Source organism: Ochotona curzoniae, unplaced genomic scaffold, assembly GCF_017591425.1.
Source record: "Ochotona curzoniae isolate NIBS_2020 unplaced genomic scaffold, NIBS_Ocur_1.0 scaffold_4701, whole genome shotgun sequence".
Lineage (NCBI taxonomy): Eukaryota > Metazoa > Chordata > Mammalia > Lagomorpha > Ochotonidae > Ochotona > Ochotona curzoniae.
The window spans coordinates 24078061-24222239 of NW_024467122.1; the positions used below are offsets into that span (position 1 = coordinate 24078061).

Sequence of the window (144179 nt, forward strand, 5' to 3'; positions counted from 1 at the left end):
CAATGAAGTCTTTCAACTTAGCTTCAATTACCTAGTGGAACTCATGTTTTTTTCCTAGGAAGTTATGCACTGTTAAAACCAGTTACTGACTACGAAGTGAAAAGGTTTAAAGGTATCCAATTTTAGAGCTGGAGAGGGCCTTAAAAATCATCTAATCTAGCCCACACATGTTTGAGATTAGAAACCATAGTCCCAGACCTGGAAAGTGACTTGTTTAAGATCACATAGCTAATTTCCCATAAAATTAGGATGATAATCCAGGTATACTCATAGGTCAACAGTAAGCAATCAATGCTGCATCGAGTTGATTAAGGGAAAACAACAGGCCTATTATAATACATATTCTTTCCATTATAACACATATGGAAGTTGGAAAAATAGGACATCTCTCACACTTCTACAGAAATAAATCCATTTATTTTATAACATTCCTTTTCTTTTTTAAAGATGCATACAGTACTTATAAGCCCATGAATTCTGAGAAAAGCTATAGAAGACCTGGCACTATTTTTGAGAATTACACAACTGGGCAGCAAAATAACACCTTTATAAATGTCAAAATATAGAAATAAAAAATTTAGTGTTTGAACACAAAAATAGGGAGGTTACATTCAACACGTTTTTAAAACGTGCATTTAAAATGTTTAATGTTCTCTAAAACTTTGGTCATCATGCTTTATTATAACTTGTTAAATTTCACAATTATGTAGATGATTAAACCCAAAAGCTAAGCAACTATATGACATAAACATAGCAGCAAAGGCAAGCTAATACTGTACAATCCTATTAGCGTATTGATAAGAAATACATGTTTTTAACAAATAGCACACAAAGTTTTGTTGGTGATAACATAGTTCAATGACTTTTTTTCCACTTCATAAAATAAGGCTAAGTAATGAGACATAGCAGAACATGATTACATAATAAAAAGTACATTTTAATTACAAATCTAATTGTACATATATGGTAACAAATTGCAGTTTCTATAGAATAGTGCAAATGAGCAGGACTTTCCTCAAAAATATTAAACTTGGATTCATTTCATGTGCCTTGAATTTCATGAATATTGAGTTATATTATTTGGGGTTTTGGGTGATGGGTAGAAGTGGTAGTTTTGATATGGAACAGATACATACTCATCGACTGCAAACAAAAAATAGTTACTGACTTAGTTTACTATAAGTGAAGTGCAGGCACTGAAAATGTAATTTTCAAAAAGTTCCATTTGTCATGTAAACAGTTTTGTTCATCATACCATATTTCCTCAAAGATTCATAATTCATTTAAAATAGTCGTATCGAGCAAATCCTCTAAATTCTTTCTGATGTGTGGTGGCTGGGATGCAGCCTGATTCAACAGATTCTGACCCATCTGTGCAAAAAGTGCTTTAGACAATTTGGCTGTGGCTGTCCGTATGTTTCCTCCAGCCCCGGGGAGTGAACCGCTATTTGTCATGTTCCCTAGCAGGTGCCACAGAACCACCAACACTTTCTGTTCCGTGGCATGGGGCTTCCTTTGATAAAGTTCCATAACAATATCTGAAACACAAAAATGGGAAACACTGAGGGTTTAACAAAATTCAAGTTCTACTGACTAGGAAACACTTGAAAGCATATCAAATTTATTTCCTATGCCATGTGTTTTCAAAGTTAGCCTTCACAATAGAGTCAGAGATGACCTCTACAGGGAATGTATCGTCAAGTATTAGAAATCCACCTATGATGATTCAGCCAGAAATAATCACGAAACCAAGTTCAAAATTCATTTCAATGTTAGCCAAAGACATTTAAGTAAAAACTTACACTTTAAATCCAGGACTTGTGTATCAAACACGATTTTTTCTATCAATTTTATTTTTGCTGATTTTTATGTAGTTGATTAGGGTGTGAAGGGTCAAAGCGAGAGGAAAGTGGATGAGACCTTTGTTTCCACATTCTCATTTTTCCTTCCCAAACAGGAATTTTTTTTAAGAGAACAGTTTCTTATAAACAGTGATGCTTATTATCTTTTTTGCCCTATATTATTTCAACCAACAAGAAAATTAAATACGTATGTGGAAAGAAGGATGAATTCTCAAAGAAAATACTGGATGATAATACTACTTACATGTATTTCAAGGGTTACAATATTGAATTTAACTGAAATATGTATCAGTTTATGCTCAGTAAATAGGACATATCTTTAGAAATTACAATTAAAATGTATTTACCAGCAACTTTTTCCGTCATATCCTGTTTTGCTTTTCCATTTAAAAATTGAGCTTTTGTGCAAAATGGCTGTAGAAGTAAGTAATTATCTAAACAAAAAAATATAGAAACACTTGTTTAAAGACCAGAGATTATTTTCCATTACATAATATTGAAAGAAAAAAATATTTTTAGAATGTAAATGTGTAAAGTTTTTAAGACTAGATTTTTAAACCTATGAAATGTTAATAGAGTAACAGTCTTAATAGCAAATGAGAAATAAAAATACCTACAGAGAATTTAAGGAACTTTTATTTAGTACAGGAAGGAAGGAAGGGAGGGAGACAGGTAGGTAGGTAGGGAGGGAGGGAGGGAGAGAAAGCGCCTGTCCCCTCTTGCGTCTTCCAGGCATAGTATATGCTTACCAAAAAAAGAGGAGGGGCTGGCATGGTGGCTTAACAGGCTAATCCTCAGCTTTGCACTGCCAGCATCCCATACAGACATTGGTTTAAGTCCTGCCGACTCTACTTCCAATACAGATCTCTGCTTACAGTCCTTGGATCCCTGCACCCACATGGGAGACCTGGAATAAGCTCCTGGCTTCAAATGGGCTCAGCCATGGCCACTGTGGCCCCTTAGGAAGTGAACCACGGGATAGAAGATTCTCCCCCCACCCCCACGCCTCTGCTTTGTAAATCTGCCTTCCAAAATAAATAAATAAATAAACTAATAAATAAATAAATGTCTGGTGTTATGACTGAAGCATCCCATATAGGCATGGGTTCAAGCAATGACTGTTCCACTTCCAATCAAATTCCTGGCTAATGTGCCTGGGAAAGCAATGGAGCATGGTTGAAGTCCTTGGGCCCCTATAGCCTTGTGGTAGACCAGAAAATTCTGGCTCCTGGATTCAGATTGGCTGTTTGGCCATTGTTATCATTGGGTAATGGCAACAGTGGATGAAATCTCTCTCTGTCACTCCTTCCTCTCTGTAAATCTGTTTTTCAAGTAAAAATAAGCAAGTCTTTTTTTTTTAAGCCACACATTTAAAATCTATGATCAATGTTGAGTGGATTTTTGCAACATATGAGAGGTAGAAAAAAGAGCATTAAAAACATACAAAGGTAGACAAATTCAATTTAATGTAACAGCATTTAATCACTAAAAGTAAAACACAAGTGAGGAAAGAAGAACCTTGACTAAAAAGGTCAAATACCTGAGGATTTCAGCATTATAACAGATAGCCAGAATCACAATTATGAAAGGCAAGCAATTTGAGTGCAAAGGTAAGATTTATTACCTATATGTTGACTCAAAGCCTGAACAACATTTGTAGCAGCAGCATAGATGCCCGGATTCTTGGAATTCAGATTGTTATCAACTATTGCTGGAATTAGCATGTTGATTACAGGAGATAAGTGGTCTCTAAGCAAAGGAATCATCTTGTGCATTGTTTCCAGAGCCACCAGATTTACTTTACTATTGGAATCATGAAGTCGAGATTTAAAAGCATCAAATATCTGAAAGGAAATGGTAAATTACTTAAAGTAAAATTATATTCATAGCTGTTAAATGTGAACTTCCTGGTATTTCTCCTACTTTAAATATCCTGTTTAGCCTGAAGTTGGAAAACATAAATTTAGTAACATTTCGATACTAACTCAAATTTTTTTTTATAGCAAAAAGAAAAGGTTCACCTCAAAGAACAAAGCCAAAAAACAACAAAAAAACCAAAACACCCAATAAAGCAAGGGTGGGAACTGTAGCTAAAGACAGATGACTGCCTTACTGTCACTGGATTAATAAGCTGTTCTCTGGAAGGTGCAATAGCCGAGCCAAGACGAAGGAAAGCTTCTGTTTTGGTCCATTTGTAGCAAAAGTGGATTTGATAGGTTCGGTGCAGAGATTTCACCAGTTTCAGGTTAGGTTTCTTGGAAGAATTTAGGTATAAATTTCAAAGCCAAAGTCTCATTAACTTGTAATTTGACTGATTTAATAGTCATTCCTTATTCTTCTGAAGCTCTAACTTTCATAAATTCCAGTTATAAGAAGTAGAATAATAAATAATCATGTCAGGTCAGAGAAATGCTACTGTATAATGCCTAGACTATTAACTCATCATTTCTGATATTCCAAGAGATTTTTCATCAACAGATATCAGATAATCTAACTTTCGCTCCCATACATTAGTGATGTATTTTTCTCAAGTCAAATCATAACATACAAATTTAAAATGGAGTTTGATTAATAAATTGTTAAAATAATTAACATAGCTAAATTCTTTTTTTTAAGATTTATTTATTTTTATTGGAAAGTCAGATATACAGAGAGGAGGAGAGACAGGAAGATCCTCCATCCGATGATTCACACCCCAAGTGACCGCAATGGACGGTGCGTTGCCAATCTGAAGCCAGGAGCCAGGAACTTCCTCCAGGTCTCGCACGTGGGTGCAGGATCCCAAAGCACTGGGCCATCCTCAACTGCTTTCCCAGGCCACAAGCAGGGAGCTGGATGGGAAGTGGAGCTGCCGGGATTAGAACTGGCGTCCATATAGGATCCCAGCGCGTTCAAGGCAAGGACTTTAGCCACTAGGCCACGCCGCCGGGCCCTTCATTGCTAAATTCTGATAAAATGCAAATAATCTATCCTCTGGTACTAGGAACACTTATTGCCATTTCCCTTTCTTCTACTGTTGTCTTCCCTAAAATTAGGTAGATACATTGGTATTTAAAAAGAAGGGCTGATGTTGTGACAAACATGTTAAGCCACCACCTTTAAGCTGGCATTCCATGTGTTCATTAGTAACAGTCCGAGTTGCTTTACCTCCAACCCAGTCCCCAGCTCATGAGCCTGGGAAAGCAGCAGGGGACAGTCCAAGTACTTGGGCCCCTGCACGCAAGTGGGAGACCCAGATGATGTTGTTCTGTTATAGTTTGGGCCAGGCTCATTCTCAGCCCACTGTAGCCATTTGGGAAGTGAATCAATAGGGGAAAGTTTCTCTCCCTCTCTTTCCATAAGTCTTTCCTTCAAATAAAATAAATATTAAAATCAAACAAAAAACTATTCTAAAAGAAAATCACATCTCTTAAATATACTTTTTAAAAATTGGAGGGCCCATTCTGGTAGCCTAGTGGGTCAACTCCTCTCCTTCCATGCGCCAGGATCCCATTTGGGCGCTGGTTCGTACCCTGGCTACTCCACATCCCATCCAGCTCCCTGCTTGTGGCCTGGGAAAGCATTAGAGGATAGCCTTGGCACCCTGTTCTGCAAGGGAGACCTGGAAGAAGCTCCTGGCTCCTGTCTTCAGATCAGCTCAGTTCTGGCTATTGTGTCCACTTGGAAAGTAAACCAGCAGACGATACATCTTCCGCTATGTCTCTCTTTCTCTCTGTAAAAATCTGACTTTCCAATTAAAAATAAATAAACAAAAAGAAAAAAAAATTGGAACCAGCACAATGGCATAGCAAGCTGATCTTCCACCTCTGGCTTTGGCATTGCATATTTGACATCAGCTAGAATCTTACACATCTGCAACACTTCTTCTTCTTCTTTTTTTTTTTTTTTTGACAGTCTTTATATAGTTAATTAGGGCAAAAGGGTTCAAGGGCTACAGGAAAGTGGGTAAGACTATTATTTTTTCCATATTGTTTCCTTCATGTTTAAAGGGGGGTATTAAGGGAGAAGGCCCACCCAATTTTCCACCCTCCCCAGGTCCCGGATGTAGGGTATGCTTTGAGGTTCTTGCTCAAGTGGTTTTGATATTGCAACAGTTATGAATCGCTGCCAATCTTGCCACTCCAAGCACTATGAGGTCCTTGAAGAACCCACTGATTGACATAGTCCATCACAGCTGAGATGGTTGGTTGACCTGTTCTGTCTTCTCTCTTTTCTTGGTTTGGGTTCTGAGTCCAGCATTTGGACTGGGGAGATCTCCAAAGAAACTTTGTCTGAGAATCAAACCAGATTCTTGTATGTGCTAGCAAGTACAGGGCCCGGCACAGTCCATCGCCCCAATCAGCTGGTGGTTGCAACTGCTGGGTTGGTTCTGTTTTCACTTCCGACTTCCACTGGAACCAGTGGGTGCTTCTGCAACACTTTTGATTCAACTCCCTAGTGGCCTGGGATGACAGGAGGGGATGGGCCAACACCCCTGCATCCATGTGGAAGAAGCTCCAGGTTCCCAGTCGCAGACTGGTCCAGCCCTGGCTGTTGTGGCCATTTGAGGAGTGAACCAGTGGTTGGAGTATCACTCTCTTTTTCTCCCTTTTTCTCACTATAACTCAAGTAAAATAAACATCAAGTTCCGAAGACTATGAGAATACAGCGCTTCGCAGGAGCTAACTACTCTATGAGGACCCAGACAAATAAGTGATTTTTCCCCCCCAATTTGAATTGTTCCAGTATGCTTTTAAAATACATAGCAAAGCATAGGTGATACATTGTTTTCACTTAGCTTATTTTGACTTATAAAGATAATGCATATTAAGTACTACAAACAGGGTAATTTTTACCACTAACTTTAAGGCTGGCAACAGATTTCAAAACGAAATTCATCTTATCAGTCCTTACCTTCACAATGTTCCCGACAACAAGCTCTTGATTATTTTCAGTGTCTGATAAAAGCTGCTTAATCCCATTAATACGATCACGAAAATCTTTTGCATTTAATAAACCCGTTATGACTTTAATATACTCAGCGCTTTCTAAGGAATTACGACAAACAGACTTTCGGGTGACTTCACGAACTTCAGTTCCCTCTCTAAAATAAAAGAAAGATTAATTCCATTTTAACCTTCTTATAAAAGGCACAAACATAACTCAGAAATTCTAATTATGAATCTATTTTTCAAAATTCATGAAACTACCTAATTAATACAGTCATAATATCTGTGCTGAAGCTTCCCAAGATCTTCTTATGGTATGGTTTGGCTAGGCAGACTCACAGGACTCCTGGCCAACACTACAGCCACAGGACACCGACCAAAATCGGAGGAGAGAAAGGGGCAGCTGTGAAGATGAAACCAGAAGCAATTTCCGGGGCTCCTTTCCCAATGGAATCAGACAAAAGAAAACTGATTCCCTCAACAATGAGTTATGATAACGTATTAAGAAATCCTGTCTACTAAGAAAGCTTATTAGAAACCCCATGTCCAGGTTTTATTTTTTATGGCAGTTGGACATCTGTGAAATTAGCAACTGACCAATAAAATGCTTAGAAAAGTGGCACATAGTATGATCTTAATAAATGTTAAGAACCAAAAATACAAAAAAGCTTTCTAAAACTGCTGTCAAAAAAGATTTTTGATCAAATTATCTGCCTTAATATGTAATCAAAGTCAGAACCAGGATGTGCCTCTAATCACATATTAATGCAGGAAAACAGGCAGATTTTGATGGATTAGATTTGAAGAGAGTACAAGATTTTGCATTTCAACCTGCTTGGTGATGCCAACATGGCTGCTCCATGGGCTACAGGCTGTATTCTCAATACAGGGTCCCCAAGCACACAGGTATTTTCATAGTTTCTTATACAAAATATTTCAAAGATACATAAACACAGAAAAGGTATCTATTCATAGTTTTCAAATAATTTTTAAAAATATGCTGGAGGGGGCCTGGTGGCGTGGCCTAGCAGCTAAAGTCCTCGTCTTGAACGTACCAGGATCCCAATGGGCGCCGGTACTAATCCCGGCAGCTCCACTTCCCATCCAGCTCCCTGCTTGTGGCCTGGGAAAGCAGTTGAGGACAGCCCAAAGCCTTGGGACGCTGCACCCGTGTTGGAAACCTGGAAGAAGTTCCTGGCTCCTGGCTTTGGATTGGCATAGCATCGGCTGTTGCGCTCACTTGGGGAGTGAATCATCAGATGGAAGATCTTCCTCTCTGTCTCTCCTCCTCTCTGTATATCTGACTTTCCAATAAAATAAATAAATCTTTAAAATATATATATATATGCTGGAGGAAAAGTTATATTTTCAAAAGACTTTAAAATTTGCCTAAGCATAATATATTAAATCCTGCTAAATAGTTTAGCCTATTATAAACTATATAGTTACATTTATAAATTATTCTTCTAATGTTTATGGTTTTTAAAATTCTATCTTTAATGCATATTATTTTCATACTTTGGTATAAAAAACAAGCTTTGGAATCTTTTAAAAAATGTTATCAGAGTTGTCCAACATAGGCATAATCCTGACAGATTCAATAACACTGAAGTCTCACAATGTGCACACATAGTCAAGTTTCTTTGAATATATGATTGTCTGATTGAATATAATGACCTCACACCTCTAGGATTTTGGCAAACTTTCACAACTGCACTATATTTTTGCAAATATCGCTGGGTTAATCCATGAAAACATCCAGATGACACTGCTTCCCTGGAGAGTAATTTGTCTAGTGATGCACAGCCAGTGGTCTTACCTGTCAGAGGAATTCAAAGCATCTCGAGAGACAGACGATGACCTTGCATTTCCAACACTGCCTGTGTGAGATCGTCTTCCTTTTGCTGAGGGAGTATCTAGCGGCATTTCCCCTAAACCCTGGAGCAAATGCAAAGAAAGACAGTGGAGTAAGTACTAAAACTAGTACTGAGGTAACTTCAAAATGTAATTTTCTTTTTTTTTCCAAACATTTATTTATTTTTATTGGAGGAGAGACAGAGAGGAAGATCCTCCGTCCAATGATTCACTCCCCAAGCAGCCACAACGGCTGGAACTGCGCCAATTTAAGCCAGGAGCAAGGAGCTCCCCAAGTCTCCCATGTGGGTGGGTGCAGGGACCCATGGGTGCTTGGGGTTGTCCTCGACTGCCCTCCCAGGCCACAAGCAGAGAGCTGGATGGGGAGTGGGGTCGCTGGGATAAAAACCAGCACCCATATAGGATCCCGGTGCGTGCAAGGTGAGGACTTTAGCCACTACACTATCGCGCCAGGCCCCAAAATGTAATTTTCAAAGTATCCAACATTGATTTCTCTCAGATATTTTAGTAATATGTTTTACAATAAAGGACATCAGATACACTTAATAGTAAATCGACGACACCTAAAACTGCTTAATAGGGAATTATACACTGGACTGCTGAAATAAGCTGTTTAAAAATTTAAAAAGTTATATATACACACATACACATACTTTATCTGCACTTCTTAAGGCTTAGCATCTATAAAGACAATTTGAATGCATTTCACAAACAACAAAATCTTATGCAATATGAGGAGTGCAAGAATAAGCATTTTGGAGAGAACTACTTAAAATATCCTTTTTTCTGATACTTGTAATGGAAATAACTAATAAATAAACCCTGCCCGATTTTAGTTACATCATTCTTTTACATGGTAATTTTAATAATTGCTATTTGAGTTTAAATCTTCAAGATCAAAAGGTAGGAAAAAATGCTGTAAACAATGTAATACCCTTCAACTTTGTCAATTCCATCCTTTTGTCAGTAAGTTCTTAGCCCAAGGTCATCAGTGAGACATGACATAATTATAACAGAACTTTTAAAAAAATATTTACTTTTATTTGAAAGGCAGATTTCACAGAGAGAGACTCTTCCATTTACTGGTTTACCAATCAAATGGCTACAAATGGCCAGAGCTGAGCTGATCTGAAGCCAGCGGCCAAGAGCTTATTCCGGGTCTCCCTCGTGGGTGTAGGGTCCCACAGGGGATGCCAGTGCCATGGCAACGGATTAGCCTGACATACCTCCACCTGGCAACAGTATAACAGAGAATTTCTACACAATTAAGTTCAATCCATTTTCAAAATAATTGCTAAATGTATCATTTTTTAAGTTTTCCTTCAAATAAGGCAGGAATTAATCAAGGTAAACACTACTATCCTCATTTTATTTCATTTTTTTGCTTTATTTTTGACAATCTTTACATAGATAATTAGGGCACAATGGTTCAAGGTCTACAAGAAAGAGGGTAAGACTATTATTTCCACATCTTTTTTTTTTTATATCTGGAGTAAAGGGGGAGATAAAGGGAGAAGCCCCACCTATCCTCATTTTATAAAAATTAAAAATCTAGAGGCTGGCTCTGTGGCCCATCAGCTAAATCACACAACTTGCAGAACAAGCATCTAGTATGGGCATTACCTTCAGTCCCTGCTGCTCCATTTTCTGATCCAGCTCCCTGCTAATAGTCTAGGAAAGCTGTTGAGTGGGGCTGAGCGCTTGGTCCCTGCAGCCACGTGAAAGACAAACACTCGGTTCCTGTTTCCTGGCTGCAGGTGCCCCACCTCAAGCCACTGTGCCCATTTTCAGGGTGAACCTGAGGTTGGGTGGTTGTCTCAGTCTCCCTTTCCCTCTGTAACTATGCCTTTCAAATAAATAAAATACATTTAAAAATAAAAAATACTCTATTGAAATGATGCTTTGTAACTAAAACTATATTGTTTCTAGTTGTCAGGTTTCTGGTTATATCCCAAATCTTACAAATTCATCAACTGAAACTGTATTCTACCATACACTAAATTCTGTTTGACAAACCATTGCATCCAAGGCCTGATATTATGCATGCCTACTTAGTACTGTAGTTGTTGAAATGCTACTACAGATATATTACAATTGATTAACAGGAAAAAGTAATTGTTTCTATCCTTTACATTTAAAGCAAAATAAACTTTATCTTTAAATTTGTTAATAAAATGAGCAGTTTTCACATACCTTTTGCCGTAAGTTTTTAACAGATTCCTTAATGTATGGCAAATCTTTCGATGGAACATACTTTTCAAGCATTTTTTCAAAGTTAGGATGATACATCAAGAGGAAAAGCATCTTTCGACCATAATACCTATGGATATTTGACAAATATGTGAATAATTTTACATGTATTAATAAGATCATTTTATGTCCTGAAATATAATATTATTAATAGAAAAAATTAGCATCAAGATTAGATCCCTATTTAAGTAAACCATTGAATTTTAGACACTAACTGTGCTAGAGAATGGAAGCTGTACCTTTTTAGTCATGTGTCAGATGGAGAGTAGAAAACTTGGATTATGTTTTCCAGGCTCTCCAAGCGGACATTTGAAAGAACTGTGAGGGGAATTTCATTTTTCCTGTGCTCCTTATCCGTGGGTAAGATGTTCCAGCCTGAATCAACTTTTTCCATGTCTGTCTCTTTCCCCGCAATCAATTCAATTCTTTCTTTTTTTTTTTTTTTTTAAAGATTTACTTGTTTTTATTGGAAAGTCAGATATACAGAGAGGAGGAGAGACCAAGACGAAGATCCTCCGTCCGATGGTTCACTCCCCAAGCGGCCACAACGGCTGGAGCTGAGGCAATGCGAAGCCAGGAGCCAGTAGCCTCTTCTGGGTCTACCACGTGGGTGCAGGATACCAAAGCTTTGGGCCATCCTCAATTGCCCTCCCAGGCCACAAGCAGGGTGTTGGATGGGAAGTGAGGCTTCCGGGACTAGAACCGGTGCCCATATGGGATTCCAGGGCATTCAAGGAGAGGATTTTAGCTGCTAGGCCACTGTGCCGGACCCCAATTCAATTCTTAAAATCCTATTCTCTGTTACCTAAAACATGCCTCAGGGTAATCAATAGATTGTGAATCATATAGTAACAACTCTTATACTAACTTCCTAACTATATTTTTAATAGTTCACATGAATTTGTATAGTATTAAGCCAAAAAATCTAACAGTAGAGATCCAGGTATATCATGGGAGATATTTAGGACGGAAGCACCTTTTTGCATCTCAAGACATTGCATTATTTACTCTTCAAGAAGGTCTCATCCTAAAATAAGTTTTATTTTTGCTTCCAACTAGATTATATGAGACGAGAGGAATCGGAACAGGCAATAGTGGCGAGGGGCTACTATATCTAGGATAGCAGATATTCACAAGACCTCTTCAAATGCAGTGAAATTGCAGACAGGAAGGGAACGGCTGATGATAAATATTACTTTTCTCTTCCAAAAATCACAATAAAGTCTATGAATATTCATAAAAAGAGTTGTTCATCAGTGAAGGTTTCGTGGATAATCAATGGAATGAGAGGGGGAGAGAGCGAGCTAGACAGAGTGAGCCAGAGAAACACAACGTTACAGGTTGGGATAGAAGCTGGGGGACAGGGACTCAATCCTGTTCTCCAACATGGGTTGTAGGGACCCAATTTCTTTCTCGCCTTTTTTTTTTAGAGAGTGATAAGCATGTTAACAAAGTGTAATGAAGAGATATCATGAAGATAATACACGTTTCAGAGCTTTCAAGAAAGTAAGGACTAACAGCCAGATGGGGTCAAAGCTATGGCACAGCAGGTAAAGTCACCACCTGCAAAGCTGGCACCCAATATTGATGCCACTTCAATTCTTGGCTGCTCCAATTCCAATCCAGCTCCCTGCTCATGTACTTGGGAAGGCAGGAGAAGATGGTCCAAGTACTTGGGTCCTGTGATCATATGGGAGACACAGAAGAAGCTCTTGGCTCCTGGCTTCAGACCAGGCTCTGCTCCAGCCATTGTAGCCATTTGGGGAATGAACCAGCAAAAGGAAGATCTCTCTCTTTTTCTCTGACTCTGTCTCTCCCTCTCTCTTAAACTTTGCCTTTCAAAAAGAGAGAGAGAGATTTGTTTCTAAGTTTGCAAAGCAGGCTCCATTTAGGAAAAGGGGAAGAAAGGACTCCTGCCTTAATGACAGAAGCCAAGGGAGAAAAGACCAAAGGAAATTTAAGAGAGAAAGAGAGAAATCTCCTGCCATAGTGGCTTAAAAAAAAAAAAAGATAAATTAAGAAACAGGATTTAATTTCTTGAGCTTCCTCTTAGGGCTTGCATTAGAAGGAGTTAGGAGCCAGAGACAGGTCTGAACTCAGGACAGGGGTATCTTAACCGTTAGACCAAATTGCCTTCCCCAAATTCTCATTTTCACCCTGGAATGTTAAGAACTATAAGTCTGGGCCCAGCACAACGGCTCAGTGGCTAAAGTCCTTGTCTTGCCTACGCAAGGATCCCATGTGGGTGCTGGTTTGTGTCCTGGATTCCACCTATGTTCCTACAAGGAAGCAGATGGTGGCCCAAGTACTGGTCCCCTCCCACCCACAGAGGAGACCAGTATGGGGTTTCTGTTTCATGTCTTAGGCGTTGCCCAGATCTGGAAGTTGCAGCTAATGGAGGGATAAACCAAACAGGAAGGTCTGGTATGTCTGTGTGTGTGTCGGTCCACTGCTTTGCCTTTCAAATACATAAATGAGCAAATCTTTAATGAAGGATTTCTGCTTCTTCGTCTCACTCACCACCCCACCCCACCCCCATCTCCCTTTTCCTCTCATTCTCCTTTGGTTCCTCTTATGTTTTCTAAATAAAATTAAGATGAAAAACGTGCTACATCTGTGGTAATTTCCTATATAGCAAAAATACATTCTTTACTAAGCTTTTGCTGTAACGAGTTCTACAAAATTAACTCTATACTTGGTCATTCTTGTCTTAAAATATTTAAACTGTTATATCCATTTTTCATCAGTATGAACTTTATCAACAAATCTTACTGTCATCAAATTTAGTTTTTTTTTTTTAAATTTTGTTTATTTGAAAGGAAGAGTTGCAGAGAGGGACAGAGGAGAAAGACTGATCTTCCATCCACTGGTTCACTTCTCAGATGGCTGCAATGGCCAGGGCTTTCATCCCAGTCTCCCAGGTAGATGAAAGGGCCAGAGGTATTTGGGTCATCTTTTGCTGCTTTGCTTAGGCCAACAGCCAAGAAGTGGATCTGAAGTAAAGCAGCAGGGACACAAATCAACACCTATACAGGATGCCACCATGGCAGGTAGTGGCTTCACTGGCCCAAAACCAGTCCCCAAATTTTAGATTTTATATGCCACATAATTCTCATCTAGTAGAAGTTTCCGAATTACACAGACAAGGAAACAAACTAACAGGGATTAAGTAACTTGTTTTAAAATTAAGATGTATTTATTTATTTGAAGTGCAGAGTTACCAAGTGAGTGAGTGAGAAAGAAAACAAGAGAGAGAGAGAGAGAGATTTATCCTCTATCCATTTGTGTACTCCCCAAATGGCTGCAATAGGAGCTGACCTGATCCAAAGCCAGGAGACAGGAGGTTCTTCTTGGTCCCTTGAGTGCAAGTGCAGTCCCAAGTACCTGGGTCATGTTTCACTGATTTCTTAGGCATATAAACAGAAAGTTGAGTTTGAAGTGTACCAGCCAGGACTCACACTGGTACCCATAGGGGATGCTGGTCCTGCAGGTGGCAGCTTTATGTGCCAGGCCACAGCGCTGGCAGCTGAGATTAATTTGACCAACAGCAAACAGGTTTGGGATACACCCAAAATTTGTCACCACTAAAGTTGTACTATCCACACCTTTCTTCAATCTTAAGCTTCACAAAAATTGCTATCGAAGTACAACCATTAGAAATTCCTGGTTTTCTAATTGCAGATACCTCATGCTTTGGGGAGTACTATACATCACTGCTGTATTTTCCACCTTGATTTTACCTAATTTCTTTGAAAATAAACCATTTTGCCCTAAACGCATTACCTTGCATTTGCCCACAATGAAGTCCTTCTGCACCTTTCTGCCCACTCACACAGTGCTGTGCCGTTTTCATGAGGTTCATCCCTGTGACTTGGCATCTCACTACCCAGAAGTGTGTTGTGTCATCTGTAAATTTGGAGAATTCACTGTGCACTCCCTCAAGATCATTTACAAATTGATTAAATAACACCATCCCTCAGCACCAATCCCTGGGGAATCCCACCTTTCCAGTTAGAAAAAAATGTTTATTTTTCTTTAAACTTTATTTCCTATTTTACGCTCTTAAAGTGAACAGATCTGAAAAATGTATTTCTAGATATTTACCTGGTTTCTTGGGAACTGTCTTGAGCAAACTTAGCAGCAGCTGGTAATATACGGTCAGCCATATCTTTTGTTCCAGATAAAATTCGTTCTGGTTCCATAATTTCTACTACATCTGATAAGTGCTGGGCTGTACATCTTCTTACTGCAATGTGTAAGTGACTGTAAGGAAATAAGATCAATTAAAGTTGATGTAAGTACTACTTTCCAAAGGCTTGTCTTAAAGTCAAATGATTAAATTGCTCCAGAGTAATGTTGAACGGGGAGTGAAAATCACAAATAATTTGTGTTTTTTATCCCTTAAGGAATATGAAAACAAAACAGGGGCTGACATTGCTGCATGGCATGGGCGCCATGTGGCTGCAGGTTCACATCTTGGCTATTCCATCTTGGTGCAGCTCACCACCAAAGGCACGGAAGTAGCAGCAGCAGATGCTCCAGTTTTTGGGCCCCTGCCATCTACATGGGATACCTAGAAGAAGCTCTGGCTCCTGGCTTTGGCCTGGCCCGCTCCAAGCCACTGCAACTATCTGGGGAGTGGAAGACTTCTCTCTGTCTCTGTCTCTTTCTCTCTAACGTTCAAAATAAATAAATAAATTTGAGCAATAAATGGAGCCAGCACTGTGGTTTAGCAGGTAGACCCCCTGCCTCTGGCATTGCTATACCGTATGAGTGCCAGTTAAGTTCTCAGCTGCTGTACTTTTGATCCAGATCCTTGTGAATATGCCCGGGAAAAGCAGCAAAGGATGGTTCACGTCCCCTGCACCCATGTGGAGACCTGGCAGAAGCTCCTGGCTCCTGCCTTCAGCCGCATCTGGTTCTGACCATTGAGGCCATCTGGGGAGTGAACCAGTGAAAGGAAGCTGTATTTCACTCCCTCTGTCCCTCCTTCTCTCTAATTCTGTCTTTGAAATGAAAAATAAGAAAAAAAAAATATTTAAAAAGAAAACTTAATCACTAACATTTAGTTACTGATCTAGCAATGTAGATAACATTATTAAAAATACTAACAGTCTCATTATGCTTAGAATGTGATACGATGTTTATCGCATAGGAATCATTTAGCAAATGGCATTTGACTAAAATAATAACATTGGTTTTCCCCCCTATACTTTGGATTGTAAATAACTATTTTTAGCTTAAGGACATTTTAAGATGACTTGGAAAATTACCTCTGTCCTCCATTGATAAGAGAAATGACTGCACGTGCAGGAGTTACATTATTAACCATAGCCCTCAAAGCTTTATCAACATCCTCTCTTATAAATGTGTTTGATTCTCCAGCCTTATGCAACAACACTTTTACTGCAGTATCCAGTTCTTGATCCATGCTCTTTTTGAGGTAAGTGAAGAGATCACTTAAGCAGACTACAGCAGCACGAGAAACTCCAGAGCGTAGGTTTTTCACCTAAAAAAAAAAAATTCCAAGTATATCATTTTGCTGGTATTCAGCAAGAAATCCAGTAATAAATTTCTTTGGAATTACTTTTACTATTAAAGTAACATTTTTAATGTTTTATGATCTAAATATTAGCACCTAATAACTTTTTAAAAATATCACACATTAAGGCACATGTTAGATAAGTGATATACGAGCCAGTTCATATCATACACCACAGAGTTAGCAACAAACATTCTAAATGTCAGATAAATATTGTACACTTATTGTTATTCAAGCAATCCTTAACAAAAAGTTTACCTCCTGAACAACTGCAAAATTCGTTTCATGCAACTTTGTGCTCAATATTTCGGAATGGAAAGCAGCTAAGCATCGAACAAAATTCAGCCCCTCAATTTTCTTCTCCCTAAAGGAAAAAGAAATGACAAAAGCAATTAAATGGCAACAACCGCAGCAGGATTTTACAGGTTCTTTTTTGGGTATGGAATATGCCAACAAGGAGCCCTGTTTTTCCTTTGAATTAAGAATTTCAAATTAAAAATGTGCAAAGATCTTTTGAGCCTCAAATCATTAGTGATGATCAAATCATATTTATTCTTTCTAAGCAAAAGACCATTTCTCCTATCAATGCTATACTCTTTCCAGAGACAGCTGAGACGAAAGAGTGGCAAAGCAGAACGCATGTGGAGCAAGCAGAGGGAAGACAAAGCACCCACGTAGTGTTACCTAGCCAATGAGCGCATCACGCAAGAGTAGAGCATCACTCAGCTTGGTTTTCTTTTTCATTACCTGACATAATGAACCAGATGAAGAATGGGCACATGCTGACAGGAAAAAGGCTGGATTCAGATGTGTCAAAAAGTGAGTAGAGCCCTCAGCTACTATCACTGTCAGTGGTCATTTTAAAAAAACAAAATTGTTTATTTTCATTGGAAAGTAACATACAGAGAGAAGGGGAGACAGAGAGCAAGATCTTCCGGGTAATGATTCGCACCCCAAGTGGCTGTCACGGCTGGAACTGAGCCAATTCAAAACCAGGAGCAAGGAGCTTCTTCAGGTGAAAGATCTAGAAAAATGGCAGAACACCCATCCTACTAACAACCTCAGCTGGCATCATGGACCATGAAGAAGCAAGATGAAACACACAAGAGTGAAAATCCCGGGATTGTTTCTCTAGGGAGATAACACAAGCAACAAACAGTGATACAATTATCCAAGTTGAATCAAAAGTATAAACTCTGATCTGTGAATAACAAAAAAACAAAAAAACAAGGAAGCATAAGTCATAGAGAGCCACAACATGAATCATCATAATCAAATAAACAAAGAAATAAAGAGAATAGTCACAAAAGCAGCTGCAGAAGAAAGGATACACTGTATACAAAGAATAACCAGATTTTATATTGCAAAAAACATACTATATCGATGTATATTAACAGACACGTAATTGAAAAGAGTACTAAGCAAGACACTGCATAATGATCAAAGGTCCAAAATTTTTTGTAAAAAAAAAAAAAAGAGTCAATTATAAATGCATAGAGTTTTGAAAATCAAGAAAATACAGATACAAATTAAAAGAGGAACACAATTGTACTTGGAGATTCCAACAGCCATTTCTCAGTAACTGACAGAAGAGACAGGAAATCAGTATAGGTTAGAAGATTTAACACTTACCAACCAGCTTCAACTACTTAACTTTTAAAGAACATTAAAACCAACAGTAGCAGAATGCAAACTGTTTTGAAGTTCATGTGAAACAGTCATCTAAATAGTATCACAGACTCCCACAGTCTCACAATTTAACAAGAAAAAAATATAATAAAATTTGTGGCTGGTGTGACAGCCTGGTGGCTAAAGTCCTTCCCTGGCGTGCACCAGGATCTCATATGAGCACTGGTTCCTACCCCGGCTGCCCCACTTTCCATCCAGTTTCCTGCTTGTGGCCTGGGAAAGCATAGAATATGGCCCAAGGCCTTGGGACCCTGCACCTGCTTGGGAGACCCTGAAGAAGCTCCTGGCTTCAGATTGGCTCAGTTCCAGCTGTGACGGCCACTTGGGAAGTGAATCATCAGCAGGAAGATCTTGCTCTCTGTCTCTCCTTCCCTCTGTATATGTTACTTTCCAATAAAAATAAATAAATAAATAAACACACACAATTTAAAAGATATAGAATTCTGATGCATACCATTTGGGAAAATAAGGCAATGTAAAAAGAAGTGTGAAAATAAATACTATATCAGTCAAGGTCATGAGAGAAGGTTTTCTGAGAAAGCAACATCTGACAAAGATCTGAATGGAGACAGAAAGGTACTCGGTAAATATTGAAACATCTTCAGGCAGAAACATGTGGGGAGGGAGGACAGGGGTAGCAGAATGAAGGCACAACAAGCTCATCTTTGGCCTGCAGCACAGGTATCTACATGGTACCCATTTTAGTCTGGGCTGCTCTACTTCCTATCCAGTTCTCTGCTTGTGGCATGGGAAAGCAGTATAGGATGGCTAACATGCTTGGGCTCCTGAACCCACCTGTGAGATCTGGAAGATCTATATGTTGTATGTAATGCAAAAATCAAGTCTAAATGGATCAAGGATCTAAATCTATGATCTCATACCACCAAATTACTAAAGGAATACATTGTAAAACTCTGCAAGATAGGTAATATCTTCATCACTCTATCAAACGCTTACTCTCCACCAACTTTTTGAAATCCTCTCATATTTCATAAATACTTTGAGAAATGTTGAGATTTATGTATCAATACCAAAGGATTTGCATAACCCTTAATAAAGCTAACCTATGTTCTTATGGTATATAACATAACATTACTGGCCATAGAGTTTTATTAGTGCCAAAATCCAGCTATATTAGTAGGATGAAATAGATAGATAGAAAGATAAATATATGCTTAAGAACTAAAACAACCTATTATAAGACTTTTAGTAGGAAATGTGTTTCAAGACCATAAATGAAAAAAACTATCAAAAGCTTCTGGAACTCAGATAAAGACAATAAACTTACCAATCCTCATCAGCTAAAAGCCTCAGGGCTTCTGTCAACGCTACTTCAGGTTTGGAAAATGGCCGTAGTTCTGATGAGTCCATTATTTCTGGACTGTGAGTGACAGAAGGTATCCGTTCTTTATACTGTGGCATGGCTCCGGGAGTGGCGTCACCTAGAACAATCGCATTACATGGAGCATAAGAGAATCTTGACATAAAAGATAAAAATATTTTTATCTTACAATATTTCCTATACAAAGCAGTATAAGCTGGATCTGTGGTGTAGTAGGTTAGCCCACTGCCTATAGCATCAGCATCAAGTCTTGACTGATACACTTCCAATCCATCTCCCTGTTAATGCATCTGGGAAAGGAGCAGAAAATGGTCCAACACCTTGATTTTCTGCACTCACATCCAAGCCCCTGAAGGAGCTCCTGGCTCCAGGTTTCTGCCGGACCCACCCTGGCAGTTGTGGCCATTTGGTGAGTGAATCAGCACACAAAGGATCTCCCTCTTTCTGTAACTCTTCCTTCCAAATAAATACAGAAATATTACAAAAAAAGAAAGAAACAAAGAAAGAAAGAAAGGAAGAAAGAAACAAGCAAACAAACAAACAAACAAAGAAAGAAAGAAAGAAAGAAAGAAAGAAAGAAAGGAAGAAACAAACAAAAAAAGAAAGAAAGAAAGAAAGAAAGAAAGAAAGAAAGAAATAGAAAAGTAGTATTGTTAGTACTATTAGTTTTCAGGAAAATTATGATATTCAGAAAGCAAAGTCATTGAAAATCTGGCTTTCTATTAAATTTCAATAAATTATATATTATATATAGTGTGGCTTTCTAGTCATGAGTATAATAAAGTTCTAGCTTTTTAAAGAACTAAATGTAAAAGAAGCTATAACAACTATAAAGCAGGAATGTAGAGTGATATCATTTTGTAAAAACGTGGATACATGTCTAAATTTTCCTTTTGGAATATGTTTAATGGTATACTACAAATTCCAAGATCCTATGTAGTATTAATACACTGAGTAAACATTTGTATGAATTGAGGCTCTGGGCTGGATGTAAGGAAACAAAATCATAGCCTCGAATGTTCAGGCAGTCAAAACACTGCAGTATCCAAGACATGCAGCAAAAAAGTGTTAGAAAAGAAAATAAATTAAACAGAACAGGCTTTTGGAAATACTAAAGATCTATTCTTATTTCCATAGTAGGAGACTATTCTATCTATTGTTAAAATTTATTTATTAAAAGGCTCACTTCCCAAATGCAACAGCACAGGGTGGAGTAGGTCAGTAGTCACTTTTGTTTTTTTTTCATGAGAAAAATATTTACTCTACTAGAAGCTTTTTGGTCTTGCAAATTTCCACATAGGACAACATACTGCACTCTTACTCATATGCCAGTCCTAGTTAAACCTTAGTACTAAAAAAAAAAGGAGACATATACACATGCCCCAAAAGTTAAAATCTACTTACTTTCACATGGCATTTTCTCTGTTCCTGTATGTTTTATTCGTTCCCAGGAGTTCTGCTCCTTCTTTTCACAATCTTTAATGCTGAAAAGTTCCTTTTCTTCTTTTCTCTTTTGTCTCATCTTATCATAAGTAGATTTTGAAATAGATACTTTAGTCTGCATGAGAAAATTGAAAGATCTGAATGGATTCACAGCATTAGATATTCACAATAGTTTCATCTCAGAAACAGGGTTTTAGTTTAATGGTTATGAAGCCTTCCTCCGACATGGTACTAACTTAAATTCCTGTCTGACTCCTATTCTAGCCTCCTGCCAGTACAGATCTTGGGAGGCAGCAGGTCAAAGTCTTTGCTGCCAGGTACAAGATGCTGACTGAGTTCCTGCAGCGGCTATGGCGAGCATTTGGGTAGTGCACCTGCAGACGGCTACACTCTATTTCTCTGCCTCTTAAATAAATAAACTTAATTTTAATATTAGATCTAAGATCGTTTTACATATTCCAAAAACTGCAGAACTATGTTCTGTTAATACTGTAACTATTTATGTTTACAGTAGAAAATTACTCAATTTATACATACATATTCATACATTTGCATTATCAAACATAGTAATTACTCGTCTAAATGAAAATATTTACTTATTGGGAAAGAGTGACAAAAGATTGTGTAAGTAATTAAAGATCAGAACTTTCAACTACACCAAGAATTTTAAAATGTTTCTGAAGATTTAAAAAAAAATTTTATTTGAAAGGTAGATTTTACACAGAGTAGAGACGGAAAGACAGACAGAAGAAGAAAAGAAGGGGGGGGAGAGACAGACAGAGGGAGATAGAAAGAGAACCTCAATCCATTTGTTCACTACCCAGATAGCCAAAACACGTATTGAGCCAATCTGCAGCCAGGAGCTTCTTCCACACAGGTGTGGTGGCCCAAGGACCTGACATTCTTTGCTTCTTTCTTAAGCCATAAGCAGGTGGTTGAATTGTAAGTGTAATAATCGGGACTCAAATCAGAGCCCGTATGGGATGTCAGTACACGGGCAGAAGCTTAGCCTACTACGCCATGGTACCAGCCTAAACATTTAAAAAAAAATTAATCCAAATACCTTTACCACTCCATATTTCACAGATCCAAACCAATGACACATTGTAGGCTTAAATTTATCTTAATAGTTAATAATCTTACATCCTTTTCATTTTCAACATCAAGATACGATGGAACACTCTGCTGGACTGCTTTTCCATAAATCCCTGGTGGTGGGTCAATACTCTGCTTAGCTGAAAATGCATCTCCATTTTCCACAGAAGATACCACTGACTGGCTGCAGGTAGCTGGTACTGAATTTGGACTTCCAAATACACCTGAAAGCAATCACCAAATAATTATTAACTGTCGATGTGATAGTATTCTGCATAACAGTTTCAGACAAAACCATTTGTTTGCCTTCAAGAAGCAAATGTATAGTCAGAAAGACAGATATATTAAGTAGTTATAAAAGATAAAAGCAAGCGCCCTAAAAGACGACAGGGACAAGTTTTGATACCAGCAAGTGAGAATTATATATTGCTAAGTATTTAGTGCTCAGTAAATTTTAAGATGGTTTAAAGGCCCAAGAATTTGAGCCAGATTTAAAAAAAAAAACGGTCTTTGACACGCAAGGAGAAAAGGAGATGTCAAGTACTGTGAGCTTTGAATATTTTTATTAGAGATGAACAACTATAAAGAAGCAATGTGAAGTGAATAAATGACTTTAGTTATGCACAATGCAAATAGGAAAAAAGTTGCAAAATTAGGCTGGGGTCATTTTAAGTACAGTCTTTAGCTTTTTTACATTTTTTTGTAACTTTTTCCATTTTTTAATAATCTTTACACAGTTAATCAGGGTAAAAAGGTTCAAGGGCTATAGGAAAGTGGGTAGGACTATTAGTTCCATATTGTTTCCTTCATATATCTGAGGTAAAGGGGGATTTTTTTTTTAAAGATTTTATTTTTATTAATTTTTATTGGAAAGGCAGATATACAGAGAGGAGAGACAGAGAGGAAGATCTTCTGTCCGATGATTCACTCCCCAAGTGAGCGCAACGGGCCGATACTATGCCGATCCGAAGCCAGGAGCCTCTTCTGGGTCTCCCACGCGGGTGCAGCGTCCCAAAGCTTTGGGCCGTCCTCGACTGCTTTCCCGGGCCACAGGCAGGGAGCTGGAAGGGAAGCAGGGCTGCCGGGATTAGAACCGGCGCCCCTATGGGATCCTGGGCGTGCAAGGCGAGGACCTTAACCACTTGCGCCACCGTGCCGGGCCCAAGGTAAAGGGGGATTTTAAGGCAGGAGCCCCACCCAGTCTCCCACCCACCCTATGTCCCCGATGCTCCAAGATTATTGCTCAAGTGGTTTTGATAGTTCGACAGTTATGAATTGCTGCCAATCTTGTCACTCCAAGCATGATGAGGTCATTGAAGAATCCACTGGTTGACACAGTACATCATAGAGTCTAGATTTTCCCAGTTTTTCACTGCCAACATATAGCAGAGGTAGTTGATTGACTTGTTCTGTCTTCTGTCTTTTGATGGTTAGGGTTCTGAGTCTGGCAGTTCAAATAGGGAGATCCCCAAAGAAACTTTGCCTGAGGTGTTCCCAGACCAGATTCTTGTATGTACTAGCAAGTACAGGGCCTGGCACAGTCCACTGCCCCGATCAGCTGGTGGCTAGAATTGCTGGGTTGGTTCTGTTTTCAGCCCCTACTTCCACTGGAACCAATGGGTGTTGCAGTCCATTCTGGTTCTGCCCAGCACATACTCGGCCCTCACGAAAACAAGTGGGAGCTGCAGCCTAGTCAGAGCGACCCACAATAACCCCCAGCAGGCCTGCCCCCTACCCTGGTATGCCAGTATGTATAGCAGACTAGTCCAGTCTGTCCCACATCCCATTCGGCTCTTGTACATGTCAATGGGTATTGAAGCTTAGTTCCATCTAACCAGCTCAACTATCCAGCCCTCACGAATGTTGTTGGGTGCCTCTCTGTCTAGCCACCCCAGCCCCTGTCCTAGTTTTCATGCCCTCCCATGGGAGTGGTAACACAAGAGGGAGGAGCCCATTATTTCCCTTCCAGGCCACTCTCACTCCCGGATTATGCACTCTCCAGGTGGATCTGTGGTTTAACTTGACAGCATTACACCCCAAGCGCCAGCTTCTGCCAGCTGATGTTGCAGCTAAGCCCAACCAACCCTCACCCACTCTAATTTTGTTTGCATGAATAGGAACAATCAGCCCAGCCTGACTTTTCCCTGATCTGGTCCACATGAGGTCCACAGATGTTGTAGCCCTGCTTAGTCTGGTCTGTCCCCATCCCAACTCACGCTCCCCAGTAGGAGTAGCTGTCCAGCAAGGGAAACCACCCCCCTAAATTTCCCCTGCCAGATGACTGATTGAAAAGTAAGAATAGGGCCCAGCGGGGTGGCCTAGTGGCTGAAGTTCTCGCCTTGAACGCACTGGGATCCCAATGGGTGCTGGTTCTAATCCAGGAGGCCAGCTCTCCATCCAGCTCCCTGCTTGTGGCCTGGGAAAGCAGTGGAGGACTGCCCAAAGCTTTGGGACCCTGCACCCATGTGGGAGACCCAGAGGAGGTTCCTGGTTCCTGGCTTCGGATCGGCGCAGCACCGGCCATTGCGGCTCACTTGGGGAGTGAATCATCAGATGGAAGATCTTCCTCTCTGTCTCTCCTCCTCTCTGTATATCTGACTTTGTAATAAAAATGAATAAATCTTAAAAAAAAAAAAAAGAAAGAAAAGGAGGAGTAACACAAAGAGGCTGAGGACAGCAAGATCTTTCGACCACTGGTTCACTCCCCAAATGGTGTTAACAGCTATGTCTGGGCCAGGTGGACATCTGCAATCAGGAACTTCACCCTCGTATTCCACGTTGGTGGCAGGGCCCTAACTACCTGAGTCATCTACTGTTGCCTTCCTAGACACATTAGCAGGGAGCTGGATCAGAAGTAGAACAGGACTTCAACCAGTACTGCAATATGAGATAATGGTGTTGAAAGCAATGGCTTAACCCACTGCAATACTATGCTGGCTTCTGGTTGGGGCGAAGGGGTTCTTAAATAACCTAATGAGACTATCAAGCAATCAAATCATGAAAGAGTTTCAACGACTGTATTCTATTTCATTACACAAAAATAAGATGTATATCTTCATTTTATATATATATATATATAAATAATATTCTGTTTCTTTAATTTAAAATGAAACTAGCAAAGGTTACCTAGTGTCCCAAAATACTTAATAGGGATTAATTTTGATTTGTCTAAGCTTTGTAAGGGGAGGCAATATACTGTATTCCTATATGTTGATTATACTGTCCTTATGAACATGATCTATTGCTAGAATTTAAACAATGCAAAAACTATCCTGGCAATCCCAAAATTGCCTTAGAATATCTGTGGTAGGTATTTGATGAGATGTTAACATGCTACTAGAGATGACCCCACGTCATATCAGAGTGCCTGGGTTTGCTTCTGTCTCCACTTCTACATGTAGGTTCTGTTTAGTATGTACCTAGAAGAGAGCAGTGCTGGCTCAAGCAGCTGGGTTCTTCCACCCACCAGGAGGCCTGGACTGTTTCCGACACTGTTCTGTCTGGCTCTGATCTACATTTCTAAGTATCTGGGGTGTGGATCAGCAGACAGGAGAACTTGTTCTCTCACTCTCCAGCTAGTCAGACACATACATAAACACACAAATAGAAGATGCAGCTCCTTTTTAAAAAATATTATCTAAGGTTTAGCTGTTTTATCTTTTCAAATTACTGACATTAATTTAACCTTGTAAGAGGATCACAATAAGTATTTAATTCTATTTCTTTCTATTCTATATTTCTTAAAAAAAAACAACAGAAGATTTGTTGAATACTTGCACCATGTCCTTCCCTCTTCACTGATTTATTTTTCACTGAAGAATAAATACAAATAAAAAGCTAAACAACTTTGAAATACCTTTTCCAACAACGACTACTGAGTCTTCCGACAAGGTATTTATGGATGTGAAATCAAAATTAGAAGTCTGTTGCAAATTTGATGAAGGCCCTGTAAAAAATATAAAAAGAAAATAAATAAGCATATTAAAATATTTACATATGTAGTAGTCTAAAATACTGTAAGACAGACTTTTACAACTAGAAATCATTTCATACAAACAATCTATACCATTTTTAAAGACTTATTCATTTTTATTGAAAAGTCAGATATGGGCCCGGCGCAGTAACCTAGTGGCTAAAGTCCTAACCTTCAACATGCTGAAATCCTATATGGGCACCGGATCTAATCCTGCAGCTCTACTTCCCATCCAGCTCCCTGCTTATGGCCTGGGAAAGCAGTTGAGGATGGCCCAACGCCTTGGGTTCCTGCACCGTGTGGGATACCTGGAGGAAATTCCTGGCTCCTGGCTTCGGATTGGCACAGAACCAGCCATTGTGGTTGCATGGGGAGTGAATCATTGGGCGGAACATCTTCCTTATTTTTATTGGAAAGGCGGATATACAGAAAGGAAAAGAGACAGAGAGGAAGATCTTCCGTCCGATGATTCACTCCCCAAGTGAGTGCAACAGCAGATGCTATGCCGGTCCGAAGCCAAGAGCCTCTTCCGGATCTCCCATGCGGGTGCAGGGTCCCAAAGCTTCGGGCTGTCCTCCTCTGCTTTCCCAGGCCACAGGCAAAGAGCTGGATGGGAAGTGGAGCTGCCGGGATTAGAACCAGTGCCCATATGAGATCCTGGGCATGCAAGGCGAGGACCTTAACCACTGCGCCATTGCGCCGGGCCCTCTCTATATATTTGACTTTGCAATTAAAATAAATAAATTTTTTTTAAAGAAAAGTCAGATACACAGAGGAGGAGATACAGAGAGTAAGATCTCTGATTCACTCTGTAAGCAGCTGCAATGGCCAGAGCTGCGCCAATCCAAAAGCAGGAGCCAGGAGTCTCTTCCAGGTTTTCCATGTGGGTACAGAGTCCCAAGGCTTTGGGCCATCCTCTACTGCTTTCCCAGGCCACAGGCAGGGAGCTGGATGGGAAGTGGAGCAGCTGGGATACGAACCGGCTTCCATATGGGATCCCAGCACATGCAAGGTGGGGAGTTTAGCCACTAGGCTACCGTGCCAGGCCCACAATTTACAATATATTTACAAATACATGTTAAGTAATTCAATATATGTATATATATATATGTGTATATATATATAGAACTCACTATATATGTTAAATTATATATATATAAACTAGAATACCAAATATGGAGTAGGCACTGGAGAAAAGTGAAGTTTACACACACCAAGGTTAAGGTTAGGAGACACATAGCAGCAAATAAGTATGACTGAAATTTTAAGCAACAAAAACGCATCAGGCCAATTTCACTAAAACCAGTATTTTTCTAAGGTAGCTTATATCTCAATTTCTAATTATTCAATTAATCTCATTTCAACTTGACACCTGACAGAAAGGGCCTATGCCTAGTTCTGATCATCATTCCTTCTAGAACCTAGTACATAGTACTTGACATAAAGTTATCAAGGTAGGAAAAATGAAAAAGCAAACACAAAAGTTAATTTAGTATCTATGAAAGAAAAGCAGCTATTAAGTTCATTAAATTATTCTTTCAATAAAAAGCAGATGAATTGCTTTCCCATCCTCTTTTATGCTACACATAAAATGGGTAACAAAGACAGCAGAGAGGGTACAGAAAGAAAGCTAAGTTTAGTTTTCAGAATGTTTGCTCTTGTTAACTAAGATAGATCTAGCAGGAATTTGATTTAAACTTGGAAGCATGAATATGATGTAATTTTTGAGTGCAGAATTAACTGCTGCCCCAAATACACAGATATGTCCATGATTGTGCTATCCAAAAGAGGATGCCGCTAGGGATAAGCATCTGGCCTCGAGTTAAGTCACCTGCATCCCAGATCAGACTACTGCTGTTGCTGATTCCAGCATCCTGCTCATGCAGAGCTTGCGAGATAACACTGACGGCTCAGGCATTCGGTTCCTGCCACCCACATGGGAGACCCCAGGAAAATTCTGGCTCTTGATTCCATCCCTGAAGCAGACCTACCTGCTGAGGTAACTGCAAAGTGAAACAATGGTTGGGAATACTCTCTGTTTCTCTCTCTCAAGTAAACATAAATTAGGGTGAAAAAGTAAAAAGATGCCAATAGCAGGAAATGATTGTTTTTAGGAATCATTTCAAAGCAGTTATTCTAAAAAGATCTACTTATTTGGAAGGCAGAGTTAAAGGAAGAGAGAAAGATAGAGAGATAAGGACATTGCATTTGCCAATTCTTTCCCCAGATGGCTACAATGCCTGACTGTAGGCCAGGCAGAAGCCAGGAGCCAGGAAGTCCAACCAGGTTCTCCTGTGGGTGAGCGAATGCATTTTGGCAGTGTTCTCCCACTTTCCCAAATGCATTAGAAGGGAGCTACATTGGTAGTGGAGCAGCAGAGTGTGAAACAGCAATTATATGGGATGCCACCAATGCACATGACAGCTTAACCCAGTACACTATAATTCTGGCCCTTACAGCAAAGTTTAAAAGGAAAAAAATAATAATTATAACATTAGGATATAAGTTTAAAAAGAAAAGTATTGGTGTACTTGAGTTTCTTTACATATTCTTTAATATTTACATATTAAATATGTCAAAATAAATCAGATTTGTAAGTAAATACGGAAAATCTGTTACTTTTATAAAAATAATGGGCACTTTATTGTTGCCTTATAAAACAGACTGAATTGTACTACAGATTAAGAAATTTATAAAAGGTTCCAATCAAGTTCTTTTTCACCAGTCCATGTTACTGCCATGAAAAAATTTAGATATTTTACATCAGTCTATGCATACTTGATGTAAGAAAACTAGAAATAACAAACTACAGAAGTTGATCTCATGATTACAGCTGCCACACACGCACACACACAATCACACACACACACAGAATGACACCTTCTTCCTTATTTTTAGACCACAAGTCTTAATGACAAAGAGCTTCTAAACAGCTCTTCTAAACAGACCAGAATATTTCAAAATGTTCATAGAAAATAACGCATACTATTAAATATGGGAAGATTTGAAAGTTCTTGCATCAAAAGAAGTATATCTTTTAATTCCAGTTTCCATGAACTTTTAAAAGTACCCTTTTATTTAGACCCGTCAACATAATGTTCTTTTACCCCAAGGCAAACTCATATACAGCCATAATAGAATCTCTTAAGAAATGGACACTGCAGTCACTGAAGTGCTACTTGCTACTAAGTTAAGTAAAATACATAAGATGCCAAACATGCTTAATGATAGCAAAGACACTTGGCCAGGACCTACCACAGGAACACGCTACACCTGTTGCCACAGCTCTAGTCCACGATTACAACATGACTGGCTTCTTGGAAGTTATTTACTCCTATGATTTTCTCTACTCAATTTTGGAGGCAAAAAGTCTTGTGAACACTGTGTTTGCCCATGTGCGTGTGAGTGCAGACACAGCTGAGTGTGCACCTGTTCCTGGGCCTGGCCTGCAGGAGGAGGTCAGCAAAGGATTTCCTCATTTCAATCTTTGCACCAGCTCCTCAGGCAGGCCTCTTCAACCAATACAAACCTATGGGCTTTCTTAGCAAAAGTATTTAAGCAACAAAATACAGAGGTAAAAATTAAAAATCTAAGAACAGAATTCTCTATTTCTTTTATAGGACATTTTGGGAAGATTTGCAATTTAGACGTAATTGTAAAAATTGTCATTAAACTCACTAACCTTTTGTATGTTTAGAATGTCTCGAGTTTTCCTTATTTTGAATTTTTAAAGCACTAGGTAAAATGTCATGTGACCTCTCATCTTCAAAATCACCACATCCAAATCCATAGTTCATACGTTGACCAATTATGCTTACATTGGATGTTTCAATTCCTATAAAATAAAATCAACATTTGAACAATTTCAGTAGTTTTGTTGCTATATATCTCTTCTTTAAAGCTATCTTACCTTCTAACTTTTAAAGGGATAACATAAATTTAAAAATTACAACAATATAGTTTATTAAATTTTTATTCTACTTGGAGTTACAATAAAAAATGCTTACCATATCATTCAGGAAATATAGCACAATTTGCTTTCATAGGTGGCAGTAGAATACATGTGGGAATTTTATTAGCAAACAAGACATTTCTTTTTTTTTTTTTTATTGGAAAGGCGGATATACAGAGAGGAGAGACAGAGAGGAAGATCTTCCATCCCATGATTCACTCCCCAAGTGAGCACAACGGCCATTGCTATGCCGATCCGAAGCCAGGAGCCTCTTCCAGGTCTCCCACGCGGGTGCAGGGTCCCAAAGCTTTGGGCCGTCCTTGACTGCTTTTCCAGGCCACAGGCAGGGAGCTAGATGGGAAGCGGGGCTGCTGGGATTAGAACCGGTGCCCACATGGGATCCCAGGCGTTCAAGGTGAGGACCTTAACCACTGCACCATCGCGCCGGGCCCCAAACAAGACATTTCAACTACAACTTTTTTTTTTTTTTTTTTTAGCTAGCATTTATTTATTCTTATTGGAAAGTCAGATCTACAAAGAAAAGGAGAGAGAGAGAGAAAAAGATCTTCCATCCCCTGCTTCACTTCCCAAGTGGCTGCAATGGCTGGAACTAAGCCAATCCAAAGCCAGAAGCCAGGAGTCAGGAGTTTCTGCTGAGTTTCCCACATGGGTGCAGGGTCCCAAGTTTTGGGCCATTCTCTACTGCTTTCCCAGATCACTAAAAGGGCGCTGGAAGGTAAGTGGAGCAGCTGGGATACTAACCAGCACCCATGTGGGATCCTGGCACATGCAAGGTACTACCCTATGGTACCGGGCCCAGAAATACATTTCTTAAAACAGGTTTCAAAATTACAATGAAACACAAAATGAAATGTTTGAAAAAATAATCAACCATGTATGTTTAAAAAACAGGGCAAGCATTTACTGTTAAAATGTCATTTTTAATTCACTAATAGGAATGCTTTTGATCAACAGAGGATACTAATATAATGCTACCAAAAAAAGCTTACAATAACAGTTAGGAAATGCAGTACAATTTTCTATGGCATAAAGTGGTATAATATATGTGGAAATCCTTATGCAAAATACTTATATAGATATATTGGATTTATAATTTTTCCATAATTTCTGTGTTGGCTTTCAGTTTTAAATGGTTTTTATTTTGAGCATTTTCATTTATGTTTTACCAATTAAAGTACAATAAATAAATCTGTAGAAATCTCTTGCTCATGGAAAACACAAATTTCTAAAATCCAAATCATTAACAACTTAGTTTAAGAGAATATTAACTGAGAATATTTTATAGTGAGTTTGAAAAGAAGTAAAGCTGCTATTTGTTAAAAATACAGACTTATGCAGCTGACATTTAACCTATTGGTTGAGATACTGGTTAAACACCTGCAACCTGGGGGTGGTGTGATAGCTGAATGCACTGGCAGGTTCTTGAACTGGCTGCTCCACTTCTGATGCAGCTCCCTGCTAATTCACCTGGGAGAGTAGCAAAGGATGGCCCCAAGCCTTGGGACCCTGTATCCATGTGGGAGACCTGGAAGAGCTACTGACTCCTAGTGGCAGATAGGTTTAGCTCTAGCTGTTGCAGCCATTTGGAGAGTGTACTAGCAGATGCAAGAGATCTTTCTTGTTCTCTCCTTCTTTGTATGTATCTGCTTTTCCAAAAAAATAAATAAATCTTAAAAAAAAGAAAAAAGAGAGAGCTCGCATCCCATACTGGCACACCTGAGTCTGATATGTGGCTCCAGCCCCGTCACTTCTAGTTAATACAGACCTTGGAAGACAGCAGTGATGGCTGAAGTAACTGATTTTCTGTGACCCACATGGGAGCCCTATTTGGAATTCCTGGCTCCTAACTTTAGCTAAGCACAGTGTCAGCACTTAGTGGGTATCTGAGACGTGAATCAACAGTAGTTGGGAGTTCTATAGCGTCACTGAGCACTTTCTCCCTCTGCTTTTCTCAAAAACACATATATTTTTAAATTACAGATTTATAGGGCCTGGTGCCATAGCCTAGTGGCTAAAGTCCTCCTCTTGCATGTCTGGAATTTCATATGGGCACTGGTTCTAATCCCAGCTGTTTTACTTACTTTCCAGCTCCCTGCTTTTGGCCTGGGAAAGCAGTGGAGGATGGCCCAAGGCTTTGGGACCCTGCACCCACATGGGAGAACCAATGGAAGCTTCTGGCTCCTGGCTTTGAATTGGTTTAGCTCCAGCCATTGTGGCCACTTGTAAGTCTGATTTTCAAATAAAAATTAATACATTTTTAAAAAAAAAATGAAACAAGTAAATATATAAATAGCAGTACAGATTTATAAAATAAAGATAAATTCATTAGATATGAAATCATGCCCCAGAATCTACATACGTGATATATAGCAACACATGATTATAGGATTAAACACGTTTGGCAAATATTGAATCCTGCATATTAGATGAAGATTCTGCTTCTATAACAGAAACTACTCTACTACAAATTAAATTCCTCCAAAGATCAAGGTATCGGAGTCAGAACAGAACTAAAATCCAAGTTTTCAAAACATTCTCCAATTTCAAAAATATTCTTCTCCAAATGTGAGTTCCATTTCTACAATTCAGTAATTTGACCTCTCGTTAAATATTTGTGAAGCTATCAACAGAAGTACTAGAAGTACAGAGTGATCAGCCTAGAGTAAAGGATTACAGGATAGGTTTACGTATATTTCTCTGAGTATTCAGAAAACACTTGCTAATAAATTGTCAATGTGCTTATCAAGGATTTAAGAAGGAACTAGGTATCAAAGCAGTTAAGTAATTTGTATGTACGGTGAATATTATTAAACATCTGGTTGGGACTACAGCTGTGGTCTTTCAAATACCATACAGACATAAACAATTTCTTGCTCCTTCATATAGCAGCTATCTATTGCTTAAACATGGGCTTCCTGAAAGCCAGTATACCAGATACCACTTATAAAACCAGATATTCGGGCTTAAGATTGACAACTGGTATAAAAATAACCTCTAGGGATCAAGAATTTGAGAGCTGAATGCAATAAAATAATCGCAATATCATCGTTAATTCTGTTAGTGAAAGATGTAATTGCAAAAGAAGTGATAATCAATCTTGTCTGTGAATTAGGGAATGCATCTCAAAGAAGGCAAATGGCTTTTGGAGCTGAATATAGTGAGATGCAGACTTCACATTTACCTAGAGGAAATAGTTTGCACAATTGCAAAAAGACAGGAAATGACATTAAAGCTAGTTTAATTTGAATGGAGCACGATATAGGGAGAGAGAAGTTTAAAAAAGTATGATTGGCAAAGTATGAGAGAAGAGATCTGTTCTGGAAGAATTTAGATTGATCGTTATAGTCAGGTTTACATTGGAATAAATGAACCTGAGGAGAAAACGTAAGTAAGTCTGAAATGAGGAAGAGGGTGAAGCAGTGCCATATTAGTGGGAATTGAACAGTGGGCCAAGTTTCAGACATACTTAAGAGGAGGAAATAAAAAATCTTAACAATCATATACCTATAGAGCTATTCAGGAAGGTAATTATGATGTAGCTTTAAGGTCAAGGCTTTCATAATGAGATCTGGGGACAGCAGACGTCATATGTATTTCAGTTTGTTACAATTCATTTACAACTCAGCAGTTTCTTCTCTAATCATAAAGAAAAACAACATGCAGGCTCCACTTTGAATAGATTATAGTGGAAGTACATTTTAAAATCACTAATTCTTAAACTTCTTTTCAGAGAAGTTGTGTTATAAAAATAGGCTTATAGCTTAATTCACAAAAATGTTTAAAGCAAGGTAAAAAAAAAACCAACATGAAATATATATTACTTCAAAAACTACCCAGTGAACCAGTGGTTACAACCAGTAGTTTGACAAATAAATATTATCTTCTGTGATGCCCAACACATTAGAATAATCTGAGTAGTTTTCAAAAGTTGGCAGCCAGTTCTTACTCCATATAAGCTAAATCAAATTATCTCAGTGTAGGAGCCAAGCATAGGTATACTTGTGGAATTAAAGGGATATCAATGATTCAGATAAATAAATACTTTTAAAAAATGATGAGTTTGTCAAAATGATCTTTTATAGAGATCAAAATAATTAGTCAAAAAAATGGAAATGCTAAAATGCTACACACAAAATGTACTCGTTATATTTTTTTGACATTTAAAAGCAATACATTTCATAAATTTCATTATCAAGCAGTGACAGAATACCTGCACTGGGGCTTTGCTCGGAAATATGAGTGTTTTTCTTTTTTGCTGAAGAAAGTCTTGCTGGACAAGGTTTTGATGCTAATGTTGGAAATATATCTGTCCTGAAATGAAACAAATCAATTTCAATAAACATTTAAAAGTTACAGCTACTCAAAATTTATATTACACATTGTTTATTCATTTCATTAGCACACCAAACTTTCAGAAAATAAAGTAGCAAGTATAAAAAAACTATGGTTAACCATATTTTGTACTGATATTCTTAGTTCACCTTTCAAACACTCAACCTTGTTAACCTGTGATGAATTCTTAATTGTTCATGAGAGGACTACCAGAGGAAATGACTAATTTGTACTATATATAACCCCTGGTTTAGTAAAAACAAAACCTAATCATGGACAGTCCATTCCAAAACCAAATTATGTGATTCCTAATTATCTAATATACTAGAAAACTTAACTATAATAAATATGTACAATTAAATTTCAGAGATGATTTTGGGAAGTTACACTTTGCGCCTACACTCCCCTGACATGCAGAACTGTACACTTTGTATCATAAAACAAAGGAAGAATATTAAATCTGAACATAAGGAAACTGTTTTATATCAGTAAGTGATGGAATGTCAAGTAGTCAACAATAGACACTATAAAGGGGACACTTTTACAAAGTATGATTCCTGGTAATAGGGCAGTCATGTTCATCAACAGCCCTGTTTGAGAAATCAATGTTAAATATTTTGGAAGGCCAAGTTTTCCAGAAGAGATTACTGTAAATTTACTATATTGGTTATATCTTGACTTAAATGAAAGTAATAGTAGCTATATGTCCACTGGTAGAAGGCTTAGTGATTCAGAAAATAGCTAATGGATGAAAAATATCAGGAAAAATATTAGATGGGAAGAAGTGGGGTTGGGGATAGGGTTTATACTAACTTAGGTTCTCCAGCTGGGATTCTGGTATTTCTACCCCAACTTCAAATCAACGCCAAGCAAGGCAGTACCTATAAGCTTTTCCATTGTATTTTAAGAATATTGGGATGTATGAAAAACTGAAAAATAAATGGTTCTAAGTCTTTTCTAAATATATTAGAACTGCAGACCACAGATTACATATGAACAATTATTTAACATGTAAAAAAAATGAAATACATTATTCTTTTCCCCTGGGGAGTTGTAGACAGAGAAGAAGTCAACGATTCTTGACTGTATACTCCACTTTCACTGTAAGAGCTGACATTAGGAGAGGAAGATCGAGATGGGGAATCCAGAGTCAAGTCCAGCTTCAGTGCAGAATCAGGGCTTTCCAGATCAGAGGTGCTACCACTCAGCTTAGCCCTCTTCTTAGCAGCACTGTTACGAAGGGACCGAAGAGAGCTCTGCATCTAGGAAATACGAAAACATTACAGAATTAACGTTACAGGAATTTTACACGATAACATAAACTGCTTATGTTAGGAAGCATCATTTCTATATATTTTAAGAAATACTTTCTGATTAGCCATTCCCTAGGCCAGTACTAATGAATGACTCTACTAATATATATATGTACATATATACATATATACACACATAATATAAATACAGATCTCACCACTTGTGTATTTATAAACAATCCAGTGTGTTATAACTTCCTTGAGCAGAAGAATCTTAGATAGCATTCACTATGGTAGCTCCAACACTGGGCACAATGACTAATTATACTGTCTGAATTAAATTGCTTAATGAATGAATTCATAATATCACTAAGAGGAAAATGAGTTAGAACAAAGATCTATGGAGCTGTATCATAAAATGATAATAATAAAAAGAAGTGAAATTTTAAAAAAAGAAAGTGAAATATCTTTATAAATAAGAAAAATATTACAGCATAAAAATAACTGAGAAGAGGACATTTGGTTTAGCAATGAAGACACCCACATCCAGACGCTGGTGTTGTGGCATAGTGAATAAAGTTGCTATCTGGCACTGTATCCCACAGGGTGCCAGTTCTAGTCCCGGCTACTTCACTTCCAATCCAGCTCCTTCACAATGCCCTGGGAAAATTAGTGAAGGACGGCTGAACTATTTGGACCCGTCATCCAAATGAGAGACAGGAGAAACAGCCTGGCTCCCAGCTCCTCATTTTGGTTTAGCCCGGCCATTGTGACCTCTGGGGAATGAACCAGTGGGCAGGAAGGTCTTTTGTTCTGTGTCTTCCCTTCTCTGTAATTCTGATTTTTAGAGACGCAAGCATCCAGGCCAGGCAAGCATCCAGGCCAGGCGCAGTAGCCTAGTGGCTAAAGTCCTCGACTTGCATGTGTCAGGATCCCAAATAGGCACTGTACTTCCCTTCCAGCTCCCTGCTGGTGGCCTGGGAAAGCAGTAGTGGACAGCCCAAAGCCTTGGGACCCTGCACCCATGTGGGAGGAGGTTCCTGGTTCCTGGCTTTGAATCAGCTCAGCTCTGGCCATTGTAGCCAACTGGGGAAAGAGTGGATAGAAGATCTTTCTCTGTCTGTCTTTGTCTATGTAAGTCTGACTTTCCAATAAAAATAAATTTTTTTTTTTAAATAAAGTAAAATAAAGATGACTGCATCCATGCTACAGTGTTTGGGTTCAATCCCCTGCTCTGGCTCCTCACTCTGATATTGGGAGACCACAGTGATGGCACAAGTGATTAGGTTCCTTCCATCCATCCATATGTTTAAAGAGGAGAAAATTTAATTTTTTCTTAAGTAACAACTACAATATTATATTTAAAATCACAGGTATTTTTGAATTATTAAAGCAATAATTGTTCCTAACCTCTTCTTGATCCAAATCTTTATCCCTGAGATTTAAATCTGAAAGATCAATAGTTAGATTATCTTTTTCATTCTTCCAAATATCATCAGATTCTTTCTTTTTGTGTCCCAGTGTGTTTAAATCCGCTTTATCAGGCAAAAGGCTTATTCCCCTTGGTATGGGAGGAACAGGCTTTGTCCCATTTAGGCCTCGTCGGGAAGACGGTGATCTCACCAAGGCAGGTGTAAGTTGAACTGGAGGTTTTTCTTGAGAATTTTCTCCTGCTTAAAAAACAATACATATTTTAGTTTCTTGTTTTTCAATTTCAGACAAGAGGAAGCCACAGTGATTTTAAATTAAAAGTCAATATCTTTCATGAGAAGCAAAATTACAATGAGACAAAATGAAAAACACTTCTACTAGGCCACCCAACAAATACAACAAAAATGAGCCTTCCCAAATCCCTTTATATAAATGTGCTGTAAACCAATTTACAATTTTGCTAAAAGTCTTCATATCCATTACCATAAAAAGTTATGAGGATCATAGTGCTTTTTGATTTAATCATGTAAACAATATTTGAGACTGCATATCTAAAGTAGGAATGTTGGCCATTGGGGTGAATAAGCAGAATAGAATCTCAGTTTCCAATATAGCACATGATATTGTAGAAAATATCTATATTAATAGAAGAGAAGGAAGTTTCAGCACTAAGAGATTAACTTTATTGAATATGTAAAAAAAAAAAACCCTTGACTTTATGGTTGTAAGTTTTTAAAATAAACATTTTACTTCAATAGAGATAGAAAACCATGTAGGATACAAGAGATGTCTTTTAAAAAATTTTTATTTTTGAGATTGGACTTGTCATGAATGAACTTACACACTAGTCTCATGATTATAGAGTAGTCTATTATTAAGAAAACAGTATCTTAGTTTACAACAATTAATAGAAAACTCCTCAAAATAATTTTAGAATATTTAATAAATATTGAATAAATGAGTAGTAGGCATTGATTATAGTAAACATATGAATGGTATTTTATACATGATAAGCTAAAATCTATTAGAAGGCTTTCAGGTGATATACACTATTTATGTTCAATATAAAATTTCTTTTTGTCTAGTCTGAAAATGATTTTGAAGTACCATTAGAAGAAATGATTATCTCAGTGCAATTTTGTATTATATATCTGACCCATTTAACATACTGTCACATATTTTCCTAAATATCTTCCAATTTACATAAATAAAATGCTAATTTATCAGTTTTTACAGACCTAACAATCACATGTATTAACCCCTCATTACTAAATCAAGCTCGCCAATAAATTTAAATAAACAAAAAATATCATTCCTACCTGTAGGTTCGGATGGCTTTTGGCTAGGCTTTTTCTGTGGACTTGGCTTTGCTAGTCCTTCAAAGCTTTTAAGAGGCCAGGAATTTGAGAAACTAATGGAATTATCTTGAGACTTCTTTGGGGACACAGTAAGTGGAGATGTATGTTTTGGACTGGTTCGAGGTGATGAGAGAGGATAGGATGGAAGGATGAGGGTTCCTGGGCTTGGATTTGAACCAGTATATGATGAAGAACGCTCTGGTTGACTACCAAATGTTTGTAGTGTTTTACTGCCAAAATTTAGGCTAGTGTACACTGCAATAAAACAAAAAGAGAATATATCATTTACATCCCTACAACTAACATGTGGTTAAAGTTGTGTTTTTATTTTTTAACTTTTCATATTTAGGTTTTCGCCCCAAATGGTACTTAGGTTTTTGCGTCACAAGGCAAATGTTAATTTAATTTGTATGCTTCAAATATCTTGTGTCTTCACAAAGAAACTGAAACTACTCTGTTCTATTAAAAATTTCAACTAGTCTTTGTAGATTTATTAATTTTCTCCTTACAATTCTGTTATTTTAGGTTGGAGTTGTGGCACAGCCGGTTAAGCCATTGCTTCCAAGGCCAGCATCCCCCATGATAGTGCTGGTTCGAGCTCCAGACACTCTGTTTCCAATCCAGTTTTCTGCTAATTACACCCTATGAAGGCAGTGGAAGAAGGCTCAAGTGCTTGGGTTTCTGCCAACCAAATGGGAAGTTGCAGAGGAGTCAGTTCCTGGCTTCCGATTTCACCCAAGTTCAGGCCTGGCCCTGTGGCCATTCGGAGAGTGAGAGCTGGCAGATGGAAGATCTTTCTGTCTTTGATTTTCTCTGCTACTTTGCCTTTCAAACAAATATTTTTTTTTAAAAAAAGGGAAATAACAATTATAATAACAATAATTTCTTTTTAATTTAAAAAAAGTCATCTTGTTCTTTTTCCGAATTATAACCCTCTTTAGTCTTAAGAATGCTTTTAGCTTTAAAGTATGATTTTCCCCTCCGACATATTAATATTTGCTTTTTCTTGAGCATTTTCCTAGTGTATCTTCTCCATCTTTATTTTCTCTGAATCTATGCTGACATATATTTATTTAGGTCTGACCCTTAAAAATAGCACTTCAATTTAAAAGAAAAAAATGTAATCATCCTCTGAAATTTTAATAGCAAGGTTTATTTGTATTTATGGTAATTACTGATATATTTGGTTTTAACTCTATTGTATTATTTTGTACTACTTGTTGCATCTTTATCAAATTTTCTTCTTTCACTGATCTTTCTTTTATTTATTTACTTATTTGAAAGTCAGAGTTACAGAGAGAAAAGGAGAGACAGAAATTCTCCCCACATGGCTACAACAGCCACGGCTGGCAGAGGCTGAAGGCAGGAGCCTCATGCAAGTCTCCTATATGAGCGGCAGGGCCCAAGCACTTGGGCCATCTTCCTTTGCTTTTCCCAGGCATTGCCAGGGAACTGGATTGGAACAGGATCATCAGGGATTCAGACCAGTGCCTGTATGGGACACAGTATCCGTAGTTGGTGGCCCTATGCGCTATGCTACAAGGCCAGGTCCTGCTAATTTATTTTACTCTTCAACTAACATAAATGTTTATTTGTAATCTTTTAGCGGTTCCTTAAATTTGCCCTTAATATTTGTAAAGCCATTCCTTGACATAAGCTCTAGTTTATGTATTATAACAAATAAACCACTATCTAAATTACTTGTTATTCCTTCGTAATTCATACCTGACATGATTAGAACCCTCTATTTCTTTCTTTTTCTTAAGATTTATTTATTTTTATTTGAAAGGCAGATTTCCAGAGAGAAGGAGAGATGAAGAGAAAGATCTTCCATCAATTGGTTCACTCCCCAAAATGGCCACAATGGCCAGAGCTGAGCTGACCTGAAACCAGGAGCTTCTTTGGGTTCACCCATATGCACATGGGTGCAGGGGCCCAAGGACTTAGACCCTCTTCAGCTGCCTTCTCAGATCATAAACAGAGAGCTGAATCACAAGTGGACACTGTAGCTGGAAGTTTAGCCCACTATGCCATGATGCCAGCCCCTCCACCATGAGTTCTTAAGCTAATTTTAATCAGTCATATTTATATCAACATTACAAAGCAATGTTACAGAGCATGAATTTTTAAAAATTATAAAAATGATTAAATATATAACATTCTTTTTTGTGATGAGAACAATTACACAAAGTGACACTTAAGCTGGTATTGGGAGTCTCACATTGTATTTATAAATCATTGCTTCTCAATATATTTGGAATTCATACCTTTATCTTGATGACTATTAGCTGTCCCCAGGGACTGTAAGTCAGAATCCACACTGCCAGTTTTTCCACACATTTGTGAAAATCCAAGTTGTCCACACTTCCCAGAAAAATGTGGCTGATGAGTCCCACTATTACCTTTTTAAGAAAGAAGGAGAAAATACGTAAAAGTAAAAACTGACTTTATTGCATACTTTACTTTGCAAATGTTTAGATGATTTTGCTGGGAATAAACATAGGAATAATAAATACAGTATTCACCTAGACAAGAATCTCTTGCTACTGTCAAATCTGACTAGTGGCAGGAGGTTAACAAACAGAAAACAGAAAACAGGCTGGTGAAGGACAGGGAAGAAAAATACACTGGAGAATATACACTAGGGTAATTTATTCCTATACTCTTCCTTTCTCTCCTCTTAGAAGGTTTCTCCAGGCCTAGCTTTCCTTCTTCCCAGTATTTGTTGTTTTCATGTTACCTAAAAAGGTCTTAAGTAGAAGTTTCCGTGCCCAGAAACGGGGCCTAGCGGCTAAAGTCCTCGCCTTGAACACACCAGGATCCCATATGGGTGCTGGTTCTATCCCGGCAGCTCCACTTCCCATCCAGCTCCCTGCCTGTGGCCTGGGAAAGCAGTCGAGGATGGCCCAAAGCCTTGGGACCCTGCACCCGTGTGGGAGACCTGGAGGAGGTTCCTGGCTCTTTTTTAATCTTTACAGTATTCTGGGTTCATAGCATCCAATTTAATCTTTGGTTATATTTCTTATTATTTAACATTTTAAACCTATAACCAGATAATGAACTTCTCAATGACATACAAATTTGGGTAACAATCCAAAAGAGTGGTGAGCAGTTGTCACAATGAGATGCTGCCTGAACACTGCAATCCACATCAGAGGGCCTGGGTTTGAGTTTCTGATTATTCCTTCCTACGTCATTTGCAAACACCTCATTGTTTTAGCATTTTTACTGTGATTAGAAACAAAATCTCTAATAGTCCTCATAGCTTCCAAGTACAAGCCCAAATTTTTAAGCCTAGCAGAGAAGGGTTCTCCATATTCCAATTTATGTTTCTCTAGCTAAATTAAATCTTGCCTTGACATAGCAAGTCATTCCTAATGTAAATTTTTGCTTCCCTGTACCTTTCCTAAATTCATTTGAATCAAATGTATCACAAAAAGATGCAGTTCAAACATCAACTCTTCCTTAATGCCTCTTCTTATTGATATTGTCAATGATGACAGTCACATTCTTGAAAATATCACAATATTTACACAGGCAACTAAATACCTTCTCAGTTGCTCTGGGCAAAAAGTCTTATTACTGACTCCTCTTCTGATATTATACATTCACTATTCCAGCAGATCACATCAACTCTACCCTTGACATATAATCAGAAACCGATCACTTCTCACTACATATTCTGCAGTCCCAGTTAAAGTCTACATCAACACTAGCCAAGATTAGCACAACACTCTCATTCAGTCTCTCTGTTTTTGTCCTGACCCCTTTTATCTGGTTGAAACACAGCATCCAAAATGAGCCTGGAAAATATAAGGCAAATGATGTCACTTCTTTCCTCAAAATGCGCCTGATTCAGAATTTAAGTTCATTCAGTACCCTCATCGGCCTTATAAAGACCTCTGTTGTCTCTTCAATTTTCTAATTCTCTTCCCCCTGCTTATTTCATTCCAGAATACTAGCTGATCTTTCTTAATACACGCCACACATTTACACGTCACTCTGCACTGGTTGTTCCTCCTTGTTGAAATTATTTACTGTTTTGTTGTGATATCTAGTGGTTTGCTTCAAATACTAGATTCTGAATATGACTGTCTTTCACAAAATAATGTAAAACAGTCCACATTCCATAGGCCTCAACTCAGTTTAATTTTTATCCATAGCATTTACCACCACCTACTCTACTGTGTCTTGCATTTATTTAACAATCACTCTCCTTTCCAACTACAATGCAAGCTGTAACAGGCAGAAAGTTTAACTCCTCTTGTTGATTGCTGTATCCCAAGAACACCTAACATGAAAAAAATGTCCAGGAAATACAGGTGGTTTAATAAGCAAATGAAGTGCTATGTTATTATTTAAAGGGTTACAGGAAGAAATCTTTGCATAGCCTTATGAGACAATTAAGCTCCAAAGTGTCCAGCCTTAATGGAGGAATAAAAATTTACTGAATTGAAATTTCTTATTAGATTAAAAAGTATGAGTCCTCGAAATAGACTATGAAGTCAAGAATTCTTGACAGCAACTTTTACTTACCAGCAGCACAAGTAGGAAGAGAATCTGGGTTAAAATCCCGACTATTCTGAAATAGGTTTCTTGACATTCTTTTTCTGCTAAAACATAAATCATCATTGACTGGCATTCCTTGAGAAGGCTTTAATTTTGGAGATGGGATGAAATCACATGTTGAAAGCTGTAACAGAATAAATTAGAAAATTTGTGCAAGTCTACTTCATAATAAATATGACAAAAATAACATGACATTCAAACAAGAAGGGTAAAAGGCCTACCCTAACCAATTTATAATAATACATTCACCTATAGTATGGCACATTAACAAAGTTCTTCCAAAAATTGTAGGACAGACAGCCTACAATTGTAGACAGCTAATTCTTGCCACTTCTTCTTCCTTTAAGCCAATCTGATTTTCTTCCAAACCTTACCCTCCCACAATGAACACCTGCAACTACAAATGACAGAATGGAAATGACAAAAAGCCAAAAATGACAAGTTGGATGAACACAGGAACATCTAATTCAACAGTATAGTCACTGCAACTATGCAATTTTTGAATACTAGACAATAAATGCCAACAAAAGGTCACTAAACAAGCAAACATTGCCCCTTACTATTCCTTCTGAGGCAGACTGACTGCCAGCATTATATATCTAAAACATAAATGTAAATGACAGTTACTTCTGTCATGATTCCATGAGGAGACCTTCTTAAGATATTTCACTTGGTTAAAAATAAGCACAGAATCCTTTCTATATGTCTAGCACTTTTCTGATTTCCAAGTTGTTCCTCATAAACAAACCTCATATATCTTTAAGGCACAGAAGTACTTCATATATACATATGATTTATATACACACGTACACACATATAATGTATGTATATATAAAGTACTTATTATATACACACACTATACATAATGACAACCATATATCATATCTATATGATTTAATTTTTATTGGAAAGGTAGATTTACAGTGAGAAGGATAGACAAAGATTTTTCATCTGCTGAGTGATTTCCCAATTTGCCACAATGGCCAGAGCTGAGCCAATCCAAGGCCAGGAGCCAGGAGCCAGGAGCCAGGAGCCAGGAGCTTCTTCTGGGTTTCCCAGGCAGGTGCAGGGTCCCAGGGCTTTTGGACCATCCTCTACTGCTTTCCTAGGCTACAGGCAGGGAGCTAGATCAGAAGTTAAGCAGCCATGACATGAACTGGCACCCATATGGGATCCTGGTACTTGCAGTATAAGGGTTATTTTAAAGGTGACTGTACTCGGGCCCGGCGTGGTGGCGCAAGTGGTTAAAGGTCCTCACCTTGCACACCTGGGATCCCATATGGGCGCCGGTTTCATCCAGGCAGCCCCGCTTCCCTTCCAGCTCCCTGCCTGTGGCCCGGGAAAGCAGTTGAGGACGGCCCAAAGCTTTGGGACCCTGCACCCGTGTGGGAGACCCGGAAGAGTCTCCTGGCTTCGGACCGGCATAGCATCGGCCGTTGCGCTCACTTGGGGAGTGAATCATCGGATGGAAGATCTTCCTCTCTGTCTCTCCTCTCTGTATATCCGCCTTTCCAATAAAAATAATAATAACAAAAATAAATCTTTAAAAAAAAGGTGACTGTACTCCTGGAAGTCTGGAATCTCCAAACAGACACCTGCATCCTGTTACGAGCAAAGCTCCTGTTTCCTGAAAGACCAAGAGGCAAGCAGGAGATAGGGATAATCTTAGAGTTTTGGATTTGAGGGCAAATAGCTACATTCGAGGCATGCTGTTTTCTTACTGTCTGCGTTGAAGTGATATGATCAGGAGCCCCAAGCCTATACGTTGTAAATTCCTGTTGCACGCTTTCTGTTTTGTGTCACTGCTAGCCCCTAATGATGTACTTGCTCACTGTCACGTAGCTTTTTGATTCTTTTACTAAAACAAGCCCACGATTATTTCATTCGGGGAGCTTCTTGCTTATTATGGCAAGAGGCTGCCCTTTGGACTAGACAATAAAATCATCTCACTCGCCTTGGAGTCTCACTTGGATTCATTGAACCCCAACATTGCAGGTGGAGGATTGGTCAACAGAGTCATTGTACTGGAGATATATATATATGTGTGTTTTTTTAATATTTTCATTTGAAAGGCAGATTCTACTCAAAGAGAAGATGTCTGCCATTTGCTAGTTCATTCTACAAAGGGATGCATTGACCGTAGCTGAGCTGATCTCAAGTCAGGTGTCCGGAGCTTCTGACGGGTCCCCCACGTGGGTGTAGGGTTCTAAGGACTTTAACTCTCTTCAGCTGCCTTCTCAAGGGCACGCACCAACAGATAGATCTGAAGTGGAACACCAGCATACACACAAACCAGTGCCCAAACGGGATGCCAGTGCCATAGGCACAGAATTAGCTTGCTGTATCAGGATGTTGGCCCTGCTTAACACATTTTTAAAATTCTACTAAATTAGTTACACTTTGCTTCTAAAAGCAATTCTTTCTTGATTCCCCTCCAATTCCTAAAGACACATTCTCTTCGCCTTGTTTGGCTATCTCTTCTGCTGTTCCCTAAGCAGAGTTTATATCAAGATTTGGTCCTAAGAATTCTTCTCTTGTTCGTCAGGATATTCAGTGGAGAGCACATTAATTCTCAGAAATCGTTTCTTAGCGTATGACTTCAAGAATACACGTGTCTACAGAGGTTTGTAACTCAAGTGGTATATTCTCTCTTCTTTTACCCAAAAAAGCAACAAACAAACAAAGACAAAAAATATTTCCCTGCCTAGTTAATCTCTTCTCACATTTTCTTATGTTTATTCATGATTCTGCAATCCCTTTAGCCTTTCTTTTCCAAATTTAAAAATAATCCCTTTTTATCTCACTCTACTGCACTGTGTTCTAAGCCTTTAGGAATAACCCTTGCATCCATGCCTTTCTTTCCAGTCTAAAACTGAGAGTCTCCGAATCTTCATAAAGCATCCCACACCTACATCAGTTTAATCAAGCATCTAATTAGTCTTCTGGTCCTCAATATCTAGCTTCTCTATAAAACAAAACAAAACAAAACCTTATACATTACTGTTGTTGTGATTAATTCTCCTGGAATACAACTTTTAAAATGAGGGAAAAAGTCCTCCTCACACCAGCTTCACCTGCTCCCCCTTCCGGTAAACCTCCTTCCTGTGAGCTGAAAATCTCTGTCAAGTATTCAAGGGTCTCTTGATCTAGCCCCCACCTCTGTCCCGAACCTTATTTCCTATCATCACATCACATTACAAAACTCAGGCATTCAACCAAACGGGACAATTTTATTCTGACTCGGCACCATGGACAGAGGCTTAGGTACCAACAGCAGCACTCTATACACTACACTGTGCACTGAAGAAAGCTGATATCAGGTATACACTTACTCTTCTTTTTATTAAGTAGTTGTCCTTTATAATCTAATCCTCACTTTGGGGGGAGAGGAAGGGTGAGGAATAGGAAGGAGAGAAAAAAATTAGTTTTCTTTAAAATTATGCTCTACTGGATAATTTAACTGTTCATGAATCTGAAACTACTTTTATCAGTGTCCTCTTATCTCTTTTAGAAAGTAGATGCCCATATCTCTGAAGATTTAGTTTAAACCTTTTATTCTAAATACACATCCAACGTTTAATGAATGTAAATATAATAAAATAGTACTATCATGATACTCAAGTTCTCATATTATTAAAAATCAGAAATAATTCATATTCTCTTTTTAAACTTCTTGTTTTAAATTGTCATTACCATTTTATGATGCAGTTCCATTGACCCTGGGATTTCCCTTACCCCCTCCTCAAGCCCCTCTCCTCACCCCACTGTGATCCCCCATATCATTACTGCAGTATAGTTTTTCATAAACAGTTACATGTCCATCGTTTTGGGCATGGACAATGCAAAATAGTCCAGCATCTTATTGTTAAGATATAGTTAATAGTTTCATTGGGAGTCCATCCTTTATCTGCAAGCAGAGATGCACCTGCACTGCATCTTCACATCTGGATATGACAGTCTCCATTATACAGTTACTATACATCCCCTTAAATAAAAAGCCACAATACAAACTCAACAACAGGAAGAAAAAGAAATATTTAGTGCCATGAAGTTAAATAACATGCTACTGAATGACTAATGTGTCACTGAAGGAAAATCAAGAATCTTGAAGAAAATGATGCTGCTGTCTGATCCACAAGTCAGTGAAGAATTTAATAAGAAAGTGTTTTGAAGAGATAAAATTTTAAAAAATTAAAATTCATAAGAGTTTCTGCTGATCTTTGTGGGATATGTCTGCTATATGTAACAAAATTTAATGAATGTAGACATAATAAAATAGTACTGTCATGATCCTGGAGTTCTCATATTATTAATAACAGAAATAATTCATATTCCCTTAAGCTACCTCAAATCATGCTGTACAGTTCTTTTCAAAAAGAAAGGCTAAAGTACGTCATATATTTTTAACGCCCTCATGAAAACTAATCAAATTTCTCTGTATGGAGTCTCAACTCCTTCTTGAGCAATGTATAAAAATATGGGGTCAAAAAAGCACCTTCATATTCTTAAATCTCCTTCTAAGAACAATATCTTCACCACTGTTTTTGTTTTCAACATTTCTTTATTTATTTGAAACCAGCATGAGAGCAAAAGATAGCGAGCATCAAGAATCAAGATGGCGGAATAGGGTAAGGACACGTTTAAACGAACGGAGAAGCATTTAACCAGAATGAAGCAGAGAGGACATATTTCAGGAAATACGAAAGGACAGAACAACAGCAGAGGGGTACCTGGAGACTGACAGACACAGAAAAGCAGCGGGCACAGCAGTGTGGTGTTGCAGTGAATGATCTAAACTCCACCAGCAGCCGGAACTCCACCAGCAACCAGGTCCGTGTGGCACCCAGACCTAGCGTCCAACAAGTTCCGACAAGATCAGCGTCACCAACAACCTAACTAGATAGTACACCTGGTGTCTCTTTAATCCTGGAAACCACTCCAACCAGAAGAGGGAGAAAGGTTGCAGAGACAACAGTGCAGCCTCAGCACGGTATCACAGGAGGTGGAGAGTGGTGAGCCAAGAGCTGGGCTGTGGAGACCACGGTGGATATCTGACATAAGAACCCAGACCTGGAATTCACTGGAGGTTGTGGCACAAGTGGCTGCAAGCAAAAAGTTGTGTACCAACTGCGATAAGTAAAATCGCATTGTAGACCTGTGGGTGACACAGCTTAGAAATCTGCCCCAAGAAGAAGACTCTGCTAACCAGAAGTACAATGATCAAGAGCAAAAGAAGAGACAAAGGCACAATGAATATTACTGAAAAGTCCCCTGCAAAGGAGCAAAACCCTATGCCAACCTCAGAGTTCACTGAAGAAGACATTGAGAAAATGGGGCACACAGAATCCATAAGACTCATTTTAAAGATTCTGGTCAAAAATGAGAAGTTAATGCAAGAGTTCAAAGAATTTAAGGAAGCAGTAAAGGAAATCAAGGCTGGTATATCAGAAATTAAGAACACAGTAGAGCAAATTACAAGTACAGTGGAGAGTCTCCAAAATAGAATGAAGCAAGCAGAAGAAAAAATCTCAGAATTGGCAGATATCTCCTGTCACCAGGGGGAAGCAAACAAAAAGCTGGAAGCAGAGCTGGATCAGGCCAAAAAAAGTATTCAAGAATTGAAAGACACTATTAAGAAGCCTAATATAAGAGTTATGGGAGTCCCAGAAGGTGCAGAAAGAGAAGCTGAGTTTGCAAATGTATTTAAGGAAAATTTCCCTAATCTGGAGAAAGAATTGGGAAACAACATCCAGGAGGGGCACAGAATTCCCAACAGGCTTGACCAAAAGAGATCTTCACCAAGACACATGACTATCAAGCTCTCTTCAATTGAACATAAGGAAAAGATCCTTAAATGTGCACGTGAAAAACATCAATTGACATATAAAGGAAGGCCAATTAAGCTCACAGGAGTTCTCTCACAGGAAACTCTACAGGCAAGAAGAGAATGGAGTGACATATTCCAGATTCTAAAAGAAAAAAATTGTCAGCCTAGGATAACATACCCTGGAAAGCTTTCTTTCATCTTTGAAAATGAAATAAAATTCTTCCATAGTAAAGAAAAGCTAAAAGAATTTGCCTCTTTCAAACTTGCTCTAGAAATGATACTTCAAGATGTTCTCTTGACAGAGAAGAGGAATAGCACCTACCAAAACCAAAGGCAAATGGGAAGAACATCCCAGTAAAATGACAACAGAAGACTAAATCAATGAACAACCCATTCCTAAAATTACAGGACCAAAGTATCACCTATGTATATTTAACTCTGAATGTAAATTGCTTAAGCTCAATCAAACATCATAGATTAGTAGACTGGATTAAAAAACAAAACCCATCTGTTTATTGTCGGGAGGAGACATACTCCGACAAAGATCAGCGGAAACTCTATCACATGGGTTTTATTGTTTTCTGTTGGTTTCATCTCTTCAAAACACTTTCTTCTGATTAAATCATTCAATGACTCGTAGCTCATCATTGGCATCATTTTCTTCAAGAAGGTTCTTGATTTTCATTTCTTCAGCTACACGTTGGACATTTAATAGCATGTTGTTTAACTTCTTGGTGTTGTTAATTTCTTTTTTCTTCCGGAAGTTGATTTTGTTTTGTGGCTCTTCATTTAAGGGAAGGTAAAGTAGCTGTGTAATGGAGACTGTCATATCTAGTAACATGTCATTTAACTTCATGGCATTGTAAATTTCTATTTTTCTTTCTATTGTTGATTCTGTATCGTGACTTTTCATTTAAGGGAATGTACAGTTGATTCTGTATCATGACTTTTCATTTAAGGGAATGTAATGGAGACTAACAACCAGATGTGAGGATGCAGTGTGGTCGGCATCTCTGTTTCCAGACAAAGATGGACTTACAGTGAAACTGTTTATATTATATTTTGACAATAGGATTCTGGACTGTCTGCCATTGTCCATGCCCGCAATGATGAACATATGACTGAATATGAAGAACTATATGTTAATAATGATATAAAGGAACTGAGGGGGGGAGGGAATTGGGGAGGGGATAGGGGAATATGGAACTGTATCGTAAAATGATAGCAATAATAATAAAATGTGGAAAAAAAAAAAGATAGCGAGCATCAGAACAAGAGTCCTTTGCTCTGCTGTCTCATTTCCCAAATGACCACAACAGCCAGGAATAGGCCAGGTGAAAGCCCAGAGCCAGGAACTCCATCCTGGCGTCCCATGGCTATGGCAGAGATCCAATCATTTGGGTCATCTGCCGCTGCTTTCCCGGGAACAATGTCAGGAACCTGGATTGGAAGTGGAGCAGCCAAGATTCGAATTCACATTCCAATACAGGATGCCAGTATTGTAAACAGAGGCTTAACCTACTGTTCCACTGTGACCATCAAGGAGAGGAATCAGTGAAGAAACATCTCTCTGTGTACCTTTTACACTTAAAAAAGTAAATCTTAAAAAGATTTTTTTTTCAAGTTGGTGATTTTATCTGGTTCATGAATAATATTAATATAAATATCTAAATGCACCTTGACACAAAAAGGTTCACCACTCGTTATCCATGGATAAAGATGCAAAACTCCTTAACAAAATATTGACAATTCTAATCTAACAATATTTCAAAGGAATAATATGCAGCAAGTTAGAATGAGAAACAGGGGAAAACACTAATTTCTGGCGGGAATGCCAATTGGTACTTTCGTAGCTTCTTTCAAAACTAAATAGATTTCTGGGCCCGGCGCGGTGGCGCAAGTGGTTAAGGTCCTCGCCTTGCACGCCCGGGATCCCATATGGGCGCCGGTTCTAATCCCGGCAGCCCCAATTCCCTTCCAGCTCCCTGCCTGTGGCCTGGGAAAGCAGTCGAGGACGGCCCAAAGCTTTGGGAACCTGCACCCGCGTGGGAGACCCGGAAGAGGCTCCTGGCTTCGGATAGGCATAGCATTGGCCGTTGCGCTCACTTGGGGAGTGAATCATTAGACGGAAGATCTTCCTCTCTGTCTCTCCTCTCTGTATATCTGCCTTTCCAATGAAAAAATAATAAAAATAAATCTTTAAAAAAAAAAACAACAACTAAATAGATTTCTATCATAAGATCCTGAAGTCCCATTTCTTGGGTCCCTTGCACTCACACGGGAGCCTGGGACGATAAAATAAAACTAAAGAGGGATTTCCAGGAGTTGTGGGCAGATAAGGAGAGGATGAACACTGAGCGAGGGACGGAGTGGATGGAAGATTAGAGCACAGAGACTTTTAGGGCAGTGAACTATTTTGTATCATTCTACAATGATAGATACTACAGTGGATACATTTGTCAACTTACATATGATGTAAGTGAATTCTAAACTATGAACTTTGAGTGATACTGGTATGTTAGTATTGACTCATCGATTGTGTTAAATGTTCTGCTTGGTGCAGGGTCTAAAAGGTAAGTTGCTCATGTGTGTGGACAACAGAATATGGGTCGTCTCAAAGTATCAATCTGCAGGGCCTGGTGTGATGGCTCATTGACAATTCATTGCTTTGCAAGTGCTGGGACCCCATATCGGTGCTAGTTCGTGTCCCAAATGATCCACTTGCCATCAAGTTCTCTGCTAGTGGCCTGGGAAAGCAGTAGAGCAAGGCCAAATGCCTTGGGAGCCAGCACCCATGTGGGAAACCTGGAAGAAGCTCCTGGCTCCTGGCTTTGGATCAGTTCACCTCTGGCTGTTGTAGCCACTTAAGAGAATGAACCAGGGGATGTAAGATCCTTCTGCCTCTCTTCCTTTCTGTATATCTGACTTTCCAATAATAAATAAATAAATGATGGGCCCGGCGCGGTGGCGCAAGTGGTTAAGGTCCTCGCCTTGAACGCCCGGGATCCCATATGGGCGCCGGTTCTATCCCGGCAGCTCCACTTCCCTTCCAGCTCCCTGCCTGTGGCCCGGGAAAGCAGCAGAGGATGGCCCAAAGCCTTGGGACCCTGTACCCACGTGGGAGACCCGGAAGAGGCTCCTGGCTTCGGACCGGCATAGTATCGGCCCGTTGCGCTCACTTGGGGAGTGAATCATCGGATGGAAGATCTTCCTCTCTGTCTCTCCTCTCTGTATATCTGCCTTTCCAATAAAAAAAATATATATTAAATAAATAAATAAATAAATGTTAAAGAAAAATATCAACCTATGGATTATGTGTTAATTATAAAAAAAAAACTGTTGAATGGACCTGGCTATCACTGTTAACAAAACGATAAAACAGAGCATCATTAATAATAGCAAAATCTGAAACTGTCTCATGCTATTGATGGGAAGGGTGTCCAATTTAATAGCAAAACCGATCTTTTTCTTAGAAGATTATCATGAATCTAATTAGAAGGCAACAGAGAAATGCAAAATGTGACATATTCTGCAGAACAACAATCTGAGACACTTTAAAAAAAAGTCAATGTCAGAAAACAACAAAGAATTCAACAGGTGGGGACACTGCACTAAATAAATGACACATTCACCACACAAACTTAGGAATCCTGGATAAAACCAAGCACATTTTGGGGAGACGTGGAAGAAATGGAAACACAGGCTACATACTAGACATCACTGAGTTGCTACTGACACTCTGAGGAGTGATAATGATATTGATTATAAAGGAGGATGTCACTGTTGGGAGATATGCACCAAGGTGTTTAGGAGTGAAATGTCAAGCTACCTGCAACTTTTAGCAAATACAGCAAGTTGTTACCAACTGGTTCAGCAAATACCTTAATGACGTTAACAACTGGTAATTACTGATGAAGTATGTCAGCACATCACTGTACTCCTAACTTATCTGCATATCCAGAATTTTTACAACAAAAATGGGGAGGTGGGAATCTTACTGACATGTGCACTGAAGGCACATTATTTTTCCATCCTTAGTACTCCCACGGCACTGTTCACTTTTCTATCTTAGCATTTGACAGATTTGTTAACTGCCCATTTATAGGTCTGACTTTCTCCCTAACTTGGATAGAACTGCCCTTATCATCTCAAAATACCACTTTTATCTGACACTAGGTACTTAATGCTTGCATTTTGAATGAGGTGACTGACACACCGAGATGGCAAGGCAAAATTGAAATCCAGGCATGGTCTATTTCACAGTGTGCCTTTAATTTAACAAAATTCATCTAGCAGGAAACCTATTATATCCTATGTGACCATTACAGAGACCCCAATCACTTAAAGTGGTTTAAAACAAAGCTTAAGAGTTCCCAAGCAATGTGATCCCTAAGTTACCACAGCCCGATTTTCTTTCAAATTCATTCAGTTTCACCTCAAAAAAGTCAAGGCCACGTACCTGTTCTACATCCTTAGAAATGGAGGTTGGGTTTTCTCCCATCTCTGCAGGCTGCTCATTTTCCCATGGTAATTTATTTTTTCCTTTTCCTGCACTTAAAACCCTCCGGGTGCAGACAGTGGGGCTGTAAGATCCATACGTTTGCATGCTGTCCCTCGTGTTGTCACCACAGTGGCAGTGTGCACTCTGAGTTCTGTTACCAGCCAAAAGCCAGTCTGTGTCTGCTCCATGTGACAAATGGTTTGATCTTCCCTGGGCAGAAGATGGCATGAGTGTTGCATATTCCACAAATCCCTGCTCTGTGAGCCTGGGTAGGGTTTTCCTAGCCAATCTGGCCTGCACAGCATTCATGACTCCATCTCCATTATCTTGCAGCTCAACAGTGTCGACGGCTTTAAAAAGGATGCTGGTTTTACCTGAGCCCATGGCAGAGGCCAGCACAGCAAAGGCTTCCAGAGCTGCCTGGCGCACCCTGCGCTTGCTGTCTACAAGTGCTGGGGCTAGATCAAAAGACAGTTTGGGTAGGTCAAAATCTTCACTGGGGTAAGTCAGGAGCGAACAGATGCAAATGTTCACTACTTCCTCTCTTACTCTGGAGTGCTTATGTTTAAGATGTTCCAAGAGTAAACAAAGCACCTGTTGAGGACCTACTTCCTTCATTAGTTTGAGGAAGATTTTCATGTATTCTTGCTTGATCACCAACTTATTGTCTGCCAGCACTTTGATGGAAGCTGCGATCACTGGTCCCAGAAACTGCTGTACCTGCTCTCCAAGGCGAACGACTAGTAAATGCAGGACTTGAAGGGTGCCATGGACCACTTTGAAGTTAGAATCATCTAACAAGTTATACAGCAAGCTAATGAAGCTAACGAGATTAGAATGAGGGGTACAACTAGGGTTAAATTTTCCCAGCACTTGCTTTAATTCTTCTACAGCCTGAGTCCGGTTCTTATAGTTTTCCTGATCCAATAATCTTGCATGTAGCTCCTGAGGAATAATCCCAAATTTAAGATTGCTGTTGGAAGGAGTTGGTGCACAGGGAAGGGGATCTTCAGGAAACCCAGACGCTTCAAGCTCCAAATAATAGGGGACCTGACTTCCAAACTGGGTCTCCTGGCGGCGATTGTAGTGTCTCCGTAGGGCAGACGGCAGGCGAGAGATATAGGACTGAAACCTCTCCTGGCCCAGTCGCTCCCCAATTTGTTGAAGTGCAGAGAAAGCTGTTTCCGATTCTTCTTCTATCTCCTGATCGCCAAGCTTTCGGGCCAGGGATATAATTACCTCGGTGAGATCCAGGCCAAGCAATAAATCCTCAGGGGTCAGCAAGATAGGAAGCACTAGCGCCGTGGAAGCTCTCAGACGGGTGTCGGTGCTTTCCAGCCCTTGTTGTATAAGCATTCTCAGCACCTGGCTCGAACTACGTTTCAGACATAAGTGCAGGATCTGCAGCGCATCTTTCCGTAGGGCTGGATTCTCTTCTCGCAAGGAGACAACCAACTGAGGCAGAAGGGCCAAGCTAAAGGACTCTTCCAGCTGGCCTGCCTCCCCCTGGCCCCGGAGGACATCCGAGAGAAGCTGCAAGCACAGCCGCTTCTCCTCACTTCCCCCTTCCACGAGCACCCGGCCCAGGGCCCTGTACAATGCCTCCTTACGCCTGGGGAAACCAAGCCGGCCGCCCCGCCGCGGCAGGGCAGCCTGCAGTGCCTGCAAGGCCTCTGAAGGCTCCGGTGCGGTGCGCAGGAGTTGAAGGAGCCGGGTCTCCTCTTCATCTCCCGCTGACAAAGCCCCTCCGGACCCGGACCAACTACTGGAGACCGCCTCGGCGGGCATCAAGAGGGTCGAGGCCAGAGGCAATGGTGTAGGAGGGCAGGAACCGTGGTCCCCGGCAGCTCCACGGCAGTAATAGTTTTTCTCTCCTCTCATGGCGCCCCCTATTCGACTTTCATCAGTCTCTGAGGTGGAAGGACGACTGCGGCCCTGGAGGCGACAGACACACGGGGCTGAAAGGGGCGGCAGCAAGAGCAGCGACGACGGCGCAGTCGCCATGGAGGGTCGTCAGGTGGCTTTGGCGGGCGGGAACCATTGCCATCTCCGCGGGGCTCGAGGGAGCCCAGCCTTCCAGTTCTTCAAGGCCTGGGCTGCAGAAAGTGAGAAGGAACAGTTATCACCAGCTGCCAGGCCGCCTCCGACACCGGGAGGCAGCCTTAAGCAAAATGGCCCCCGCGTGAGCCCCAGACCCCACTGCTGCCACCGGGCGTAACCAGGGGCACCACGTGACCAAACCGATCGCTTCCATGGTGATGCACCCAGCGCGACTCCCCTGACCCCGGAAATCAACGTGCCGTGATGGATGCTGGGTCTTGTAGTCCACGTCAGGTGTTATAAGACCAAGGCTCTTGGAAGAGGAAACCGGAGCGACGTGAACGTTGCGACAGCGGAGGAGAGGGCCGGGTAATGACAGAAGGAAGTGACGCTCTCCGAGCTCGGGGCGGAAGTTTCCCGCCCCACCCGTCAGAGTTGGGTTTGACCACAGCAAGTGAGGTTCCTACTCCGGCGCCACTTGTCCACGGCTCCTCCTCCTGTCGCTGTCAGCGAGATTCCTGGGACTCAGGTATTTCCATTTTGCCGTCCTCCAGCGGCGCAGGCTTTGGCAGAGATTTGTCCGCGTGTCGCCGGTGCTAGAGTGAGAGGGACAGGAGTGAACGGGAGCTGGCGGAGAAAGAGGGGCGACATCTTCTTGTGCAGGTCTGGATACCGTTGGAGACTCACTACCCCCCATACAGCCCTGCGTGCGCGCGATGCGTTGGTCCTTCCCTTCGCCTAACGGGACGGCCGACCGGGACCGAGGCCCGGGATGCAGCTCCCGCACGTCTCTCCGCCTGTCTTCGGGGGGCCCTTACTCTCCCGGCCCTCCTTCCCTCTCCTCGTCTCTTACTTCTCTTAACCTGCTAACAGAGGGGGTTAATTGTTTTCTGTTACTTTTTCCCTACTTCCGTCACAAAATCTCTCTTTAAAGATATATCCTCTGGAGGTACGTCTGCTTTTTTTTTTTTTTCCCCGTTTCATTTCTGTCGCAGCCTCTAAGTGGGCTTTCTGTAGCAGATCCTCAGTGACATTTACGCCTGGCCCTGGTCCTGCCCCCACGCCCACCCCTAGACCCCGCCTGTGCTGCCTGCGGAATTCTCTCGGGTTCTGCAGCCTCTCTGGTCTCCTGGAGATTTTCGGTCTTGGCGTCACTGCCCTAGGAGAATTCTTGCCTTAGGCATGTTAGATGCTTCTTTGTTTCAGGCCAACAGAGCATTTAATCCTTATCTTGTGGTCTTAGATGAAAGCTAAGCGGTTGCAGTTGGGTCTGGATATCTAGTGTGAGGCCGGAAGGCTTTAGAGTATAGACTACAGTGGCTGTTGTTGTTTTAATGAAATAATACAATTACTTTTGAATGACCCAGTGACAGAAGTCTTAGTAATCCAATCGAGGTCCTTAATGTCCGCACTTCAAAAGCAAGCATTCCTACCCTGCTGTAGATAGGATGTGTTTTAAAAACTTGTTTAAGGCTTGGAATAACTAAGTTACATGCCTGACTACTTTACAGTTTAGTGTTGCTAGCTAGTACAAGTTCAAAAATCCAAAATTTTTCCTTAGAGCTCAGTTTTAACATCCAAGGTTTCTTTATTGTTTGGGAAAGACAGCATCAGTGTAAACGAGGCAACGTAAATGTGTGTCCTATGTGTTGGTACAGATTCTACACAATCTTAAGTTGGTGTTTAAATGAATCCATCTAAATTATTTCAGTTGCCTGAAAGAAAGTTCATTTTTCTTTTGATTTTCTTCATATTTCATCTTAGGACAGGATAAGGGCAGGGAGATGATTGTAATAGTTGTCAATGAAAAAGAATGCTGTCCTCGTATTACCTAAGAAGCCCTGGTGTATACTTCCACATGCGTATTTTCAAACTTCAGGAAGGCAAATTCAGACTACAGGATGATTGTACCAGTTGTGGATGGTACCAGGATGGAGTACCAGTTGTGTTGGAACATGTCACTGTTTCTAGGGATCAGAATTTTCAGGTTCAAGAACTTGGGGGAAGCAGATTAATAACTAGAATCAGAGAATAGAGACTTGGAACATTTTGAGTGACATTTTATCATCAATGCTGTGCTAGAAGCTTAAGATTTAGCCCTGCTATATATAAAGAATGCTTTTTGAGGTACCTAGGTTCTTAAGTCATATCCTTCTATTGTGAGTAAAGCCAAGATGAGTGTTCCTTTGGATCCTTCCCTTTCTCTGGTGTCTGTATTGGTGTATGCTGTAGCGTGCAGTTTATTTTATATCTGTGACATTTTCTCACCCTGATAAAGACAGACTTGAAAAATGCATTTTTCTTCATGGTTGATATTTTTCTAAAAAACACAACTTCATTGTCATTATTTTTGAGAGTTATTTGGAGACATTTAGAGCAGGTATTTATAGTGCACATTTTGTTTATTTCTAAAAAAAGTAGCTTCTTTTAGAAATCTTATACTTGAATTCTAGGGATCCCTTTGTACTGGCTAGGACAAATTTTTAGTCAAATTCCGTAATAGTAGAATACATTATTAAGTGTTAATAATATACCTGAGATAGTTAAGGATACATTGAAAATTGCATATTCAGGTAAAACAAATTAAACATTTCAAAATATTTAATAAAATTAGTGGATTGCAGTACTATATGATACATATCTTAATATATTAAGCCAAACTGAAGTAGGCTAAATACAATTTCTATAATCAGAAATAATACTTGTGTATTATTTCATTGTGTGAATCACTACAATTTCTCTGTCTTTATATTCAGATTTCCCCAATATCTAGATACATGTGAATTCTGTAAATTGAATTTTTTATAGTTTTAAGACATTTTGTTAGGAAATGCTATGCAAATGAAAAGTTCCAGTGATATTAACGGATAATTATGATACCATTTATTTTCTTTGTTACATGGTTTATATTGTGCCATAGACTTAATATTATCTCATTTAGTACGGTTTTTTGAGATTATACGTCTTACATTTTTAATGGCACATTTTATGGGCATGTTCATGGAGAGTACATGAGCAGAGAGAATCAATTTGGTTACATTCTTAAGACTTTAAGAAAGTTTTGGTGATCAAGAATACTGAAAGTATAAGATGAAATTCGATTTTTCCATTATGAATTATTTATATCCTTTATTGTGTATCATTGTGTATTATTTCATGTTAATTGGGTTTCTTTTTGTTATTAGTATTATTGATCTGAGAGACGGACAAATACACAGGGAGAGAAAGAGGCCACTGCCGTATACTGGTTCACTACCCAAATGCCTGCCATGTTCAGGGCTCCAGGAGAGCTGTGCAGGCCAGAGCCGTGCTGGGCATTAGGAACTTGAGCCAGCTCCCCTACGTGGATGCCAGGGATCCTCCTACTTGAGCCATCATTTGCTGCTGCTCTACTCAGCATGTTCCAATGACGTTATACATTTCTGTCTTGAGCCACTATTTTTTTTTAGCAAAAATCCAATTTTTATTATCTTTAAAGTCCAATTTGTGTACATTATCATATTTCACATCTGTTCTATCCAGTTGGTTAGTGGACAGAGGTTGGTTACGCGAGTGACAGCTTTCACTGCCTGTGTGGTGATGGCTTCAGGACTTGCTTTCTGCTGCGTTATGTAATGAAGCATATTATGATTGGTTTCAAATTTTACTTTTGTTTCTCCAGAGACAATAAGACCTAGTCTCAGGAAATGGAGAAATGTCAACTTATTATATAGATTCTCTGATAAAAGTACAAACCATCATTAGTTTATTTCAACTTTGTGGAGAATTGACTTGTAGGAAAGAAATTTAAGAAAAGACATTCTCCAAACTACATCAACAAATCACACTTTTTACAAAAATATTTGATTTTTTTAAACAGTCTTCACTTCTCTTATTTATTCTGGTTGTAATCTATATTTACACTAGTGTTACAGCAGTTAATTGCCTCCCAAATGATTTCAGCACCACTGGGTTGTAACTCAGGTGTCAATTAAGCAGACAAATTAAACCCACAGCATGACCTTTATTATCTTGTTTTAACAACCTAAACTTATTGGTACAAGCTATGGGATATTTTATTTTATTTTATTTCATTTTCATCTAACATTATGGCTAAAGCAAAATGCATACTATTGCTGTTATAACTTTTCAGATGCCATTTATTTACTTCTGACTGATCAACTAAATTTAGAGTGCCACAAAGTATTTTCTTTTTTTTTTTTAAGATTTATTTATTTATTGGAAAATCAGATATACAGAGAGGAGGAGAGACAGAGAGGAAGATCTTCCATTCAATGATTCACTCCCCAAGTGAGCACAACGGCCAATGCTATGCCAATCCAAAGCCAGGAGCCAGGAACTTCTTCCAGGTCTCCCACACAGGTGCAGGGTCCCAAGGCTTTGTACCATCCTCTACTGCTTTCCCAGGCCACAAGCAGGGAGCTAGATGAGAAGTGGAGCTGCCGGGATTATAATCGGCGCCCATATGGGATCTGGTGCATTCAAGGCAAGGACTTTAGCCATTAGGCCACACTGCTGGGCCCATACAAAGTTTTTTCTTAAGAACAAAAAATGGTGGATTCAGCACAGCAGCCTAGTGGCTAACACCCTCACCTTGCATGTACCTATGGGTGCTTTTTTGTTTGTTTCATTTTATGACAAAATTTTATAGTGTCTGGGATTTCCCTAACCCCTCCCCAAGCCCTCACCCCTACAGTGGGTTCCTCTACATTGTTGCACTATTACAGTTCAAATCCAGTCATGATTCTTTCATTGCAAGCATGTACCATGCATAGAGTCCCGCATCTTATTGCCCTGATAAATTCAGCTATTTCTTGGGGAGACCATCTCTGGTCTGAGAGCAGAACTGGCAGAATATCATCCTGTCCAGTGAAAAGCCACAACAAAACATCCACAACAATTTACAACACTATGGAGTTAATTGACATGGTATTGAATGATCAATATGTTAGAAAATGCAAGTTCTTAACCACATCCTGTGACTATTTTATTGACATTTCAATTTTTGTTTATACACAACCAGCTGCTGTATACCTCAAAATGGCTATAGGGTACTATTCAGCTGTCTCGTGTCTATTTTCATTTTTACGTTTAGCAGTTTATAGTATTGAAGCATTATTTTTACTGAACTTGGCGCATTTCAGGTTAGTCCAAACTGGTTTATAACTCTAACAAGTTGAGGCGCAGAACAGTTTTGATGGGGTGTGCAGAGAAATCTTCAATGCCTTAGTGAGGAGTAACTAATCTTTGTGTCCTACATAGTAAGGTGTATGTGAGTCCAAGCTGACCATTTCCTGTGTGGTTGTAAGCTTTCCTTATTGGTCTCTGTCTATCTATTCTAATTTTGGCGGGGGGGGGGGGAGTGGAGCTCCGGAGTGACCCTGATGGTCATTGCAAGAGAGGATAGGGAGCCAAAGTTGGAATTGAGTTAAGACCAAAGAAAGTTTCCCTCCCAAATTCCGAAGGAAGTTGACTGTTCTGTTTCTGAGGACCGCTCAGGGTTCCCAGCTGTCATTCTGATGACATTAGATCCTGTGAGGAAGGATCTGGGCTTCTTCCATCCCTTGTGGGAGATCTGAAAGGGAGTGGATGACCTCAGAGTTCTTGGCTCACCTCACCTTGACTGTCCATAATGTGCATTGGTATGTGTTGCAATCGAACCTGGCCCGACCCACACTCTGTTCTGGTGTTTGGATTTGCCAGCAGGTGATATGAATTGGTTCAGCCTGGTCTGCCCCCAACCTATGCCAAATGTGTGCCGGTGGGTACTTTTCCATGGCTTGGACAGGGCTGTGGTTCTCGCACTCACCTGCAGGGACAGTGTCCTGCTAGAAGAGTTGCCCAGGCTCCTCCTTCAGAACCATTCCCTATGCCAGGTCTTGCGCATACCAGTGGGTCCATGGGCCAGCCCTACTTACTCCACCTCCTGACCTGGCAGGAACAGTGGCCTTTCCTAGCTGGCCTTCAATCCATTCTGATTGTTACTATTAGATGTTTCAGCCACTGACACTGCTCACACTTGGCTCAGAAGGGGCAGAGACCTAACCTACCATCCTACATCTACCCAGGTTCTTCAGAGCCTTACATGGTGCTGGAGTCTAGCCCAGTTCGGTGCACCCAGCCCCAGTCCACACTTGAGCCAAGGGAGATTGCAGTCATATCCAGACCAGAATGTAGCCCCCACTCCAGCTGCTGCACTCACCAGGGTGAACACCAACCCAGCAAGTGTGTACTCTCACAGCTCCCCAACTGAGCCTATTCCCAGCCCTAGATTATGCGCATGCCAGTGGTTGTTCTGACCCAGTTGGCTCAGCCCCTCACCTTTCTCAGCCCTTGCCTTTGATTCTGTGATCTAGTCTCCATGGCTCATGCAGACCAGTAAGTGTAAGAGCCTAGCTCGGCATGACCTATGCTCCATCCTGATTTCTGTTCTTCCTTGTGAGTTAAGGTTTGCTTGGCTCTGCCTGGTCCGCCCCCTTCCAGTTGCAGCTCAGCCCACCCCACATCCTGTCTTAGGATGCACATTCAGGTGCTGCTGCCTTGACCTCCCCAGACTGTTGTCGGTTCCTTTACCCATAAGTGATGGCAGGTTCCGTGGTCACATCTAGCTCAGCCCATCACCACCTCAACTCGTAAGCTAACCAGCGGCACTTGTATTTCCACAGGGTTGGGCCCACACTTCCCCCACAGAATCTACCCCTGAACCTGTTTCTCTTGCATGCTGGTTAGTGCCTTGGCCCTGCCAAATGTAACCCGTCCACTGTTCCATCACACATTCAGGTACTGGTACCTAGCCTTGCCAGACAGGCCCCCATCCATAGCCTTGGTGTGGACTGGTGTGTGGCAGTCAGTGATGTTCTGTGCTAATAACCCATCTCAGGATTCCCATGTGGGCTAGTGAATCAGTCTGGCCCAAATAGATCTTATGGACTCTCCACTCCAAACCACCAGGTATCAGCCTCACACTTGCCAGCAAGTTCTGTGACCCCCATCCTTGGGAATTACCAAGGATTCATCCCTCACCTACACTCACACTGGGCTTATCCAAGGCTGTCCCTAGGCTGCAATGACATACCTTAATGATTCCAAAGCTTGCAGCCAGCAGGCAGAACCTTGTGCCCAATGGGCACACTGGCTGCCCAAAGCCTAGGACTTGCTCAATGTGTGGCAGCAGTGGCCATGGCCTGAATCTCCAGCATTGGGTCTGGCCCTGGTCAGGCACCCTCTGTAGCAGCCATGCTGCAGGGCCTTAATCTAGTTCCCAAGCTTTCCTCATGGTTTACTTACTCTGAGGGAAGAAGTCTCTCGGGCCTGGAATCACCTAGGACTTGGTCACCATTTGGCGGCAGTGACCATGGCCTGAGTTGCCAGCATTGGGTCCGGCCTGGCTGGGGCACCCCCTGCAACAGCCATGCTGCAGGAGGCTCCTTTTGCCCCAGCCCCACGGCCAAACCTTGACATTGTTTTGATTAAGGTTCAAAAACATGATTTCTTGACTTGGCATTTTTACTCATTGGTTTAATCCAGAACCTGCAGGCTAATATCTCATATGAGTTCGAGTTCAAGTCTCTGCTCCTCCCCTTGCAACCCAGCTACCTGATAACTGCCTAATAAAGGAGGAGATGGTCAAAGTGCATGAGCCCTTGCCACCCGGGTGGAAGACCTGGATAGAGTTCCTGGTTTCTGTCTTCAGCCTGGCTTAGTCCCAGCTGGTATGGGCATTTGAGGAGAGAACCAGCAAATGAAAGATCCTCCTGTCTCTCCTTTTACTCTATTTCTCTTTAAAATTCTCCTTTGAAATAAATAATTAACAAATACTTAAAAATGTATTTTCTTAAACTTTGTTCTCATTAGTTCTTAAAATGTGTGAACAGTATGCCATTTGCACTCAATATAAAAATAAAAATATATGTGAGGGGTGAATGTTTAGCCTAGTGTTTGATACACTGCCTGCATCTTACCTTGGAATACCTGGATTTAATTCCTGGCTCAGGGAGATTATTGTCATCCATGCTAATGCTGATCTTGGGAAGTAGCAGGTATGGCTCAAGTCCTGCTTCCTTCCATCTCTAGGATGCCTGGACACATTCCCTGCTCCTTATCTCATGCATAGTATGGATTTGGGAAGTGAACTAGTGAATGGGAGCGTCTCTCTCTCAAATTTTATATATGTTTATGTTTTTAAAATGTATGCATGGATTTTTTTTATCATTTTCTACCCATTTAGATTCCCCTGAAAAGTAGAATGTTTCATTCACTGTAATGGTTGGAATATATTTTAAAGGTTTCAAGCACACAGATATATAGGAAAATGAGATAGAGCTACTTTAGTAATGTAAGTGAAAGGGGACAGATCTTTGTCATGGCACCATGATAACCTTGTGTGTATTCTGTGTAGACAGAGGCTTGGCATGCAGGTCTGTAGGTCAGACCTGATAAAGTTAATTTTGACACAGAGTTTCTGAGAATTTGAATTGTAAAAAAAAAAAAAAAAATGGGACAGAAGACAAAATGTGGCAGGTGATAAGCCATTTGGAAGATAGCAAGTTTTACATGGCCATAGTGATCGCAAGGGTGCAATTAGAGTGAAAAAGACCATTCCTGGAAAGAGTAGGAATTAATGGAGGACATGGGTCAGAGGCAGTCAAGTGAAGCTTAAGTGCTATATATGCTTGACACTTCAAGTTATATAGAGCTTTAAGCTTAGCATAAGTCCTTTCATTGTCTTTCTGAGATAGGTGTGCTTATTATTATTTTGTGACTGAGAAATGAATGTTTAGCATAAGCCTTGTACTATGTTTATTTATTATTATGCCCAACATAATAGAATATGATCCTGTTGGAACTAAAATTCATTATCTTATATCTCCAAGGCTTGTGCCTTACCTGGTAATTATACCTCTATTTCCTCACCATGGTACCCTACAATTATGAATGTTTTCCTGTATACATTTTAGTTGGGTCTCAGAATTCTTGAGATATATTAGTTCAGGCATCTTGTGGTCTCATTTTGCAGATAAAGAAAATGAAACAGAAAGTAGAGTTGACTAGATAAGTGGCAGCTAGAACTGCTTTCAGAACAGATCACACATAATTTCTGTGTCTACTTGCCTTTTCTGTTGTTGAATCTTCAATTTTCCATGCAGGTTTAGACTCTTTCATAAAACCTAACCTAAAGGGAGTAAAATAGGCTAAAGCAAAAGTCATTATAATCCATAACAAAATATTATGATTTAAATAATACTTGATAATTATTCTGATTGATGCATATAAGATGGTTAGGAGATTTGAACGAGAAGATTGTATCAGTGGTAAGGTGGATATATTAACATAATTTATTAACTGAGTTAAAATTCACTGTAAAATTGTAAGTGTCTTCATGAAGGTGAAAGTTTCAATATTTGAACTTTTCTCTCATAAACGTGCATGGGAGTAAAGTGCTGCTGTCCCTGTCCTACCAACACATATTATTTAAAATATTTGCCTTAGTTTGATAATATTTTAAAGATGGAAACCAAGCCTATGTTTTTATCCCAAATATTTGTGTTGGAAGTGCAACAGGGAAGAAGCTGCTGATAGTGTAGATGTTTTATGTTCCTTCAGTACTAAATAACTGGTGCAATTTTTGTTCTGAGATAAATGCCTATCAATTTCTTTTGTGTGCTATAACAAATGACCACAAACACCATTTAAACACATATACACACACGCGCGCTTGTTCATGTGTGTTTCAGTTATCCCTGTGTAGGCTAAAAATCTGCAGTTACTGTCAGCTGAAATTGAGGTGATAGGACCGTGATTCTTGTGAAGGTTTTAGGGAAGAATCTGTTCTTGTCTTTTTCAGCACTCCAGTTCTTACCTCTGGGGTTAACATTGATGATTTCTTCTTCTGTCTGTGTCAGAACTCACCTTCTGCCTTCTGTAAAGTGGATATTTGCTGCACTTAGATCATACTTGAACAATTAAGAAAATCTCTCCAATTTAAACTCCTTAGTCACATCAAAGGAGTGCAGTTTTGTTGCACAAAATATCTAGGAATTAGGGGTGAATGTTGGGGAGTCTTCTTCAGCCCAGTACAGTCCTTACTGTCTCTTTTTTCTTCTTATTTTTCTCAGCCCTTTTCTCCTTTTCTGTTTTTTTAATCTTTTATTTTGAATTCTTTTTTTTTTTAAATCTTCCAGAAACACAAAATGGTAGGTAGATTGGATGGACATAAACTGAATATCAGACTAAGGGTTCAGTGACTGTGATACAGATCAATAAATGATTCTTATTGCCCTAAACATGAAATACCGGATTCTGTTCACAGTAATTTTGTCATTGTTGTTGAATTAACTAACAGTAATAATATCCATGTAAAATTCAGCAACCTTTATCAAAGCAATTTTTAAAGCTTTTGAGAAAATTTTCCAATCAAAATATCTGTTGATTGAGTAGCATTTATATTATTTGTAATACTGAGAAAGCAGTTAAGTATAATGTTTCAAAATTAATTTCAATTCTAGTATGTTTTCCCCATTGTTTCCTTTTGTTTTATTAATAACTCAAATTTCAGTTTAAGAAACAAACAATGAAAGGGACTTGTTCAATTCCTTACAACGCTAAAAGCCTCTGTTTTAGTATTTAAAAGCCAATAGATAGGTAAATAAACAACTTTGATTCCTTTTGTACTATTTGTAAAATAGTCATTTTGGAAGATTATTCTGAAATAACTGTCCATGCTTTTTGTTCTTCTTTAGATGGACCACACATCCCCGACCTACATGCTTGCTAACTTAACCCACTTACATTCTGAACAACTTCTGCAGGGCTTGAATCTTCTTCGTCAGCATCACGAACTCTGTGACATCATTCTTCGAGTAGGTGATGTTAAAATTCACGCTCACAAAGTGGTGCTTGCCAGCATCAGTCCATATTTCAAAGCTATGTTCACTGGAAACCTTTCCGAAAAAGAGAATAGTGAAGTGGAGTTCCAGTGCATTGATGAAACTGCTCTGCAGGCCATTGTGGAGTATGCCTATACGGGGACTGTTTTTATTTCTCAGGACACAGTTGAATCTCTCCTTCCCGCAGCAAATCTACTGCAGATAAAACTTGTTCTGAAAGAATGCTGTGCGTTTCTTGAAAGCCAGCTTGATCCTGGTAATTGTATTGGAATTTCTCGTTTTGCAGAAACATATGGCTGTCATGACCTTTATTTGGCAGCCACTAAGTACATATGCCAGAATTTTGAAGCTGTTTGCCAGACTGAAGAGTTTTTTGAACTTACACATGCTGATTTGGATGAAATTGTCTCCAACGACTGCTTGAATGTAGCTACCGAAGAGACTGTTTTTTATGCATTGGAGTCCTGGATCAAGTATGATGTACAAGAGCGCCAGAAATACTTAGCACAGCTACTGAACAGCGTACGGTTACCTTTACTGAGTGTTAAGTTTCTCACTAGACTCTATGAAGCAAATCATCTGATTCGTGATGACCGCACTTGTAAGCAGCTTTTGAATGAAGCCCTAAAGTACCATTTTATGCCGGAACATAGACTGTCTCATCAGACAGTCTTGATGACGCGACCTCGCTGTGCTCCCAAAGTGCTTTGTGCAGTAGGTGGAAAATCTGGACTTTTTGCCTGTTTGGATAGGTAAATAAAACATTTTCTTAAAGATTGGATGCTGACAGATTTTATGCCTTTTATATATGCTCTCTGTATTTAAAGTAGTTTTATTTTTCATTTTACTTTTTTTTTGTCTTAAAATATTCATGTGGTTTTTTTAAATCACATTGCCATCTAATGTCTACAGTGCTGTCAGTTCTTAACTTTACACTTGCGTTTTTCTTCCTGTTCCTCACTAACTCATTTTCATTTTATGCCTTCCTTCTTTGTCTCCTGTCTTAAATAATTTGCGTATTTCTTTTTCTCAGACTAGGTTAGCTGTATCAGAATGCTGAAGAATAAAGATAACAAATTGTGATGTGGCAGATTGCAGTTAAGCAGAAGAACTATCAGATAAATGAAGAAAAATAGGATACTAACATAAATCATGAGCTTTATATATAATTTAATTCTTCAGTGTGAATAATTTGTAAAGACAGAAGTAGAAAGTACTTTTTTCATTACTTTGGAGTTTTGAGACTTTTCTATGAAGGCCTGACTGGCAGATGTTTTCACCCGTGAGCCATATGATCTTTCTCGCGTGTGATTGACTTAGCCATTGTAGTGTGTGAGCAGCCAAAGATAATTAAAAAATGAATAAGTACGGATTTATTAAAATACATATTTACAGAAATAACTGGTGATCTGCTTTTGGCCCATGAATACCTTTGGTCTAATTTAGAGCGTTGTATAAATACCTTTTATACACTGGACATGTATCTTGATGTGATTTTTGTCTTTTTCTTGGACAGGATTGCTTCAAGAAATCTTAAATGTTTGGCATACTTTTAATCTTGTGCACTTCTCTCTGGTCATTTCTAAGAGTTTGATAGATTGGATTTCCCTCCTCAATGATAGGTCAGGGATAGGAACTTATGGATGTTTCATTAGAGGGACTGAAAGAAAAAATGTCAGTGTATATTTTAATTGCAATCTAACTAGTATTGTTAAGATTGCACCGTTAATATGTCATTAGTATGGTAGCTGCAGAAATTGATTAAGCCTATTCATAACGGTATGGATTATTGGCATGACATAAATTATATTAGTCAAGTATCATGACAAAAGTTCCAAATATGGATGTTTATTGTAAAAAAAATTATAGTAATTACATATTGGGTTTTCAAATACTAAAAGTGACAAATTGTTGAAGAGTTATAAGAACTATTCATGCCTTTAAGCCTGGTAATTTTATAATAAAGTTTAAAAACTAAAATAGCATTTGCACAAAGGTGTTTATTACAGCATTAATTGTAACTATGGAAAAATTAGAATCAACACGAATGGTAAGTCAGTTTAATTCTACAAAATTTAAGAGTTCATATCCCAGTAAAGGAAATGAATATTTAAATGGATAATTATTATACACAGTAGTTATGCAGTAATGATAATACTATGTGAGTGTTAACTGGAGGCATTTATTCCATATGTGTGATCTTGGGAGCATGTGCATTCTGAGTCTTCAGGGCTCAGTTTAAGTCAGTTTAAAAGAGGAAGAGCACAGAATAATCCCAGAGAACTCAATAGCCTGATACTATATGGAATAGTAATAAAAAACTGTTTTTAGAAATTTATAGTTTTAATCAACAAATGTCTAGCAATGATTGACATAAATCATGAAGTTACTGAGTGCCATCATGAAAATGAGAATTTTAATGTGGGTTGCAAAACCACTTTTTGTAAGAGCAGTAAAATGATCAGATTTAGTTTTAGATTATGTTGACTGCATAATGGAAAAAAAAAGGTTATAGGGCAAGGGTTAACATCAGAGGGCTTAGGTAAGAGGCAGTTGTAGAAGTAAAAGCAAGCAGTTATGAGATTCTGAATTGGAATAAAAGTAGTAAAGACAGTAATACATTAGTGTAAGAAATGAAGAATGTAAATTGAACAGATTTGTCATTTCATATATTGGAGAGGGATTGTGAGGGGGAAGATTCCAAAATGAATACTGAATACTGTTTCTTTATTAGAGGTTTGTGAGTTTGATTATATATGGAGAGATTGGGAGAGAGAGAATATAAGAGGAAGAACCACTTTAATGGGGAGTAGGAATAATGTACTTAGTTTGGAACATTCTGAGTTTGAATTGCTTATGGAATACCCAAGTAAAGAGTGTCTCAGTGCTAGCCAGGTGTGAGTGCACAGCTCAAAGTTGTGATCTGAGCTTTTAAATTTTCAAAGTCATCAATAATGCAACCAGTAATGGCAAGATCCAGAAAGAAGAAGGTGAAAATTTGGCTGTTAGATTTAGCAATATGGAAATCATTTATGGCCTTTGTTGATCAGCAGAGCTATAGGAATGCTTTAGATACATTTCAGTGAGATAAGATGTGAAAATAAAGTAAGGAAATAGATTGTGGGCAAAGACGGTTATTTTAAGAGCCTTGACAAGGACAGAAAGGAGACTTAAGCAGTGACTGAGTTTCAGAGGAGACTTTTGTGTTGATTTTATTTTTTCCTTGAAGACAAAGATACGAACATGTTTATAATAATAAAGTTAATAATAATGTCAGTGAGGCAGGAAGGTGGAACAGATAAATATATAAGATAAAGGGGCAGTGACTAAAGGAATAAAATCTTAGAGGAAGTACAAGGAGTTTGTACAAATTGCTTCAAAAAGTTCATGGAAAATGGTGTGAAAGGATGAGTCCATTTTCACACAAAGTTTTTTTTAAATGCACGACTTTTTTTCCAAAATAAATATTTTCAGTGAAGTTTTTGAGGACTCCTGCAGATGCATGGATTTCAATTTTTTTTTGTACCAAAATAAACTTGTAGTTCCATTTTTGAGATTTTTGAAATAGCCTTGTAGAAAAAGTTGGCAACAAAAGCAAGACTAGGAGACTTTGAGTAGGAGGAAGACTGGGATACAGAAATAGGTTTACTGGGTGTTGGGACGGATGAGAAAGAAGTATATGACAGATCTGCCTGTCCAGTAGCCTCAGTCTTTCTCATTAGAAAAGGTTTTTAGAGAAGAAAGTGAAGAGTGGGATAGAGAGCCTAAGGAAATTGGAAGGAGATAATAAAATTGTTTCTGCCTAAACAGATCTGAAAACATTCATAAATATTATGCAAATACATTAAATACCAGAATAGGCCTTTAGCTGTAGCACTCACAGCATCACTCATGTCAGCATAGTAAATTCCAGGCCTAATTCTAAAAAAGAAAAACTCATTAGAACTGGTTGCTGTTTGCTTTCAAAAGCCCATCATGACTAATGTTTTTATATATTGCATTCATTTACTTAAATTTCTCTAGAATTCTATGACTTCCAAATAAAATATCATAAACTTTAGTCTTATTATTGCTGAGAGGTTTTCATATTCCTCCAACACCATCCAGTTTTCCAGTTCTCTAGCACCAACTGGATGCCTAAGAGTTCAATTCAGTCTTGACCTTAACTCTCAGTTAACCTGCACCCTAAATGTTAAAGGCTTTGCCTCAGAAGACTCTGCCTTCCTCATTCACCAGCCTTTGTCATCACCATGACTTCAGTGCATGCAAAATGGGTGTTGCAGACATTCTATTCTGCCACTTGTATTTCCAGATTTTTTATTTCAGAACATACACTCAGCTATGCTTTGAAACATGGTCATCCCAGTTCATGTGTTAGAAACTTTATTCCCAATACAATAGTGTTTACAGATAGGATTTTGAGGAAGTGATTAGATCTTAGTGTTTACAGATAGGATTTTTAGGAAGTGATTAGATCTTGGGAGTACTGCCTTTATGAATACATTAAGGCCACTAACTCAGGAGTGGATTAGTTCTAGCAGGAATAGGATAGTTATAAAAGGGGTAAATTTGATGTGCTTTCTCACTGTGTGATACCTTCTCTGCGTGATAAATGTGGAGATGACCCTCACCAAATGCCACTCTGAAGTCTTGGTTTTCCCAGTCTTTAGAGCCATAAGCCAAAGAAATTTCTGTTGTTTATGATTTAGCCAGTCTTCGGTATTCTGTTATACTATTAGGCTAAGAAAATTGCTACCAAGAAGTAGGACTGTTACTGTAAAAAAAAAAAAAATGCTTGAAAATATGGACGCAGCCTTGGAACTTGGCAATGGGTAGATAATAGGAGATTTTGGAAGAGCGGTTAGAAAATGTCTAGACTGCTGTGAGCACAGCAAGAAGGGCAAATCTGGTGAGGACTAGGACTAAGAGAGCTATAGATCAAGTCTGAATCTAAATTACTTAAGTGGTTATGATGACAATGTTGGTAGATATATAATCGGTTAAGGCCAGGATGATGAGACCTCAAGTAAACATAAGGAATTGGAAACAAATAAATCATTTGCTGAAGAGATTAGCATGAACAGAATGTTCCTTGGTCATAGTCCCAGGGTGCTCTACATGGGCTCACTGCCCTCAGCTACCCTGGATCTCTGCTCCCTGCATTCTGATCTGGTACTCTTCAGCCACACAATTGTGGCTCAAATGAGTTCCAGGTATGATGACCTCCTTCTCCAGAAGTGACAAATTCTAAACTGTTTCAACATGTGCATGATGTAAATTCTGTAGGCACACAGAATGCAAGAACTGGGCGAGTATAGCTCCCTCTCCCTAGATTTCAAAAGACATGATGGTCAGGTTGAGGGCCCAGTGAGAGACAGTAATGCTATATGTAAAGATATGTTTCTCAGAACGTTTTTCCCCACTAAACAATGAGTTATAAAATTGTCGGTTCAGGTAGCAATACACTTTCATTTCTATGTGGTGATTTGTCATATAAATATAATACAGTATCATCTTTTTGTAATGAAAATTGTAATTCTGATTATTAAAGTTACACGCATCCAGAAACGTGTACAAATCCCACATGTCTAGCTCAGTAAATTACCAGAAGATACGTATTACGGCTCAGGTCAAGATACAAAACATGCCCACCCCAGAAAAGCCGTCCTTCAACTCCCTCCCCTAAGGTAACCATTATCCTCATTTCTGACCCAGAGATTAGTCTACCTGTTTTTGAACTTGATATAAGTGAAATTATAAGGAATTATATTTTTTGAATTTGAGTTCTTTCTCTCAACTTCAAGCATGTAAAATCCACCCCATTGTATGCGGCTGAAATTTGTTTTCTTTGGTGTATAGTATCCTCTGAGTTGAAATTACATGGCTTACTTATCCATTACTGTGATTGATGAACACTTGGGTGGTTTTTGGGCTTTGACTGTTTAATAGTAATAGTGCTGTGAGCATGCTTTGACATACACAGTCATGCATTTCTCGTGAGTACATATTAGTGAGATAGCTCTGGTAAAAGAGAACACATCCTATTATTATCATGCTTCTTATGAGGAGAGATTGTTGTGTAATACTTCTATGAACTTTCTACATATGTGTTCTGGTGCAAAAAAAAACTATAAGAGGACTCCATGGAGTAGGTATACAGGAATGAAATTGCTGAATCTGGGCATCTGTGCAACTTCCATTTTATTTGAGAATGTAAACTTTTTTTTTTCCAGAGTAGTTTGTGCAAGTTAAAAGCATTCCTTGTTCTACACTCTTGCCAACAGTTGTTATTATGTAACTTGACATTTTTGCCAGTCTGTAAAATGTGTTATGTTTTACTCTGGCTGTAATTTGCATGTCGTTGAATACCAATTATACTAACCCTTTTTGGTTTATGGACTATTTCCATTTTTAAAATGTATTTTTTATCTGCTTATTCTGCAGTGTGGAGATGTACTTTCCTCAGAATGACTCTTGGATTGGCTTGGCACCACTAAACATCCCTCGCTATGAATTTGGAATATGTGTTTTAGACCAAAAAGTATATGTTATAGGTGGTATTGAAACTAATGTGCGTCCTGGATTCACTATCAGAAAGCATGAAAATTCAGTCGAATGCTGGAATCCTGATACAAATACCTGGACTTCTCTAGAGAGAATGAATGAAAGCAGAAGTACCCTTGGAGTCGCAGTACTTGCAGGAGAACTGTATGCGTTAGGTGGTTATGATGGACAGTCTTATTTACAATCTGTAGAGAAGTATATCCCCAAAATAAGACAGTGGCAACCTGTGGCACCAATGACTACAACAAGAAGTTGCTTTGCTGCAGCTGTCTTAGATGGAATGATATATGCCATTGGTGGATATGGTCCTGCACACATGAACAGGTATTTAACTTACATTAATGACAGTTTCTGAGTCTTACGCAACTTTGTGTATGAATGAATTTTATTTTTGAATATCTTAAGAGGAGGTTTTTGATAAAATGAATCTGCTTTGTGAATATGATTTTTGTTTTATGTGGTTATTCAGTGCTTTCTTAATCTCCCCTAAAACAATCAAATCCCTCATACTAAATTTTGCATGTATTCATTTACTATAAATCAACTAGATTTCAAAACTCAAATTGTGACAAAGTTAGCTTTAAATTTTACAAGGTGGTATATGTATATGGTATAGTCTTTCATTTCAGTGCTTAATAATGAAAATATAATTTCTGCATGCCAACCCAATTTTATAATGTACCATAAATTTAAACCCTTATTTAAATCTTTCTTGCTGAACTCTTCATTTTCTAAGCATGCATATACCATTATGTATCTGAGTTGTGTTAGTCTTCATTAGAGATTTCTGTGTTTTTTTAAAGACTTGTCATTTTTATTGCAAAGTAAGATTATATACAGAGAGGAGGAGACACAGAGGAAAATCTGCCAACCAATGATTCACTCCCCAAGTGACTGCAATGGCCAGAGCTGCACGATCCAAAGCCAGGAGCCAGGAATTTCCTCTAGGTCTCCCACGTGGGTGCAGTATCCCAAGGCCTTGGGTCGTCCTCAGCTGGTTTCCCAGCCACAAGCAGGGAGCTGGATGAACCTGCACCCATGTTCTAATGGCAATCTTGGTGCATTCAAGGCAAGGACTTCAGGCACTAGAGTGCTGTGCCAGGCCCCGAGATTTCTGGTCTTTAGTCTGTATTTTTCAAGGAGAAAAGAAATATTTGAGAAAGTAAAAATAATAAGTTACTGCTCATGTCATGTTTTTAGTTGTAAGTTTGAAGCTTCATAACAACAATCATATGAAGGAGTTCATGTCTAATGGTTAATTAAAGTGACATGTATTTTATTGGGGTTTTTTTCTTTGACATCTTAAAAATATTTTATTATTTATTTTTAAGATTGATTTATTTATGTAGGAAAGTCGTATTTACAGACAGAAAGATCTTGTATCTGCTCACTCACTCCTCAAGTGGCCACAATGGCCAGAGCTGAACCAATCTGAAACCAGAGAGCCAGGAGCTTCTTCTGGGTCTCCCACATGGGTGCAGGGTCCCAAGGCTTTGGGCCGACCTCAACTGCTTTCCCAACCACAGGCAGGGAGCTGGATGGGAAGTAGAGCGGCCAGGACATGAACTAGTGCCCATATGGAATCCAGGCACATGCAAGTGGTAGACTTTAGCTGCTGCACTACCACACCAGATCCAGTTATTGGCATTTTAATGAAAACAATGTGTATTTTATTTCTAACTAAATCAGGAATGTTGGCACACTAACATTTCATATATACATCTTTATTTCAATTTCAGTTATTCTCTTAAAAATGTTCTGGAGTTGAAGGAAAAGCATTCCAGGCCAGTATTTCTATTGTTTGAAAAGCCTCTGGCAAAAGTTTATAAAATATTTAGTACTTTAATTATCAGATCTATTCTTGAAATCAGGTTTATGTCAGCTCATTCCAACAATCTTATCAACACAATGTTAAACATTTAGAACAAGCTCTTCTTGTTTTATCTTTGTTTATTTTAACTTTGAAAACCAAGGTGGGATTTAGTTTTGCTTTGGCAGGAAGAGTAACCTAAAGTGCCTGTGAATTAATTTATTCTTTTGTGAACGTTTGCAGCGTGGAGCGTTACGATCCGAGTAAGGACTGCTGGGAGATGGTTGCATCCATGGCAGATAAAAGGATTCACTTTGGTGTGGGTGTCATGCTAGGCTTTATTTTTGTAGTGGGTGGACATAATGGCGTCTCGCATTTGTCAAGCATTGAACGATATGACCCCCACCAAAATCAGTGGACTGTGTGCAGACCAATGCAAGAACCCAGAACAGGTAATAACTGTATTACTTTCTAAACATTTAAGGCATTGCCCTTCTTGGAATGTAAGAATAAGGTGTTACCTATTCAGAAAAAGAAATTGTGGCAATCGTGAATACAGCTAACTAGACAAATTTAAATTCAGCTGGCTGGACAAAATTAAAACTTCCTCACTCTAATTTTAATCCACTGCTGTGCATGTTCATCATTCTCAACAGCAGTACAGTTTATATTACTGCATGCCCCTTTTAGATTGTTGAGCCTTATCTAAGTGTACATCAGTATTCCTGTGTGTTGACTTGCAAATGGTTTAAAAGGTTGGATTGCAAAATTCATAGGGATACAAAAATGTAACTGAAGGTGTAAGAAATTGTTGCCTTTGACAAAAACCCAAATCACATTATTTTAAGGGACAGGTTTCAAATTACTGACGGAAATGCTTTAGGATCATATTCTTTCTATTTATTAAAGAAACTCTTGAAGCAAACAATCGAATAACAATGTGTAGTGAGCTAGTCCAGTGTTTACCATAATTAATCTTTTTGGTATCTTTGCCAGGGAAAACCGTATTAATGGAGAAGACTTTTAAAAATCTGTATGGGCTTATTGTTTTTATATTTCTACATGACAATTCCAAGGTAGAATTTTTCAAGATATAAATTATCAATAGATTTCAGTTGTGTTTAAAATCAGATTAAAATGAATAACTTCTAGAGAAACACATGTAATTGAAAACTTGGGTGTATATTCTCATAGATAAACTGTGTAATGGAGACTAGCAGACTGGGAAGTGAATATATGATGCAGTAAGCATCTCCTCCCAAATATAAGAACTCCCAATAAAACTGGTAACTATACCTTGACAATAGGATACTAGGCTTTGTACCATTGTCTGTTCCTACAATGCCAATAGCAGAATGTTAGACTTGTAATTGTTGCTTAAGGACTGAATTTTTTTAAGTTTTATTTATTTTTATTGCAAAGTCAGATATACAGAAAAAAGCAGAGAGAGGAAGATCTTCCGTCTGATTATTCACTCCCCAAGCGGCTGCAACTGCGATTGCTGTGCCACTCCAAAACCAGGAGCCAGGAGCTTTCTCTGGGTCTCCTACATGAGTGCAGGGTCCCAAGGCTTTGGGCCATCCTCGACTGCTTTCCCAGCCACAGGCAGAGAGCTGGATGGAAAGCTGGGGTGCCGGGATTGGAACTGGTGCCCATACGGGATCCTGGCGCATTCAAGATGAGGACTTTAGCAGTTAGGCTATCATGCTGGGCCTGGACTAAATTTTTTAACAGTCATTTCCTGTCGTTGAGATACAAGAAAAGTAGAGTTAGAAGAGGTGAAGGAAGATTTTTGTTGTTCTTGTTAATGAGACTTTCTCCCAGCACATATTGCTATACTTGGTAGAATAATGATGGTTGGTCGTTCCGACCAGCAAAGTCAGTAACAGGGGATGAACCAGTGATTGTGTACGTCTCTCTCAAGTCTCCCTTTATATTCCTTTTATACTCCCCCCACCCACCCAACTCCGCCCCCAGTTCTTTAGGCAAACCATAGGATGCCGCTGAGTCTGATTAGTCCAGGTGTTAGCAGCAAGCCCATTTCCTGTTACTGCTCAGCTTTAAGGAGCACTAATTAACTCCTTAGCCCATAAGAGTTGGTTGTTAAAATATATTTAAGAAAGTATAACAAAATGCCATTTATTGCTGGTGGGAAAGGATCTACGCCATGGTTAACATGTTTCCTTCTCTGCACACGCCTTTCCTAGGAGTGGGTGCTGCAGTCATTGATAATTACCTTTATGTCGTCGGAGGTCACTCAGGATCTTCCTATCTGAATACAGTGCAGAAGTATGACCCTGTCTCAGATACATGGCTGGATTCGGCTGGCATGATATACTGTCGCTGCAACTTTGGATTAACTGCACTTTGACACGTGTGACTACTCAGAAATCATGTGAAGGTGAAACTTGTGCCGCATGAAAGGATGCCCAGCTTTCTGAAACCCAAAAGCTGCATTGCTGTCTTTTTAACTTGAAATGGCATGAAGACTCAAAAGTTCTTTTGGGTACTTTGAATTCAGAAGTAGTTACGGTTGCTCTTGATTACATAGTAAAACAATAATCAAAAAGGAAAAGACAAAAAATAAAGGAGAGACCCTTCCAATTGAATCATGCACTTTTTTGCCCCTAAGACTGGCATAGACTAATTTTATGTTTCTAAATGTACATGTAGAAAAAAAAAATCTCACTGCTTGTTTTACTTTTTTAATTTTAACTTCCCTCCTTAATATATCCCATGATCTACCAGGGTGAAAGATGCTTTACATTCTGAGCATATTGAATGACACTGCCTGTTGGACATAAGTTCATATGCTTTACATTTTTTAAAACAAAGGGCTGCCTTTTGGTACTTCGGAGGGTTTTAAACGACATGTCATTGTGAGTCATCTGAATGCTTTCCTGCTAAGAGATTTTAGGGTTTATACTACGTTTGTAAGACAGCTGCTTTTACTCTCATGACATTTGGGGCCATATTTTAAGAAATCAGATATGCCTTTGATAAATTGAGTTACCCATCTATACATGATAACCATGGATAGAATGAATCATATCAGTTATTTCAGGATTTTTTTTTTTAGCAAGTGGTAAGAGGAAGCGTTCCAGTATGGTATAAATATGCAAGATATGTTTTAGAACCTCCCTTTAGAATATTAGTTTTTCATATATCCTTATAATTCTATTTTTTTAAAGATTTTTGTTTGCTTTTTCAAAGTATTCAGATAAAAATGGTGCTAACTGTGGGATCTGTAACAGGCTATAACCAATGTTCTTTGGGATGTTCAGTGTGAGGTATGCATGACAGTTTGGTGGTCTTTTGCATTTTCATTAGCTTGATTCATTTGTGCTTATTAAAAATGTCAATTATTTACGCTGATGTCAACATGCCTATGTTATGCTTTCATGGTTCCTGTATAGTGATTTAAAGAGAGATGCATACTTTGATCTTCTTTCTTCTTGTGCTAGATGTGACACATCCTTCTTAAAATCAGAAATGTATGCATTGAATATAAAGCACTAGACAGTTATGCATTACTTTGTATACTTCCTAGGTAATTTAAAATATTGAAATTACTGAGGAAAACTGGAACTTGATGTTTACTTGAGTAGTGATTCTAAATTTAGTTCTCTTTTGATTAGAGAAAGTTTTTTTAAGCAGAATTGTTTGCATTGCCAGTGACAGCTTATTTAAAAGAGGAGTTAACTTATTTTATTTTAGCATGTTTTAGTAAATGTTGTAAGTCCTAAACACATTAACCTGCATTTTATTATGAGGTTGGTACTTATATTTTGGTACTGTAGTAACTTTGTTTTCCTTTTCTTTATTTTTTTTTAACCTGGCCTGTTATTTCCTTAAAACGTCTCTGCAAGAGCAGTGTACATTTTTTATTCTTAAACATTCATTCTGCATTAAGTGCCATAATGTTCTTAAAAAATTCTTAAGAAGCCATTTGTAACTATAAAACATGGATTCATTTTTTAAAAGTATGTTTTGCTTCATGAGGAAATTTATTGTTTTCCTGTTCTTCCAAAATTGCCAGTTGTTTGACTATATACTATAAAATTATGTAAAATCATATTTAATCTTCAAAGTAGTTTCATGCTTTATGAATGTTTGCACACACAGATAATAAAACCTTGCAAGTAATTTTTACTCTGTTAATGTAGACCTCAGCAGGAGCTCCTAATAAAATCAACAGCCTGAGTATTCTCTATGTTGCTTGTTGAATAACATAATATATAGCAATAACTTTTCATTGCTTTGAATACATCTTTTGAATAGAAATAAGATGCACTATTGTAGTTGGTCTGTACATTAAAGAAAAGCGATTTAAAATATCTTATTGTATACTTATTTTTACGTCCACAATTTTCTTTAATTATTTTATTGTTATAAATAATGTTATTCTGGTTTTAAACCCTATCTCCCAAATTATAAGGTAATCTGGAAGACTACGGAGAATTATTTTAATTAAGAACCACATTTATACCATACATTTTCTTTTACATTGTTTTATTTGCATAGCATCTCTGCTATCCAGTTAGTATAAAATATATAATCATTTGGCAAATTAGATCAAAACCATGTACTGATCATTAAAAAAAAACCAGATTTCATCTTGGTTAAGATTAATGTGAAACATCTTAGGCAATAGTAGGAGCCATATACCAATGAACAACTTAAGAAAATCTGTGAAGGGAACAGAAAATGAATCAAAAAGTTCAAATATATTTATTTTAGAATGCTCAACCTACTCTAGTATTCAAAACAACCAGAGCTTCTAATATGACCTGACAACATGTTTACAATAAAGCTTCTCTTAAATTTTCAGATATTTTAGTGTGAATACGTGTTGCTGACAAATTATGAATTTAAAGTCATATTTTTTATGTTAAAAAGGATCAACATGTTTAATTATAGAACCACAGGGTTATAGGTATTAGAAATAATTATTCATATTCAGGTAAAAAGGAGAAAGCTACTAAGGATTGCCCATAAATATTCTGGAAAATAATGGTAATGAGGACTAGAAATTAACCAGCTATAAGATAATTCCTTTCTATAATTATGTCATAAAACTTAACTCTGTTAGGAATATTTTACTATTTGATGTTTGTTGGATGTAATAATGGGAAGTGATTTGGATGTAATCCAAATATTTACAAGTTGTATATGTTGTAGCTAATGTTGGTTTAACTATCAGTGATTTTTAAATTGTAGGAACTAGCATGAGGTGATAGGAAAATGGCATTGGATGGTGGAAATTAATAGTTTGACATAAGGAACTACTGTAAGTATGAATAACATGCTCTATGCTACAAGATCTAGAAATGCAAGCAAGCTATATTCTTCACTCAGATTAACATCTGGTGTGAGAGACCTGTAACCTATACTCAAGTAATTGTGGTAGAAGAGGGTGAATCTAATTCCTTATCTCCAGTAGCATAAGAAGTGATTACAACCTAGCTTAAATATATCAAATTCCTTAGTATCTAATTGCGTTTTAATGGCATGAGCAAGAATTGTGAGAAACCTAATGTTTATAGAGCTCCCATTTTCTGGAAATGGATAATGTGTATTTTCAAGTAGAAAAACAAAATAGACAAAATTTTAAAAATAGCTATTTCCTAGTGTCAGGCTCTGGCTAACATTGAAGGAGTACATATATGTCTATAATAATGATATGTTTATTTTCAGTTTTGGTATTGGATTCCTGGTATTGTCACCTAAGTGCTCATTTTCAAGAAAATCAGATCCTATAATAAACTTATTGCTTAAAGTTGAATAAACTTGTGATAACCTCTATAACCTCTGTAATCTAAAATGTAAGCAATTATTAGATGCCACATGTTAACATCCAGTTCTCCTTCTTAACTTTTTCCCTTTATCAGCAGCACTTTAATTAGACATGATTCATTAGATAATGATTATTCTGTGGCTGTACTCATTATTGGATTTTTACTTAAGGTATATTCATTCAGTGTTGATACACATTTGAAAAATGTAAGAAGTACAATGTTTCAAATATAGGTTTACAAATTTTCTTATTGATGTGAATATGGAGCCAAACTCCAGTTTACATCTCTGCATAGAGAAAAATTATCCATATGTGTTTTATATTATACATATTTAACTAGAGGTGATTTATTATTTTGTTAAGTTTTCATGTGTAAGTCCCATTTATTTTAAAATACCAAGCAAAAAGTTACAAGTTTGCCTTAAAATACAAGTGAAATCAAAGAACTGGATGATAATGCCTATATTTTTGCCTTATGAATTGTGCTGTATCATAAACCAGAGAGGGTTTTGATTTTAACAGGATTCTGAAATTTTGTAGATGAAGAGTACTTATATTTGTACTCTCTTGCAAAGAATGTGATCTAGTGGATTATGTCAGTGTTTAAATGTTTTTTATCTGCATTTTACCTCTTAAATATGTACCTTTTTAGCATCAGGGTTTTATTTTTATTTTTGTTTACATGGTAAAGTGGCATTTAACTTGTTGAAGATTCTAATCTTTTGTCTTTTATTTTTAAAGTTCTTGGTGTATATTATTGTGGAAATGTTCTGTAATGATTATAAGTTTCATTCAATGTGAAATCTTTAAAATAAAATTGAAAAACTGAAATATGTGTAATGTGCTTATTGTGGACATGAAGCAAGCTTAATTTTGTCATGTTCAACTCATAGATTTGTTTTGGTGGATAGGCAGTGGACTCAAAAATAGGGTGGTGGGGGCTGCAAACGTGAAGACTGGGCTCAACTCCCACTTCCAGCTAACGACTCAAGCTTCCTGCCAGCGCAGACCTTGGTATGCAGTAGCAATGGTCCAAGTGGTTTGCTTCTCGTCACCCATGTAAGACCATGGCGCAGCCCTCGCCACACCCTGGATATCACAGGCATTTGTAGGCTGGGCCAGGGGATGAGAGCTCTGTGGAGAGGAGTGTGTGTCTCTCTTTTAAACAAACTTTAAAAAAAGAAGTTGTAATGGGTGTGGGATGGCCACTCCTTCACGTCTTCATCACCAGTGTTATATTGAAAACACATCTCAGGCCAAATTCACAAGGTCAGACATTTATTAAAGAAACATGCATTAACAAAGCAGGCACAAAAGTTCACTCAGTGAACTCATTGCATTCCCAGGTGTCTGTCCTTTCAGATTCTCTAGCCAGCTTTTTAGAAAAGGTTTACTTGAACAGACAGGGCAGTGTTTTCAAAGATTTCATTACTTTATGAGCAGAATCAAGAAGCTAGCAGTCCTGGAGAAAGGATTATAAACAAAGCCATTGAGATCCAGATGCTATCACTCAGAAGTTGTAAATGAACACACCTGAATGGGTTCAATCTTGATTTTCATTAGTAGGAGCAACTTTCTGGTACCATGTTAATTTATCAGCCACTTTCCCAGTACATATTCCTGACAATGAGTATGTTAATTCCCACAATATTTGGTGTCAGATTATGGATTACAAGCAGTTGCCTTGAGTGGGTTTTCTTTTAGCCAACATACTACTTGGAATTGAAGTTGGGATTTTACAGATATCCTGAGAAAGATGAAAAATTTTGAATAAATATATGTAAATACATGAAGTACAAATGTATATGCAAGGTGTTGCAAATGAAAAACTACATAAATGTGCATTTTGAAAGTAATGCATGGTGAAATACTAAAATCAAGATTTCCTGGCTGACTCTTTAGGTTTTATTTTCAAAGATTCATTTTATTTTTATTGCAAAATTAGATATCTATAGAGAGGAGGAGAGACAGAAAGGAAGAGCTTCAATCTGATGATTCACTCCCCAAGTGACTGCAACACCTGGAACTGTGCCAATCCAAAGCCAGGAGCCAGGAGCTCTTCCGGGTCTCCTACATGGCTGCAGGGTCCCAAGGCTTTGGGCCATCCTTGACTGCTTTCCCAGGCCCCAGGAGGGAGCTGGATAGGAAGTGGGGCTGCCGGGATTAGAACCGGTACCCTTATGGGACCCCAGCACGTGCAAGGTTAGGATTTAACCGATAGGCCACTGTGCCAGGCCCAGTTCTATATTTTTTCTAAGGCACGTATAGGCACAGATAGCTCTGTTACTCAGAAGTCACTGTGCAAAATGTGTCGGCAGTTAGGTGAAACTAGTGCAAGACTTGCTGCAAGTTCTGGTGAACAGATGTAATATAAGTTAAACTCCTACAGTCTATTTGAGAAATAGAAAACATCAGAGAGTGGCACAGAAGAAAGTGTTACTCTGGCAAAGCTCCATTTATGCTTCCTGAATTGTTTCACAAAATTACTAGATGGTTGTCTTGTTTGGAACAGTAATGAAGATGGAAATTCCAACACTTAATTTGAAAATTCTATGATGGATAGATTATAACAGCCATACTGGAATGGAATGATTCTTATTTTTGCATCCAGCAGATATAAAAAAGCCCTTCTATTGCAGTTCCAGTACCCAAGGCTAAAAAGTCAGTGTTAGGTCCTGTGGTGAAGACATGGTGTTAGGATCTAGTAAGTTTTTATATGTGCTTCTCTTATTTTTTTTAATAGAAATGTAATCTCTGCATATTCATCACATAGCTTCAACTACTAAACTTATTTTTCTAATCCTACTTCATCCCTTCACAAGCATTTTTGTTTTTGAAAATCCCAGACAGGATGTGATGTGGCTAGTTAGTAACTCTAGAGGTTGTATCTCTGATAGACACTAAAAATACTTTCTGTAAGTCCTGGTGATGTAGTCACACTCAAAAAATGCCTTTGTAATATTTAATATTTAATATCCAATCACACTGGAGCCATCTTAGGGTATTTCTAACACTTTTCAAGTTTCCTAGAAACTGTAGATATAGACTCTTCATTAGATGTATTATTTTATTTTGGCCAGCATAGTTAATGTACATACTTTCCATTGCCTTGTGTCAGAAAATATGTCTGATTTGAACTTCTGGCAGTTCAATAAACTTGTTAAGGACCTGGATTTCTAGGCTTTTTCAAAAAGATGGAGAAACAGAGAAGGATTCCATAACAATTTGGGAGGAAGCAGGTGAAGAAACTCGGAGTCATCTTACCAGTATTTTACCTGGGATGCTGTGTGCTAAGGAAGGGTACAGCTGGTTTTTAGAAAGGCGTCATAGCTCTATGTTTTCTCCAATCTTTGAGTGTAGGTATGTTAGAGAACAGAAGGAACATTAGATGTGCCTCACCAAAATTAACAAATGTGGCTGCTACTTTATAGCCACAAAGTTTAGGTTATGGTTCTTTCTCTGTAGGTACTCTGCATTTCATACTAAGGAGTGTCTCCTACTCAGTGCCCACTAAGAACAAAGCAAGAACCAAGACAGTCCCTCTAGAAGTCCAGTATTTAAAGATGGGTCATTCCAAGTGACCCTCTTATTTTCCTCTTCCCCTTTATCAAAAATAGACATTTTGACATTATTATTGCTTTTATGGGTTATTCTAGATGCAATTTTTATTTGAATGTTTGGGATTCTTTTTTTTTCCCCTAAGATTTATTTTTATTGGAAAAGTAGGTTTACAGAGAGGACAGAGAGAAAGATCTTTCATCCTCTGGTTCACTCCCCAAGTGGCCAGAGATGATCCAAACTTAGGAGCTAGAAGCCAGGAGCTTCTTCCAGGTCTTTGGAGTCTCCCACATGGGTTCAGGGTCCCAAGAACTTGGGCCACCCTCTGCTGCCTGCCCAGGCCACAAGCAAGTAGCTGAATGGGAAGTGGAGTATCTAAGACATCAACTAGCACCTAGAAGGGATGCCAACGCTTGCAGGTGGAGGATTAGCTTGTTAACCCATGGTGCCAGTTCCCCTCCCCCTCTTCCCCTGCCAAATTCTTTTACTTGTGAGGTTTATGACATTCTAATGGAAACTAAAAGTGGTTTGACTTTGGGGTAGAATCAGAAGTAACAGAACCTTATAATTGTCCTTGAACTTACAAGCTGAATAATCTATAATCTATTTCTTCTATAAATATTCCCCAGGAAGGCTAGGCTTCAACTTGTAAAGCCTATTTCAAAGACTTCACAGTGGTTGTCTGGAGTTGCCCTTTTCACAAACTCACAAAACTTCAGGTGCCAATTCTGTCACAGTACTTCCCTCTGTAGAGCCATCCTGGATTTACTCATCATCCCTCCTATAGTCATGAACTTTCTTCTCGGGCAATTACATTTATTAGAAAATGCAAATAGTAGATGCTCAGTAAGTAAGCATTAATAACAGTAGAGAAAGTATGCCTGATAAAATGTTAGCTGACTTGGGTAAAGATTTTCCCAGCTAGCTGCCGTTTCCTCCAAGGGTCAACCTAATCTCTTGACCAACTCAGCTCTCCTGACATGTTCCCTTCTTCTTCACATTCTTTTCTCTTGTTTTAAAGTTCCTATATATCAGTTATGTACAGCTGTTTGTGGGGGTAGGGAGGGGAAGATACTTTCTCTGTGAAAAGTCCTTCAGCCAGCTAATACATTCAACATCTTATGGGATTAAAAACAATATGCCAATATAATACTAAATGCAATGTAGTATATGTATGCAACATAAACTGATGAAGTAAGATAATTAGCATTTCCATTTCCTTTCTTTATGCTGGTGACTGTATCTTCTTGTCCTTTATATAGTGAGCTATAATCACTTTACTTCAGTGTATTTTATTCATTTTATTTCCATGTCAGATTGATAGCCATAAGGAAAAACTATATGTGCTTTGGGATAATTTATACTATTAGAGTCTTGCTTCCCAACTCTAGCATCTGGGATATGAGATACAGATATTTTAAGGGGATGAGATCTTCATAAACTGTTAGGTTTTTGATGTTTGAGAAAATGAAACTGTTTCTGAAGGCAAGTTTCCAGGTGGGAAATGACTGCCTAGTTGGCTGCAGCAAGATTGTCTGAGTCTCACTGACCTCTTGGAGTTTTCTCAGGTACTCTGTCATCACCCAGGCAACCTCCAGGAGTACAGACTTTTCCTGTCAAGCCCCCCCACTCCTTGGTTCTTAGTTCTCTTCAGTCCTACAGAACCATGCGGGAGTTTCTTTTTAAAAACATTTACTTATTTTTACTTTAAAAGGTTAGAGAGGACAGAGGGACAGAGATATCTTCCATCTGCAGGTTCACTCCTCAAATGGCCACAAAGGTCAGAGAGCTGGGCTGGTTCGAAGCTGAACCAGGAACTTCTGGGCTTCCCAAGGGGGTGAGGGTCTTACAGACTTGGACCATTAGCAGATTGAAAGCGGAACAGCTAGGATTAGAACTGGCATGCTGCAGGCAGATGATTGGCCCAAGAAGTCACCATAACAGCCCCAGGCTGTTTCCGAAAAAAATTCTTGGCATGGTCTAGTGATCACCACTGGGCTGAGAAATGATGGATGATCTCTACTATTTCCTGTACCCACTCCCAATACTTAACAATTTACATATTTTACAATCATTCTAGAAAGATGAGGCTTCACAAAACTTAAAGAGGAACCAAGTAATAGAAATAAAAGTCACACAGCGTAGCAAGTTTCTACTTCTACCATAGTTAACTTGTCTAGTTAGTCTGCTAAAGCTTCTTTTCTGTTCCACGTGCTGAGGTCCAGTGAGGCTCATTTTTTTTTTTTTTCACTTTTAAGTGATATTCTTGATCCTTTAAAAAACACCATATTAGGAAATAATCTACCCGCTCATATTGAAGGAGGTACCATATTGAAGGAGTCATTGAGCTAGAATGGGCTCCCTCTCTTTCTCTTCATCAATTTTCTCAGAGAAAAAGTTGATATTTCCAGGGGATCAGATTAAATTTTAGGTTAAGGGAGGACCTGAAGCCACTTATGCTTCTGTGTAACCTTTGAGACTGGTAATTATCATGCCTTGCATTCTCATACAGTTCAAGATCAGAGGACAGAGGGTAGCACACATTCACTCAAGCTCTTCACTAAATGCACCTTAACAATCTCCCTGAAGGCTTCATATTTCCATTCTACCACCATAGGGATTAAATCCAACATGAATTTTGAAGAAGACATTATTCAAACTGCAGCAAGTGAAGAGGCTCTCCACTTGCCCAGTGTTTGAGCCCTAAGCCATGTGGAGAGGATCTAGGAAACCCTGGCAGGCGAGAAGTTTAAGACCTATAGATGAGAGTCTTAATAACATGAACTTTAAAACCCGCACAGAATTGCAGGGCTAAATTTGATGCTGACTTCAAACACTAAAACATTAATAAAGATAAGAACATAAATGTTTGCTTTGGCCATAGTTTAGTAATACTAATTATAGTAATTTTACATGAATTGCTTACTTCTGCCAACTTAAGTTGCATTAGTTAAACAAAATTGTTATTTAATTATAAAACTCAGTTGTTCATAACCCTGGCATGTACAGCTTATACTTCTTGTATACAGTCATAATACTTCTTGCTTAATTTGCTTGTTTCTTTACACTATAAGAAAAAATAAATACAGCCTTTATCCCTGTAAGCCTGCCTATGGGAAGCAAAATTTCAGGCTTAATTTTTTTCCTCTATCAATGAACCAGATCTAGTGATAATGAGTCAGACATTAAACCAAACTAAAGCATGCATAAATGAAAAGCTACTTTGAAGAAATACTGTTTCTTTGTAGCTGATGGAGACCAACAATTTTCTTCACTGAAGTGAACCAAGTTAGTGATCCCTCCATGGATTTATTCTTAGTCTTCGTGAGTATGGCCAAAGTTTCAGCTGTTTTCGCCTAGTAGCGGTTTGTGGTAGGTATAAGAATTTTGTTAATTCTCTCCTATCTTTTGTCCTTCAGAGTTTTCTCATTTTTCTGTGTCGGTTATAAAGAATTTTTCATATCCTCACCTTCCTGCTTTGTAATTTAGCTTGGTTAACTCTTCTTGGTCTTTTCAAAGGTCAGCAGGTGATAATAACTGGTTAAATATTATCACAATTATAAACTATCTCATTTCATTAAACTGTAAGTATCTGGGATTAAGAAAGTATAGTTAATCCCATTATACATTAAATACATTAGTGTGTGACTTTTTGCCTGAAAAACTTTTCCAGTTAGTTCAGTAGCGCAACAGAAAATCTGGAAACCTTGCCCGTACATCAAAAAAAGGTAGAAAAAATGGTTTTTATTAGCATGTTCAAGGTAGTCAAGATTTTAACAAACATCTTAATCCTCACAACAACCCTGTGAGGTAGGTGAGTCATTATTTGCGATAAAACTAATATTATTCCCAAATAAAGCATGATTCTGAAAAGAATAAATCTTCATTCGGAATAATTCTCTTAAGAACAGTCTTTTTTTTTGTATGCTAATATTTATAGTTTTTGTACATTTTAATTCATGCAGTTAATATGTCCCAAGAAAAGTTTAACACATGTGGAGAACTAGATAAAACACATCCTTGGTGAAATATTAATATTTTCTGTAAAATATTTTTTGATCTTATGTAAAAAAGAAACTTCCGTAGTATTTACAAAAAGAGATGCATTCCCAGCAACATTTCACCCACATTTATCCATTCTCTGATACAGTAATCTCAACATGGCACCTTGAATGAGATTTTAGCAATTTGGTATATGGCAGTGAAATGTATTGTTATGAAGTTTCTCTAATATTGCACTTAATTTTAATTAAAAATCTAAAGCAGACTACTTAATTGAAATATAAACACTAAAATATAGTGATATATTTCAAAAATCAGTTTCCCTTCAGAATCTATTTTTTTTCCCTTAAATTGCAAAAGGAAGAGCTGTCTTAAGGTGTTTTTTTTTTTTTTAAAAAAAACCCAGCATTTTGGTAACTATAAAACTACTTACTTTGCAAATCAGGGCTCTCAATTACTAACTACAAGATACACAGCAGATGTTACTCCAAAAATTTAGTACTTCTTTTGTGTGTATATATAAAATATAAAAAGAAATATATCCTTGAATCCATTTTCCTCTTACACCTGCATTAAGCATACATTTCTACTGTTAGTCCAACAGTAGTAAACATCCAGTTACCTAACGTCTTTATAGCTGCCTTACCTGCAAAATGCTCATTAGAGATTAAATTTATGCATGAGTTACATATTTAGGATAGTTACATAATTTATTCATAATATTAAGTTAGAAAGCTTAATTAACACTTCACTGGCAGGTTTGTAATACCTTAGGAAGTAGTTAAATTTGCCACCTTAGTGAAACAGTTTAAGTCCACAAAATAACTTTATCAAATAATTTTAAAAATTGCTGAAGGGAAGAATTAGGTAAATCAACAAGTAAAATAGGCTAGGCCATCTATAGGTTGTACATTCAAATCCATACTAAATCCAGTAGTGCACTTTGGTTAATAGTGAGGTAGGGTAAAGAAAGATACTTTTGAACTATTAAAATTTATATAAACTGAAATACTGACATTTAACATGTTTTACTTGGAAATCCAAAAAGAAAAATGATACAGTATTCCTTAGACTTTACAACAAAACTGTAAAAATCTCTGAGGTACACATAAATAAAAATACAAAGGCCACAAGATATATTTTATTAACATAAAATATGTTTATATAAAAATAACCCAGGTTATATAAAAAAGAAATACAAATATTTTTGCATAGATCCTCTATATAATTTTTTTTCCCGGAGCCAAACACTGGAAAATACAGCTCTGAAACTAGTATAGTTAAACTATTTCCTTGGATACCAAGTGTACATAAAATAAAAGCCCTTCAGATCTGGAGGAGCATGGGTAGGAGGGAAAACAATTTAATTTAGCATCAGTCTATATTTATTTCTCTGTTGCTCGAATATAAACCAATGATGACAAGAGGAGAAACTCTGGGGGTTTATTTAACAAAATTAAATTCACATTTCTGAGGCCATCATAATGCATCCAATGTCCATCAATCTGGAAAGCTGCAGAATAATGATGTTCATCTTTGTTAAATAATGTTGCGCCTTCCAATAAATATCTGCAAATTAGATGACAAAGTGCAGTGGGAAATTATATTTTTTAAGAGAGACATTCCTTAAATTTTTAGCAAAGGAGTAAAACGATTAGCATTCTATCCCCTGACAAATCTTCATCTCTATAAATCATGTACTATAATTGGTAATTTGAGTACAATGTTTATACATATTGATATAATTTAAGAATTAAAAAAAAAAAACTACCTTGGGGCAGGCATTGTTAATAGAGCAGGTTAAACTACCTCCTGCTAGGTTTATTTGTGATCCAGCTCCCTGTTACTGACTTGGGAAAGCATGAAAAGATGGCCTAAGTACTTGAACTCCTGCAACCCAGGTGGGAGCCCCAGATAGGGTTCCAGGATCCTGGCTTTAGTTTAGTCCAGTCCTGGCCATTGCAATCATTGGTGGTGTGAACTAGTCGATTCTTTCTCCTCTCTCCCTGTCTAACTCTGCTTTTCATTAGATAAATAAACCTATTTCAACAGATTAACTCACTCCTATTAAAACCAAGAAAAAACATATACAATTGCCTAAAAAGCCAGAAAGTTAAAAGAACCTTTGACCTTCTGATTTGTATTTTTATTTATGACAAATAACATTTTGTTAACTGATGACCTATATACTATTAGCTAGAAGTACCAATTTTTTAAAGATTTGTTTTTATTTATTTAAAAAGCAGAGTTACGGATAGATAGATAGTCCATCTGCTGGCTTAATCCCCAAATGGTGGAATGGTTGGGGATGTGATGGGGCATAGCTAGGAAACCCAGAGCTTCTTTCAGGTCTCTCGTGGGGTTTCATGAGTCCAAATACTTGGACCATCCTCTACTGCCTTTCTGTGTGCATTAGCAGGTAGCTAAATTGGAGGTGGAGCAGTCAGGTCTAACACTGGTGGTCATATGGGATGCTGGCATCACTAGCAGCACCTACTTACCATGCCACAACACTGGTCCCATAAGTGGTATTTAAAAAAAATTTTCAGCCATGCATTTTTTTCAAATTTATTTATTTACATTTATTTATTTCAAAGGCTGACGTACACTCACACATGCACACAGAGAGAAATCTTCCTTCTGCTGGTTCACTTCCCAAATACCCTCCACAGCCTGGAACTCCGTCCAGATCTCCCATGCGGTGGCAGGGACCCAAGTACCTGAGCCATCATCTGCTGCCTCCCAGGATGTACACTAGCAGGAAGCTGGATCAGAAGTGGTGACGGGACATGATCTGATCACAGCACTCCACTGTGGAACGAGCAGTGGCTTGGTTTGCTGTGCCAAATGCCTCACCATGAACAATGATTTGTGACTATTTAACATGTATCTAGGATATATCAGGCATTGGCCTAAGCACTTAGCATGTTTGATCTTAGTAAAGCCTCATATAATAATGACACCAGGTAGATAATGTCATCTCTCCTTTATAGATAAGAAAACTGATGTGTAAGCTAGTTAGGTTATTGCTCCCAAGGATATAAAACTTGATTTAAACCCAATTCTATCTACACTATCATCCACATATGTCATCACCATGCACAGTTAGGCATTGCCTTTCTGTAATAGATTCTGATCTTATTCTGAATACATAAAAGTAACACCTACTTGTGATCAGATAGATCCAAGTAATAGGGTACATATGCCAGATCTTCAGATTTCCAGTGCTGCATATTTAAGACAACAAAAGGGGGTGCCCCGTGACAGAAAATTCGCTGGGCAAATTCTCTTAAGCCACCACAACTAAAATAGAAAATAGGCATAAACATTATTATATACAGGACAATGCTGCCTCTTAACACTTGTAGTTATGTCTATTATTTTAATGTCTAGTAAATGTAATGATGTGGGATAAGTATGAGTAACAGGTAGCTGCTTATTACCTTATGTGTTACATCTATTGCCAGAAGTTTACAGGCTGTGTGCTTTATACTTGAACTGGATTTTTAAAACTCCAGAAAAAGCTAGCTATTTCTATCTAGGATTATAAAAGCATGAGTTGGCTTTTATTTGTAGACACATCTTTCTCTTAGCAATCAAGAGAAAAATAAAGACTAATTGCTTCCTTTGCCATTAAGATCTTTTTAAAGGATGAAACAAATTCTGGTTTCTGAGTGTTGTTAGATATTAACTATATGTACCAGAATATAACAAATTTACAGTAAAATCTCGATTAACCGGAATACTCAGAGCACAGTATTCTGACTAATATCACTGATCAAACTAAGTTAATAAAAAATGATTAATTTCAGCATTGGTTGCTAAAATACATTAGTTTACTCTCTGGACTTAGGGATAATTAACTGAATGTAATTTTTTGTATTTCTCTTTTGTGAATAATTAGCTATACATTTATTTTTATTCTCATTGTACAACAATGCAAACACAGAAATTGCTAAGGGTTTGGGATAAACTGATTTTGTCCCTCCGAACTTTTTTTTAATATGTTAATTTTTTCGGTTGTCATTTGCCTCTTTCTCCTAAATGAGGAATGAAGAAATAAATCCAGTTAATTGAGGGTCCTGATTAGCTGGGTTCCGGTTAACCAAGGTTTTATTGTACCTACTCAGCAGTGGGAAAAAAAAAGAAAAGGCATTTGCTTCATACTTATCAATTATCTGTAATATCATATTCTAAGTAGTGATATTTGATAGCAATTAACACAATGTAAGATGTGTTAAGGAGATTCAACGTGTTTGGTTTCCCAGATTCTTATCAGTTGGTATTTGGTAATGTATTAACTTCAAAAGGCACATTAGTACAGGTTTCCTTATAAACAAAACAGTAATGCTTTCATCTTACGTGCCTATCAATACTCACCCACGCTCTTCACACAGTTCAATCTTGGAACAGAATAGTTCATCTACAGCCAGTCGTATTAAGTTTCCATGTGGAATTTCTTGGGGAGGACTATAATAATCATAAAATGAATGTAAGAACTGCATCAACATGTTACAGATCAATATATCAATAGGACAACAAATCATACTGATCAATCAATTATTAGCAAAACCAAGTATATCAGGAACAACTTTTGCTAGCCATTTTTGTATGTCTTGCAGATAGCTTACAAATCAGTTGAACATCAACATCCAAAGCTTTCCAATAAACACTAACATATTCTGTAAACTGATTCTGAATATGCCCACGTTGCTACTTTAATTTTAAGAAGTGAGAGGTTTGAATAGCAGCAGTCTGGCCTGGCACGTAGAATGCAAGATCCAGAATAAGGACAGCAGCTGCTCAGCTCTAACTCCAAGTCAAAACCTTGGCTTCACTTACCCGATCCATTTAAAATGTCTGCCAGCAATTGTTAAATGTTTTCAACTCAAGATTAAAAAAATACACAACAGCTTTAGGTTTTAGAGTACGATGAAAAATAACTTATAAAGTAAGAGAAAAGCAAAATACCAAAAATGTAAGATGTTAGCATAACAAACTGAAAGACAATAGGTTCTAAAAAACAAGATTAATTTGTGAAAATTTCCAGTCTCTTTTTCAACAGTAAAACAACTTTTTCCAGTGATAAGAAACTTCAGAATCAACATGGTAATTGTACAAGAAAATAGAAGTATTATTTACAAAAACTAGGATTTAAATAAATTAGAGTTGTGCAATTGACATTCCTCAATAGGAATAATCTTCAAGTATTGGACAGCTTTCCTGAACCGTAGGACCAAATACTGTTTCTGACACAACACTTTCGTGTCTGTTTTTCTTCCACTAGCAATGATCCTCTTCCAGCTCTGTTCCCTGGGGGCCTTATTGCTTCCCAGCTCTCCACTCAGGCTTACCAATTTGGCCTTCCTCCCTGTTATGTACCAGCCTGGTGGACTGCTTCTTTCTGAAAGCCAAAAACAGCCAGCTCTCAGCACCTTTCATGTCAGTGTAAAAGCTTTTCGCATTTGCACCCTTATTCAAGGGTGAGATGCTATGTTTAGGTTTTGGGTCTATAATCATTCCCTAGCCATGACACGGAAGTGTTTTTCATCTTGTTTACGTGGAATGTGGAGTTAGCCTTGCCAACAGACACTTCTATTCAAGGAGCAAAACAGTTAAGTGTTCTAAGAGTTTAAATTTGTGACACAAGAAGTCATATACACAAGTTATTAAAAAAACTATATATTAAATAATTGATTATTTTGATACTGAAAAAGCTAACGGGGAGAGGTAGGCATGGTAGTTCAACAGGCTAATCCTCTACCTACAAATGCTAGCATCCCATATATGGCCCTGGTTTGTGTCCCAGCTTCTCCACTTACAATTCAGCTCCCTACTCATGGCCTGGGAAAGCAAAAGAGAGAAGCTCAAGTCCTTGAGACCCTGTACCCTGTGGGATAACCAGAAAAAAATTCCTGGCCCCTGGCTTCAGGTAGCTTAGTTCTGGCCACTGCAGAGATTAGCGGAGTGAACTAGCAGACAGACAGCTTTCTCTCCTTCTCTCTGTAAATCTGCCTTCCCAATAAAAATAAATAAATCCTTATTTATTTATTGCATTAATAAGTAAAAAACAGTAAAAAATTATCAGTTGATTTTTTATAAGGTAATTCTAAAATACTTAGATGTAATAAATGGTAGTATTTTCTTTAGGAGACTTACAATGGAGTCCTGTATTTGTGTGGTTGCTTTATCCATAATTACACAGGCTCTCTCTGTACTTTAATACCTTGGCTATACAGTTTTTATGTGAACACATATCTAAAACAAAATTAATTTTTGAAAAGTGACAAAACACAGATTAGATCAACTTACTTTATGTTGATTGTGCGCTGCTGATCTTCTTGCACTCGAGTTGGGCATCGCCAGTTGGAACAGTAACTCTCTTGAATGGTAGACATAAGGTTTTCCAGATTTTTGGTAAAGTTATCATGCTCATTCCCAAATAAATCAATTATTAATGATGCTTTGTGAACTTCAGATTTGTATTGCTGTTTTTCCATCTTGTCCCAAATCCAAAGTAGCTTCACAGTTGTAAAGCTGTAGGTGTCCATTAAGTGAAGAAAACAGTCTACAAACTCTCTACCGAGATGAAGAGAGAGTTCCCTGGGGAAATTTTCATTTTCATTCAGAATGACATACAACAACATCAGAAATCCATCTATGGTGCAGGTATTTTTCAGTCTTATTTCAACATACAGTGGTGTACAGGATACTGCTTTGCGGCCAGCTTTGATAGTAAAAACACCTCCCCAAGGAAGAACAGGCCTCCAAAATGATCGATCTTGGTTATAATTATTTCTAATTGATGCTTTGATCTCTTCAAACAGTGTCTTCATCCTGCATTTTAAAAATTCAAATTATAACATGAAAAAGCATAAGATGTGTTCAACTGAACACTAGTCTACCTAAACATCCAAGTTAAATTTAATTAGATGGTTTCCCATTGTTAGAAAACAAAATGTGCTATTTTGCAGACAATATGAAAAAGATCTTTAAAAAATGATCCTTTTTTCTTAGGTACAGCATAGCCATTTCTTAGGTGTAAAACCATGTTACATGTTTTATCTGTTACATAGGAAAACTCCGTGATCAAAAAAATGCTAAATGAAAACAAAGTTTAAATTACCTAAAGACACAAACTGTTTATATGTATTCCAGTGTAAATCTCTTCTTTCCTCCAAAATACAACCTGTGCTTCACTTTCTTACTAATACAGGTCGTCCTTCGTAGGAAACTGAAATAATAGGGTCCTTAGTTGAGTTACACAGTCATTGTCACTTGGTCTTTATGTAAATATAATCCATATGTGTCTCTGTAATGAAAGAACTACATAGTTGGGCTGGCATAGTGGCTCAGTGGGCAAACCCTCTCCCTGCAAGCACCAGCATCCTATATGGGCAACAGTTCATGTCTTGGCTGCCCCACTTGCCTTCCTGCTCCCTGCTTGTGGCCTGGAAAAACAGTGGAGGTTGGCCAAATGCTTTGGAACCCTACACATAGGAGACCTAGAAGAGGCTCCCTGCTTTGGATCAGCTCAGCACTAGCCATTGTGGTCCCTTGGGAAGTGAACCAGGGGATAGAAAATTTTTTGGTCTCTGTCCCTCCTCTTTGTACATCTGCCTTTGCAATAAAATAAACCTTTCAAACAGTAATTTCACTCATTGCTATTGATAGACTGGGTCTAGCATAAGACAAATGGGGGCTAATCATGAGAAGCGAACACTAGCATGGCTAGAATTTCTATTTACTTTGAAATTTTTACCTGCAATTTAGAATGTGTTAGATATCCTAATTAATTTAAGTACAGAGGCCATGCTATGAAGATCTGATTCAGAAGCTGATCTATCTATGTATCCGTTTATCTAAATTTTCCCTTCTTCATCTTTTGGGAGTGACTTTAAAGTGTCTTTTTAAATTGGCGCTATCTTCCTTCAGGCTTTTTAAAAAGCCCATGGCAGAGCTCAATGAACATTTTTGTAGCACGTTCATGTTATGCATCACAAATTTTTTAAAAACCTGCTGAAATTGTATTGAAAAAATTGCCCCACTTCACTTAGGAAAAACAAATATCTAACTAAAAACATCACGGTTTTCAAATACGTTAAACATTTATAGAAAAGTATTTTTTTTAATTTAAAGAAATCAGAAATGAAGTCAGTTTTATGTCAGTCACATTTCAAATGTGACATGAGCCTAGTACTCAATACCACAGTCGTTTGTGGTTTTTGTGAAAAATTGAGTTGCAAACCATTTACCCGTGCCTACAGACTACAAATTCAGTTTTGCATTATGCTGACCAGACATGCATAAAGTATTATTTCCAGCTAGGAGAGTCTGTGGACTCTAAAATATTCAAAGCTATATTTAGTCTGTAGATGTTTATATATAGTTGGCTGACATGTTGTCTTTAGTCAACCACTTAGGAATCAGAGGGTGTGGCAAATCTGAAGCCCAAGAAAACAGTAACTCTTAATAGAAACCAACATGTTGCCTGTACAGAGATTTCCAAAACACTTCACAAATGAGAAGACCTTTCTCCAGCTTTCACAGCTGCTTAATTTTTAATGAACTTCACAGCAAGCCTTAGGATTGTTTCAAACTTCAGGTTCAGGATCCTAAAGAATGCTTTGGGAAGGAAATGTTAAATCTTGATGCATTTTTCCTCAAATTGGCATAAACAGTAACTACTTCTAGCTCCGAAAAGCAGTAGTTACAATATGAGAAGTGGATCACATGATAGGAAAGTAAACTTTAGTCTTTTTCTAGGTTAAAAAAAAAAATGAAACGGGGATTGGAAGAACTAGAGGCCATATTTACACATTATTTGGATCTGCTCCAAAGTAAATTATAATAAAAATGTTAAAAAAAAAAAAAAGGTCTGAAAGGAGAAAGATGGAGAGCAGGCTGCAAAGAAATTGACTTAAAGCTTTCTCAAGTGTTCACATAGTTGAAGATTGTTATATTAGGCACCGTAATTAATGGAAATATTAGATAATGTATTCTCTGGCTTTTTTCCTCCTGCCCCAACAGGTCTTCCAGTTTAAGTAAACCTGAAAAACTCCCCCACCTTCTAGTTTCTCAGTAAAACTACACCTTTCCTTAGCGGTCATTTCCAATCTGAACCCAGGGCTGGCCTTGAGGACCACACCACCTGCCCCAGGCATTCAAGGCCGGACTGTATAAAGGCAGCGCGGTCCTAAGGGTCACCTCTCCAACCATCCCCCGAAATACTGCCCAGCGGGGCGCCGCGGGGCTTCGGGGCAGGTACCCGGGGGCGCGCGGTGGGCACGCTCCGCTGGCCCCTGCGTCCCGACCACGCCCACCCGGCCGGGCCAGGCCGGGTCCCGCACCGCGGGGCGGGCGCCCGACAGCCGGGGAGACCCGCAGCTGGGATCGCAGGCACACGCGGGGCAGGTCGGACCGCACCGGCTGGGCGCTGACTGGAAGCCGTCTCCTCGTACCTCCCCGGGGACCGATAACCGCCGGTGCCGCCGCACCCGTCGCCGCCGCCGCTTGCTCATGGAGAGCCCGGGCTGACACCGCCACCTCCGCCGCCTCATCTACCAGCACCGCGGGCTGGCTCGTCCTCCCCCGGCCTGAGTACTGGGCTCCGGCACGGCCTCCATCGCACCCGCCGCGGCGGGAGCCACAGCAGCTCCAGCGCCCAGGACCTTTCCCACCGGCCCCTCGGAGCCAGGACCGCGGGGCTGCGTCGCTTCTTATTACGGAGGAAGGTTCGGCCTGACCTCCGCCCCCCTCCCCCTCGGGACGGGTTTCCAGCCGCCTCACGGCGCTGGTGCGCAGGCGCAAAGACGTCCAGGCCAAACGTGCGTGTGTCTACAGAGTTCAGAGCTGCCCAATGGGAGCCAGCATCAGGTGCGGGAGGGCGGGACCTCGCGGGTAGGCGTGGCGTTCCCTGGTGAGGAGCAGGCTGGCGGGGTAGCCGGAAGTGGGCTTTTCACGGAGATGGAGTTTTATTGACAAACTAGATTGTACTTTAAGGTGTGTATTATTTCTAGGACTTTCACTTGATGTTAGCTTACTTTATTAGGTCGGGTTTCCAAAATTAGTAACTCAAGAGAAGAAAGCCTAGAAGTTAGTCAAGGTTTTGATATTTTGACTTGGTCTCTTGATATTCAAAATTCCTTAAGAAAAAGTTCAGTTGATATATAAAATGACAATTTTAGTGTTTAAGGTAATGAAAGCCTTTTTTTTTTTTCCTTTCAAAGTAGATAGCTTTAGCCCCATTGTAGACAAGCAACAATTTTTTGACATTAATGTTCCACACAGCGAATGACAGAACTGGAAATGGAAGATAGGGTTGCCTAACGCTAACTTTCGTGGGCTCACAACCCCTTTTCCATGACTGCACACAGGCCACTCTGGAAAACTGTCTTCACTCACAGTTAGAAATAAAGATAACTGTTGACATTTTCCTCATCCTACCAGTGAATACACCGCTTGCAGAGCGGGCAAACCAGCCCAGGCCAGCCGTGTGGCTCTCAAGCCAAGGGGAGGTTGGCTGCTTCCTTGACCCTTCTTGTGGGTAATCAGGGCTATAGCGGGGACCTTCATGGACCTGTCCCCAGGAAACAGGTGCTGGAGCAGTGAGGCTGAGGAGCAGTGGATTTCCTGCTGTTGAGAAGGGAACAGGCAGCTATCCTTCAGGGCACTGGGAGAAGAAAGATGGCTTGACCCACAAATAACTGGAAATTCCCGCCTGTTTACTATCTTGCTCTCACCCCCCTCCTTAGGAGGAAGCTGAGGTTCTAAGAAATTAAGGGAACTATTATGTTTGGATTTTCATGCAGTATACTTAGCTGTCCTACAAATTGAAAAGCACTTTTAAAAGGTTTTCAATTATGAATTGTGCAATTAATTAAAAAATCTCTCCCAGGATGTAATTTCATCTTACAGTGATTAGGCTATCTCCCCCGCCTTCGCCCCCCTGACACACCCCATTTCTGGCTGGCAGGATGGTTCGTTGAACACTGCAGAGGTTTAGTAAGCAAAGCCAGAGTGGATTCCCTCCATTCCTGGGTAATTCACACACCCCACTGAACCATGAAGTGAGATTTCCATCATGTTTCCTTTTTTATTTCTCGAACTGTGATATGGAGAAGCAGGTTGCTTTTGTTTTTGTTATATTTGTTTGTTTGCTTTTTTTAGGATACCGTTCAAGTATTATGGGCATTCAGTGTATAGAACATACCTACAGTGTAGAGTCTGATGAATTTTGGAATATGCACACCCCCCTTGAAGCTATCACTGTGACCGAGTGAATTATTTTCACACTTCCTACACCTACACATAAGCAATTGCTTAGTGTTTTTTTTTTTTTTAAGTTTTGTGTAAAAGGCATGACAGGCTTTTTCTTTAAGGTCTGTTTGTTTCATTCAATATAATTGTTTTGAAACTTATCCCTCCTTTGAATACTAATAATTCATTCCTTTATTCCCATTCCATGTTCATACTACAAGTTGTTCATTTATTAATGGACATTTGGGCAGCAGATGGATATTGCACAATGTCTAGTTTTGAACAGTTCATCATAAAAATGCTATGGACATTTCTGTGCAATTCTTTGTATAGATAGAGCATTCCTTTGCTAAATATTTAAAATTGGAATGGCTGGGTCACGTAGTAGGTCTATAACGTTTTGAGACATTTGTGTGTTATTTTCCAGAGTGGTGATGTAATTTTACATTGCCTTCAGGAGAGTGTAAGCATTCCTGCCTCTTCACATCTCTTCACATCTTCAGCAGCACTTGGCTATTTCAGTCTTTTAAATTCAGCCATTCTAATAGGTATGTAAGGGATACTTGTTGTGCAGTTTTAGTTTGCATTTCCCTAAAGATTAATGATGTTGAACATTTTTTTTTTCATTTTCTATTTGCCATATGCTTATCTTTCCTAGTGAATCATGTTTCATTAAAAATAAAAACAGTTGCTCATTTTTTTTTAAAGATTTATTTATTTAAAGTCAAAGTTGAGGAGATAGAAAGGCCCAAGCACTTGGGCCATCCTCCATTGTTTTGCCAGGAAGTTTGCAGGGAGCTGGATCACAAGTGGAACAACCAGCACACAGAGCAGCACCCCATGTAGTTAGCTGGCATTGCAGGCATTGCCTGTCACACCAAGGTTTTGAGAGTGGTTATGAAAAATATATTCTGTTCTCCCTGCAACTCTTACTTTCAATCAACTCTTACTTTCAATCCACATATATAAAGTGGATGCAAATCTTTTGTTGAGTATATGCCTTACCCTTTTTTTTCCCCAGTATGTGGCTTGTCAGTTCATTCTCTTACCACTATCTTTTGAAGAGCAGTTTTAATAAAGTCCTCTTTAATTTCTTGTGGATTGCATTTTTAATATTGTCTCTAAGAAATTTTGCTTACGTAAATATTACCCCTAAGACCTTTTCCTGTTTTCTTCTAGAAATTACCATTTCTCAAATGTGGTACATTTGAGAAAACTTTTTAAAACTTTTTAGCATTTTTTTAGCAGTGTGAATCCAAGTTTCTGTATTTGATTATATATGCATATTCAGTTGTTCCAGCAATATATTTTGAAAAAACATATTTTGTACTTTTGTCAAAAATCAGCTGTCCATTTTATAAGCATTTTATTTAATATTCATCACCAGTTATGTATCAGAAAATATGCTAACACTATACAGGTATGTATAAGTGATCTTTCATTGCAAAAACTAGAGACCAAATATTGCAACTTAAATAAAAGAGCACATACATTGGGAGAATGTGAAGTACAATAGATTAAAGAATATACAAACAGGTTTTAGTTCCCTGGAGGACATTGAAACCCGGTTAACACAGAAGAGACCGCCTGGGTATCAGTGCTTCTCATTTGTTTTTCCCATTGGTTTGTAGTAAGTTTGGGGCAGGGAGGGAGGGAGGTCAGCCTGTTGGACATATAAGGCCTGTGAAGTCATGCGGTTTGCCTCTGAAGAATAACTACAGGTGGGATTTGAAATTCAATATATCTGTAACAGGTTAATATTTAACATGCTTCTGTATGGCTGTCAAATGATTTATAAATATGCAGATGGAATTTTATAGATTAAAGGCTCCCCCTCTTGTAATAAACAATCACACTTGGGTAGAATGTGATGGTAAACTGATGAATATTAGGAAGTGTAGTGAAAAATTCATCACACGTTCTTTACTTTATATAATTTTTAAGACCGAAGCTACATATTGGGGAAGACCTGGACTATTGAATTTATGTAAAGCTTCTTAAAATCTCTTTAAATTTTTACGAAAAGGTTGAACTTATTTCCACGATAGCACACTGGGTTTTATGCTTGAAGTGACTGGTGAAAAAAAACCTTTTTTCGATACTTAGTAATAATGATTTAAAATTCCTTAGGGTTACTGTTGGTAGGAGAGATCAATACTGATCTCTTGCAGCATGATGGTCACGTTAGAACACAGAACAGGACTTTAAGATGAAGTGTTTCAATGAATGACATAGACCTTGTCTGTCTTTTTGTGAACTAATCTTGAAATAAAATTTTTATCTTTTATTTTAGCCCTGACATTTACACATAAGTAGATGATGGCAAATAGTGCAAGAATTTATTTGTCTTTAATTGACCGATCATCTTTTATTGTTATTAATCAGAAATCAAATAATTTGATCTTTTTAAAGTGTATGCTAAATCTAATAGGTCTTTCATTATGAAATCTAAGGTTGAAGTTCTCAGTAGTAATGACAATGGATTTATTGCAAATTGAAATTTTCATATCAATTGCTTCACAATAAAGTTTTTTTTAAGCATATGCATAAGTTGACCTACCAGGTGTAATTCTGCATTATGTTATGAGGAAACTATTTTAATCTTTCATGAATGTTGAATTTTTGCTTTGAATTTATAAATTTTTTGATATATTAGAAATTCAAGAGTTTACTACAAAAGGTGATATAGTGAGTGCTTGGGGTGTGCAAGTGCGTTAATGCGTAATCTTGAAGTTAGTGAGCATGTTGGGGAAGCTATGTTACACTCACTGCTAGGCATGATGACTCCTCTAGGAGAGGCCTTTGGGGATGTGTGCCTGACATCGTTTCCCTTCATATGATACAATTTCTTCTACTACTCTACCCTCTTGAAATGCCACTCTTTTATATCTTGTTTTATTAGTTATTTGTTTCTTTATGAGTTGATAGAATTGCAGTTGCAAAAGATCAGATCTGTATCTTTATTGCTATATGAAATGATACACTTTTTACTCACCCATATGTTTAACGTTTCTAGTGCTTTCCATTCTGTTGTATGGGTCTAAATTGTTATCTGGTGGAATTTGATTTCCTTCAGAAGAATTTTCTTTTTTTTTTTTTAAAGATTTATTTTTATTATTTTTTTATTGGAAAGGCAGATATACAGAGAGGAGAGACAGAGAGGAAGATCTTCCGTCCGATGATTCACTCCCCAAGTGAGCGCAACTGGCCGATGCTATGCCGATCCGAAGCCAGGAGCCTCTTCCGGGTCTCCCATGTGGGTGCAGGGTCCTAAAGCTTTGGGCCGTCCTTGACTGCTTTCCCAGGCCACAGGCAGGGAGCTGGAAGGGAAGCGGGGCTGCTGGGATTAGAACCGGTGCCCATATGGGATCCCGGGCGTGCAAGGCGAGGACCTTAACCACTTGCGCCACCGCGCCGGGCCCCAGAAGAATTTTCTTTAACATTTTTGGCAGTGCACATCTGCTGTGTTTGTTTTCAAGTGGAAATCTTTTATACCTTTTGCATTAGACATTGGATCTTTGCTTTCTCCCCTTGTAGCTGGGTAAACTAGTGAGTTCTTTCATCTTTAAAATGGAGCAGAAATTAAACTCTGTGACTAGTGAGACTTGATCATAAAAAAAAATACAGGTTTTGCTTTATTCACTTGAACAATAGATCTTAGGGCTATACCCTGGGAGTAGCAACATACTGGTGAGGTCACATTGAGTTCAACAAAGCCAGATGATTCCAGCCTTGAATCCATCCCTGCATTATGAGGTATGGATAAATAAAGTTGTACTAAACATGGAATTAATCAATTTTCAAATAATTTAGAGAATATATGGATTTGAAAATAAAATCATTTTCCATCCTTAGTTTATCTCAGTAGAAAATATTCGAAGTAAGAAAGTTTCAGAACAAAGATCAAATCCTGAAGCTCCATTAGTAAAGCATGATAGAGATAAAGCCAATAATTTGATTGTGAAGCCTTTTCGTAAGATTTCTTGAAGGAGGTTTCCCAGTTGCATCACAGTGGGGACCAGGAGACAAGACATGATGATCTACTTCTCGAGTGGACAGGTGGACAGCTGGAGCCAGTCTCCATGGAGATTATCTTTGACAATTTTTTTTTTTTTCTGGGGAATAGCAGAGTTTATGGTTCTGCTTTTCAAAACTTCACTGCAGCAAGATATTGAAAGAGGAAGGTGCCACGGAAGCTCATCTTACTCCAGATACGAGGATGGAAGAGAACCACCATGAAACCATCCTGGAAGAACAGGTGTAGTCAGTCAGCTGTGTGTCCCAGTCCTCTTCCTGTGGTTGGTTGAGGAAGAAGGTGAATGTCCCATTTCGGGAACAGGAAACTAGATATGCACATTTGTGGAAGAAGGAAGCCATCTTAAGTGGAGCTGACCATACTGGCTGAGTCCTTGTGTCCTGATAGGGATTGCTCCATGTCCTCACAGATAAATGGTATCTCAGGCGATTTCCTCTGCAGAAATTGGTTTGACTGAGATGCAGTTCCATGACTGCATGTTTGTTTATATTTTTATATAACATACTAAAGCGCAAATATTGTTTTAATAAATTAAAATGTTTAGGTTGCAAAACTGACTAAAAACACCATTTTCAACTTCTGAAGTACTGTTCATTGTCAATCTCATTTGTAAATAATAAATTGCATTATTTTATTCAGTAGAGTGCATACAAAATGATCTCAGAAACATAAAAAGATTTAAAACATTCTTAAGGAGCTGAAGTGCAGAGTCTTATTTGAATTAGTATATTAGGAAGGATGAGATGGGGAATACCTCCCTCTGCTTCACCCTCCACATGCCTGCAACCTATCTGACGCCAGAAGCCAGGAATGAAATCCTGGTTCCCCACGTGGAAAAAGTACAACTACTTGTGTCATTGGCACTAGCTCCACATGAAAGTGGAGCCAGGGGCTGGAAGTGTGTATGGGACCCAGGCATTATAATATGATCTGTGGCTGGGCCTCCTAATCCTGCACTAAATATCCTCCCAAAATTCTTTTTCTAAAATAAGTTTTCTGAGAATCATGTGGACATTGTGGTTCAGCAGACTCACAGGGAACTCATGGTAGAAAAGAGATTGCCTAGAAGACATTTATGGATGTATTTTTAAAAATCTAATAGAATAGGTGTCAAAATGATGCTTCTAAATATTTAGAAATGATTATATCAGTTTGCGTGGAAATGAGCAGAGACTGTATACAATAGGAAGAGTCCCAAGGCTTTGGGCCGTCCTCTACTGCTTTCCCAGGCCACAAGCAGGGAGCTGGATGGGAAGTGGGGCCACCAGGATTAGAACCGATGCCCATATGGGATCCTGGCACATGAAAGGCGAGGACTTTAACCTCTACACCATCGTGCCAGGCCCAGCACCAGATCTTCATAGCCAACAAACCCCTACCACCTCTGCAAGGATTCTGGTGTTTGGTTTCAGCCATGCACTAGTGTCAGTAGTTTTTTCCCCTATTTTGCGAAGTTCTTGTCTACTGATTTCATCTCAGTCATTCCTAGGTCGGCTTCTAGTATCTGATATTTTAATTGGTTGTGGATTATATCTTACTACTTCTTTACAGGCCAGTTATTTTTCAACATATGCTATATGTAATAAATGTCATGTTAGCTTTTTATTTTGCCACAAACCCCAAAAGCATACATAACAAGTCACTCAAGGAGGTCTTTGTTTCAGCGGGGAAGTAGCTGTGGGGCAGGGAGAAAGCAGGAGCAGTGAGAGAGAGCAGGAGGAGAAGAAAGAGAAAGAGAGAACAAAGCGTTGGTACCCTGCACCCACGTGGGAGATCCAGAAGACACTCCCTGGCTCCTGGCTTTGGATTGGCTCAGCTCCAGATTTTGTGGCCAGTTGGGGAAGAACCAGTGGATGGAAGATCTTTCTCTCCCTCTTTTTCTCTCTGTAAATCTGCTTTTCTAATAAAAAATAAATCTTGTGAAAAATAAGGTAACTTTTCATGGGACCAGTGTGGTGATATAGCAAGCTAATCCTCTGGCTGCTAGTGCTGGCATTGCATACGATCGATAGTTCATGTCCCAGGTCCTGCAATTCTAAAATAGCTCTATGCTATGACTGGGAATGCAGCAGACAGTGGCTTAGGCCTTTGAATATTTGTACCCACTTGTGACACTTGGAAGAAGTTCTTGGCTCTCAGCTTCGGAATTGCTCAGCTCTGGCCCTCCTGGCCATTTGGGGAGTGAGCCAGGGAATGGAAGGCCTCCCTCTCTTTACTTTTCCCTCTCTCCGTAAAATCTGCTTTCCAAATAAAAAAGCAAATCTTAAAGAAAAGATAAAGTGGTAACTTTTCAGCTTCTTACTGTCTTTTCCTTAATCATAATCATCCTAGTTGAAAAAAATGTACAGGTAGGAGAGGTGAACTAGGGGTGTAAGTAATATTAGCCTGATTCCATTTAGGTATTACCTTCCATTCTGAAATGTTACCATTTACTATGGGGTTGAGTGAGTATAAACATGAAGATTGGAGTTTGTAGAAAGTGCTGTGTGGGAATACTTTGGCTTTTGGGTGGTGTGCAGCAATTGACTTAATTGTGGCATTCCAGCTGTAGCAGATGGTATTGCTGGAATGGAGCCCAAGCTGGATTTGGCAAGAAGAAAAGGTTCATTTTGGAGTTTGAAAAGGCTTGACTGAGACTAAAGCATGAGCAAGCAGGACTCTGATTCTGACAGAATAGATAGGTGTTTGAGGGAAGATCTTCTTGGGTGATTGTGAACTTGAAGAGGCAGTTTCAAATGTTGTGTACAGAGGCCACACAGAAAGGGCAAACACTTGCTGTGGCCAGAGAAAATGCCAGAATGGAAGGACTTAGATGCTCAGACTTTTTTTTAAAATTTATTTTTATTATTTTTTTTTTATTGGAAAGGCAGATATACAGAGAGGAGAGACAGAGAGGAAGACCTTCCGTCCGATGATTCACTCCCCAAGTGAGCGCAACGGCAGATACTATGCCGATCCGAAGCCAGGAGCCTCTTCCGGGTCTCCCATGTGGGTGCAGGGTCCCAAAGCTTTGGACCATCCTCGACTGCTTTCCCGGGCCACAGGCAGGGAGCTGGATGGGAAGTGGGGCTGCCGGGATAGAACCGGCGCCCATATGGGATCCCGGGCGTTCAAGGCGAGGACCTTAACCACTGCGCCATCGCGCTGGGCCCAGATGCTCAGACTTTTTAGGAATGCATTTCCCTATTAGGCTCTATTCCCTATTTTGTGTTTCTGGTCTTTCAGTAAGATCAACAGATTGTTTTGTTGTCCTGGGAAAGTCAGATCCTCTAGCAGCAGGAGACCAATGATGAAGTGTTAAAGGGTTTTTATTTATTTATCTATTTTAATATTTTGATTTTTCAAAATTTGTTTTATGACAGTCTCATAAACTGGGATTCCTCCAAACCCTCCCTATACCTTCCCCCCATGTTGGATTTCTCCACATTGTTGCAGAAGTACAGTTCATAGGACTTTTATTTTTTTATGTTGTCCTTAGAGTGGTGAAATAATCAAGACCTCAAGAATTAAGCAAACAGAGGAAAATAAAGTGACAAACAAGCGGGATTTGTGGCTTCTCTATGGACTTCTCCTGAGAATGAGAGGCTGACATTAGCTTCCCAGGCTACCCTTACTTTCAGTTTCTGCATGCCTCAGGTTTAGTTGAGTTCAATAGCACTTGAATTCAAAATGTTCACTTGAATTTTCCAAATGCTTAGCATGGAAATTTTTTACTGTGGAGAAATTTGCTTTTTCCCTCCATCCTCTTCTCTCAGATAACAGTTCTCTGCTGCAGTTCATGGTTGGTCACAGCAACGTCAAACTTTGCATCATCTTGGGGAACGCTATTGGAGCAGTTGTCAAATTTGTTCTCCATTTTGAGAGTGTGGGAGTGACTGTGGCATTTATTTAGGTTACTGTCATTTTTGTGTTGAGCAGTATGACACGTAAGGGATGCGGTGGGATGGGGTATAGGGTTAGTTTAACTTTGGTGGTGCTGAGGTAACAACACAGATTTAGAGGAAGAAGGCATTTAGAGGAAGAAACCATTCCAGTGGTTACCTCTGGGTGACTGAGCAGGAGATTGAAACAGGGCTTTAACCTCAGTGACACTTCAGTTTGTCCACAGGAGCTTAACAAGGAGGGATTTATGGAAACAGAGATACACAAATTCAGAATTGTTTAAACTTCCAGGTAAATTGAGTCTCTTAAGATGATAGTTAAAATAGAATACAAAAATAATGTATGGAGTGAAATTGGCATCTTGTGATTTGATGATTGTTTTTAGCATTTGTTTACGCTCCTTTTAAACCTTAGGCTTTCCACTCTATGTTTGTTGAATATAATGGTTAGTGGTGCATTTTGTGTGATTATAGAGATTATTGAAATTATGGTTTTAATAAAGAAGGAAGGAGAGGAATTGAGAGGGAGAAAAGGTAGGAGGGAAGTATGATTATCTTCTTAGAATTGTACGCATGGAATCTTCCTTCTTTATATTAATAAAAACTTTCAAAATAACAGGATGACCTACTCTATCTCTTAGTAATACAATTTTCATTAAAGTAATTTTTATATTAATATAGTTAATAAGATTTCTGATAGCATTTGATGGTTTATCATATTTTTGACCTTTTTTATATGTTATATGTGCTCTTTGTAAACAGTACATAGATGGGTTTGGTTTCATTAATACAGCCTAATTTTGTCTTTTAAAAATTACATTTTATTACTTTACATAGAATGTAGTTACTGGTTTATCTTTAAGTTTATAATTTTACTGCGTCTTTCTATTTGTTCTCTCTAGTCTGTGTCCTTTTTCTATACTTTCACGTCTTTGACTTTATATATTTATTTTTATAATTTTTTCCTCTAATCACTTGGATTGTATACATTACTTTGCTGTTTTAGCCATTACCCTAAAATTGCAGCATGCCTTTCACAGAACCTTGGTGCATTTTAACTCCCCATCTATTTCTATTATTTTATTATTGTTTCCAAAAATTCTTTATTTTTTCATGATACGGTTACTTAGGCTCAGGGATTTCCCCTTTTCTCCCCACCCCAACCTGTTTTCCTTTATATTGTAACTACAGTTTAGTCCCTCAACAAGAGTTACAAGTCCATTATTCCATTATGCTATTTAAGTATATCTTGACATTGTAGGTATAAAGAATGATATAGAGTCCAGCATTCTAGTGTCAAAATATAGCATATGTTCTCTCTTATATAAGGCAACCCTCCTGCAAAATGCAAGATTAATAGATAAATAGGTAAGCATGTATGTGCATGTATTTACCTAGAGGATCTATATAATGGAGGCAAATATATCATGAAGTGGAGACACATTGTAGTATGCATTTCTTCTTCTGAATGAAAAATGGACATGCCTTTTAGCCAATTACAGTGCCAGCACTGGGTGGGAGGACTGCCGGGGACCACCCTATATAAGTTTGTACTCACTTCACAATAAATGGATATGCTTCATCAGAGTGTCCCCAGTGGTTCTGCAGCTGAAGAACAACGTCATCTCAATTCCCTCAGTGGTCTCAGGGCTTGCTGGTGGGAAATCCCCCCCCTGAGACTTGGAAAGTCAGATTTACAAAGAAAGGAGAGACAGACAAAAAAGATCTTTGCCTGCTGGTTCACTCCCCCAGCTAGGAGCCAGGAGTTCCTTCTATGTCTTCCCCTGGATGTAGCATCCCAAAGCTTTGGGCCATCCTTTACTGCTTTCTCAGGCTATAACCAGGGAGCTGGATAGGAAGTGGAGCAGCCTGGGCTTAACCCAGCATTCAGATGAGATCCCAGTGCGTGCAGAGCAAGGACTTTAGCCACTAGGCTACTGCACTGGGCCTGGAGATTAAATTTCAATGTGAGTGAGTTTTTAGAGAATACAAGCCATAGTATTCTCCAAAGGTCATTCTTGTCGGTGTGTAAGTTATGTAACTAAAGCCATTTTTATTTTTCACAGTGAACACTTTAAATGTTTGTCCCAAGGTCAGCATTCTTGTGAGAATGTGAGATGTTCGAGATGGCCTGGGGCAAACGAAGGTGTTGCTGGCCACAACATAAAAATCAGGAAAGCAGAATCACTTGGCAGTCATTCATTGCTTCATCATTCCTTGTCTGCAAAGGAATGCCAATTTGCTTGAGAAAAAAGCAAAAGTCAAGGTAGCCTTCCTTGTTGCTAATAGGAAGATGCTAACTAGACCCAGGAGAAACCATCTTTGGTTTCTTTGAAGACAAATCCAGGTGTGAAGTTCCCTGGAGTCTGAAAGGCCTTGGACCATGCTCATCTAAAGATTTTGTTAAGAATAGACCTTATGAAATGAAATCTTAAACTAAAAGCAAGTAATGTAAATACATGGTAAGTCGTAGTAAGTCATAGTTAAGTGAAAAAAAAGGGAAAAGGAAAAAACAGAGTGATTCAATTTAAAATTGATGCTACCAGAAACCCCAGGATCATTTCCACTCTCCTTAAAAAGAAAGAAGAATCTTCATGGCTATGATTAGTCACAGACACACAGTTCCTGAACAGAAAATATGAACATGAGTGTAATATCTGAAGGAAATTATAGATGTTTTTATGGTTTGCTATATGTATGTTTCATTAAAAATAATCATCTTTCTCAATCGTAGAATAAGTTGAATATCATGGCATGTTACCATAGAAACTTTTTTTCTCATTCTTATAGACCCTGCTCTACAATGTGATGGTAACTAGGTAGTTACATAAAGATATGTAGGAAAGATAGAAATGTCAAGTTTGAGAAGGATGTAAAAGTTACCAAATGCCCAGAAGAAACTGATTCTGATGTGGCTTATGTTGCATGACCAACCAACCCTCCTGTGCTCCCCAATGGTTTCAGGATTTCTTGTTAAATGTTTGCCCATTTATTTATTTATAACTCCTCTGGGTTACAATAGCACTTGCAAAGAATATATGACACTATATAAAGTGTGGGTAATAACTTTCTAATATACTGTTTGAAGGAATTAGAAAATGAAGGAGAAAGTAGTTGCTGATAGCTCTTGGGACAAGAAGGAAACTGAGCTATTTAACTCTTAGAAGAAAAACGATTTAAAACCACAGTTGACTTATTGGCTGACTGCAGCTGCGTCTGCCCCAGGCAATGGCATAAATTACCCCCACATCAGACTCTGAAAGAATTGTGTCTACAAACAATGTTAGTTTATTAGCTCTGTGGGTCTTTGTATCCCAAACCTTTACTAAGTATGACTCTCCTTCATTCTTCTGCTGGTGTTGCTTTGAAGAAACTAAGAAAGGTAATAATTATATATCAGAGAATGATTGTAGAAAAGAGAACTAAGTGTATAAGGAAAGAAATCGGTGCAAAGTGATTAAGCAATTATAGACTTCTAGCAATGATCACATAGCCCGACAGGCTTTCTCTTTGTACCTGGAAGAATGTGAAACATTTACATGCATTTCAGAGATATAACCTCAAGTACCATGCAGGTGGCACTCGCTGATATTCCTTGTTCCAAAACTCTTCTCTCTGACTCCAGATCTGGTATAGGTGACTGGGGTGTACTCGCAGCTCAGTTCTCTGATATCAGAGTGAGCCAAAAGCTTTCAGTCTCTAGCAAATAATACAGGTATTTCAGTTATTCTTTCTGAAGGCTGATCAGGGGCCTGGTTATAGTTCATAGCATTGTTTATTATTAAAATAATTGTTATCAAAGATCATTTTTATAGACACAAATAAAATACAAATGATTCACACACTGACCAAACTAGTCACTAATTTTTGAAAACTGAATACATTTCAATGCCTCTGTAAAAATTTTCAATCACTATATGCTCCTTAATTCATTAGTGGCCTTTGACTTCTCAAAAAAAAGTATTCTGTTTACTGTCTCCACCCCCATTTTTCTCTCTATCTCGACTTTCACTTCCAATTCCTCTCTCAGTCTCTTTTATTTCTCTTCCTTTTCTTCCCTCCTTCCTTCTTTTATGTTTTGATGTGAACTGCTTCGGGTTACATTGTTAATTCACTCTGCCTTATATTGACATTCCTGGGAAAATTGCAGATGCTTTACTTAAAAACACCTCTGTCTTCAGTTGAGAAGACATTTTCATTTCCTTTCAATGTGGTTATTCTTTTAAAACATCACTTTAGAATTTCGTGTTTTCTGTTTTGTCTGAATTGTAGTTTTGATCTATATTTTGATTTTTGATTTTCATTTTGGGTTTCTCTTGTGCTCAAGTTGCAAGCATGTTCTTGTGTCTCTAGATGGCAGAACAGCACCATCAAAGAACACGTGAATTTTTTTCCTGCTATTCCAATTGCTATTCCTGCTTCTGCAGAAGTGACCTTTATTAGCCAAAGATGGTATTTTCTCCTTTTACTGTTTCCCCTTTGACTCAATCTTGACACATTTGATCACCAATTATATCTGGCATCAAAGTGAATTTTGTAAAACATCAAGGTAGCTACAGGGTGCTGGATCAAGTCTAGGATATGGCAAAGGGTTGATAACCGTTAACTTGGTATTTTTTTTTTTTCACCATAAAAGATAGCTTAAAATTTTAGCTCTTAGATACAAATTGACATATTAAGGTTCCTGGTACAGAAGTTGAGGGAATAGCACTTTAAATTAGAACCACAAATTAAACATTTATAATCTCCAGATGGCGTTCACTGTAACTTTTTAATACAGATCATTACTTACCCTGAGCATTTTGGTATTTTGCTATTATCAGCTGTGTTATTATGGGCACAGACTTAAAATGCTAGTAGATGTGTTATTCTTTTCCTTTGTTAGGCCATTTTATTCTATTCAAGAAAGAGGTTTATCTTGGCCTACAGCTTTTGAGTTTCACCTTTTAAAATTGAGTGGTTCTTCTTGGTCAGCCAATGATGATTTTGATTTTGCTGGCAGAATCCTGAAGTAGTACAGAACACCATGTGGCAAAAAATAGTGCATTTCTTTATGTGTATACTTGTGTGGTTTATTACAAAAACACCAGAATTTAATCTTGGGACTCTCACTTTAACAACCTCATCCAACCCAGTCATCTCCCAGAGACCGTACCTTAAACACTCTCATGGAATAATGCCAGTAATTTAAGTAGCATTAATTTAAGATTTTGGAGACCAAACTTTCAACACATGATGTTGGGGGACATTCACCCTCCAAACTAATAACAAGCCATGGAACATACATAAGATATGAACCGTGCTCTCTCAGAGTTCACTGTTGTCTAGGGAGATTGAGGCTGTTCATTCAGTGAAACTACAACATGTATTAAGTTAGTTAAATGGGGTATTGTTAAGAATGCCAGGGCCCGGCGCGGCTCTGGCATAGGCTCTTATGAAGAAGCTGAGGCCCAAAACAGAAGGAGATTGCAGCAGTGGGCTAGCAATGGATTCACATTGCAGAGTAGCTGTTGACATGCACAGAATGCAGAGAGAAGAGCTTAGCCTGAGAGGAAGAATTATACAGTCCATGGTGGAAAACTGGCAAAGGGGCAGGGTTCAAATGCCAGTTTGATGAAGGTATTGTTTTAGGTCACTTTTCAGATTAGGTCAGTCAATTTCAATGTGACTGGGAGGCTGAGAGGTGATGAGGTACTTCATGGAAACTCTTCATAATATTTGTAGACCAGAACAATACCTAGTGTTCTTTCCTTTTGTCCTTTTTCAAGCCACAGAACAAAAGACACCTAGATTAAACTGGTTGCACGTCTTTGTTTTGTCTATTGCCCTGGACAAGGATTTACTGCATGAGGTAACAATCACTCTTGTGATACAGGAGATTCATAGATCAGTGAGTAGAATTGTGGAATGTTTCTGTTGGAAGGCAGTGGCTTTCTGGAAACCTTGATATCATGTAAAATGGAGAGAGAGAGAGAGAGAGAGTGACAGGGAACAAGGCAGAGAGTCAGGGCACCCTAACCAAGTCACTGCACTTTTGGGTTATAATTGGGTTCTTCAAAGCCTGAGAGTGCTTTGAGAGGCAGACAGATAAACCTGTCTCCCTAAACTGAGATTCTTCAGATGGTTGAATGTATTGGTACTTTCAGGCAGAGAGCAGAAGCAGTCATGTTCGGCAACTGGTGGGCTATCGTGGCCTTGATGTCTGCCGAGCAGTCACACTGGTCTTGGAGTCAGAGATCTGAGTTCCTAGAAGAGATCTGAGTTCCTACTGAGGCTTTATTTTGACCATCCCTTAGTCTCCTTCTGTCTTATCATGTGGATCCACAAGATGAAGATGGCTCTCCTCTAGTTCCTTGAGATGCTTGATCAGTTGGCTACAGGATGATGTCATTATTAACTACTTCATCAAGCTCATCCAGTTTAACTCCTTAGTGAACAGGGGCCAGTCATGAGGATGGTACAGGAGAGGGCAAGTGGGAGGAGAAATGGCAGGATGAGAGGCAGCAGGGAAACAAGATTTTCTTATTGGGCAAGCTTTTGGATGAAAAGGCTGAAATTCCAGTCTAAACTTTTGGAGTGAGTGATCATGACCCTAACATAGGCACTTTAGTTTCCTGGTCTTCTGGGTAACATGTGCATTGTGTGAGTTGCTTTTCTAGATCCTAAACCACAGGCTGTCCAAGAGCTCTAGTTAGGTTGTTCTATGTCATCTCTATGGGGATAATTGGGAAAAAATGCTCCCCAGGAGATAATGGTGTATGGCAAGGAGGGAACCATGAGCAGTAAGACCAAGACCTTGCACTAAGCAACCCAAGCTCCAGCCGGTGGAAAATGAATGTTGCCAATTTCTGAAAGCCCTACATAGGTAGAAGCTGCATCCTTCAGAGTGCAAGGGACAGAGTCCCTTTCTATAGAACTCTGTGGTTGGATAAAGGCCAGGTTTGAAAGGGTGAATGGATGGGTACTTGGAAATGGTTTGCTTAGAGCCATGAATTGTTGTTAGGACAACAGAGCTTAACCACCAGTAAAGAACTGTCTCCTGGTTTTCCAGTGGAGAGTTTAAACTGAATAAACCCCTTGTCCACCTTTTGATTCCTTTCTTATAAACCCAGTGGCAATGGTTTCCAGTCCAGGAGGAGGTGGCAACTGCTAAGATGTAGAGGTGCTGTATACAAATGAACATTACTGCCGAAACTTTTGTTCAGTCCCCAAATCATTCTACATAGGGTTCCTAGAACTTTCAAGGTGACGTTATTTTCCCAGTACCCTGGCACCACTGTAGATGCCTGATCCCAGTCTCCCACATCCCTCTTAACGCAGATATAGGCACCTTTGTGGAAGATTGTGATAGGTTTTCCCAGATCAAAGGAGAATTTGTCTTTGTGGTCCAGATTGGAGTTAAACATTCTGCTACCTGATACCCAGTAGAATGACACAGTTTCCAGTCGTGGGCATTTCTGTGCTTGTGACCTGTAGCTTGATGACCTGAGGCCTGCCTCCCCACCTTGCTCCCCTTAGTGCATTCACCTTCTACTCAGCACCTGTAGAACCACTACCTGGACCTGTGCCAGTCAAGACATCTGTTGAGTGGGCGTGCTTGTGATGTGGGCAGTGAACATGCTCATGTTACTGTGGCTGTAGAGACTCTTGAACTCAGTGACTAGTGACGCTTTTCAAGTCATTTAAACCTACTGGCTTGTGCCTATGACCTTTGCCATGACTTCATCCCGGCTTCATTCACACTGCATAACCTTCTCAAAAATTAATTATCTTGGCCTTGAGGAGGCTAAGATGTGAGATTTGTTTTCTCAGTGCAAATCCTTCATCACCAGTGAGGTTAACCCCAAGCCACTCTAGGAAGTTATTACTACTTGCAGTACTGATTGTATGGCTGGTCACTCAAATCTGTGTTTCTTTGGCATTTCCTTGCCACTGCCTTAGTTTGGCAGTATTTATTGTAAATGGTTGTTTAGCTACTTTTCTTCTTGCTTTTGGTCCCTGTACAGCTTAGTGTCTCGCTGTAACTTGTGATTTTTCAGCACCTTATCACTGCCAAATGTTGAACTCAAATTGTCAAGCTGCTCTGCAAGACATAGTCCCAGGATGTCTTCGCAGTGCTGTAGTAATGTGTCATGGCATGACCACAGATTCTTAATATTGCTGGCTGTCTTTAGTGTTATTTCAGTCTCTGTATTTTTACTTTGTTTCCTGTCTCTGGGATCTGTGTTCTTCCACATTCACTTTATAGTATTGAGAACTCATCAGTTCTTCAGAGGCTGGCTGAATTTTAATCTTTTTAAGTGAATGTTCCTCTACACCCTATACTAGAAGCAGTGTTCCTTTCTTTATCACATAGAATGCTTTGTTTTTGTCAGTTTTATGTTATCTGTGATGCTTTTTATTCCAGTTATTTGTCCATGTGTCTCTTTTTCCTGCTGGATTGTGAGCTTTTTAAAGAACAGGGATTTCATCCTATTCATATTGTTGTCTCTGTTAGTACCAAGTATATAATAGTCCAGCAGTGCATTTTGAGACTTAATGTTTCTTAATATATGGATATAATCCTATATCTATGTATCTATGTATCTATGTATCTATGTATCTATGTATCTATGTATCTATCTATCTATCTATCTATCTATCTATCTAATGTTACATGAGACTTTTTTCCTGTTGCTCTGGAATCCCTGGCTAAGTCCTTAAAGCTTAGGACAGTAAATAATAGATACCCTTTCCTTTTCATAAGAGACAGTGGTCTTGCTATCAGATACTCAGATACTAGACTAAACTGGGTAGGCAGCTGTCAGAAGTCCAGTTCATGCCCAAATCATTATTAGAGAGAGGAATTCTCTGAAGGAAGCTTATGATAGATGGATCTTTTAGGCTTTCCCACAAGCCAAATGAAAGGAGCTGTAAGAAATGTCCCCAGTTAGGAAGGATGGAGGGGGTACTTCTAAGATGGGCAGCCTGGTATTTCTCTTGTGCTGTCTGTCTGCTGAAGAGCACAAGTGTATAATTGTGAAGCCTGAGAGATTTTGCAAGAGAATTGGATGCCTGGTCTTTGGGGGTATAATGTAAAGAACATTGAAGTGGAATTGTATTTCTTTGAGAAATTCTGACTTTGACATGCTGCATTGCATTGGGTAGCAGTAGAGAAAGGTGTGGGACAGATTTTTTAAGTTCTTTGAGCGAAGTAGATACTGAGCAGGGTGTTAATGTTCTTCAAAGTGTAACAGCCAGGATACTTTAGCTATTGAATAAGGCAGGGTTTTAAAATAATATCACATGTTTATATAACAGCTTATAGCTTACACAACTGATTTATCTCTCTTTTAAAAAAATACTGTTCTAGAACAACTTTTCATTATAGGAATAGTCCGGAGCTGTCACATTTTTTTTTTATGGTTTAGGTTGCAGGTTGAGTAAAGAAACTGTTAGGTCATTTTCTCAGGGTCACATGGCTGATAAATAACTTGATATTTCAACTCAAACATTTTATCTCCCAACCAAGAGCTTTTTTCATTACTATTTCAAATAATATGGAAATCATTAGTCCTTTGAGTTGTCTCCCAAATAGTGACACTATCAAAGAGACAAAAACCTATGAAGTTTTGTGTGCAAACTGAAGATCACTTAGTGCTTTCTACTTTGGATTTCTAACTGGGTTCCTTAATATTTCAAATGTTTTTATATAGTGTCTATGATTTGTGAAATTTGAGTGTTTCCTAATTTTAATGTTGCTAAGTGCTTACAACAGAAATAGCTAGTTTTATTAATACCAAATTTGAACTACTCACATTCTTGCTACATATTTTAGGGGGTCAACGATTGTGGTACTAAGAATAAATTTCAGAGACATTCTGTGATGTTGATAGGTTTATTGGAATAGACCATGGCCACAAATATTCAATTCAGAATATTTAAAAATAAACATCAACAGCAGTTGTGTATTTAAAGTAGTGTTTCAAAGATGAGTCCATTTAAGGGGTTAGATATGTTTACCCTAATTTGCACTTCACACATAAACATTACATATACATGCATTGAAATATCAGGTATTAACCCACAAATGTGCACAATTTTTATGTGATGGTTTAAAGAGTGGATAGTTTAAATAATCTCACATTTATAATATATCTACCATTATTTTCCTCATTTAAATGCTACTTGCAGTGCCAACCTAGAAACATGATTTAAAGAATCAGAGTAATTCATCTTTTAAAAGGGCACTGAAAAATCTACTCCTGCAACATGAGTTTTAAGGATTCAAGTGCTTTAAAAAAGTCCTTTCATTACCACTTAAGATATTTGCATGTGAAAAATGAAGTAAGAACACAAGATTCCTTATTAAGCTACTTGTTATCTTCTCAGGATTATTTCTCTAATACTGTCTAGTTTCATTCTTAGTACTTTGTGTTCAGCTCATGTAAGACTGAGCTTACAAAGATACCATGAATTGAAACCTTGTATTGTTAATTTCTTTAGGCGGTGGTCTCCTAATTTGTCCCAATATTAGAATCAAGAACATGTGTTTAGAATAAAGTTCACCCTCCACCCAGTTAGAATCTTCAGGCAGTGAGGTCTGGGGAACAGTATTTTTCATCCAGTGTTAAGGTGAGTTTTGTTTTTAGACAATTTTGAGAAAATGATCAATACTAATGATTCTTTACTGAAGATTCTTGGAGAAATCATTAAACATGTGTTTCTGATTTCCATGTTAAGTTCTCAGTTGTTTTAATAAATGATCTATTAGCAGTGGCTCAGGAAGGCCAGCATCATGACCCTGTGTCAGCAAAATAGGTCAGTGAAGTCTATCAGAGGAGTCCAGTTTACTCATGGGGCTAAGGTGTGGGGAGCGGAACCACGCCCCAAGATGGCGCAAAAGTGGTAAACAAGTTCAAGCAAGTTGCAGAAGATTGGATCGAGCATGCATGGATGCTGCGTGATGTGCACGTGATCAGCGTTATGATTGGTGTGCTTGCTGCGTGCTATGGTGACCTTTAAGGGGACTGGTTGATGATGGATGTAACAGGACGGGCGACGAGGAAGAGAGGGGACAATAGTCTTTAGTCAGCTAAGCAGCATGTTGTGGCTGCTTCCCCTTTGCTTCGCGCTTGGATTTTCAGTTCTTCTGCTGTACGTCTGCTGCCTTTTATGTAATAAAACCTTGTGAAGAGCATGTACCGTGTGGGAGTCTTACTCGAGATGAGGGACCCCGACACTAAGGGATGAGGGGAGGGCTGATAATGCTGAGAGGACTGTATGGGACAGAGCCTGCAGCTAAATGTCATGGTGTGTGGGTCAACTTCATCGCCAGAATGGCTCTCAGAACTTGTGTCCAAAAACCTGACGTTAAACTGAAATCCCTCTGAAGGGTCTCTTGAAGAGATACATGATTGTGAGTTTGGGTTTGCAGCCTGAGGCATAATATAGTCATTGCAACTGGATAGGAAATGAAATAGCTATAATGGGAAGTACAGTTGTAAGAAAGGAGTTGAAGAAAAAAGAGGGAGCTTTAGTTGCTGGTAGTTTCTGATAACATAGACTTCCTTAGCCCCAAATTACTTTCTGCAGAGTGGTGTTTGGATCATATCCAGAAATAGCGTAGGGGATAGAGGAAGCTGTTAAATGCAAGTTTATGGATTTATTTTTATAGATTAAAAATTCCATGGAAGTGGGATTAGGGAATAACATTTTTAAGTAAGCTTGAATGATTCTCATTCACACCAGAGTTTAAAAATCATGACCTTAGCAGAGCTCCCTGAAGCCTGAAATATGTTTAGACAAACATTTTACCTGGTAAAAATGCAAATCTACTGGGAAGGCTTACCTAGATTATCAGACATTCAAGGAAGGAGCTCTCTTGAGAAAAAAGCAGTTGAAGTAAGAATCTGGAGGAAGATAATAGTGAAAAGCAAAGGTACAGAACATTTTCTGGTTGGGTTTGCCTCAGCCTTGTTTTATAGTTATGTGGAAGAGAAGCAATGAGAGGAATAGGAGAATGGTCCCTGCAGTACCTTTACTACAGAAGGAACAGTCTATTGATGTGGCTGAGAGAAATCATCAGATTGTTTTTAAAGGTATTTGTTTATTTTCAACTACATGAAAGGCACAGTGACTGGGGTTGGGGTAGAAGGAAGAGAGATCATCTGTCTATGTGTTCACTCCCCAAATGCAGTCAGGCCTGGCTGGGCTACACCAGGACCCTGGGATTCCATCCAAGGTTCCATGTGTGTGACTGGTGTCCAAGTATTTGAACCTTCTTTCAACTCTTTCCAAAGGCACATTATCAGGGAGTTGCATTGGAAGCTGAGCAACTGGGACTCAAAACTGTGCTGTGATATGGCATACAGCATGGCAAGTGGTAGCTTAGCTCATTGTGAACCGTGTTGGCCCTTGGGATCACTGTTACTAGCTATTGTGTTGGAAACCATTTCTCTGCTCAGAGCCATTTAGATATGTATAATATCATTTGTGTGTCATACAAAATTATTAACTTAAAAATTAGCCAGCTATACATTTTTTTCCCAACTATTGATTCATTGGATTTTGAGTCCCATTTTTGGTTGCCTTGGCAGGGCTACACCAAAACGCTTCATGAGTCTTAAATAGCTGACCAACCAGATAATCTCTATCCCTGCATCAGCTACAGAAAGTGTCACTTCTTTTTCTTTTCTCTGAAAAATAGCTTCTAGGCAGTACTGTTATGATCTGATAGATAAATCAGTGATTACTAGGGAATTTACAAAAAAAAAGTGGTTGGGAATTTCATGAGAGCTTGTATTTCTAAAGTTCTGTGTAGAGAGAATTCCTCTGTAGAATTGAACAGGTCTGTATAAATGCATATAATCTATTATCTATGAGAGTCTTAATGTAAGATTTGTCTAAGAAATAGAATACAAAGGTTTGACCTAGAGTCTCATGAGAAAGAAATAGATAAGTTGCCAACTGACTAAAGACAGCATTTGAATTGACTGAAATGACTTCTTTTCTTCTTTCTTTCATTCTTTTCTTTTTAAAATTTTTTTGTCAACATCACCATTGTTGGAACAAGGAAGCTTGGTGGCAAAGAATTTTTCCATCTTTATTGAATTGGTTCAGGAGAGGGAACTGGCACTTATGATTAGCTCTCTTAGTAAAAATATCACTAGAAGGTAGAAAAGAGAAATGACTTTGAATTTGCTTCTTTGGTCTTGTGGACATATTCTGTAGAAATATCAGCGTCTTTTTTCTACTTCTATCCTCATGAAGCAACCAGTGAATTTTAACTCAATCTCTTGAATGCATTTACCAAATTGTACAATGGCTGGAACAGAACTCATTATAAATTAAAAGACAAGTATTTTGGGGGCTAATAATGATGATTTTGTGAGGTTGAATGGTAATATTGATTGACCTAGACTCACCATTTTTGTGTGACTTGATAAAAATTGAGTTTTATTAACTTGTTTATAAGTCTCTTCACTTGTAAAGTGTATATATTGTATATAAAGTGTATATATATGTATATATTGTCTCACATATTTACCTATGCTCCCGCGAGGGACAGTGCATTAATTGCTTATTTCTGTGTAGAAAATTACTATAGGAAGTTGTCACTTTAAATAATAAGCATTCATATCTTTTTAGAAAAGATGTATTGATTTGAAATTCTGAGTTACAGATGAAGAGGGAAGGGCAGATAGACAGAGATTTTGTCTGTTGGTTTACTCTGCAAATGGTTGCAGTGACTTGAAGTAGGCCAGGATGAAGTCTGGAGCATGAACTCTCTCCAGGTCTGTGACATGGCTCACAGTGCCCCACCACTTGAGTCATCTCCCACTGCTTTCCCAGGTGAATTAGAAGGGAACTGATTTGGAAGTGGAGCACCTGGGACTTGAACTTGTGCTTATATGGAATGTTGATGTTGAGGTGGTAACTTAACCTGCTATGCCAAAATGTCTGTCTCATAATAGACTTTAGTTATCGTATGATTTCTTTGTGTCACAGGTAGTTTAGCTGAGTGATTTTAGCTTGAATCTTTCCAGAGGCTGCAACTAAGTTATTACACACATGTGAAGACTTGAAGGGGACTGGAGCATTTACGTTTAGAGTTGTTTGCTTTTATAGCCAGCAAGTTGGTCCCCTCCCCACAGGCTGCTCCAGTGTTCTCCCTTCTCCCCTATAGGTAGTAACCCAAGAAACAACAAAGGCAGAAGTGGCAATTTCTTCTGTTTCTGAAGAATTTTGTTTATCAGACAGGGTAAATATGAATCAGTGCGGGTGAAAAATACATAACAGTATAAAAGTGAGGAATACTAGCACATGATGATTATGTAGGAAAATTTGCAAGGTTGACTATCATAAGACTGTCAACTTATATTTATTGTACAATGTGTAGTTTATTTTTATTTACACTGGAGTGATCACTTCTCATGCTCTAGCTTCTAAATAATAAAATTATTTATTCTTAATTTCTTCCTGTGCAGTAGGCACACTGTATCAAATATGCTTCTTGGAGAGACAGACTGATAGATAGATAGATAGATAGATATAGAGGTTCACATGTTCCTATAGGCTGAGATGTTCCCAATAGGCCATCTGTAGGCTCGAGACCCTGGGATGCTAGCTGAAGATCAAAGACTTACTGGATAAGCCAATGATATAATGTGTCAGTCTGAGGCAGGAGGCCTGAGCACCTTGAAGGGAGATGGTGGCTGCTAGTGGGAGTCCTGGATCTAAAGATTGAAGAATATGTTGTTCTGATACACAAAACAGGAGCCAGGGGAAGAAGGGTGTACCCCAGTTCCAGAAGAGAGAGAAAATTGTCCTTTTGTTCAGTGGGAGGACCCCGGCAGATTGGATGGTGCCTGCCCAAGTTGCCATAGTCTTTCCCCATTGTGTGTATTGTTTGACATGCTAATTTTCTCGGAAAACCCTCACATGTAACTGGAATCATCCCTTAATTTAGACATCCTTAATACAGTAAAGCTGATATCTAAAACCAACCATGACATTTACTATTTTTTTTCCCCTGTTCAAAGTATTTTTCTGGGTCTTGACCTATGGAGACTGGATGAGCCAGTTTTTGAAATAAGGAAAAGTCATAATTTCTCTTTTTATTTGAAATAGTGTGTGTGTGTGTGATGACAATGCGTTTAAACCTGTTTTAGAAGACCTCTGTTGTATGTCTATGAATCCTCATTTTTTTTCACTTTTCTCTTTCTTTGGATAGCAGTAAGATTCCAAGGATTTAAAATAAAATCAAAAGGAGCTTTTTCAGGATTTCATGTAGGGTATCTTTTAAATCTGTAAATATGGTTGATGTTTATGCATTTATTCTCAAGCTGCTCAAATAAGAGTATTTCTGTAGTATTGTTCCTGGATTCTCAGAAATATATTAAAGAAATTGTTATCATTGAAGAATTCATTTTTTTGTGACAATAAGGTCTTTGCTGCATCATTCTTTGAGGAAATGATCTTGACAGTAGTATTTGTGTCTGTGTCTGTAAATATCTGTAAAATGTATTCAAATCTCTCGAAACCTCAAAGGAAAAGTTGCTATGATAATTTTTGACCAAGCTGTTTCATATATCTAGCAGAAGCAGAAATTTCATAATTTTAGAGGAAAAAAAGAGAGAATAAATGTGTATTTGGATGGTTGCTTCCCTTCATAGAAGATTAAGGAAAAATCTTTATCTTAATTGTATTTTATAGGATTAGAAACATATTTTCCCTGAAAATGTGGCAAAAGAGATAACTTTCTCCTATGGTAGCAAAATAATTATGTTCCCTTATCTATTAGCCCGTACGCTTGCTGACCCAGATTTGTAGATGTGCTGAGGGAAGGTAAGGAAGCTCTAGTTAAGCTGTTGCTGTGATTCCAGCACAAAGTCGGCTGCAGTCAGAGGGTAGATTGTTAGAGACCCAAGGTCATATGGATAACAGGATGTTTATGAAATATCAGGTAAAAGGAGGAGCTAGGCAAAAGTCGTGAGAAGAATTTGGCTTGCAATCATATTTCCATAATTCCTTGACCATCTAGTACATAAATTTAAATGAATACATTAATGTGACTCAATATATAGGATATATATGTATATAAACACACATATGTGAAATTTAGGAAAAAGAAATTTTATAGAAAACCAAGTCTTTTTTTTGACAAATGAGTATGATGAATTTATGTTTGCATTGATGATATCAAGTCCATGAACCTGACAAGCTGAGAACCAGCTCACAGATTAGTGACAGGAATGCTAGAATAGGTTTCCTCAAACAGTCTTCTGAACTTTACAGCTATTTTGTGCTAGATAGAGTGAATCGAAAAAAAAACCACAGATGTACCTATTTTTATTTGAAAGATTTTCAGAGCAAAGGATACACACACACACAAAAAAACTTCTTTCTTCTGGGTCGCTCCCCAAATGTCTACTCCTGCTGGAGCTGAACAAATCCAAATCCCAGGGGCCAGAAGCTCTTCCAGTCTCCCAATCGGTGCAGGGTCCTAAGGCTTTGGACCATCCTTCACTGCTTTCCTAGGTCATAAACAAGGAGCAGGATGGGAATAGAGCAGCTGGGACACACAAACGAGTGCCAATATTGGATGCTGGTGCTGCCAGGAGAGGATTAGCTTGTTGAGCCAACATACTAGCCATGGTAGGGTGGATATTATCTTAATTGTTTACTTCAAGTTGACTGAGGCAGGAATTGTAACAGATTCTCTCCTGAGCCTGGAGTTTCCTTTGAATCTTTCCCAGCTGCATTATGGATGCGGAAGCCAGTCGTGGAAGAGCAGTATAAATGGAGACATATTTCTGGTTGAGTCTGATGTCTGCTTATTTCTAATTCTGTGGTCTCAGAAAAGTTACTTACTTTTACCAATTTTCTGTTTTCTCATTTATAAAGGCAAGTAATAGTGCCTACACAGGGATACTCCATAATTTGTGGGGTTCTAAACATGATGAAAATAAAGGATCTTCATTCTTCAACAACAACAAAAAAAGTGCATTAAAAGAATTTTTTTTATTAATTACATTGTATTATGTGACACAGTTTTATAGGTACTGGAATTCCCCCCACCCCTCCCCAAACCCTCCCCTCATGGTGGATTCCTCCACCTTGTTGCATTACTACAGTTCAAGTTCAGTTGAGATTCTTTCATTGCAAGCATATGCCAAGCATAGAGTCCATCATCTTATTGTCCAGATGAGTTCAACAGCTTGTTGGGGAGACCATCTCTGGTCTGAAGGTAGAGCTGGCAGAGTATCATCCCGGTCAGTTAAAAGCCCCAACATAACATCAGTAACAATTTATAATGTCATGGAATTAATTGACATGATATTGAGTAACCAATATGTTAAAAAAAATGCAAGTTCTCAACCACACCCTGTGACTTCTTCATTGATATTTTAATTTTAGTTTATGTACAACTGGGTTCTATACATCTTAAAATGGCTATAGATTACTATTCAGCTGTCTTGTATCTATTTTCATTGTAGTATGTAGCATTTTATAGTGTTGAAGCATAATTTTGTTGAACCTGGCTTTTTTTTCGGGTAGTCTAGACTGGCTTATAACTCGAAGAAGACATTTGTCAACAGTTTAGATGCAGATTAGTTTTAGGAGGGGTGTGCAGAGAAATCTTCAATACCCTAGTGAGGAGTAACTAATCTTTGTGTCCCACCTGGTGAGGTATATGAGTCCACACTGACCGTTTCTTTTCTGATTCTAAGCTTTGCTTGTTGTTCTCTGTCTATCTATTCTAGATTTTTGGTTTGTTTGTTTGTTTGTTTGGTTATTTGTTTGTTTTGAGGGGTTTCCAGAGCGATCCTGATGGCCTTTGCCAGAGAGGGTGGAGACCCAAAGTTGGAACCAAGCGAGGACCAGAGAGAGCTCCCCTAAAAGAATTGTTTTTAAATAGGTTTTTAGTTTATCACTTTTAAAGTATGAGAGTTTAACTGATATGTACAGAAAAATCAAAATTTGAAGTATTAACATAAATTGTACCTTTTATTTTTTTATATTTATAATGTCAAAATCTATTATCAGTTTAGAAATGCAAATATAAAGGCATTTAAGTTATGTAGAATCAATTTCATTTGGTCATCCATACATGCATATGTCCTTTATTCTTAAAACAGTAGAAAGAAACTACACAAAACTTTTTATTTTAATTTTTTAAACATTCATATTAAACTAACATTCTCTGCTTCACCTTCCTGATGAGTAAGGAAAATTTGAAATGAAACAAGAGTACTTTATTTTTTACCTTTTTTCCTAAGTCATCAGTTCAATGTTAATAGTACTGGGAAATAACAGGAGTGGAAAAGATGTAAAAGGTTCTTTGTTCGTACGTGTTTCTTAGAAAACTGCTCCCTTCTTTCTCTGCTCTAAGCAAGTGCTGGTTCAAGGCAAACAATAAACCTTCTGATCTGTCAGTTATGCTGCTCATTCACACATTATATGGAACAAGAAAATAGAATTATGGCAGGCCTGTACCTTGAATTTTATTGAGACTCAAAGTGCAAGAAGCGTGTTATGAAAGCCATGAAGCAATATGCAAAAGGAGTGGCAAGTTATACTTGCACAGGCAATGTCTACTCTGCTCACATACATGCTCCACTACCCCACCAAAACTCGCTTACAAAAACGTATGCAAAGGTAAAAGTCTTAAGAATTTAAAACTAGCTTCTTCTTTTTTAGTGCTTTGGTTTTCATGATACAATTCTTTAGGCTCAGGGGTTTCCCCTTCCCTCCCCTGCTTCCTACTGTTTTCTCCTATAATGCTACCATAGTTTAGTGCCTTGCTAACAGTCACTTGTCCATCATTATGCTGTTTAAGTGCATCCTGACATTGTCTTAACAACAAAGCTTTTAACCAGGTACAGAGTTCTTCTGAGAGCCAGATTCTATGCCATTGTTCTTACCACCTGCCGATGAAGCCAGGTCTGTACCTACTTTTCCGTGTTATAAATTCAGAGCAGAATACAAAATAGGTAGACAATATATGTAATTCTGTTTTCTTACAGAAAATACCAGATTCCTTCAGACTAGATATACACATGGCAGGGGGGTGCCAAATATTGAGGCCTGAGAAATGATGAAAACCACTCACATTTGACCTGTTCACTTTTTCTTAGAGAAGGAATTGCAACTTTTCAGACTCATCAGAGACCAATTTAAATACAATTTAAATCCTTGTATAATTTTGTCCGATTCAACCACTAATATTTGCTTCATCAGTAGGTGAAGTACAGGAATGGATATTCAGTGTGGTTCATGGGATCCTGTAAAGCTTCCTCTTCTCTAATCCCTCACTGACTATACTACTTCCAATTAAATCTTCAGAAATTTATTCCTTTGGGTTAAGGTGCTATTGCATTTAAAAACATTCCAAGCAGAACCACTGTGTAACAGCAAAAAGTGGCTTTGTTCAGGTCACTTAAGGTCTTGAGAAAATGGCAAAATTCCTATGGGAATCATTTGTCTTTGACAGTCTCATTTAAGTAGAATTTAGTTAAAGAAAGAAATTCCTTAGGGAAGGGACCTGTAGGAAATAATGATAATTATTTTTTAATATAGATTCTTATTAACTTATTAGAGAGACAGAGAGAGAGAGAGAAAGAGAGAGAGAGAGAGTGAGAGAGAGAATGAGAATCTTCCATAGATTGATTCACTCTGCAAATGACCACAATAGCCAGTGCTGTGCCATACCAAAACCAGGAGTCAGGATCCAAGGAGTTTCATCTGGGTCTCCTTATGTGAGTAGCAAAAACTCAAACACTTGGCCATCTTCTGCTTTTCCTGAATTATGAGCAGGGGGTTGAACTGGATGCAAAGCAGCTAGGACACAAAGTGATGCCCAAATGGGCTGCCAGCTTTGCAGACTGTGGCTTTACCTGATGTACTCAGTGTCCACCAGGAATTAGCAACAATTCTGACCAAGTTGGTATATATTCCTGAGATGTAGCAATGTTTCCCTCAAAGGTCGACTTTGAAGAGTTGTCAAATAAGAAACCCTCAAGGAAGAACTTACTAAGCCTTCTTTTCGGTATGCATGTCAGGGGAACTAGTTAAAAAGGCTTGGCAACCTACTTCCCTTCCTTGTAACTGTTTCATCTGAATGTTCTAGAAAGTATATCTTTCCTTTAGGATGTTCTAGGTAAATTTTCTCTTCTCTCTTTGTGCCTTTCAAATAGGCACTGCAATTTAGTAGCTTATCTGTGGATACAAAATATCTAGGAGCTGTGCTTAGGAGCTGTACTTAGAAATTTGGGGAAGACATCTGAAAATACAAATAAGCTTGGGAATATAACAGATTAATCAAATAATGCAAAAATGTGATCCTAGATGACCTTACACTGTTAACAAAAAGTAGTTAAAAATAATTCACAAATCTAAATGTCAAACACAAAACTATAGAAAATTAAGATAAACTTTAGTTTGGCAGAGGTGTGACACTCACCCAATGCATGACCCATGAAAGAAACAACTAATGAACTCAATTTCATTAAATTGTAAACACAATCAAGACATACCACAGTCTAGGAAAAGATAATTGTGGAAGACGTATCAGATGACAAACTAGTATCTATGGAACCAACTTGGTTAAAACCTGGGCCAAAGATCTTGACAGATATATCATTAAAGAAGATAACCTTATGGCAAATGAAAATTTGAAACTGAACTCCATAGCATATATCATCAAAGACATTCAAATTACATACATTAGCACCACCCAGAGTAGTCATAGGCTAGTGTTTTGGTTATTGCATATTCTCGGTAGATTTTATGGTGGTCATTAAAATTCTAGCCCAAATCTCCTTCATTGCAGCACACATAATATTGTAAGTATGTTTCTTAAAAGTCCCACTGCTCATTGCAACAGGTATGCTTCTTAATTTAAGTATTTCATTTTGAATTAGAGTCAAACCATTGGTTCCTGTGGGGCTCTGACAAGGCTAAGTCTGGGAAAGAACTGCCATATTACTGTCCCAGCTGCCACTGGCAATATCAAGTTTTAGCAGAATTAACAGAATTTCTGAGGTGTCAGTTTATAGCTCAGGGGAAGTATTTTAGCCTCTGAAGTGAAGCGATGAGGTGGGAGGGGGTGATCACAGCCAGACAAGCAAAAGCTTGAGATGCTGTGATAAGAAATTTTTATATGGGATTATTGAGAAAAGAGGAAGAAGTGAAGCTAAGATTATTATTGCTTCAGAAAGATGATTCTGATGGCATGAAAAGAATGGCTTTGAGAGGAGTCAATGAATAGGAGGCAAAAGCACCGATTTTGAATTTACTGTGATGTTTTAGGCAAGAGATGGTAAGAGCAATCATAATCTCATGCTCCAGGCACCCTGTTTCAGATATCCTTCAGAGACCATCTGTTCCTAACATTTCCTAGCACTTCCAACTCTAAAACAACAAAATTCTGGAAGGGATTCAGCTGGAAGAAGCAACTCATTTTTTAAATTTGTGCTGCTTAAAAAAAAATGCTCCCTAAAATGCCTGACAAAAGTAGGTGTTCAATTTTGCTGAATTAAAAAACAATTGATTTCTATAATTAAAGTGATTACTTCATCTTCATTTTTGTTATTGTTAATGAAAAGAAACACACACACACACAGCTGGTTATATACTCAAGAAGAAAGAAAGCCTATTAAAACTCTAGTCTATAATGGATGAAAGCATGCCTTTATTTTTGCTAACTATAAATATTAACTTTCCATTCATACCGGATCAAGCACACTTAGAGAATCATACACAGCCATTCTTTTTTTTTTTTTTAAGATTTATTTATGTATTGGAAAGTCAGATATACAGAGAGGAGGAGAGACAGAGAGGGAGATCTTCCATCCTATGATTCACTCCCCAAGTGAGTGCAACGGCCGCTTCAATCCAAAGCCGGGAACCAGGAACCTCTTCCGAGTCTCCTACACAGGTGCAGGGTCCCAAGGCTTTGGGCTGTCCTTGACTGCTTTCCCAGGCAACAACCAGGGAGCTGGATGGGAAGTGGAGCTGCCAGGATTAGAACTGGCGCCCATATTCCTGGGGCGTTCAAGGCTAGGACTTTAGCCGCTAGGCCATGCTGCCAGGCCCATACACAGCCATTCTTAATTAAAGCTAGAGCAATACATTTTCTTCTCTTTTCTTTTCTTTCTTCCTTCCTTCCTTTCTTTCTTTTTTAAGATTTTACTTATTTTTATTGGAAAGGCAGATATACAGGAGAGACAGAGGGGAATATCTTGTTTCTAATTATTCACTTCCCAGGCAGCCACAACAGCTGGAGCTGAGCCAATCCGAAGTCAGCAGCAGGGACCTCTTCCGGGTCTCCCACAGGGGTGCAGGGTCCCAAAGCTTTGGGCCATCCTTGACTGCTATTCCAGGCCACAAGCATGGAGCTGGATAGGAAGTGGAGCTGCCGGGATTAGAACCGGCACCCATATGGGATCCTGGAGTGTTCAAGGCAAGGACTTTAGCCACTAGGCCTCACCTCCAGGCCCTAACTTTCAAATAAAGAAAAAACATACTAGAGCTAGTGCCTAGATGCCACCAGGACCAGAAGCCAGATTAAGGGGCATGACAATACCAAGGAGAGTAAAGAAGGGGACTTGAGCCAATTGTGCAATGTCTGCCTTTTGGGGTAGAAGAGGCAGACTCATTTTCACAAGGGCAGAGAGCCCTTATGGCCTAATAACCTCCTGAAAGTCCCACCTGTTTATGTAGTTGGCCTGAGGATTTACCTTTGATATGAGTTTTGAAGAGGACACATTCAAACCCATAGTAATAACCCACAAAATCTAGCCTGTAACCGTTCCATTAGCGAGTCAGAATGAAATATTTAGACGTTTTTATTCTATGTAAGAAATTATTTTTTATACATGACCGACTTTCTATTGTTTATTCATTGTTGGGAATTACTTATTAACTTATAATTGCCTCCAAGGGAATTCCAAAGAGGCTCCTGGGTTTAGCAACTTTTAAGCAGTGTAAATTTTCAATTGTACTAGCAAAAGCAGTCGCTTTGAAAGACTGAGCTGTTTATCATCAGTATCACATTATACCAGGTGACAAATCAGCATCCTTATAGACTTAGCCTGATGATAGCAACATGAACATGAACACACACACAGAAGGCTAAGTTAGTACAGGCACATACTAGTAATAGAGCATTTACTTTGTATATCAATGCATTTCTCCAGGTTACTTTGTTGAATTAAATAGAAGGAAAAGCCTGAGTTATGTTTTAAATCCATTTGGTGATGAAAGAGAATTGGGTTAAAGGTGTCTTATCTGTTGGCTCCTTTTAGAGATACAGTTTTAAGATGCCAGTGCCACGGTGTAGATGTTACATGGTGGTTCTGCCTCATACTTAAGATGATTATGAATGTGATAGGTGGGAGTCTTCTGTGAATGGTCTGGGATGTTAGTGAGTTCTCTTTCCAAATTAGATTGGACATTAGGAAGCACCCACCTCAAATTAAAATGTGGCCTGTATATCCAAGCTTCCCTATAAGTTCTTTAAATTGTTAAAAAATATTTATTTTTAAAAAGTATTTGTTTATTTTTTATTGGAAAATCATATTTACAGAGAGAAGGAGAGACATTCCCATTGACTGGTTCATTCCCCAAGTGGCCGCAAGTGCCTTAACTGATCTGATATGAAGCCAGGTACCAGGAGCTTCTTCCAGGTCTCCCATGCGGATTCAGGATCCCAAGGCATTGGGCTATCCTTGACTGCTTTCCCAGGCCACAAGCAGGGATCTGGATGGGAAGTGGAGCAGTGGAATACAAACTGGTGGTGATATGGGATCCTAGTGCATTCATGGTGAGGACTTACTACTAGGCTACCACTCTGGGTCAGATTTCTTTGTGGTGATGAACTATTTCGTTTCTGCTACCAGAAAAGTGCAATAGTGCCAAAATGTTCTCTTTTTGTGTGTTCTCTTGGATTACAATTAAAGCTTCTTTTTCCTTTTTTTTTTATTGTCAATCAAGTTTAAATGGTGAAAACCCTACCCTTCACCTTAGATGCTAACTACACTTGTGAAACTGTAATTGCTAACACATAAACATTGAGCACAACACAGAGTCACCTCAAACGACTGACAACTGATTAAACAGTTTTATCAGTCTTAATTTTCATCTGTTGACTAAAACTCTGCTTCTTGGAACATACAAGCTTTCTTTTGACAACATCATTCTAAAGGCAAGCTTTAAAATATCTAAAAAATGCATACACATGTACATACTCGAACTGTCATCGCTTATAAGTTTTTATTGTGGGATAATTTATTCTACTTCCACTAAATTCAGGCTTTCATGTGGACAAAAGAATGATTTTGTAAGTGATAGAAAGAAAGACGAATGATACATAAATTGGAATTTCATCTTGTAGACATGCCTTTGTATGCTTCAGGCTGAAACCAAAAAAATGAACTCCAAAGATAGAAAGCAGAAGTTTGCAAAATTTTTAATTATTGACTTAGAAGCCATATTGACCCACAAAGTGCGAAAGTTACACGAATAGTGAATGTTCAGGTAATAACCTGCACTCTTACTGCGGAATTGAGTAGGAAAGTGAATTGGAGGAGACAGTAGGTGGAGGATGGTTAGCCTTAGTAAACAGCAAAGAGCTACAAAGAATATGCTACTGAAAGAAAGAAAATTCTAAAGCTGAACTTTGACAGTGGAATGTTTTGACTGGGAGTATTTTATATATATGCTTTTGTGCTATATATGTCATGAAGAGCTTAATGTTTTCAGTATTTAGTTCTCTGAAGAGCCAACTTTGGCTCTTGGTTGGTAGACTGTAGTCCTCCATAGTGAATTTGGAAAGATCTGAAGGTATCCTACCAAACTAAAATAACTGCTGGAACCTTTAGGCTTAGACATTTCCATCCAGATTTCTCTGAAATGTGACAGTGTAAAGGAGTGGAGAATTTACGTACCAGCATTTGTGCATGTGTGTGTGAAGTGGATGGATCAGGAGAATAATAATCAGGACAGAGGATCAACTGAACTGCCCAGAAGGTTGTGACAGGCTGGCGTTACTAATATCTGTGATTTAGTATTTATGGAGTATCTTTTTGGTACATGGGATATAAGTTTATTGTATTATGCAGATCTCTTCAAAAGTCAAGATGACTTAAAATATGCCTTGCTCTACGCAATTAGCAACAAGATGTATCTCATTTGTACAACATAGTCACTCATTTGATACCCATGGGCTGCCTCTGGTTAGAACACTGGGAAATTCCTAGCTGTTCCTGAGAATTTGGCATGTTAAAATAATACCGTCTATAATTTTGTGCTTTGATTTTTTTCATCGCTAGCATAACTCCAGGTACTTGACTGAAGCATTCTTTATTTACTGAATGAAATTGACTTTGCCCATTTATGATTTTGATCACTTACAAAGATAAACAATTCACTCTTGTATTTCTGATTGAGCTCCTTTTTAATGGAATTAGTCAATTATAGATTGAAACATGGTAAATGGTTCCATAGCTTCTGCATTTGAATTTTGGGTTAGAAGGAGACACAGAACCATTTCCAACCTCTAGTACTGAAAATTAAAATGAATAAAGTTCTGAGGAAAGAGAATAAAAGAACAATAATATGAATACTTAATGGTTTTTATGAAATTGTAAAGGAAGACTGTTTCAGAAAACAATCCAATTAAGCTGTGAGATATAGAGTAAGCTCTATAGAGGCTGACAGTAATTACAATTCTTTGACAGTTCAATTTTAGTTAGGAATAAGTGGCTAACCCGTTGGTTTTGTCACATAAAATACAAATGGGAAGAATATTCTGTGCGCTTCTAGAAATGATTTAAACTCATAGGAAAAATTTCTGAAGAAATGTATTATTAAGTCAGATTTAAAATGCATGTTTTCTTCTAGAGTGTATTTGTGTTCCAGAAGTTTAGATAATCCACATTAGAAGGTAATAACTTGAAGTCAGGAAGCCTACTGAATAAATTTTAAGTTCAGTCACGTAGTGATAAAAGAGATGTAGGACATGAAGTAGATTTCTGCTATTTTAGTCTATATTTAGGTAAAAGTAAACAGTAAGGTCTATTTTAAGACATCTCCCACTCAACAATTATTATCTCTGTAGTTAATTACACTATTTTATTTAATTCCTGTATGTTTTATTCTTTTAATGGACTTGTTTTTTTTTAAATTGTTTTTGAAGTTTTTTAAGCAGTAAATCATCAACTTTATATGGAAGGCATAAACAGAGAGGGAGGAGTGAGAGAGAGAATCAATCTGTTGGATTATTCTTCAAATGCCCACAATAGCCAGGGTTGGGCCAGGCTGTCACAAGCAGTGCAGGTCTTGCACAGGTGTCACAGGTACTGAGCCTCTAGAGCCATCACCTGCTACTTCCCAGGGTATCAATAGTTAGGGTTGGGCCAGGCCGTCACCAGGAGGCAAGAATTCGATGTAGGTCTCGCACAGGTGTCACAGGTATCGAGCCTCTAGAGCCATCACCTGCTAAAAGGAGCTGGGACTTGAATCCAGGAATTCCAGCATGGCATGTGAGTGTTCCATGCAGCATGTTAATTGTCACACCAAATGCCTCTTCTTCTGCTTCTTTTTTTTTTCTTTGTCTTGAATAAAAAATGTTTTCATATGCTTTACCACAACTCCATGGTATATTTTGATGATTTAAATAAGTAAGCATAGAGCACAAACAGAAAAATAGAATTACCTCTGTATTCCTCCTATTTTGTTCTCAAACATGTCTTCCTCTTCATTGCTTGGGGAGAAAGCTGTCATTTGTGTGAATGCTTCATGGAGACCTGTGGTTGTGTAATGATCATTTAACTTGAAAATGTATGTATTAAGATAAAAACATTGACTATTTGAAGTTAGGGAAATACAACTGTCTGCCCCACTTTCATCCAGTGTACTAAACAGATATGAAATGAACATGAAGGTTTGATGAATAAAATTTCCCTAGAACTATACTATTATTGTTTAAATATGGGGGAAATCAGGGGGCCCGTGGGGGAGGGATTTTGGAGAAAGGGCAAGGGAAATCCCAGAGCATATGGAATTGTATCATAAAATAAAAAATAAAATATGAAAATATTTCCCTAAGAAATTTTATCAAGAATACTGGTAAAAAGCTGTTGTTGATGGTTGAAGTTTTTCTTCAATAGCTATTCAGTAGTACTTTGTGGAGAGCATATATCATTTAGCAGGACATTGTGGGTAGTTTTTATACTTGTGTAAATAAAATGGGAGATGTATCTAGAGAAATTAACAGGGGGATGTATTGGGAAGGCTCTACAATTAAAATGCGAATATCTGAGTTTGCTTAGAAGCAAGCAAGCAAAGTCCAATGCATTACTCAGTTGAATCACTTAAGCAAGCTAAAACGGCTGTGCTTTTATGGTTGTGCCTAATCATTACATTTAACATAGCACCACCCTGTTTTTGCAACCTTTACCAAAAGGCAAAGTCCCCATTTTTGAAAAGTCTGATTGGAAATTAGAATTATGTCTGTGTAAGTAAAGGGAAATAAGGAAGCAATGAGAATTCTAAAATACATAAACAAAAACAGCAAATAAGGATGTGAAGGTGGAGAATATGGAAGAGCTTAGGGGGAGGGACCACTTTAGATAGTTTTGTAGGCTCTGGGTTTAATCAGCTTCCAAAGGATTTTGTTAAAAATGAAAGGCTGGAAAGGTTTGAGTGGAGAGGCAGAGTGGCCTGGAGGAGGTGAAATGAGTGTGGGAGCACCATCTGAGAGTAAAAGGAAATTTATGGGACTTGCGAGTGGAGTGTACTGCTCATGTGAAGAGGTAGCCAGAGCACAGAGAGGAGCATGCGCAAGCAGGAATGCAGCACTGAGTGCTGGATTTTCAACATTAGCAGGCCCTCATGTCTCATCTGAGGCAAGGAAGATGTAGAGGGCTGTTGGACTTAACTCATGAAAACCAACTCACAGGCAAGACCTGCTTGATCAGAGGCTAATAACCAGAGTGGTTTTCCTTGTAAATTGTTAGGGAAAACCTTGGAACCCTGGACTCAACCCTCAAAATGTGTCTAGGAGCACCAAGATTGTATCAGTTTGAATTTTCTGCTGACCAAAAAGTACACTGATTTATAAGAAGTGGAAACAGTTCTTACCTCACATGTGAATTTGCTGACTTACATTCAGACTGGCTGCATGTAAATGATTTTTCCAAGCTGTAATTCAGCTACTTCTCCCCACTTCAGGCTCATGTTTCTTAAATGGTAAGTATACTCATTTGCCCATTCTGACTTGAACTTTATTTGAACAATCTTGCGCTCTGGAGTTTACCAAGGATTTGACCTTTTATGGCAATGTTTCAGCAGCTTAAGAAGGGCTTGCAGGGTGTAAAAGTGACTTTTATAGCTAAATTGTATTATCTATTTTACGTTATAAAATGTTACCAGTATTTAAGGGAACCAAAATCTAAATATTAGCTTTTTAAAGAAATTACCATTTTTTTTTAAAGACTATGGAGTAGAGGGCCTTTGATGACATTCTTTTTTATGAAATCAAGGTCACATTTGTGCAGCTTTGAAAATTTGAGGAATGAAGGTAGAAATGACAATTCTCAACCTTGGTTTAGAAAAATGGTGTGGTGAGGTTTCAGTGCTAACATTTGCTAGTTTATAAAAATGAGTGTGGATTTCATCCATTGGATTCTGATTGTTTATAAACTCACAAACAGAAATATTGGTAACAAAAACAAGGAGGATATTTTACTGAATCTCTATGAAAATTCTTCTTTTTCCTGCTTCCTTGTCAAGTGCCACTTTGAAGAATTGAAGTCGACTTTTTATTCTTTTAATGTGTAGCTTTGAACATGGAACATATTTTGATTGTGAGAGACACTCAAATACGAAAATGATTTCTCCGTTACCAACAGAGGTTCTACCTGCTCTAGACTTTGGCTGAAATATAGGCTCCTGTGCTCTCCGGCTACCTGTGTCACTTCACCTCTAGTGTTTTCAGTTGTCATTTTACACTCTGGGGGGAAGAACTGCCAGATAACTTCCCTTCCCCAACCTCTGCATCAGGGAGACAGTCTAATGTCCAATGAGAACAATCAGAACTGGGCCATTACCTGGGAAACAGGATGCAGCTGTGTCCCTCTTGTGCAGCTGCCTGGCCTCAGCCTATCTGAATAAAACCCCAGTGTTTCTGATCTAAAACAGGCTTCCCTTATCTCTGCATGCAAGCCAGAACCCTGTTCTCGGGGAAATGTTCTTTCTTCTACACGGAGACTTATTTGTCTCTAAGGAAGCTAATGTTTGTCACTGAGAAGAGTGCTTGTTTAATTGGTCCCCTAGTAAGGCAATCAGCAGGCTTGCCACTATCACAGGAGGGAAGCTGAAACTGGAATTGGGGGACACATGTTCATTCTGGTTAATGAACTGTAATAGGGTGGTAATAATATCACTGCTCACCACCTGATCTGAGGAAGCAATTCAGAATGGGATTTTTTTTTTTCACCTGTGGAATGGAATAGAAAGGAATGGAGTAGCAAAGCTTGTAATATTATTTAGGGAAGCAGAATCTCTATGTGTGTTATGAGTTAAGGCATTTGTTACAGGAATTGGATCTTACATATCTATGGAGCTGTTGAAGATCTGGAAAGGGAGTGGTGGAATAAAAAAAGAAATGACATTTTGAAAAACCTCCATATTCCTTTCTATAATGACTACACTAATTGACCATCTGCATATCCAGGCATGTCCAACAACCAAAGCGGAATCACAGAGGGGAACCACATATGAATGATCTGTGTCAAGTCCTTCCTTGCCTCTGGTAGATCTGTAGCCACACATCTGGTGATGGGTGTGGGGTTAATAGTATCACATATGGGAGGAAGATTTGCATGCAGAACAGAGGAGATTAATAATGAGATGGAACCTGCTGGCTACATCTGCATCTATCCATCTCAGAGTGTGTATCACATAGAGTGTGATGGTAGATGGTTTACTTTGGTCTTCGACATCTCATGCAAACTCTGTTGGCCAGCTTACCACAGAACCATATGCGGAAGCAGAGCCTTTGAAATGTAGTTCCTTAATTTAACAATTTCCATTTAATTTAATAGTTTCCGCTACTGTTAACCTGAAGCCAGTGGTTAGAACAGTCTGGGGGAGCTTAGACCTAGTCATCTTCATTGTGAAGGCGGACGGTTAATCTCTGGAGATTCTTCATGTAAATGGTGCATGGAGAAGTCCAGGTTAACCAGAAATGTTTGCTTTGTCCATCACTATATTTCACTTCAATATTTTCCTTCAGAAATGAACTTTATAATGGCATTGTTATGAAGATGATGGTTTTCTGAAGGCCAGAGCAACAAAATGGCCCAAAAAGAAGAGCCGTATGTTAGTTATGATTTTAATAGTAGCAGAAAACATGCCCACATGGAACTTCAACAAATGCGTGTTTATTTTCTGCACAAAGAAATCTAAGTGAGTCCTCTTTGAGGATTGGAGTAGGGGTTTAATAAGCACATAAAGAGGTCCAGTCTTTTGGTTTTTCTCCCTAATGGTTCTCAGCATGCTGGTTTTCTGTGCCTGTGCTTGTTCCCTCATGGTCTAGAGAGATCATCCCCAGCTTTAGACATTTCATCTGCTTGCAAAATGGGAGAAGGGAAAAAAGGGCCAAACCTCTTCCTGTCTTGGATAAATCTCCCTGTAGTCCACTGTCATACTTCGTGAGTCAGGGCCACAAGAAACAAAACAAAACAGGGGATTACAATAACTTTGATAAGTCTTAAACTAGAGCTGTGGCTCAGTTGCCACACCTCTCAGCATCCTTCCACAGTAAAGGATGCCATTTGTTAACTGTCTGGGTATTCAGAACCTTTGGTCCTGTTTTCTTCACAGCAGGTGAGTTTTTCTCTAGGCTGTCCAGGGTTGTGTTCCCTTTGCAGTACCAGAGTTCTCACAGACTCTCCATCACATCTGCTCAAAGAGAAGTGTGTTTGTCTCCCTGTGGTACCAGGAAGGAGTGAGGAAGAGCAAACAAAGCATCCTGCTGCATGGACTGTGCTCCTTTCCGTATACATCATTCCGCTCCAACTACCCGCAACCACCACTACCCCTCTTTGTGCCATCAGCAGCAGTTTTGGGTGCAAGCAGGTCTGCTTCCTCCCTCAGATTCAGGAGTTGAACAGATCAACTTGAAACTTTTATTATGGCACCTTTCTACCTGTCATATAATATCTTTCACAGCCTCCTTTGCAACAAAAATACCATATGACACAATTTGACCAAATAACATACAATGAGCACTTAATATGAAATTTGTCCTCTTGAAGTATATAGTAATATAGCGCTGACTATGGCCACTGTGTTGCACTGCAGAGCTTCAGAACTCATTCATCTGGTTTGAAATTTATACTCCTTGGACTGTAACTTCCCATTACCTTCTCCCCCAGCTCCTGACATCCATTATTATATCTGGAATATGCACAAAATTGTCATAATCCAGAATGTAACAATTCTGAAATCAAGATCTCAAAACTATACTTGTACTTCCATGTTTGCTGTAGCATTTTCATAATAACCAGGACATAGAAACCACTTGTAATCAATGCAAATTAATGGACCAAGAAAATGTGATATACACATACATTGGAATGATGGTCACCTCTTAAAAAATGAAAAGCAGGTGAATTGTGTCCTTTGAGATGAACCTGGAGGACATTAAGCCTGTGACAGATGGACAGATACTTCCACTTACATAAGCGGTAGTTGTCCTTCAATGTCTCTTGAAGTGGGCTGTATTGCTGCGTCCTCTTGTCTGTCACTCTTGTTTACTCTACCCCTTCTTTCTCTAGGCAACTGAAGGCACTTCCCAACTTCATTTCTTATTTTGTTTCTGCCTACAATGTGTTTTCTTTACAGTTGGAGCCATCTTCAACCTTGTTACTCCTTTATAACAACATATAAATAACTTTTACTTTTCTTGGATCAAAGAATGAAATCTTGAACTCTTGTTGTGCAAGCGTCTACATAATCTGGGCCAGCTCCAGCTTTGTTTCTTTCCACCCTTTCTTTGTGGTCTGTATTGTAGCCATATGGTTTTCCTTTAGTTCCCGGAACAAGTCCTGCTTCATTCTACTCCAGGACCCTGTAAAAACTTTCTCTTCACCTGGGAACATGCTGCTTCTCCCCTTCTGAGTTCTTTTTTTTTTAAATAAAGATTTATTTATTTTTATTGGAAAGGCAGATATACAGAGGAGGAGAGACAGAGAGGTGGTTCCCTCCCTCTGATGATTCACTCCCCAAGCGGCCACAACAGCAGGAGCTGAGCCAATCCGAAGCCAGGAGCCAGGAGCCAGGAGCCAGGAGCTCTTCCGGGTCTCCCACAAGGATGCAGCCATCCTCAACTGCTTTCCCAGGCCACAAGCAGGGAGCTGGATGGGAAGTGGGGCTGCCGGGATTAGAGCTGGTACCTATATGGGATCCCGGTGCGTGCAAGGCGAGGACTTTAACCACTACGCTATCGCGCTGTGCCCTCCCTCTTCTGAATTCCTAACCTCCACTCATTGTTTACAGTTTATTTTTCTATGATGCTTGGATTAGGTCCAATGCTTTATTATACTCATATGTGTCATTCTTTTGTCTCTAAATGGCATTTTGTCATGGTACATTAATTTGCTACGATTGACCTATCATGGACTAAGTGACAAAGCAAGTGAAAATTATTTTTCAAATTTTGGATGCAGACATCCAAGATCAGGTTTTGATGACTTTGTTTTTTCTGAGGCCCCTTTCCTTGGCTTGCAGATGCTACCCTCTTGCTGCTTCCTCTGGTGGTCTTTTCTGTGAGACGATATCTGTACTGTCTTTCTGTGTCTCCAAATTTGCTGTTCTTATAAGGATACCTGTCTGATTGAATTAGGACCCATTCTTTGTGGTCACCTTTTTAAAATATTTACTTTATTTTTTAAAATTAAAAAATTTAAAGATTTATTTATTTTTATTGGAAAGTCAGATATACAAAGAGGAGGAGAGACAGAGAGGAAGATCTTCCATCCGATGGTCAATTACCCAAGCAGCTGCAATGGCTGGAGCTGAGCAAGTCTTAAGCCAGGAGCCAGAAGCTTACTCCAGGTCTCCCACGCGGGTGCAGGGTTCCAAAGCTTTGGGCCGTCCTCAACTGATTTCCTAGGCCACAAGCAGCGAACTGGATGGGAAGCAGGGCTTCCGGGATTAGAATCGCAGTCCATATGGGATCCCAGTGTGTACAAGGTGAGGATTTAGCCACTGAGCCCGAGTGCCAGACCTATATTTTTCTTTTTTAAAAAAATAGTTGTCTTAGGCCTTGTGTGATAGCCTAGTGGCTAAAGTCCTTGCCTTGCACGGGCCAAGATCCCATATGGGCACCGGTTCTATCACAGTGGCCTCACTTCCCATCCAATTCCCTGCTTGTGGTCTGGGAAAGCAGTGGTAGACAGCCCAAAGCCTTGGGACCTTGCACATGCGTGGGAGATCTGGAAGAGGCTCCTGGTTCCTGGCTACTCATCAGCTCGGCTCTGGCCATTGCAGCCTCTTCAGCAGTGAACCAAGAGACAGATGATCTTCCTCTCTTTCTCTCCTCATCTCTGTATATCTGACTTTCCCATAAAAATAAATATTTAAAATAATTTTTTCTTAAGCCTATTTCTCACTTTTACAGATTTTTAAGGTAAACAAATTATTCATTTTAAGTTGCAACTTAAGTTGAGGACTTAAGTTATTTAAGCAACCAAAGGATGAGATATAATCAATGAAAATAGTACATGCATGAATTAGTGTAGGATTTAATTCATATCTCCTAAAATAGTAAGGAAACTTTAGCCCGTTTGCCAAAATATGTAATTCATATTTGTTACCACTAGATGACAGTGTTGGGTCACTAGAAACATAAATGCGCGGGCCCTGGAAACTAGAGGATTTTATGACAGCTTACTAATCCACAGTCTGCAACCTCACTGGCTTTCAATGGTTGGAAAGTCCTTTTAGCATCACAGGACTGAAGAGACCTTACATCTGCAGAGGCTGCACAATCTACATACTTTTAATAGGTGGGAGAAGGGCAACAAGTTTGAAAGAGCAATAAGCAATTTCTACTTAATAACAAATACCAACTGCTATGGAATGTTTATTGTGTGTTAGGCATGAAGTTAAACATTTCACACAGATTATTTTTCTTAATATTTCCTGAAACAACGTTAGGACAAAATCTCACCCCTACTGTACTCACATTTCACTGTGAAGAAATGAGGTACAGAGAGGTTAAATAATTGTTCAGGACCACAGAACAAGAAGTAATAGAAAAGTAATTTAAGCCCAGTGAGGCCAATTGTTGAACTTAACTTTGCCCTTAACTCCAGTAACATGTGACCTCACTTTTTAAATTAATCACAACTGAGAAGCATTTTAAATAATATGTGTAAAATAGTTACTTTAAAAGGAACTCATGTAGAAATTTCTGTGTGTATAAATTATGTATTGTGCTTTGTTTGTGTAAAATTCCCCAAAATATCAAATCCTCAACTCTAAGCACCTAACTCCCCACCGCCCTCCCTGCTTTATATGCCATCTGATCACATATAACGGTATGATTAAATGACTCCTTGAAGATAGTGTGTGCTGAGATTAGAAACAGTGCCCAGATGTTTGTTCATTGTGCCTCTGGTCTGTAGGAAGTGAGGCTGCAGCTTTAGTGTGTGTGTCCTTGTTCTGGAGGCCAGCGTGATATCCTCCTGAGTAAAGCAGTGCTAGTGTCTAGGCAACTATGGTTTTAGCAATCTAACAAGCAGAACAATCAATTAAGTAAAACCTGGGAGATTAAAAAGCCTGCTAGGGTGGGTATCTGGTACAGTCACTAGGACGCTCCTTGGGGTGTCTGCATCATGTAGCAGAGTGCTTAGGTTCACGTCTTAGCTCTGCTTCCGAGTCCAGCTTCCTTCTGGTGGGCACCCTGGGAAGCCGACTGGGAAGCCGCTTGGAGAGGCTCAAGGACTTGGGTCCTTGCCACCCACTTGGGAGACCAGGATTCGCTTCTGGCTAGGTTTGGCCTGGTTACAGTTCTGCCTGTTGAGAGTATCTGGTGAGTGAAGTGGTGGGTGGGAGATCTCTCTGTCTCCTTCTCTACCTTAGAAAACATAAGTAAGAATAATAATAAAAATACCTTCTAGAAGGCAGTCTGGCAATATGTGTAAAATCATTTAAAAAGTCATATAACTTAACGTAATTCCCTTCTGGGAACTTTTACCAAGAAAACAGTTTTAGATTTATCATAGTGAATATTTATCAAAGCATTATTTTTAGTACAAAATTAAACCCAAATAGGGAACATTCACTGGGATGTACAATAACCAGTAGAATATTTAATGACATGAAAAATGTTCATGGTATGTTAAGTTTGAAAAAGTTTGTAAAACAATATTTAGTTGTTTCCCCATTTTTGTAAAAACTACATATATGTATTCATGTCTGCGTATATGTTGGGATCTAAACCCAATGTGTTATTGGTTATTTTTAAGATGATAAAATAGCACATGACTTTGTTTTGTTCCTTTGTGCTCTTTTAAAATTTGTCACATTTCCCACGTGTTTTTGTGCATAAGCAATTTATTTTATGGGTTAGAAAACACTCTGTGAGATATTTATAGTTTTATAAACTTTACACAATCTTTTTGTGTAAAGGCTTAGGCCTGTTATTTAGAAAAGATACTGTGTAATTTGTTTTGTAGTACCTTCTTGATGCGTGTTGAAGGGAGAGAGACACAGCAGGGAGCAGAGAAAAGTCACTTTGTTTCACCTGTTAATTCCCCCAAAAGGTAAGGTCAGGTGATTATTAAAAAAAAAAAAAAACAAACTACTTGGGCACATCTTTGCGTAAACTGAGGGTAATCCATGAGATATTGGGTAAGCATTTGTCAAACATTTTCAATTTGGTGTTTCTAATGTGAGCCATTATCTGTTTTGAATAGCCAGTATACTTGAAAGCATCATGTTTACCATCTTTGTGGTTAAAAATGCCTTTTTCCATCTGTTGACTTTATATTTATTACATTTTCTTGTTAGCTATGATAGCAAAGTGGTATATGGGTTATATATGGGCTTACTTGAGGGAGGACAAGGAGGAGTAGGGAGGAGAGGAGAGAGAGACAGAGAGAGAGCACAAGTGAGCAGTTCTGTAGTTTGGTTCACTGTTCTTCAGTCCTATATCCTATATTCACTCCTCAGCTGGGTAGAATGGCAAAGCATACTACAGGTTGCAAGCAGACCCAGGAAGTCAGCCCAGGTGTTCCAAGTGGGATCTATCTGTTGCCTCCCATGGTGTGTATTAACAGGAGGCAGGAGTCTGGACAGGTGTTCCTACATGGGATGCAGCTGATGAGGCTTTTCCTATGATATCCCGATCACCAGGCCAAAGCTGTGGCTCTCTTAACTTGCTTATTTTCAGTGTTTAATAATCTTTTTGGATTTGTTTTTCCTTTTCATATGATGTTGCACAGTCCAAAGATCTAGTTTCTTTCATAAATGTTAAACATTATCAAATTCATGTAATTCTAATTTGATAAGGAATGCCCAATTAAATAATCCTGAAATTATAGTCTCAAACATTGTTTTGGGGGAGGATGGAGATTTTATTTAGAAATTTGTTCACAAATGTAGTCATGTACCTTTAAAATATCTTTCAAGTTGTGTGAAGGCATTGGCTATTGAATCCGTTTTCTTTAACAGTGGAATCATGCCAATCAGTTTGTATCTTAATTTTGATGATTTTCTGGGACTTTAAAAAAAATACCAAGAATGTGGATGGACATAGTTTGGATCCAAGCAGAGTATGGATAGAACTTAACAGGTAATATTTCTTATTATGGCAGACATTTGATCTTTCAGTCACATTCTTATAAATGCTACCTGTACTATGATGTCCGAATAGATTAGACAATGACATGAAATTTGGAAGCATCATTTTAAGCTCCTACTGAGTTGAGGTATTTAAATGCCTCATTCCCAGGAGTCTTAATTTTTTCATCAGTAAATAATTCTAATGTTTGTCTCCTTTGAGTACTTGCTCTGTATTTCCTTATAGAGCAAGGCTGCAAGGT

General features: G+C 38.6%; 3 protein-coding genes across 7 annotated transcripts; 1 reads left to right on the top strand and 2 right to left on the bottom strand.

The window, feature by feature from the left end:
* Nucleotides 1–401: 401 nt before the first annotated feature.
* Nucleotides 402–55441, bottom strand: TOGARAM1 (TOG array regulator of axonemal microtubules 1). Of its 4 annotated transcripts, XM_040969059.1 has the most exons (22): nt 53211–55441; nt 44740–44757; nt 42883–43039; nt 40614–40748; nt 38308–38601; nt 36968–37227; nt 35334–35566; nt 34183–34283; nt 29682–29834; nt 25883–25972; nt 22075–22250; nt 20893–21046; nt 19435–19588; nt 16716–16821; nt 16189–16424; nt 15020–15178; nt 10859–10985; nt 8610–8728; nt 6756–6945; nt 3487–3706; nt 2210–2296; nt 402–1538 (listed from the first exon to the last, which is right to left on the bottom strand). In XM_040969059.1, exons 1-22 carry the CDS (start codon nt 55245–55247, stop codon nt 1273–1275), a joined length of 5472 nt encoding a protein of 1823 aa, XP_040824993.1. In that variant the 5' UTR covers nt 55248–55441; the 3' UTR covers nt 402–1272. The 4 variants fall into 4 exon arrangements, with proteins under 4 accessions (XP_040824993.1, XP_040824995.1, XP_040824994.1 ...); XM_040969061.1 differs by lacking the exon at nt 29682–29834; XM_040969060.1 differs by lacking the exons at nt 29682–29834; nt 44740–44757 and having other exon boundaries at nt 36968–37230; nt 38290–38601; nt 53202–55441.
* A 245-nt stretch (nt 55442–55686) lies between these two features.
* On the top strand, nt 55687–81171 carry KLHL28 (kelch like family member 28). Its single transcript, XM_040968672.1, has 5 exons — nt 55687–55812; nt 66023–66921; nt 72614–73057; nt 74787–74995; nt 76751–81171. Exons 2-5 carry the CDS (start codon nt 66023–66025, stop codon nt 76912–76914), a joined length of 1716 nt encoding a protein of 571 aa, XP_040824606.1. The 5' UTR covers nt 55687–55812; the 3' UTR covers nt 76915–81171.
* Nucleotides 81172–87622: 6451 nt separating this feature from the next.
* On the bottom strand, nt 87623–97641 carry CUNH14orf28 (chromosome unknown C14orf28 homolog). 2 transcript variants are annotated; one of them, XM_040969460.1, is made up of 5 exons: nt 97362–97641; nt 94213–94737; nt 92281–92370; nt 91069–91203; nt 87623–89469 (listed from the first exon to the last, which is right to left on the bottom strand). In XM_040969460.1, the coding sequence occupies exons 2-5, from the start codon at nt 94734–94736 to the stop codon at nt 89286–89288; spliced, it is 933 nt and encodes a 310-aa protein (XP_040825394.1). In that variant the 5' UTR covers nt 94737; nt 97362–97641; the 3' UTR covers nt 87623–89285. The 2 variants fall into 2 exon arrangements, with proteins under 2 accessions (XP_040825394.1, XP_040825395.1); XM_040969461.1 differs by lacking the exon at nt 91069–91203 and having other exon boundaries at nt 89030–89469; nt 97362–97635.
* Between the last annotated feature and the right edge of the window lie 46538 nt (nt 97642–144179).

Excerpts from the sequence above, each read along its gene's own strand:
- CUNH14orf28 (XM_040969460.1), bottom strand. The coding sequence starts at position 94,736 with ATGAAGACACTGTTTGAAGAGATCAAAGCATCAATTAGAAATAATTAT. Across the intron at positions 92,371-94,212 it reads CAGCGCACAATCAACATAAA|TCCTCCCCAAGAAATTCCAC; the intron begins GTAAGTTGATCT and ends TGATTATTATAG. Across the intron at positions 89,470-91,068 it reads TTGGATCTATCTGATCACAA|ATATTTATTGGAAGGCGCAA; the intron begins GTAGGTGTTACT and ends TCTAATTTGCAG.
- TOGARAM1 (XM_040969059.1), bottom strand. The coding sequence starts at position 55,247 with ATGGCGACTGCGCCGTCGTCGCTGCTCTTGCTGCCGCCCCTTTCAGCC. Across the intron at positions 6,946-8,609 it reads GCTTTGAATTCCTCTGACAG|AGAGGGAACTGAAGTTCGTG; the intron begins GTAAGACCACTG and ends CTTTTATTTTAG. Across the intron at positions 3,707-6,755 it reads TTGTCGGGAACATTGTGAAG|ATATTTGATGCTTTTAAATC; the intron begins GTAAGGACTGAT and ends ATTTCCTTTCAG.
- KLHL28 (XM_040968672.1), top strand. The coding sequence starts at position 66,023 with ATGGACCACACATCCCCGACCTACATGCTTGCTAACTTAACCCACTTA. Across the intron at positions 66,922-72,613 it reads CTTTTTGCCTGTTTGGATAG|TGTGGAGATGTACTTTCCTC; the intron begins GTAAATAAAACA and ends CTTATTCTGCAG. Across the intron at positions 73,058-74,786 it reads GGTCCTGCACACATGAACAG|CGTGGAGCGTTACGATCCGA; the intron begins GTATTTAACTTA and ends GAACGTTTGCAG.